Source organism: Girardinichthys multiradiatus, chromosome 9, assembly GCF_021462225.1.
Source record: "Girardinichthys multiradiatus isolate DD_20200921_A chromosome 9, DD_fGirMul_XY1, whole genome shotgun sequence".
In the NCBI taxonomy this organism is placed as follows: Eukaryota; Metazoa; Chordata; class Actinopteri; order Cyprinodontiformes; family Goodeidae; genus Girardinichthys; species Girardinichthys multiradiatus.
The window spans coordinates 47,044,362-47,166,144 of NC_061802.1; the positions used below are offsets into that span (position 1 = coordinate 47,044,362).

At 41.0% G+C, this 121,783-nt stretch overlaps 3 protein-coding genes and 1 long non-coding RNA gene across 6 annotated transcripts; 1 reads left to right on the plus strand and 3 right to left on the minus strand.

The window, feature by feature from the left end:
- Positions 1-6,823: 6,823 nt before the first annotated feature.
- Positions 6,824-38,296, minus strand: lmnb2 (lamin B2). The gene is made up of 13 exons (XM_047375178.1): positions 37,876-38,296; positions 33,556-33,692; positions 32,930-33,086; positions 29,310-29,435; positions 28,450-28,548; positions 19,492-19,563; positions 19,292-19,417; positions 18,929-19,149; positions 14,244-14,481; positions 13,289-13,396; positions 12,630-12,749; positions 12,460-12,540; positions 6,824-10,550 (listed from the first exon to the last, which is right to left on the minus strand). Exons 1-13 carry the CDS (start codon positions 38,092-38,094, stop codon positions 10,515-10,517), a joined length of 1,740 nt encoding a protein of 579 aa, XP_047231134.1. The 5' UTR covers positions 38,095-38,296; the 3' UTR covers positions 6,824-10,514.
- A 960-nt stretch (positions 38,297-39,256) lies between these two features.
- Positions 39,257-43,687, plus strand: LOC124874454. The gene is made up of 3 exons (XM_047375807.1): positions 39,257-40,698; positions 40,816-41,686; positions 43,671-43,687. The coding sequence occupies exons 1-3, from the start codon at positions 40,441-40,443 to the stop codon at positions 43,685-43,687; spliced, it is 1,146 nt and encodes a 381-aa protein (XP_047231763.1). The 5' UTR covers positions 39,257-40,440.
- Positions 43,688-44,385: 698 nt separating this feature from the next.
- Positions 44,386-47,749, minus strand: LOC124874265. 2 transcript variants are annotated; one of them, XR_007039741.1, is made up of 3 exons: positions 47,519-47,749; positions 45,341-46,348; positions 44,386-44,841 (listed from the first exon to the last, which is right to left on the minus strand). It is a non-coding gene; the product is annotated as an uncharacterized LOC124874265 (long non-coding RNA). The 2 variants fall into 2 exon arrangements; XR_007039742.1 differs by having other exon boundaries at positions 46,194-46,348; positions 47,519-47,743.
- An 8,057-nt stretch (positions 47,750-55,806) lies between these two features.
- On the minus strand, positions 55,807-113,942 carry trappc8 (trafficking protein particle complex subunit 8). 2 transcript variants are annotated; one of them, XM_047375185.1, is made up of 29 exons: positions 113,665-113,942; positions 111,251-111,460; positions 110,907-110,996; positions 110,335-110,509; positions 109,923-110,076; positions 109,137-109,230; positions 106,566-106,831; positions 106,187-106,302; positions 105,947-106,097; positions 105,491-105,591; positions 102,308-102,413; positions 102,081-102,212; positions 97,545-97,769; positions 92,848-92,953; positions 92,052-92,246; positions 90,249-90,421; positions 90,066-90,131; positions 86,653-86,758; positions 86,256-86,413; positions 84,165-84,598; positions 83,505-83,661; positions 83,307-83,403; positions 81,810-81,878; positions 81,680-81,735; positions 63,407-63,607; positions 62,536-62,637; positions 62,186-62,325; positions 60,518-60,607; positions 55,807-56,951 (listed from the first exon to the last, which is right to left on the minus strand). In XM_047375185.1, exons 1-29 carry the CDS (start codon positions 113,819-113,821, stop codon positions 56,702-56,704), a joined length of 4,377 nt encoding a protein of 1,458 aa, XP_047231141.1. In that variant the 5' UTR covers positions 113,822-113,942; the 3' UTR covers positions 55,807-56,701. The 2 variants fall into 2 exon arrangements, with proteins under 2 accessions (XP_047231141.1, XP_047231140.1); XM_047375184.1 differs by having other exon boundaries at positions 106,566-106,834.
- Between the last annotated feature and the right edge of the window lie 7,841 nt (positions 113,943-121,783).

A 121,783-nucleotide genomic window follows, 5' to 3' on the forward strand; every position in this document is an offset into this window, starting at 1 on the left:
ATGCTGGACGAAGGACCAGTGTGCCTCGGTGCTGTTTCCTGATGAAAGGTGATTCATGTTGAGCAGAAATGATGGCTGGCAATGATGTTGGAGACGTCAGGAAGAGAGCTATGCATCAGGACGAGCCTTTGATGGTGGTGGTGTTACATTTTGGGCTAGTCAATACAGAACTGCCCTACACTTTGTGAATGGGACAGTAACAAGCCCGTATTAAATGAATAACACCATTAATCCAGTCATTGTGCCCTTGCATGAACAATATGTTTAATTTAATCTTCTAAAGAGAATTGGCCCAAGAACTGAACCCAGTGGTACTCCACAATTAACCGGAGTTCGAAAATGATTTATGATTTACATGAACAAACTGGAATCTGTCAGACAAATGAGATATAAACCACCTTAGTGCTGATCCCTACAGCATGTCCCAGCCTTTCTGAGAATATTGTGATGGACTGGATCAAATGCAGCACTGAGATCTAACAGAACAAGTACAGACACAAGTCCATCATCTTAGGCCATAATATATCATTAGTGACCTTCAGCAGTGCACACTGACACAGTTGGTTGCACTGTTGCCTTGCACCTGGGTTAAACTCCCGGCCTGGGGTCTTTCTGCATGGAGTTTGCATGTTCTCCTCATGCATGTGTGGGTTCTCACTGGGTACTCCGGCTTCCTCCCACAGTCCAAAGACTTAACCCGTTAGGTTAATTGGTCTCTCTAAATTGTCCTTACGTGTGTGAATGAGTGTGCATGGTTGTTTGTGTGTTGCCCTGCAATGAACTGGTGACCTGTCCAGGGTGACCCCGCCTCCCGGCCATAGACTGCTGGAGATAGGCACCAGCTCCCCCGCAACCCACTATGGAAGAAGCGGCATAGAAAATGATTGACTGACTTTCAGCAGAGCTGTTTCAGTGCTATGATGAGCTCTGAACCCTGACTGAAACTCTTCAAACACGTCATTGCTGTGTAAATGTTCACACATTTGATTAGCAACTATTTTCTCAGGTAGATAAAAATGGAATATTGGATATAGGTCTGTAATTTAGTAAATCATCTTGATCAAGCGAAGTTTTCTTAAGTAAAGGTTTAATTACAGCTACCATAGAAGCCTGTGGTACATATCCATTTACTAAAGATAGATTAATCATATCTAGAATCAGCTGGTAATCAAAGAGAACAGTTTCTTAAATCATTTTATATTTCAATATACTTTTATTTCCTGAGGATGGCATCTGTTTTGTGAAGTGCGCCAGTCCCTCCTGCAGCCAAACAGCCCCACAGTATGATGTACTTTATATTTACTATACACCACTGTACTTTATAGTTGGTGTGGTGTTCTCAGGATGGCAAGCTTCCCCCTCTTTCCTCAAAATTTAACAACAGTCATCGTGGCACACTTTGGTTTTAGTTTCATCTTCTTTTCCCAAGTTGCCCTTCAGCCCAGGTTGGTACAGGACTACTTTCACAGTGGATAATGACACCAGCTTCAGAGTCATCTTCACAAGGACGTGATGATGATGGCTGGACATTCCCATGCTGTTTATAATGTGCAAACAGATGAAGGAGACACCTTCAGGCATCTTGAAACTGGACCCAAGGAGGAACCAGCCTCGTGGAGGTTCACAGTTCTCTTCCTGATTTATTTTGTGTTTCCTATGACAACACAAGGAACGTGTGTGCCTCCAGTAACTCAGATGTTGTGAGTTAAACTATTAGACGTTCATGACATATTTGTATGCCCTTTCAGAAGTTGTTGATAGCATATGAATCTTAGCGTTTGTAAACCTCTCATTTAGAAAAAGAGTAATACAAAATTAATTACATTAAATGTTGTTGAGTCTCATATTTAGCAGGATTCTGCAAAGAGCTGTTGTAGATGCTGATTGCTGTAAGCAGGAAGGATCTCCTGCCGAGGTCTGTCTTACAGTTGATCTGAAGCCTGGATTTGCAGGATTTTGCAGTCTGATGAAGAGGATGCTCGGGGTTCTCCATAATGTTTTTAATTTTATGAAGAATCTTTATATGCACAATCGGATTCACCCCAGCATTCACCATTCACCCTGACAGGATTTGTTACCCAGCAGATGATGGCAGAAGAGATCACACTCTTCACAACAGACTTATAGAAGATATGCAGCATCTTGCTGCAAACACTTAATAAGCTAAGCTTCCCCAAGAGGTACATTCTGCTATTTGTGCTGCGGGCCGCAGGGGTGAAGCAGGCGACCCGTATACGGAGGCTACATTCCTCGCCATTACAGGTTTGAGTCACAATCCGTTGACCTTTGCTGCATGTCTTCCCTTCTCTCTCCACCCTATTTCCAATTGGTCATTTTACAAATAAAGGCCACTAGTGCCACAAAATTAAAAAGAAAGTAAAACCAAAAAAAAAAAAAAAGTAGTCTGCTCATCTTCTTGTAGATGGCTTCACAGTTGCATCTCCACTCCAGTCTGTTGTCCAGGTGAACACCGAGGTATTTATACTCCTCCACCACCTCCACTTCTTCCATGATGGAAATTCCTATTGACAGTGCTTTAAGTAGACCGATATGCACTGGAATGCAGTACTAACCCTTTTAATTTTACCCCTCAGCTGTTATGCTGAGAGATAAAATACTGCACGCACAGGAACATTTTCCAGCTTTCCCTAGGAGTCAGTAACCCCCCTTCCCCCCACCCAGCAGGACAGGTTGCAACAACTGTTCCAACTGTCCCTATTAATATAAAACAGACCACATAACAGTATTATTAATGTTTGTTCATACATTTTTACTTAAATATAATGTAGTTCATCCGGTTAGAGCGGGGACAGGTTTTTGTGTGGGTGCATGTGCAGATGTCTGTGACCATATCATTTTACGTTTATGTGCAAAGGATGATACAGCGAATACTATCCTCCTCAGCCAGGTTTTCTCAAAGGTAAACTTTGCATAATGAATGTTGGTACTGACAATTGACAAAAAAAAAAGTTAATTTGCTTACAAATTGTTCCATTCTTCCATTGTTACTAAAAGCCTACACTATTTTATTTCAATTTTACATCTGCATATAAGGCCTATCTATATTTTATCTAGGCAAATATATAATTGTGATGTGATATTAGCTGGTAGAAACACTGTAATATTATTGTAACATATTTTTAATAAAAATAGCAATACAATTTTGCAACTGTCCCAGGTCTCCCCTATATTTATCTTTGTCATTTATGTTTTTAATCATGTTTTAATGCTTTGCCTTTATGCAGCACGTTGTGATTTTTATCAGTGAAACATGCTATATAAAGAAAATGTACTCAGAATCATAATCAATTTCAATGGCCAAAATTGTTTGCATAAACACAGAATTTAATTTGGGTTTCCATAACCCATATTGTATATCAACATCAATCCAAACAACTGGAATTAGTAAAAAAAGGAGCAGAATGCACATGTGTGTTTTTTTTTTATATATACAGGTCCTTCTCAAAATATTAGCATATTGTGATAAAGTTCATTATTTTCCATAATGTCATGATGAAAATTTAACATTCATATATTTTAGATTCATTGCACACTAACTGAAATATTTCAGGTCTTTTATTGTCTTAATACGGATGATTTTGGCATACAGCTCATGAAAACCCAAAATTCCTATCTCACAAAATTAGCATATCATTAAAAGGGTCTCTAAACGAGCTATGAACCTAATCATCTGAATCAATGAGTTAACTCTAAACACCTGCAAAAGATTCCTGAGGCCTTTAAAACTCCCAGCCTGGTTCATCACTCAAAACCCCAATCATGGGTAAGACTGCCGACCTGACTGCTGTCCAGAAGGCCACTATTGACACCCTCAAGCAAGAGGGTAAGACACAGAAAGACATTTCTGAACAAATAGGCTGTTCCCAGAGTGCTGTATCAAGGCACCTCAGTGGGAAGTCTGTGGGAAGGAAAAAGTGTGGCAGAAAACGCTGCACAACGAGAAGAGGTGACCGGACCCTGAGGAAGATTGTGGAGAAGGGCCGATTCCAGACCTTGGGGGACCTGCGGAAGCAGTGGACTGAGTCTGGAGTAGAAACATCCAGAGCCACCGTGCACAGGTGTGTACAGGAAATGGGCTACAGGTGCCGCATTCCCCAGGTCAAGCCACTTTTGAACCAGAAACAGCGGCAGAAGCGCCTGACCTGGGCTACAGAGAAGCAGCACTGGACTGTTGCTCAGTGGTCCAAAGTACTTTTTTCAGATGAAAGCAAATTCTGCATGTCATTCGGAAATCAAGGTGCCAGAGTCTGGTGGAAGACTGGGGAGAAGGAAATGCCAAAATGCCAGAAGTCCAGTGTCAAGTACCCACAGTCAGTGATGGTCTGGGGTGCCATGTCAGCTGCTGGTGTTGGTCCACTGTGTTTTATCAAGGGCAGGATCAATGCAGCTAGCTATCAGGAGATTTTGGAGCACTTCATGCTTCCATCTGCTGAAAAGCTTCATGGAGATGAAGATTTCATTTTTCAGCACGACCTGGCACCTGCTCACAGTGCCAAAACCACTGGTAAATGGTTTACTGACCATGGTATCACTGTGCTCAATTGGCCTGCCAACTCTCCTGACCTGAACCCCATAGAGAATCTGTGGGATATTGTGAAGAGAACGTTGAGAGACTCAAGACCCAACACTCTGGATGAGCTAAAGGCCGCTATCGAAGCATCCTGGGCCTCCATAAGACCTCAGCAGTGCCACAGGCTGATTGCCTCCATGCCACGCCGCATTGAAGCAGTCATTTCTGCAAAAGGATTCCCGACCAAGTATTGAGTGCATAACTGTACATGATTATTTGAAGGTTGACGTTTTTTGTATTAAAAACACTTTTCTTTTATTGGTCGGATGAAATATGCTAATTTTGTGAGATAGGAATTTTGGGTTTTCATGAGCTGTATGCCACAATCATCCGTATTAAGACAATAAAAGACCTGAAATATTTCAGTTAGTGTGCAATGAATCTAAAATATATGAATGTTAAATTTTCATCATGACATTATGGAAAATAATGAACTTTATCACAATATGCTAATATTTTGAGAAGGACCTGTACAATGCATACAGAAAGTATTCACAGTGCTGCACATTTTCAACATTTAGTTATGGTACAGTTAAATGGTATCAAATTACTTTCATTCCTCAAAATTCTACACACAGTACCTAATTATGACAATGTGGAAGTTTGAGATTGTTGCAAATTTATTACAAATAGAAAACTAAGAAACCACATTTATGTAAGTATTCAAAGACTTTGACATGAAGCTCAAAATTGAACAGAGGTGCATACCGTTTCCAATGATCATCTTTGAGATGTTTCTACAACTTAAATGGAGTCCAACCAGGGTGAAAGCTGTGACTTGACTACATGTGAAAAAAGTGCAGCACTGTGAATACTTTCTGGAGGCACTGTATAAGTGGTAGGGCAGGTTGGAATCGAGCCATATGCTTATTTATGTTTCCAGAGTAGCTCTGTGACCTCATAAGTCTCCCTCTGAACCTGTGCTGACCCACTGGCCCTCAACTTCACTCAGATCTTCAAGAAGTCTCTGGAGCTGTATGAGGTTTCCTCGTGCTTCAAATGCTCCACCATAATCCTGGTCGCTAAGAAATCCACCATCACAGGATTAAATGACTACAGGCCTGTGGCCCTGACATCTGTGGTCAAGTCCTTTGAGCCACTGATGTTGAAGCATCTGAAGGACATTACAAGCCCCCTGCTGTCTGAAGGACATTACAAGCCCCCTGCTGTCTGAAGGACATTACAGGCCCCCTGCTGTTTGGTTAACAGGCAAATAGGTTTGCAGATGATGCAGTCAACTTGGGACTACACTTCATCCTGTACCACCTCTATGTACGCCAGGATCCCATTTGTGGACTTGGCCTTCAAAAACCATCAACACAGACATCCTCCATTAGACGTTAACCCACCCAGGGGTGTGTAATCTACCCACTCCTCTTCCCTCTGTTCACAAATGTCTTGAACTCAGCCCACTGAAGACGGCGGAGATGAACTTCTGGAGAACACTCCCCACACTGCCTCCCCTCACAATCCTCAGCAACAGTGAATCACTTGTGGTTCCTAGGAACACACTTTCTTCCTGAGCTGGTCCACACAAATAGACATTGTTCAAAGGAAGGACCAACAGAGACTAAACTTCTTACAGCATCTCAAGAAGTACAACCTTCCACCGGAGCTGCTGGTCATCATCTACACTGCCATCATTCAGTCTGTCCTGTGTTCGTTGACCACTGGCTCATTCAGAAAACAGGACAGGTTCAAACTAGAACAACCAATTAGGTTTACAGAGAGAACCATCAGGGCTGACCTTCCCTCCATCCAGACTACAACTCTACAGTCAGGAAAAAGGCAGCTGCAGATGCCACACATCCTGGACACAAACTGTTTAGACCTTTACCTTCTGGTAGAGTGCTATATGCACCAACCAGCCTTCACAGAGCGTCTTTTCCCAGAATGTCTGATAAGTACTTTGAGTTCCCAGATCAATACCATGCATATTTGCAATAACTCCACCATGTCTGCCTCTTTTGTATGAACACTGCTCAAGACATTTTAAATATAACTATATGAAAAGATATTTTCTTTGTAAATATGTAAATGTACAAAGTGGAAACGGTGCCAAATACCTCTATACATTGTCTATGTGACAAAGTTGGCAATTAAAGCTGAATCTGAAATATGTTGATTTGATAATGATCAAACACTTTGGGAATTGTACAGTATTATCACAAATGTAAAACTTGTGAGCATTTTGTGGAACTAAAGATAAAAGAAAACAAGTGATCCCATAAATTAAGTGTAAAATCTTTATTGCATGTACAAAAAGTAGGTCATTATGGATGAAAGAACTGACATGTTGGCATGTCATATCCCCACATGAAAGACAAGTGCCGGTTAAAATTTTGGACTAGAAAAAAATCTTCACAAAATCAAGTCATCTAACGTAAAACAGTCAATCTGAAGTCGTCGAACAGACAATCCAATATGTGAAGCAGTCAGATGGTGTCCATTTACTCTACTGATAAGCTGATGTTCTTCTGAGATCAGGATGGTTTTCATATCGAAGCAACACTCAGTCCAAGTCAAACACTGTGGTTCCGTGTTCAGGAACTACTTTATATAAACAATGACCAACTAGTACTCTAATGTACCCGCCACAAAAACCCCAATCCCATAATAAATGCAAACGTCAACACAGTGATTACAAAATCGCAAACTTGAAAATTAAGAAAAAAACTAGAATTATAAATCACGGCATACAAAAACAAGCAAGTTACTAAAGAACCTCTAACTAAATCAAAAATGTATAATGTACTACAGAAAACAATATAGATAAGGTTGTATGGGAAGCCAATTATTAGATGATCACCTAAATCACTTCATCATGAGTGTTGCTTTCCCTGGCCTACAAGCACACTACTTCCTGTGTAAGGGGCCCATCATGGCAGGGGACTGGTGCTGTTTGGTGGCAAAAAGCCAGCTGCTACTTTGGTACATCTCAAACCAAGCAGGTTTGAGTAGCAATTAAGACCAACATGATTCACTTGGCTCTCAGAAACAGGGACATTCCCTTACAGAAAGGCCTTAAACTATTTAAACAGCTCATCAATCATTAAGACAATTCACAAAACACGATTTATTCTGAACATCCATGGGAGAAAGTCAAAGTGCTCTCAATCAATGTCTGAAGTATCAAATGGAGGACCCTAGAAGGAATCGTTCGTCATACCTGGTCGTTTCATCTCAGCTGAATACAGCATTTCCAGTCCACCCAGAAAGTAATCAGTGCTTCCCTTTTCTCCAGTTGTGTCCCATAATGGATTCAATTTAGTTTTTATTTAAAGCTCTAAACACACACCCCATAATGACAATGTGAAAAAATGTTGAGATTTTCGCTGATATTTTAAAAACCAAGAAGCTTGGCCCACCTATCTTTGGACAGTTTGGTCCATTGTTTTTTGCAAAACCTCTCAATCTCTATCAGGTTGGATGGGAAACTGGCACACAGTCATTTTCAGATCTTTTCAGAAATAAACAATCCGACCAAGACTCGGCCACTCAAGGACATTCAAATAAGTGTCCTGAAGTCACACCCTTGATATCTTGGCTGGATGCTTGGGCAGAGTTCTGCCAAAAGAAGAACTATCGCTCCAGATTGAGGTTGTTGTCCAGAATGTCTCTGCCAATTCTGCTGTCATCTTTCTCCCCATCCTGAATAGTCTCCCATTTCCTACTGCTAAAAAATTGTATTGGGATGGCACATGAATGGTGCCTGGTTTCATCCAAAGACCTAGCATTCATGCCCACCAGAGAAATCTATTTTACATTGTCCAAGTGTCCTTCAGGTGCCTTTTGACAAACTCCAGGTGGGCTGCCATGCAACTTGTGAAGGAGTGGCTTCCATCCGACCCAACCTACCATAAATGCCTGATTAGTGGATTCCCAGATTTGTGCCTTGAGACAATCCGGTCTCGGAACTACAGACTGACTTCGTGCTTGGTTTGTGCTGACAAGCACTGTCAGATGTGGGACATTATTAATTTAAATCAGTTTGCACTGAAATAAATGTGGACAAAGTGAAGCACTGTGAATGCGATCTGGATGCAGCTTAGCATAAGATGGTGGGTTACCAACGAAGCCGGGAAGGTGTTTGCCCTTTGGAATGAAATCCTTGATGAATATCTTAATACTGGGTCCGTATTCCATGCAGAATTAGCTACATGTTGAAGAAATTTGGGACAGTCTGTAAAGACAAACCTAGGTCATCAAAATATGTGTCCAAAGCAAGGGTTAAAGGTGAATAAGACTTTCTCAGAACGTCTGAAGGCTCTTAGTGTCCATGGGCCATCATAGCCGCCACCTCTATTAGAAAGAGGCTGTGCCGTACTGTGCTGCCCTACGTTTTGAGAGAATGTGCAGCAGTGGGAAAGCATACTTACAGGAACACAATCCCTCCCAGTTCAAAAGCATAGTGATTCGTATATTAAAAGGCTTTAAAATGTTCAAGGTCAGCAATTCAAGCCTTGCATCAAGCAGATCAATGTGCACCATCTGCTAAAACTGAAGAGCCTCCAGTGCTTGGAGGATTGCAGGTCAGGGGAAACACCTATCTGAGGTAGAGAAGTCAACAGGAAAGACAGCAGTAAAAATGGCTGCAGGTTGGAGGCCTTCCTAAGGGACAATCACTGTACCGTTGTTTTCAAACTGAAGCAGAGGCCCTAGCAGTAGCTCTCCCTACCTGGACGTACGGCTATAAACTTTACCTACTGACCTTCCCAGATCCATATTTTGTCGCTTACAGGAGAAGTGTGAAATTCTGGTATAGGATAAAAAGTATTCACATATGGTCAGATCCTGCTCAACGTGCATGTTGAGCTCTCCGTCTTTAGCCTAAAATCTAAATTCAGTAAGCAAATCTTCAAAGCACCCATGATCTTGTTAGTCGACTAGAGGACCTAAAATGAACCACACTTTGAAAATATGTACTAAATTTGTATTTGCTTTCATCGCTTGTCCTGGTAGGAACTGCACTAAAAAGTTTAATTTGCCAAAATTGAAAATAATAATAATATTTAAATATGTATATTTAAAATATAAAATTATTAAAAAATATACTATTTGTCTAAAAAAAAAATAATAATAAAGTACAATTTTGAATCCAAATCCTGTGAATGTCTGGCTGTTGTACTGGGACACATTGTTCCTGTACTGGGGGCTGGCAAGCTTACCTTCTAGTGTTTTACGTGCTCTTACGTAGCCAATCAAGATCGACACAGCAAACCAGTCAATGGCAGCAAATACATTCCAGACAGATCTACATTTATCAACAGCTAAAATTGGTTTACACACTTTAGTATTGAGATAGAAAATCTTAAACTCAAACATTTCCATACACAAATGTTGATGATGAATTTAGTGATCATCTAATGAGCCTATGTATATAAAAAAAAAAAAAAAAAAAGTGACAGAAAAATACAGATAAAATTCAGTGGGATGGACCAGTTCTGCTCAGAAACTGACAGCAGTTAAAGTAATGTCTGCAGGTGAAAACCATAACATCCACAGAAGTGTTTCTGGCTGGTAACTAATGTCTAGGATGTCTGATAGAGAGGGGTCTGGTTTTCAAAGGAAAGCAGTGGAGAGAAAACTGTGCTTAGCTTGTCTTGAAGGTGTCAACCACGGTGTCAGTTGTAGAGGAGCAAAGGAGAACCAATGAAAGCATCCATTCACTCATTTACCATATTAATGTGGGGACGTTCAGCTGAAACACCACTTGATTTTTGGCTCCACTCATATTACTATTTATATTCAGAGGAAAAGATGTCCCATATTCATAAGGAGGAAGATTTTCTTTAACAACAAAGACACCAGATGATGAACAACAGATCAAATCACCCGAGTGTCTCTCAATAAAAAAAAAAACACATTTAAAAAACTGAAAATAGAGAAAGTAGCTCAAAAACTTAAAAATAACCAGAGGGCTTCACATGATGGTGCACTCTCTCGATGACACTTTGCCCTGTTGAAGGAAACACAAACATGGTCGGATCCATTTATTGGAAGAAAATAGAAACATTTCTGAAAATATTACGTCATGACAAACTGCATCCAAAAGATGACGACAAACAAACCAATAAATGAATATTAAATGTTGTAGAAAGCTGCGCTGGTAGAGAGCCACTTCTTTCTGGATGGAGTTGCTAAAGATTCTGACTGGCTGAATCTTTCCAGCATCATATTTCAATTACTTCCAAGTTTTAACAGATTACATTTGGATTGAATAAGCTGAAGCAATGTAATGGGGAAAACTGGTTACTGGTTTTAATGGTAGCATTTTCAATTTTTAGGTTTTGTGTTTTAATGTAATCACACTAAAACCAGACTTGATTATGACAACATTAAACAGATTTTCCATCAGGCTTAATGCTTCCTTAAGGCTTTAATTGAAGATGAAGACAACAGGCAGTAAAAGCTGAATCAAAACATGTTGCCATTTCTGGACTTTATATTTGGGCAGAGGAGGTTTTTAAAGACGATCTAAACCCCAAATCAACTTTTTTGCAAATAAACTGTATAAACGGGGCTATCTTTATGTTACTGTGCAATTTGTTTTAAATTATATGTAAACATATTAAATTCGAGAATATCTGTCCTATAACCATCTTAGTGCTGCCCTCTTTGGGTTGAACGGGGGTTACTGCAGTTGAATTTTCCCATTGCTTCCAACGATACAGCTTGTGTCACAGCCAGGCGTTCAGGAATAAAACCATCTCATTTAGACATGCCCCCGTAGCGAGTCAGGAGTTGGAGTTGCTTCTACACTGCCTCGGCAGCACCAGCAGAGTCAGCGCCTTGAGCCAGCAGCTTGATCCGATAAGGCTCGGGCGTACTGGTGCCACCACCGGACGTCGAGCTTCCGGTGATGAGGGGTGTGAAAAATTGTCCACCTCAAACATCTATCTGTGGCCAAACTACCAGCATCACTCTGCTCTCTCCCCATGTTTCAATTTGTGAAATGAAGCCAGCCGCCACTTTCCCTCATCCTCCTGACCACACCCTCGCTTAACCCCCTCCGCTCATCCTCACATTTGGCACCGCCCACTTTGGTGACAATTTTTCAACATTTGTCTGGGGGCGGGGTTATTCTTTTACATGGGGTGTAGTAACATATTTCCTCTTGACTACAATCAGAAGAAATCCTCACCAGTTAAATTAAATTAATCCACAAACTACTCATCATCTAGCAGCTAATCCAAAAGAATGTAACACTTTACCAGATGTTTGCCTTCCTCAGGTCTGTCTGTGGAGCTTCTTAGCAGCCACAGGTCTGATTATACTCAGCACTGCCAAAATCATAGACTTTAACTGAAGCTTTTCAACCAGTGTCTTTCTTGTAAAGACAGCAAAGCCTTCTCAGTGTGACCCTGTAGGACATAAACTGCACTGTAAAAGTGAGTTGCGTTTAGGAGCAATAGCCTCTGTTTACTGGGACGCCCGCTCCACTACAGAAAAGAAGTGCTAAAAATAACTGGAGCATAAAATGCTTCAAAATGCCCTAAAATTACTCACAGTAATAATGATAATGCAACAACATATGTAGAATTATAAGTCCATATACAGAGGATCATTTCAGCACCAAAAACATGATACTGGCCAAAACTAGCTCCAAGATGCAACATATCTACTACTCTGGCTCTCCTAATGTTCACATTAGAACTCTTTATAAGGCACAGATATAACATGGATTAGTCAGTTATTATAATGAAGCCATATGTGGCTGAATATAGGCTCTAAAATGTGCATTCACTAAAAACTTCATGTGGAGGATTGGTGAGGGCTCATGTTCTTTCACTGCTGAACTGGTATCATTAACACTAAAACAGGGAGTTTATCAGGTTAAATCTGAAATGACAAATAAGTGCAGTCACCTTCTGAGCCATGTCTTCTTCATCCCCCTCCCCGTTTTCAACCTCCATCTGAGTCTTGGTTACGCTTCTCCTGGCGACCTCCTGTAATAGTCAGCCCACAAAAACCAGCAAACCTGAGTCCAGCCATATCAAACAAAAGGCAGATAATAATTCATGCGTGGATATTTTACCTCGCCGTCGACATTGTTCAGAGAGGTAACCATGACGCTTCCTGTTCCCCAGGAAGCTTGGCTCTTCCAAAGCAAGTCAGAAGGTGGGCTGTGTGATACACCAGCATTAGCAGACCAAACCTGTGTACAAAACCAACAAAGGTGTCCAGTTGCAGGCCCTTGCAAAAGCATTCATACAATCACAAACATAAAGCTAAAAGAGATGCAGACCATGTGATACAGATGAAATGTTGCAGGAATGAGAATGTTTTGTTGTTTATGGCCTTCACTGAAATGTATTTATATTTATTTAATATGAACAGAAACTTCAGCCACCGATTTAAACCAACTTACTGAGGTGGTGACATCATCCATCAAGTTTCTGTGAGGACATGCGTGTCCAGATCAGACCAATACAATAACAATGAACCCATCACAGGATTAAATGACTACAAGCCTGTCGCCCTGACGTCTGTAGTCATGAAATCCTTTGAGCCACAGGCGTTGTAGCACCTGAACAACATCACAGGCCCTGCTGGACCCCCTGCAGATTGTCTACCAGGGAAAAATGTTTGTGTGCACACAATTGGCAATAAAGGTGATTCTGAAATCAGATAATAGCATGAATCTGTATGCCACAACTGGAAACATAAAGAACTTCTTCTGCCTTCAGATCTTACCGTCACTGACTGTCCAGCCTTAAGAACAAATTTGGGAGAGAACTTGAAGATGACCTCCTCTCCATCATCAACCCGTCTCTTCAGTCTCCAGTTGCCCAAAGGCTGGTCCTGCAAAACATCACACACACAGTGAAGCCATAAATTAGTCACACACCTGGAAAATATTGATTTAAAATTTATTTCATTCAACCAAAAAGTATGTTTCTGATAAGTAAAAAGGAATCTCTCAAAAAGTAATAAAACAACATAAAAAAGGAGGATTAATTTTAAAGAAAATATATAATTGTATTTACTATTTTTCTGAGCATGGGGGTGAATCAGTAATGGTTTGGGCTGCCATATCATGGCATTCCCATGGCCCAATTCTTGTGCTAGATGGGCGCGTCACTGCCAAGGACTACCGAACCATTCTTGAGGACCATGTGCATCCAATGGTTCAAACATTGTATCCTGAAGGCGGTGCCGTGTATCAGGATGACAATGCACCAATACACACAGCAAGACTGGTGAAAGATTGGTTTGATGAACATGAAAGTGAAGTTGAACATCTCCCATGGCCTGCACAGTCACCAGATCTAAATATTATTGAGCCACTTTGGGGTGTTTTGGAGGAGCGAGTCAGGAAACGTTTTCCTCCACCAGTATCATGTAGTGACCTGGCCACTATCCTGCAAGAAGAATGGCTTAAAATCCCTCTGACCACTGTGCAGGACTTGTATATGTCATTCCCAAGACGAATTGACGCTGTATTGGCCGCAAAAGGAGGCCCTACACCATACTAATAAATTATTGTGGTCTAAAACCAGGTGTTTCAGTTTCATTGTCCAACCTCTGTAGCTTTACTGTCCTGTTGATGTTCAGCGCTCCGACCCACAGAGAAACAGAGAGCAGCAGCAAAGAGTCCAACAGGGAACACTGTGCCTATGAACTGACAGAATGATAACGTCTTACAAACCTGTTCACTCTCATTGTTCAGTGTGACTGCATTCCCATCCATGTCAGTGGGTGATATGGTGACAGCTCCATTAGCTGTGGCTTCCTCTGACACCAACAGCTGTTCTTCTCCTTTCCCCATCTTTGACAAATCCTGAGACTCCACTTCAGCTCTCTTCCTCTTGGAAGAACGGGTAGAGGAGGATCCTGATACTCTGGAAACCATCACTTGAGGGGATGGGCTTGGAGACAGTTTCAGTCTGAACAAAAGCACATTGGTTTATTATTTATTAATCATGCCGGACTAAAAGATTTCTAAAAAAAAAGCATGCCACCAATTCTATCACCCCTCATCACACAATAATGTTTGTAGAGTTTCCTGACTTTTCTTCTACTGTTGAACTTGATTAACAGTAAACATTTCTGACACAAACACTAGTAAGACCTTATGCACATGTACCTCAAGCTTTTAGTCCAAACATGCATCATATACAACTAAACTACATTAAACTACATCTCCCAGTATTCATATTAGTTCCGGGATTCCGCTATGGATACATTGGTTGACCCCTACCCTCTTTGTTTCAGCCACTAGCTTGCTAGCCACTTTAAGTCTTTCAATGTCATGTCTCTGATTTGTAGTTTCTGCTACAGTCACAGCAACGTTTGTTCTCCCGATGTTTCTTAATCACACTAACTACGCCTGGTCCTCACGACGAGATCTCAACACCGTCGATTGATTTTCATAGCCTGAGAGATCCCACACATGACGATAACAAAAGAGATAGAGAGGTAGATATAACAGGTTTGGTTGTACAGTGTGAGGTGTACAGCCACATGGCAAGCACAACACAACACACATGACCCGATTTCACTCACGGACATTCAGATGTCAGACTGGAAATCTCGCAAAACCTCTTGACATCAAGCGTGAGTTTAGATTAAAGAAACAATGCAGACGAGGAAGAAGCAGTGGCGATAGTTTGTGGACTAACTTTAACAGAAAAAACATTACAAAAGAGGAGATGTTGGTTAAAGGAGTGGAGAGCAGGGGCTCTACTTGCTTAACTATGCTATGAAGGTGAACTCTTGTGTTCATTTCTCTCGGGAAAAGTCTTTACACACTGTTTAGGTTGTCCTGTTCTGATATTTCCTGGTTAATTACAGTAGAAACAAATGTGCTGAACAAACTTTTGTGATTGGCTACATGTCACATTCAACATGTAGCTCATCTGTTTTCAGGGAACAACCCACACGTTAGGATATCTGGCAGAGACAATCCAACATCTTGAATATCCCGGATTGGAAGTTGGGGCGTTGTCCGACGTCCTTCCAGGCAAACTAGATCACTCTTAACACACCACTCACAGCAGGAGAAGCGCATTAGATTATCTTTAGAACCATCACTAGAATGGGGGCGTCCTTAATATTGTTGGAAGGGGAAGATTGGGTCAGAAATGAGCATAATTATATTTCTGTGTGAACCAGGCATTAGGTGTATGAGCATGTATTCTGCAGCAGGAGGGTTCCTGTTAACCAGGTCATAATCATTCAGTAGGCTGCATGTCAGACATCCAACATGATCATTACAATAAAAGCTGATGATCAAGTGAAGGTGTGTAAGATATTGAATTGATCATATAATCAAAACTTTAGGGGGGAATAAATATCGTCCTTTAATGTCAATAGGGCACTTAACCCATTTAAAAGGTGGAAGATATTAGGTGAGTGGAGAAAGGAGGGGCTGGGACTGGCTTCAGTGCAGGGGGCCCACCTGACAATGAAGGAACATGAAAAGCTTAGGAGAAACCGGTTTAACCAAATATGTTATTCATCACTGACAACATGTCATCCGAGAGCCATGTCCATCATTACATCAGGGAATGTTCATTTCAAAAGCTGCCAGAAACGTTGGACAAAGAAGGACAATAGGCACAGATTAAGGGGAGAGTGGAGGGTGAGCTGGTCACGTCATTCTCAAAACTAATTTGACCTCATTTTTAAATTCCTTAAGATAAACCTTGGTTCTTAAAACAGAAATATCCACATTGAACTGTAATATCACTGCATCATTTTTATTGGTTTCCTTCTTACTTTGTTGTACGTTGTTCATTTGTTTTCTTTGTTCCTTCATTTTCTTGGTAGAGTTTGTTAATAGAAATATGTTTAACTTTTTGTTTATTTTGTTAAGGACATTTTACAGAATGTCATTTTAGGAATCGGGTTCAAACTAAATCTGTGAACAATAAACTTTGACAAAAATCACAGGAAACAAGCACCAAACAGTATTTTTTTTCAAAAATGTGCTGCTATAAAACTGACTCAAGAGTTGGTTTGATTTGGTCATTTCATCAAAGATAGCACTGGAAAATAGTTTTCTTCAAAATCTTCTTAAAAATAATACCGACTGTGCTGACATTTCATATAAAAAACAGTTTAAACCTCGCTGATTTGGACACCAGATGGAGTCCTCAGATGGACTCGTCTCGACACAGCACCAGTGTGTGGTTTCATGTCTGCTGCTATACAAATTCTCAAGGTATTTGTGTCTGATTTGATGCTAAAAGCAGCTAGATTTGGACTTTAGCTGATTTTTCTCAGTACCACTGTGATGTAAGCTGGTTATTGTTTCAGACGAATCATTAAGTTCTACCTACATAGACAAGGCAAGCTAATTTGTTGAGCACAATTCAGCAACAAGACAATTCATAGTGCATAATGAAAACAGTACATTGGAGCGGGATGATAAAATAAAGTAAAGAAAAGTTGAACTACAGGCTGAAATTGATGTTTCAATTAACGGTTCAACTAAAAACATCAAAAGCAAGTCTAATCAAATATTTTTTTAGCCTTGATTTAAAAGAACCCAAGGTTTCAGTATTTCTGCAGTTTTCTGGATTTTTGTTCAAGATCCGTGAAGCAGAAGAACTGAATGTTTGGTTCTGATTGGAACTGTTTGGAAGCTCCATGATTGGTTCTGAGGTCTGTCCCTGGTTCACGGCTGTAACGGCGTACCTGTCAGGAGCCACGGGCAAACACCTGCAACAGAAGGCACCAGGGTTTCCACCTTCTCACCCATCACAAAAGTGGAGTCTCTAACGGACCAGGATTTTATTCCTGTTCCCCCACTAGAACCCAGCCTGACAGCGGTTTTTGAGGTTAAGTCAGTCGGCCTATGCCCTCTGCCCCCAGTGACTAGATGACTCACTGATTGCTCCCATCAGCGTGTCACCCAGTCTGCAGCAACGTTTAATGACATTGCCTTCCCCTTTAGCAAGAAGTCTAAAGGAATGAATCTCTCGCCAGAAGACACGAAGGACTTCTGCAACTTTGCAGACACCAATTTAAACTTTTGCACGATATTAGTTGTGTGCTCCGTCTGGAACACCACTTGGCAGACACAGCTACAGCTCTGTCTCTGTTGTCCTATCCCAGAGGACATGAAGGGGGGGTAGGGAGGTCCTATCCATATGGATGGACTTTTTGACTCCCACTTTCAGTCTGCTGGAGCAGTTGCAGATATCCTACGATGCTATGAAATGAGTCCAACGGCATGGGTCACCATCCCGCTCTGGCGAGACCGCGGGGACCAGTGACAACAGCAGAGACGGACGAAACATGGTCGTTTTAGCAGCTTCCTGAGCTCCTCCAGCCACCGCTCAACCACAGCCACTGCAGCAGCAGTTTGTCCAGATGCAGCGATGTCACGTAGGTCAGCAGCTGGTGTGCTCCTGGTCCAGCACACCACAGCAGACACGAGGGAGACACTAAAAGTCTCTTTTTGGGGACGTGTGTCTACGGTCCTGCTATTATCTCACACACATCCTCCACATAGAGTGAGTTGGTAATTTTCCCACAACTGTTTAAAGGCGCCATGAACCTCGCTGTCCAAGCAGCACATTTCAATCCAAACATGAGCCTAAGAAAGGACTCTATGCTATTCTTGCGGACCCAGACTTCCCACTCTCCCTATCCTCCTTCCCCCACCTGTTGCAGAGTGTGAGCACAGAGGATGCACAGCACGAGTCCTCCCCTAAACGACGGCTCACAGTAGCGCCCGCTCAGAAGGCACAGTCTTCTAGAGCTTAGTCAGGCTGCGAACTCATCTGTAAACCTCTTCACTTTCCAGGGTTCGCAGAGCAAACGGCTGCTATTTGGGTAGTTGATTGTGCCCCGCATATTCTCTAAATGCTTGGAGATGGCCCTACAGCCTTTACGCACGACCGGGATATGAATCCTGTTTTATCTGGACGAAGCACAAACAAAGACGATGGCGACACATCTGTCTGACCAGGACTTCTACAGAAAATGGGAGAAGAGCTCCGTTGACCCGTCTCAGCTCATTATTTATCTGGGAGTGGGGCATGAGAGAAGAGGGGCTCCAGGTATGTACTATAACCCCACATTATTTTAATAATAGGTGCTGCACTTTAAGATCTGGGTCACACTGGTTCCTTAATGGCTAAAGAAGGTAATGCTGTCAGGCAGCTGATCCCTGGTCTCAGCTCAATTCATACAGACACAGCAGGTGGACACAAACTCAAGTTTTAAGTGTTCGCTCGAAGTTGTAAAATTGCTATAGCTACACTATCTGGGGTAACAGTGTGTACAATGCTACTTGTGAAAGAGTCTGTTTGTGCTCTAAAACATTTCATAGTTTGCACAATTTCTGGCAGATCAACTCATCAAGGCTTTCAGTGTTTGTACCTGTGCTCTTCTCCCTCCAGCAGCTTTCTGTATGCATTGATCTCCATATCCAGAGCAAGCTTCACATCCAGCAACTCCTGGTATTCACTGAGCTGTGCATTCATCCGGTCTCTCAGCTCAGCCATCTCTTGCTCCTTTCCTTCAATGGCACGACGGTGCTTGTCTCGCTCTGCTGATAAAATGTCTTCAAGCTCCCTGATCCGGTCTTCGGATGCAGTCACCTAGAACCACACAGGCAGTTAGTGGCTCATCATTTTAGTCTACACAAAATGCTAGTACAGGTCTCAATGTTACCAACCCAACATCTTGCAGTGTGTAAGCTTTGGAAGAGCTACAGATCTGTGTGTGAAGATAAAGCCATACCTGTTTTTGCAGAGCACTTAGTTGATAACCAAGGCCCTCCATTCTCATACGACACTCCTGCAGCTCCTCCCGTGCTGCGCCCATTGCCTTGTCATTAATCTCAGATGATACTTTGGCATTATCCAGCTAGAAGAAGACCAAGACTAATACTGTAAATATAGACACCAATAGACAGATTAAAGTAATGACCAGTATGTTACCTTAGCCTGAAATGTTTGCTCCAGTTCCTCCTTATAAAGAGACACCTGCTCATCATGCTGCCTCCTTAGGTCCTAGTAGGAACACAGAAACATAGTTCTTCCAACTTCTGCTGGCATGTGTCAAATGTCACTCAAAACATTTTGCTACCAAATAGTGATCACAGATGCCTTCCTATACTGCTTGGAATTAAAGTAAACCAGTCATTGTTCTGTTTTGGTCACCAAAGCTTTGAGTCCAGGTCAGAAAGGCTTCCTTTATTAAGCACAAACATGAGCAAAGGTCTGCTTAGGTTTGGAGCTGCAAGCAGAGTCAGAAAGGCCCCTAAAAACTGTCCAGTGTTTAATCATCAAGTCAGCAGGGTTTATTATAAAACAGAAAACAATTAAAAACAAAATCAGGTTCAATATTGATGGGAAAATGAAGCATCGCTGTTTTAAGCCAAGTTTCCAAATATGTAAGGTAATAAAACACAGCCTCACTGACCCCATGGAGCCGATGCTGCTTATTTTTTTTTACCATAGTGTGCCACAGCTTAGCCTTTGCTGTAGTTTCTGGTAAATAAATAACTATAATAATTGTTGGTGTTCAACCAAACTTGTATTGACCGTAATTTAAACCGGGTAAATGTTCATTATCTTTTCCAATACTGAACAATTTTATTCTAAAACACTTACTTGTCACTGTGCAAAAAAAAAAAAAAAAAGCATCATTACTGGGGAGTTAAGTAGAACACAATCACAAAACTGTAGAAAACAATGTAATACTACAGTCATGTCAACTTTAAGTTTATAGCTTTATACTGGACTATACTTATAAAGAAACTAAACCGGGAGTCATGTGGGTGCAGCATCTAAGATGTCATCAAGCTGGGGGAGCTCTAGGGCTGCATTTGCTACTTTACTCAGTTATTAGTGCAAAAACGCATGTATTCTAGTAATTTAACGTGCGCCCCTAATACTGCTAAGACATGGCGACGTCGAAATACTTCAAAATGCATCTGACACGTCTACATGGAAAAGTCCGGGGCATGAGGATGACCACGTTGCCGCTAATGCTCCCTCAACATCCACTAACACGCTGGATAGTCTTGAAAAGTTGTTTGCAGATATTAAAAGATGAATGACACGCTGCAGAGCGTTGCCTTTGACGTTTCGTCAATTAAACAAGCAACGGCGGAGCTGAATAACACAGTGATGGCCATGCAGGAGAAACTGGGGAGGCTCAGGAGCGGATCGCACACCTGGAGGAGGCGTCAGAGCAGCTGCTGAACAATAAGGAGAGTAAGGATAAACAGACAGGAACTGTGGAGCAGAGTACAAGTCCTTGAAAATCAAAGTAGGCAAGTAACACGAGGTGGATATTAGATACACACTGGCCTTCCCTGGAACACTACACTTCAAATGGAGGGGACCAAATGTGAGTTGCAAGACTGTTGAAGATGTGGAGAAAGTTATTAATGAGCAATGATTGGTAGAAACTGTGGGTTCAGATGAATGGAGGGAGTGAGCTACTGTTTGGACCCAATGTAAGTTTATGCATTTAGTACTGAACTGACTGGACTCCTGTGCAGGCCAACGAGAGACTTCTCCTGACACAGGACGTTACCATGGGAGCAGCGTTAACACCACGGACCTCATGTGTGTTATCTTTTTTTCTTTTCCTCCAACAGTGAAGAGCGTTAAGCACTCAGACACTGGCTGCGTGTCAATAGCCGGACATCTTTGGTTTGTTTCTTGTGTGCAAGTTTAGTTTACGTTGTTAAATCGGTGTTTTGTTATACGTGTTCATAAACAGGCAGGTACATCGTAGCAAGTGTTTATTATAAGGATTCCAAAAACCATAAATCATCCATTACCAATGGATGCAGACAGACATTTAAAGCAGTCTTCCACGCTCCCTTATTTCATGGAATATAAATGGATGCTGTACCCTGATTAAATGGAGGAATAATATTTCTGACAACTAATCAGGCAGATATCGTTTTTATACAAGAAACACACATGCAAGGTTTGGAGGTGGAGAAATTTAAAGGGGGATGGATGGAACGTGAATTTTATAGCTCATTTTCAAGTAAACGTAATGGTGTGCTATGATGTCACAAGAACATACGGTTTATTTTGCTAAAACAAAGTAAAGATGATGAGGGAAGGATTATTTGTGTGGAGGCAGTGATCGAAGGAGTGTCTCTTGTATTATGCAACATACAATGGGTACAGAAAGTATTCAGACCCCTTTACATTTTTCACTCTTTGTTTTATTTGCTAAATTCTCATTAATGTACACTCAGCATCCCATCTTAACCAAAAAAAAAAACAGAAATGTAGAAATTTTTGCAAATTTATTAAAAAAGGAAAAACTGAAATGTAACATTGTCATAAGTATTCAGATTCTTTGCTGTGTCACTCATATTTAACTCGCATTCTGTCCATTTCATCTGATCCTCCTTGAGATGGTTCTACTCCTTCATTGGAGTCCAGCTGTGTTTAATTAAACTGATTGGACTTGATTAGGAATGGCACACACCTGTCTATATACAGGTCCTTCTCAAAATATTAGCATATTGTGATAAAGTTAATTATTTTCCATAATGTCATGATGACATTTTTTTATTTCAGACAATGATTTCGGTAAATAAATCAATTTCAGAAATGCTTATAACAAACAAACAAATATCCAAATACCATACAAAAAAGTGTTTGGTAAACATTAAATTAAATTTCCAGTTCCAAATAAATTAAATTAACTTAAACACAAATAGCAACCAGTAAAATAAACATTTTCCACAAGCAAACTTGTCAGTATATTTAACCTAAGATCTGACATTGATTATTAATTAATATAAATTGTCTGAAAAGGGGTATGAAGAAGTCAAACTTATTTTTAATACCCCTTCTCCCTCTAATTGCACTTAAATTAACTGAGTAACCTTCCTAATTAACATCTATGTTTTTGATCCAGAATTCACAAACCAAAAACTAATAAATAAATATATATACACAATTATATATATATATACATATACACACATATACACATATATACATACATACACATACATACATGCATATATACACATACACACATACATATATATATATATACACACATACATACATATACATAAGTACACACACAGACAAACATGTACCTCCACATATGTACATGTAACTGCACACATGCATACCCACACTCACAGAAACACACCACACATTAGGCCTAAATCCACATTCACATTCTTGTATATCGGCACTTAGAGACCCCCCCCAAATCATCAGAGCCACAATCCAACACCACAGCTCCCCCATCATTGCACACTAACTGAAATATTTCAGGTCTTTTATTGTCTTAATACGGATGATTTTGGCATACAGCTCATGAAAACCCAAAATTCCTATCTCACAAAATTAGCATATTATTAAAAGGGTCTCTAAACGAAATATGAACCTAATCATCTGAATCAACGAGTTAACTCTAAACACCTGCAAAAGATTCCTGAGGCCTTTAAAACTCCCAGCCTGGTTCATCACTCAAAACCCCAATCATGGGTAAGACTGCCGACCTGACTGCTGTCCAGAAGGCCACTATTGACACCCTCAAGCAAGAGGGTAAGACACAGAAAGAAATTTCTGAACGAATAGGCTGTTCCCAGAGTGCTGTATCAAGGCACCTCAGTGGGAAGTCTGTGGGAAGGAAAAAGTGTGGCTGAAAACGCTGCACAACAAGAAGAGGTGACCGGACCCTGAGGAAGATTGTAGAGAAGGGCCGATTCCAGACCTTGGGGGACCTCTGGAAGCAGTGGACTGAGTCTGGAGTAGAAACATCCAGAGCCACCGTGCACAGGCGTGTGCAGGAAATGGGCTACAGAGAAGCAGCACTGGACTGTTGCTCAGTGGTCCAAAGTACTTTTTTCGGATGAAAGCAAATTCTGCATGTCATTCGGAAATCAAGGTGCCAGAGTCTGGAGGAAGACTGGGGAGAAGGAAATGCCAAAATGCCAGAAGTCCAGTATCAAGTACCCACAGTCAGTGATGGTCTGGGGTGCCGTGTCAGCTGCTGGTGTTGGTCCACTGTGTTTTATCAAGGGCAGGGTCAATGCAGCTAGCTATCAGGAGATTTTGGAGCACTTCATGCTTCCATCTGCTGAAGAGCTTTATGGAGATGAAGATTTCAGCACGACCTGGCACCTGCTCACAGTGCCAAAACCACTGGTAAATGGTTTACTGACCATGGTATCACTGTGCTCAATTGGCCTGCCAACTCTCCTGACCTGAACCCCATAGAGAATCTGTGGGATATTGTGAAGAGAACGTTGAGAGACTCAAGACCCAACACTCTGGATGAGCTAAAGGCCGCTATCGAAGCATCCTGGGCCTCCATAAGACCTCAGCAGTGCCACAGGCTGATTGCCTCCATGCCACGCCGCATTGAAGCAGTCATTTCTGCCAAAGGATTCCCGACCAAGTATTGAGTGCATAACTGTACATGATTATTTGAAGGTTGACGTTTTTTGTATTAAAAACACTTTTCTTTTATTGGTCGGATGAAATATGCTAATTTTGTGAGATAGGAATTTTGGGTTTTCATGAGCTGTATGCCAAAATCATCCGTATTAAGACAATAAAAGACCTGAAATATTTCAGTTAGTGTGCAATGAATCTAAAATATATGAATGTTAAATTTTCATCATGATATTATGGAAAATAATGAACTTTACCACAATATGCTAATTTTTTGAGAAGGACCTGTAAGGCCTCACAGCTCACAGTACATGTCAGAGCAAATGAGAATCATGAGGTCGAAGGAACTGCCCAAGGAGCTCAGAGACAGAATTGTGGCAAGGCACAGATCTGGCCAAGGTTACAAAAGAATTTCTGCAGCACTTAATGTTCCTAAAAGCACAGCGGCCTCCATAGTCCTTAGATGGAAGAAGTTTGGGACTGGAACTTTTCCTAGACCTGGGCATCCAGCCAAACTGAGCAATCGTGGGAGAAGATCCTTGGTGAGAGTAAAGAAGAACCCAAATATCATTGTGTCTGAGCTCCAGAGATGCAGTAGGGAGATGGGAGAAAGTTCCACAAGTCACCTATCACTGCAGCTCTCCACCAGTCGGGCTTTATGACACAGTGGCCCGACGGAAGCCTCTCCTTAGTGCAACACATATTAAAGCCTGCCAAAGTTTGCCAAAAAAAAAACAACACATGAAAGACTCCCAGACTATGAAAAATAAGACTCTCTGGTCTGACGAGACGAAGATTGAACTTTTTGGAGTTAATTCTAAGCGGTATGTGTGGAGAAAACCAGGCACTGCTCATCACCTGCCCAATACAATCCCAACAGTGAAACATGGTGGTGGCAGCATCATGCTATGGGGGTGTTTTCCAGCTGCAGGGACAGGATGACTGGTTGCAATTGAAGGAAAGATGAATGTGGCCAAGTACAGAGATATTCTGGAAGGAAACCTCTTCCAGAGTGCTCAAGACCTCAGATTGGGCTGAAGATTCACCTTCCAACAAGACAAGACCCTAAGCACACAGCTAAATTAACAAAGGAGTGGCTTCGGAACAACTCTGTGAACATTCTTGACTTGCCCAGCAAAAGTCCTGACCTAAACCCAATTGAGCATCTCTGGAGAGACCTGAAAATGGCTGTCCACCAACATTCACCATCTAACATGACGGAACTGGAGAGAATCTGCAAGGAAGAATGGCAGAGTATCTCCAAATCCAGGTGTGAAAAAGTTGTTGCATCATTCCCAAGAAGACTCATGGCTGTACTAGCTCAATAGGTTGCTTCTACTCAATACTAAGCAAAGGGTCTGAATACTTTCCGTACCCACTGTTTATGCACCTAATAAAGGAGAACCAATTTTTTTTCCATGAGGTAAATAAAATACTAGGAGATACGGATGGTGAAATAGTTTTAACTGGGGACAGACCCCCGATCATGTCCAAGGAGAGAGAAGCATTACATATTCTGAACAGAGATGCAGGACTGATAGAGATGTGGAGGCTGAAAAACCCAAATGTAAAGGATTTAACTTTCTTCTACTGACATACAATTTTTCCAGAATAGAAAAAAATCTAAAGGCAAAACATTTAAGTACTTCCTTGGCAGAAAATGTGGTTGACTGTGATATAAAAGCTATTGCCATTACAGATCATGCACCAGTCGAACTATCTATTAAGGCCAATCTAAAAACTGAACGGAGAGGTAGATGGAGAGTAAAAACTGGGTTAGTCGGATCCAAATTTTATTAAGACAACAGAAGAAGATTTAAAAACCTTTTTTGAAATAAATATTGGTAGCACTGATGAAGAATCTTCTGTGGGGAAAGCCTCAGAAGCATTTATGAGAGGAAAATTCATAGCACAGGCTGTTAAAAAGAAAAGAGAATCTTATCAGGATTGAAGACCTGGAGAAGGTGATTAAAAATAAGGAATTAGAGCTGTCTGTCGAAACATTTTTCTGATTAGATTACAAGAACTCTGTAAGCTAAAATAGTCTTTACATACGATTTTCAATAAAAAAGCAGAATATGCATTTATAAAAAAAATTAAATAAAATGGGGAAATTATTAGCTTTGCAGTTAAAGGGAGAAATCTTTGCTAATACCAGTCATAAAACAGGGGGGATGCACAAATATTCACTGAGATATAAATAGTATATTCCAAAAATATCAGAAGTTATATAAATCTTCCATAACCCCTAATGCCTCACAAGAAGATATAGAACAGTTTCTCCTTAATATAGACATATCCAAGCTCCCACTAGAAGAGGTAGCTGGCCTGGAATTACTCATAAGCGAGGCTGAAATAAGGCAATTTTTTCAATGAAAAGTTATGACGGAGTGGATTCCCAGTGGAATGTTATAGGTTTGGGACCAGGTTTTGGTACCACATAAAGTAGATAATGACCCCCACTAGGTTACCAGCTTATGGATACTGTGTATGTACTTGTTAATAGATATTTTCTTTTGCATTTAAAGCCTATTTTTGACACAAAACGTGCCAAGTCTGTCGTCGGAGTTAATTGTCAATTATATACCATCTGTTCCTGTAGGTGTTAAAAGGTCACGATACACCTTTATAAGTTCCGATCTTATTTTATTGAAAAACACTTAATACCTGTGAAACAATACAAACTTGTTTTAACTGCACATGAGGCAGTGCTCTCAAAAATAAATTAAATGTTTAGAGCATTTCAGTATCTTCAGTCTCACATTTGAAAAAGAAACTAAACTTGTACAACATGTTTTACAAATAGATAAGCTTGGTGAATAACACTGATCTCCCAAATTAAGGAAATTGGGGCCGATCAATCGGTGGACCCCTAAAATAAAGGTTATAAATGAATGAAATTTATTATTTATATAGTATATAAAAAATAATTCATAGTTGTCCGTGTCTATGTGCAACAGTGTGCTTGATGATAATCCCACAATTTCGGTGTTCTTTGTACAACATTTCTTTGACAGTAAAACAATGACAGTGGACCTCGAAACGCTGAAGACCACCAACTCAGGATTCCTTTCTAACAATAGGATCATTACTCGATCAAATACGGGGGCTATAAAAGGCAAAAAAATTAGGTCAAAATTACAAATACAATCCAAGATGGCCAACTTCCTCTTTGTTGTAGAACATGGGTGCAAAAGAGTTTTAGGTAGGTCTCAGGATGTTTTGAAAATTTCAGGGGGCCCTGTTCAGCCTCTATTGTGATTTTTGCACCCCACCCCCATATGTAAATTTCACGCACAACTGACACTTCTGCCAAATTTGGTGAGTTTTTGAAAATGTTAAAAGGCAAATCATTTGGCAGATGAATTATAAACGTCCGAATTACAATAGGCCTTCACAGCGTTAAGCTGCTCAGGACTAATTACACCTTTCAACACAAAGGTTGACCCAAAACAGATGATCTTACCCACCACTGTAAACTGGAAGCCCAACAAGCTAGTGATACTAAGGATTCCCCCTAGCTCAGAAACAGCAAACCAAATTACAAGGTTCATTCCAGTTGTCACTGCAAAGGCCTACGACCATCGAGAGTGGTCAAGAATCTATGTTTTAGCATAGCTAGAATGGCTTAGGTTATCCTGAGCCATCTCTATAGTTATTCTGCTGTAGGATTAGGATACTGAAAGACATACTGACCACTTTTCCTCACTCTGCTACATTCTCCTTCTAACTCTACAATTTTACATTATTTGCGAATCATACATTCATACATTTCAGTTGATCCTTGTTATCAAACAATGCAGTCACATTCAGTTTGTTATTCAAATTGGTTAAAATGTTTTTTATCTAAGGAAACCCAGCAGATAGTTATGACAACTTCCTGGAACGGGGCATTGGCTTACCTATTGCTGCCAATAATTCCTTGTTCTGTTCCTGTAGGAGATACATCTGTCTTTCTGTCATCTGTTTAGCTGTGATTATCTCCTAAATAAAGCAACCGAAGAAACCTACTGTTGCATGTAAATTAATTTTTCTTTATATAGAAATCACTCCTGGATCAGTGTTTTTGTGTGTATGCTGTCTTCTCAGTTGGCCGTGGAAGATGGATACTGAGCTGGGTTCCGCTCAAAGTTTCATCCTGTTGAAGGAATGTCCTTTTCACTGTGGGATTGCAGCAATGTTAACTTGATGCAGTTGACATGCCAACTTTCACTACACACTTCTTCTGAAGGAGCGATTGCTGCCAAATCAGTGACTCAATGCCATTGGCTGAGTTTCTTACCATTTTACCAATTGGAATTTTATAATAAAATATATAAGTGAACTTGACTGCATTGTTAAACAACTAAGATTAAATTGTATAGCATTTCATTGACTTTGAAACTGCCTATAAGATTGGATAGACTATGTATTTAAGTGAATATACTGAATATAGCGTCCTAGGTCCAATTTTGTCTATGTACAAACCATCACATTCAGAAGATCCTGCCCCCAGCATACCTGTAGAGCCAGTGCCAGTTTGGACTCATAGTCCTGTCTGACTCCAGAATCCACCTCAACGATTCTTTGCTCCTGTCGGTGGCGACTCTCTCGCATCTCCTGAAGAGAAAGATTTTGGGATATGAATAAACATTATAATACTACTACAATGTTAGAGCATGAATCCATAGAACTTTCATGTTACCTATAATGTTTTTCTGAGGTTTGCTGACCTTTTTAACTGAATTATCCTAGATTTAGTAAATGTTTTAAACTGTATTCTTTGGAAACGTTTTCGTGCTTTGCTTGATGCCTAAACCAGACACTATTTTGAACCCACACATGGATCCAGTTGATATCTCTGATCTAAGAAGATCTAGATGCTGCTTGATAGTGTTTATCAATCAGTGTTCATCGGTGGGGTTGCTTACTAAAATATGGTCCGTATAAAATCTGTCTCTAAAGTCTGGATACAAACAATTTTCCAAACACAATCTTTTTATTTATTTATTTATTTAACCAAACCTGGAAATGTAAAAAACAAATTCCATACTTTTCAGGACTGTGTGTGTATGACATACACAGTCCTCACACAGCTCACGTTATGTGAGCTGACTAGAAACAAAGCTTCACTAATACAGGAAAAGTAAGGAAAATGTGTATTAATCCAAGACACAGAGAAGATGCTTCATCACTGATGTGTCCACGGTGGCTTAGAAACTATGGTTAGGAAGCCAAACAGAACATTTCTGACTGACTTTCTCAAGTTAGGATACAACTAGTTCTCTTCCTGCTCTCGAAACTACAGGAGACATGTTTTCTCATGTTGTAGATGAACAACTAGAAAAGTGAGTTGAAAAACAGAAGACAAAAAGCTATACCTCCTCAAATATGTTCTTTCTGAATTCCAGGTCTTCACTGAGTGACTGACAGCGATTCTCCAGGTCCACACGCATGAGGGTTTCAGCCTCCAGCTGTCGCTTGGCCACAGCATGGCCGTCTTCAGCCTGCACAACATTTAAAACAGAACATTTTGCAGCATACAAAAACACCTGATGAACTGAAACAAATTATAAACAAGACACTTCTCATAAGTTCAACAGCTAACTGCCACAGCACAGGGATCTCAGTTTCCTGTTGTATGACATGTTTAATTTCATACAGTGATCTTGGTAAGTTTCATTACATGTATTTGACTTGTGTTTACTACTATGGACACCTGCATATTCAGTGATGTTGCCAGAAAAGTACAGACAAACAAATCAATTTTAGAAGTTATATTTATGAACACTTATATAACAGTGGAGGATTATAACAGTTTTAAGACTAAGAGGAGATTTGGGCTCTATTATTAGGATATGGTCTAACCTCAGTTTTGAAGGTCATGTTTTTTTTTTTAAAGGTCTTGTTTATATTTATTGCAGCACATTTGTTATGTAGATTGTTTTTTTTTTTAGAACTGCACAAATATTTGATATTTTGGCTTCACTTGGCATTAAAATCTGGCCAAGTTATTTTTGTTGGATACATTTTATGTGTTCTGGTGTTCTTCTACTGAAATAATATTAGCTGCCGTATAAGATTGGGTGGATTTCATGTCCACTGATTGGTATTTATTTAGTTATTGTGTATTTATCTGTAATTGTTATAGTCAATTAAAAAAATACTTTATTATTCCCAAAGGGAAATTAAATGTTGTTATAGCTCATTATGAAGGTTTCTTCAAAGAGCCGTTGTAGATGCTGATGGCTGTGGGCAGGAAGGATCTCTTTTAGCGCTCCGTCTTACAGCAGATCTGAAGAAGCCTCTGACTGAAGACACTCTGTTGTTGTAGGACAGTCTCATGAAGAGGATGCTCAGGGTTCTCCATAATGTTCTTCATTTTATGAAGAAACCTTCTTTCCACAATGATCTCCAGAGGTTCCAGAGGAGTCCCCAGAACAGAGCCAGCCTTCTTTATCAGCTTGTTGAGCTTTTTTAAGTCCCTGGTTCTGATGCTGCTTCCCCAGCAGATGATGGTAGAAGAGATCACACTCTCCACAACAGACTTATAGAAGATATGCAGCATCTTGCTGCAAACACCAAAGGACCTAAGCTTCCTCAAGAAGTACAGTCTGCTCTGTCCCTTCTGCTTGACAGCTTCACAGTTGCATCTCCACTCTAGTCTGTTGTCCAGGTGAACACCGAGGTATTTATACTCCTCCACCACCTCCACTTCTTCTCCCATGATATAAATAGTTTTTGACTTATTCCTGTTTCTCTTAAAATCTACAATCATCTCCTTTGTTTTCACGTTCAAAATAAGATGATTGTTTCCACACCATGCCACAAAGTGGTCCACCACCTTCCTGTACTCAGCTTCTTGTCCATCTCTGATCCACCCCACGACTGCAGAATCATCCGAGTATTTCTGCAGATGACAGGAGTCTGTCTTGTACTGGAAGTATGAGGTGTACAGAGTGAAAATGAATGGTGAGAGTACAGTCCCCTGTGGTGCTCCTGTGCTGTTGACTACCTGGTTAGACTCACAACCCTTCAGTCTCACAAACTGTGGTCTGTTTGTCAGGTAGTCTTTGATCCAGGAGATTGTTGAGGCCTCCACCTGAGTCTTCTGGAGTTTCTGACAAAGCAAATCAGGTTGGATTGTATTAAATGCACTGGAGAAATCAAAGAACATGATCCTCACAGTGCTGCTGGCTTTGTCCAGATGACAGTGGGTTTGTTGAAGCAGGTGTATGATGGCATCTTTGATCTCCAACTCCACAGCGATAAGCAAACTGAAGGGGGTCCTGATGGTTTACTGTTTGCTTACTCAGGTGGGCCAACAGGAGTCTTTCTAGGACCTTCATGATGTGAGATGTCAGGGCAACAGGTCTATAGTCATTGAGGACTGATGGGTGAGTTTTCTTTGGTACCGGAACAAGACAGGAGGTCTTCCACAAAACTGGAACATTCTTCTGGGCCAGGCTAAGGTTGAAGAGGTGCTGCAGAATCCCACAGAGCTGCTCTGCACAGGCCTTCAGGACTCTAGGGCTGACATGATCTGGACCTGCAGCCTTATTTCAATTCAGTCTCTCCAGTTGCATCTTCAGCTGACTTCTTGAGACACACAGGTGGAAGGGGGAAGCAAAGGGAGCATCAGCATCTTCTGATATGGTTGAAGGCAAACATGTAGAAGCAGAAGGGTCCATAGCTGATGTGGAAGAAAATACATTTGAGGTGGTATAGGGAAGCTTTGGGTCAGAGGAGGGTGGGATGTCTGATTGGCTGTGAGCAGGAGAGGAGGATGCGGAGCTTGTTTCTGAACTGAACCTAATGAAGAATGTGTTTAGGTTTATTGGCTCTGTCCAGAACATGTAAATAACATGCCCGAAAACTTCCTGCCAACAGTTCAATATCTGGACTGCCTGCGACGACACTTCAACATAACATGTCCTGGATTACACCATCTGTTGTCCATAAGTACTTCCAGTCCACCTCCTTTGCATTTGGCACTCCTTTTTAAATCTCTGTTTGCTTGTATGGTCAGAAAGCCTGGCGGAGAGATGCTTGAGTCAGGGATATGATCCTGCAGCCGGGTCTCAGGTTTGGAGTTCATCCAACTTGTTTCCCAATCATCTCACATTGCCCATCATGATCGATGAAGGAGATGGTTTGAACTCCCTCCTTCTTTGCTCCTGCTCTGTTTTATGGTTGTATTGTTTTGTATGTTTTGGGGGAAATGTTTGTGCCTCTGAACAGCTGATTTTATGTGTGATCAGCTGATTTAGGATGTTATTAAATATAGCGCTCTGCCTGCATGTAATTCAGAAAGCTGATTTGTCTTTTCTGTTCTATGGTTTATAACCTGTAAATGGTAAAATTACATGTCTGACCTGCTCCAGCCACTGTGGTCCTTAATATTATTGTAGTTGCTCTCGAGTTTTATTAACTTTTTCCTGCACTGTTTAAAAGAAAACCTCGTCATTCCTCCTCCCACAGCCAATCAGTGAAAAGCAGTCTGTTCACGTCACATCACCTACTCACCCGGACCTGCTTAGGAGCAGGGACCAAAAAAGTAGGTACCGGTACTGAAAAAAAGTAATGGAATCACTCGCAAAGCGAGTCGAGTGGAGTCGCGTAGGGCCAAACCGAGCCAGTGCAAAATGGGTTTAAGGTTTCCTAGAAAGCAAAAATTGAGCACTGTTTTTAGTATTAACCTTGGTCTCTATAACAACTGTTGGTTACTGGCGAGTGAGTGGAATTTAAAAAAGGTTATTTAGGGCTCTAAATTTCAGCTATGTTAAGATGTTGGGAGCACTTGTTCTCACCTTTTGCTTCTGTAGACAGATTTCCACTGAGTAAAGAAAAAAGGCTATTACCTTGCTCAAGGTTTCCAGTCCACACTGTCTATCAACTGAAACTACACATTTAAATACGGTGTCCTGAGTTCACAGCTCTCTCAGTTTCTGATTTGTTTTACTCCGTAGGCTTTGTGTGCTAAGACCAATGTAATACCTACCTTGGCCAGCTGGTTCTTTACATCAGCAAGTTCTGAAGTGAGTGCAGTGTTCTGGCTTAGAGCTGTGGAAAGAGCTGCTTCACTCTTATTCAGCTGCCCTTCCAATCCATTGGCCCTTGACAATGCAGCAGCAAGATCACTATCCTTTTTTTTGGCACTTCAAGAAAAAAAGAAAAGTCAACAATTAATTGTGCTGGTCACAGAAATCTTTCCTCAGAATGGTTTCAAATAGGGCTACACAGTGTAACACTAATATATCCTGATCACAGTATCACCATACACAAAGTCAACACTTAAAAGAATAGTTTGTTTAATACAGCAGACTGCGATTTAGGAGAGCATTAGGTTGTTTCATTGCCCAAACACCAGATGGATATTTCCAAATTAACCATGTTGTTGAAATGGAAATAACTTTTTTTGTCAGTCGCTGCATAACCTACTCATTGTATGGGGTCTGTGTTTACAATACACCCAGAGCAGAGAGACATTAACACTGTTTAGCCAAGTATGGCTTTATAACAAGCCATATCATCATCAAAAAATTCACCAACATTATTGCATGTTTTCCAAATATCATGCAGCTCTAATTCAGATCAATGCAGCTGACCTTATATTTCATTGCCTACCTTCGAGTAGCTTCATCCAGTTCAACTTGGACCTTCCCAAGATCAATCTGAAGCCTGGCTCTGTCTTTAGCCGTTTCATCCAAAACCCGCCGAGCATCAGCTAACTCTGCCTCATACAGAGCCTTTAAGCCTGTTACCTAAAGATGGAGAAAAAAAAAGGGTAAAGCAGTGAATTAATTCTGCCAGTGCAATCTGTGTGACATGGCTAGTACAGCCAGAAAAAAACCATAAGCTAACCTCTTTACCTGACGAGGCAACCTCTGAAAAACCAGAACCTGAATGCTGAATTGAAGGATGCCACTGCTAGCTATGCTAACACTACAAGCTAATGTATGACACTGATGACTGAGAGCAAATCAAAAAGGTGAGTAAAGTTTTCGTAACTGCAACAGTGAAGTAAAAAACATTCTAGACAACACAAGCTAACACTATCTATGTAAATATTAGCTTCATGAACACAAACAGCCCAATAATGGTGTTCCATTAGATTGAGCTCCCGCCTTGAGCTGCGCTTCCCAAGCACACCGTTCCAAACCACACAACGCTTAGCTTTTGTCCGTGCAAAACTTTATTAAAAATAGCAAAACAGAAACATGGTACAAATCAAATTGACAACACAGGAAATAAATGAAAAAGAATACGAGAGTTTGCTATCAACACAAAATGCCCGGGGTTTCAAATTGTTCTAACACGCAAAACTGAAGTAGTATATAATGTTAAAAAGATCACACGTTTTTAGGGCCACAGCAACATTTTTTGAAGGTACAGGGTTAATTGTAGTTAAGAGAAAAAAAAAAGGTAAGCAATGGCAATATTTTAACTTCCTTTATTATGACAAAACCAACTATTAGGGAACACCTCAGCCCTCATTTAGAAAAATATATAATTTAGATGTTACTTCCATGTTTGGAAAAACAGTACACAAAATCAAACTTTTTTTTGATAGGGATGTATACAATAAACATAGATCATTACCCCAAAAATATTTTGATACCTGCATCACAGTGTTTATAGCCATGGCAAGTTCACCTGTTTCCAGAAGGGTCATTAAAAATTAAATTCAATTAAATAGAAATAAGCGGAATAAGCAGTAGAAAATGACTGACTGACTAAATAGAAAGTAAAACTTAAATATAACAAAAATCCAGAAGTGGATTTAGTGTGTTAAAATATTTTATGGAAATGATGTACCTTTGATTTAGTCATGTAATTATTTTTATTATAATTGTTTATCTGTAGGGTGCTACTGTATGCTTCCAATTGCCTGTATTAAATTTTACGTTAATACAAACAAATGTTACGACTGGGGGACAAACGGGTTCCTACTTTCTTCTGCTCTAACTGTCAGCTGAAGTCTGGCTCCACCATAACCTTTTTTCATCAGCCCCTTTTCCATTAAAGCATAGAATCATTTTACTTTTCTTGGATCCACACTTCCATCAATAAAAAAGGTCCTGATCTGGATGTAGGATTTTTCAGATTAACCTAGGATTGTTAAAGGGACAATGTTCTGTAAAACAAAATAACCCACAATGCACTGTGCCACCAGCAGCAGTAAATAGAGGTGAGTATAAAAATGTATAATTTTTAATACCATTAATTTGTCACAAAAAGTAGTTTAAAGAAGTTTCTAAGCATGAAAAAAGACCTCAAAACTGAATCTGTGCACAATGAGGTACTTTGAAATGTTCTCCCGAGTTTTCAGAGCAGCAGAGCTCCGCTGGCTGGCCAGTGTGGCTGCTAAGCTAAGCGGGCGGTTGGAATGGGTTTTCCCCTCAAACCACAGCCGGACCTCGGCAAGTCAGTCGGTGATTTCCTACTACTACCTTTTATCTCTGTGTGGTGGCTCAAAGTGAATACAAAGCGTTTAGTAGGTATTTGGTGAATAACTGCAAGTACCAGAATATAAGATATTATATTTTTCTCTGAACATTTTTCACATTTTAAGTTCAGGTAGGTATTTTGTGTCACCACAGTTTTACTTGGACTTTAACTCAACTGTGCCCCTAGAATATTTCAAACAGCTACATCTCCCTGATTAATTATCGGATAAGCACAAAATTTTGAGTGCTTCGTGGTGGACAACTGTACAACACCTTAGGATGGTTAATCGATGACATTGCTTTAGCCCCACCAATTGAAAACAAAATAACAGGTTTCTGTGCTAAATGACCCTCACTGACAGTCTGTAGAAGTTTCAAACTCTGTCTAATAACGCATAACAATTTCAGATGACATTTTCAAAACACTACAGGAAGTCTCCAGTAATCCTTTGCCACCGAACAGGAAAAGACAGTTTCCATCAGGAAGGTTGAATTGCAGCCAAAATTTGAAGACTTCTTGCCAGAGATGAACTGAACCTGCCTTAACACTATGTCAAGGCTTGCCTATACTGCTGCGTAGTGGTCACGTGCAGAATGGAGCGGTGGGGTGAAGTCTGTGATACTGAACTCACCAGTCGCAGCAAGCCGAGCAGCGCTAAGCTACGAGGGCCACCGTATGCTGCTTACAGCCTCAATTTTATTTGTCTTTCTAACTATTTTTTGGCATGTAAAATCATAGTGATAAAAATATTTTCCTAGAGTACCAGATAGAACTCTTTTAGTTTTCTTTTACATAAAAAATAAACATTTTTCTAAGATTGGCTTTTCATCTAAACCTAACTTAGTGGACCTTGAATCCTTATTTACCGTTTTCCATGGTTTTATGCAGACAGCTCTGCAGGAGAGACCACTGTTCCAGGTTTGGATGCAGTTTCCCAAAAGCTCCCAGTGATCCTCCTCACCCTTGTGTCCTGCCATGGTCTACTCCACTGTCTATGCATCTTCTTTTACATCGATAAATACAAGTCAAGGTATCAATTCCTTGAACTTCAGGACTGATCGTCTACGTTTTCTATTCAAATTACTAGATTTTCTACTAAGCATTTTTGTTTGTGCTGTAGATATCTGAAATGACCCTTTGACCGATTATTATAACAATAAAAAAGTGTGATTATCAGTGTTTAGTACTTGTAAATAAATCATGCTGTTGTAAAGCAACATCTCTGGCCAGATGCTGGTTGGTAAAAACCGAAATGTAAAATAATAATTTAAACTTTTCCTGCTCATGGATTGAGTGCAAAAGGATAATGAAAGGAATGAATCAGCTGTAAAACTCTGAAGCGTGTTATCATTTACTATTATTCATCAGTTAAAACAAAAAATAATTTACCAGCTAATAGTCTTTTAAAGGGAGTAAAGCTTCCCTTACTCACAGCTTTTTCCAGAGTCTTGACAGGATAGAATAAAATAGAGCTAAATGAATGACAAGAAATGCTGGATAGCATATACAGGAGGGCAGAAGGGGCATTTGTGATGTCTAGATAACAATAGTTAAGAGAAAAGAGAACCAAATTCTTCTTTTTGGAGTTAGAAAAGTATTTAATAAAATTACTCAGTTAAAGAAGTGGTAACTGATGACCTGATAATGCTTCAGAGGTTTTAATCAACTAACAACTACATTCAGAGACTTGTAAATTGTACTTTTTGTGGAGCCAGTAGAAAAAAAAATGTTCTTCATTCTTGCTTTGTTACACAGGTACTGACAGTGAACTCAGTTCTCACGTTTATGTTATGAACCTGCTTTTTAAACTGTCAAATTTTTATCCTCATAAATCAATGATCTCCAGTCGTGACCCACATTTCACGGAATTAATTTTGTACCTTCTAAATAAATCCTTGAAGTTTTTACTTGTCCTCATACTGTTCAGACAGCAGCAGTATACAGCCACTCGTGGCAGACAGAAAAACACTCTGGGTACCTTTTTTATTAACAATAATAGCAATTTAGACTTTATTGACAAAATAGTTATCTGCATTAAACCCATCCCTTAGGGAGCAGTGGGCTGCCACTGTACTGACCCCCCCGGCAATCCTTCAGGGGTTTAGGGTTTTCCCCAGAGTTGTGGGAGGCTGCGGGATTCTTGCTGTCGGATTAAATAAAACCTTTCATTGATAAAACACAAATCACACAATGCCTGCATTCATTACTGCAGAAAACAGGAGTAAAATGTTCTAACTACACAGCACCTGTGCAGAATGACAGAAAGCACCGTTTCACTCTGGTTTTCCTGATCAATCTTACCACAATGCTAAAAGCAATCATGCAAACAGGTTAGTTATCAGATACATGAGACCAAATCAATGAACTTCACCTTATTTACAGTGACACGGTAAAACGCACCGCTTGGTTTTGATGTTTATTCAGTTTTTGTGTCAAAGCAAAGGCGCGTCCACCGACAGCTACAGAACATGGGTCCAGGAGCCCTATTACACCCACCTCTCTTGTAGTAACTTCTTCCTTCTCAGACACTTTGACCATCAGCCGATCGTTTTCCAGCTCCAGGGATCGAACACGGTCAATATAAACAGCCAGCCGGTCGTTCAGATGCTGCAGATCCTGCTTCTCTTGTAAGCGGGATATCCTGGCGGGGGAGAGAGGCGTGGAGGCCGCTGGCCGACCAGCTTCTCGGCTTGGAGTAACGCGAACAGTCGCCATTACGAGCAATCCTGATTTTGCTTCACTACGAAGTTAAAAAAACAGATAACCAAGTGTTGTCTGGTGGTTTGAATTTTAATCAAGGCAGCCTTTCTTCTAAATTAACGGACAGAATGTAATCAATGAGCTGCGGCAGCATGAAACAGGAAAGCCTTATTCCACCTAGTGATGTGATTCCAAGATGGCCGACACCGCGCCAAAAGAAGAGGACGCTTCCGGTTTTACAAGGGATGATGGGAGAAAAGATGATGCGCTGAAAATAAATTATGTTTTTATTTTGTTTTTTACGGGATACAACGGAAGAGTATTAGGGCCACTAAAAAAATAAAATAAAATTCTGACTTTAATCTCAGAATTCTGACTTTAATCTCAGAATTCTGACTTTAATCTCAGAATTCTGACTTTTTTCTCACAATTCTGACTTTAATCTCAGAATTCTGACTTTAATCTCATAATTCTGACTTTAATCTCAGAATTCTGACTTTTTTCTCAGAATTCTGACTTTAATCTCAGAATTCTGACTTTAATCTCAGAATTCTGACTTTAATCTCAGAATTCTGACTTTTTTCTCAGAATTCTGACTTTAATCTCAGAATTCTGACATTAATCTCAGAATTCTGACTTTTTTCTCAGAATTCTGACTTTAATCTCAGAATTCTGACTTTAATCTCAGAATTCTGACTTTAATCTCATAATTCTGACTTTAATCTCAGAATTCTGACTTTTTTCTCAGAATTCTGACTTTAATCTCAGAATTCTGACTTTAATCTCAGAATTCTGACTTTTTTCTCAGAATTCTGACTTTAATCTCAGAATTCTCTTTAATCTCAGAATTCTGACTTTAATCTCAGAATTCTGACTTTAATCTCAGAATTCTGACTTTTTTCTCAGAATTCTGACTTTAATCTCAGAATTCTGACTTTTTTCTCAGAATTCTGACTTTAATCTCAGAATTCTGACTTTAATCTCAGAATTTTGACTTTAATGCAGGTGAGCACCTGGAAGCATCTGGGTGCAACCAGCTTCATCGCCTGAGATGTGAGTCGTGCAGGGGAACGTCCAGCAATCTTGGGGAACATGTCAGATTTAAGTGACTTTTTACGTGGCTGACGGCTTCCTGAAGATGCCATTTCATTATTGGAAGAGCAGAAGGTGAGTAAAACAACAGAGTTAGTTTAGTGTCCAAAACGGAACGAGCTGTTAGCATGTTTGTTAGCTTACATCGTTAGGAGGAATAAACGTGTTCCACAATGTTACATCACACGCATTGAATATAGGGTTATTAGCTGCTGATTGCTGGAATTATCCCAAAAGTGTTGGTTGTGTTTTATTTTATTGTTCTTTGTGTTGAATGTTTTCCAAGGAAATTAACCAGTAGTTGAATTATAGACGCTAACCACCTGCCAACATGAAAAATGTATTTGATGCGTTCAATTGAGTAACGTTTCGTACAGCAGAGGAGAGAAACTTGAATGAAATTGAAGGTGAAATACATGTTTATATATATTAATCAGGAAAATGGATGGCTTGCATAAACAGCTGCCGATCCCCGATTGTTGTTCTGATTGTGGTTGACTAAAGATCCTCTCAAACCATTCGCTAGCACCAACTAATGTTGTGCAAATAACTATATATAGGCTATGTTAGTGGTACAATGTCGGAAAAATATACAAACTTGTTAAAATGTCAGAATCACAAAATAATTTTCCTGCTCTGTGTTTTATGTGCCAGCTCAAGACTTAAATTACATTTTATACTCTGAGCTACCCTCATTGTTGTCAGTGCAGTTATCGCCAAGGTACGGAAATGGTGGGCTACAGTTCACTAAATCAAACTTAATACACTCATTAATGTTTCTTATAAAACAGTAAAACTAAAATTGCTGGTTGGGGAGCACAGCCGCCTTGAACTTTGACCACAGGGTGATGTGATGTTGTTCGCACAACCAATGGAAACGTAAAATGATGTGATGGATGGATGGATGATCCAATTGCTGTTCCAAATAATGATATACAATGTTTCATTGTGTGTTCTCTGTGTAATACCCTTTATTAGACTGTATATTAATGAATCGGTGTTATTGTACCGACATGATAATCAATCCAATCCTTTCATTTTAAAATAAAGTAGAGGATGGTCCATTTACTGAAAGGCTATGCTTTAGCTCCTTCTTTCACCATTGTATGTCTCCCTAAAACAGTATATAGCTTTTATGCTATTTAAAGTCAGTATTTTCCTATTGGCATAAGGGTGATCTTAACACTGATTTGCAGGGAAGACTTTGAAAAAAAGTAATTGTGTTTTCTGTCTGTTTTTGTGCAGATTGATTGGGATGTCATAGCGCTGATGGATGACGCAACTCTGGCAAATTACATCCCTTCCTATGGAGACCGAATTGCCCTCTTCAATTTCTGCAAAAGCAAACAACCACTCTCAAAAAGAAAACAGGGTCTTCTGCAGAAGCTTTGTGAGAAAATGAAAACCAAAAAGGAAAGTCCAAAGGAAAACACCTCTCAAGAAAGAACAAGACAGACAAAGAAGCAAAAAGCAACACGAAATATTGAGATAGGATGGATACATACTGATGGAAAAATAACCAAACAGGTGAGAGCGAAACAGGGAGGTGGGACTAGAAAAATTCAAATGGCCACTGATTCTGAATTAAAAGAAATTCTTCATGAAGGAAAGAAACTTTTTTTTCCTGATGGCATGTCTCCTAAGGGTCCTGAGACAGATTTTGAGTTTGAGGTTTGGGACTTTAAACAGAACCACCTTACTGATGACACCTGCCTGACGATTGGCAATATGTATGAAGCAGCGAGGCTGACAATGTTACGCTTCTACATTGCAACAAAGCCAAAAGTTACTGAAGAAGATGACAGCGAGACATCCGAAGTCATATTTGTCTTGGAAAGCAGTAGCAGTGAAATTAATCCATTGCAAACGTGGGAAGTCAGGAGTTCTTCTGTTGATGCCCACCCTGGTTTAGAACCTTCAGATGATTCAGAAATTACTTTTGGTCCCATTCTTAATGCTGAGGAAGATACAGAAGACACATTAATCTATGAGGGTTTTCTTGTACCCCTCAGTCCAGCTAATCCAGATGATGCAATAACAATCACTGTACATCATACTAACACTTTACATGACATTATTACTGCTTTCTCTGATTCAGATATTATGAGAAAAACACTGAATGTGAAGCGCATACTTCCAGACAACACAGAAGAAGCAGGCAGTGGCTCAGGGATACTAAGAGATGTTCTCACCTGCTTCTGGAATGAATTCTATGAGCGATGCACCCTCGGTACAACAGTTAAAGTGCCCTTCATTCGCCATGATTTTCCTGCTGCAAAATGGAAGGCAGTTGGACGAATACTTTTGAAAGGTTACCAAGACTGTCAGTATTTTCCAAATAAACTTGCAATCCCTTTTCTTGAACAAGTGCTTTTCAGTAGCGTTTACAGCGATCTTAAAGCACATTTTCTACAGTTTGTCAGCAGCCAAGAATGTGAGGTTTTGAGGGAAGCAGTCAAGAATTTTTCTGCTGTTGATCAAGATGATCTTGTGGAGGTTCTTGACAGTTATGGCTGTAGAAAAAGAATAACTGCCGAGTCTCTGCCTACAATCCTTTATGAAATAGCACACAAAGAGCTTGTCCAAAAACCAATGTTTGTCATTGACTGCTGGAGAGAGATCATCTATCCACATATTTCCCTCAGTCCAGAGGCACTGATCAAGTTGTTCTCAGACCTGCAACCAACATCAAAAAAAGTCTGCCAACTGCTGAAATTTGCTGAGGATTTGTCTCCAAAGCAAAAAGATGTGGGAAATCATCTCAAAAGATTCATCAGAGAGCTGGATGACATTAAACTTCAGAAATGTATGCGATTCTGCACTGGATCTGATCTTATAGTAACAAACAGTATTTTTGTGGAATTTCAAGATATGACGGCATTCACAAGAAGATCAGTGGGTCACACATGTGGAAGTATTCTGCAAATAGCTGACAACTATGAAAATTTCCCAGACTTCCGTTCTGAATTTAATGCCGTTCTTGAAAGTAATGTCTGGGTAATGGACATTGTTTAGACAGCTACTGCAATCCACTACATTTGAACGGTTCATGCAGACTAGAGCAGAGCTGCAAAGAGACATAAAGAATATGTATTTTGAACTTATGAAAATTACGCCTGTTTAAAACAAATCTGAGTAATTGTCCATTTATGTCAGAAGACCAGTTTTGACCGCAATTATTCCAGTTTCTTTTATCATTCCTAGTTTCACACGACACAATGAAGTGGTAAAAAAAAAGAATGAGTACACTGTTTATTACTATATCCAGAGCTGTCTTCACCAGATCTGAGTTCTCCTGCTGCATGAAAGAAACCTGTAGCAGCAACAAGAAAAATTATTTCAAGAGATCTAAAGAAAATATAATGAAGCTTCTTTTTTAAGCTTCTTTAGTGCCTCATGTTTTGTAGCAGTTTAGCTAAATCAAATACTCTTGTAAGTAAGGAGTCAGACTTAATTAATCCAGATATTTTATTATTGGGTCTGGATAAAACTCAAACATTGTTACATTGTAAATGTTATCTGTACAATTTTACATATTTGAATTAGTCATGTCTGACAGTATGTTTCTTTACAGTTTATGCAATTGTTAGCTAAGTTAGGCTGAGGTTTCAATTTTTAGTATTTGCTGTTAAAGTACAATTGAAAGTTACAGAAAATATATTTATATATTTTCCAGTATTTTCTAAATGTCATATTGATTCTAAGCATGTGTGTTTCTCATACACCAATAATCCACTGCATAATGGATTCAGTCTGTTTTGAAGAAATGTACTGGTTTCTAATGTTATAAATAGAAAATATACAATGCAGTGCAGTGCTCAGTGAACAGAAGATATCCAATTTTTGTTTCTGCATTTCCTCAACAATTAGCACTTGTTTTATCTCTACACCCTAGATGACTCTTGTTATTTTTGATACCACAAGAGCAATAGTGTTAATGTTTTACACTGTCACTGATGTATAACACAGAGTTGTATTAGATATAGTTTCTGTTTTTAAAGGTTGGCTCATTCTAATGGCCATGTTGTTGGGATTAGCAAGAAAATGTTTCTTGTAAAATGTTGCTAATAAATGTTACTTTAAAATAAAATTCTATCATGGTTTTTAATATGTTGATCTAGCTCCTTATCCATTTGAACAGGCGTCAAATCTATCCCCTTACCTCCGGCTTTTAATATGTGTTGGCTGTAAATGAAAGAAAAATTTAACATGTGGCTTGGCTTTCATCGACCAAATTAAAGACTGTGATCAGCTAATTTAATTGAGAAATATTTAACTTTACAGGATAATGAATAACCCTAAGGTAAATCATATATTGTGAGAAAATGAAGAGAATGGAATCAGAATTCAAAAGAACTCAGTAACAGTGCTGAATGCCATTTATTTGTCTTTAACATGTCATTAGAAAAAGTTAGATACACATTTGATAATTGCAAATGGTTTCAGACTTAATGGGACAATAACTTGGAACTTCTTTTGGGCACTGTTTTGTCACATAGGTGCAGGGAAGCCCTGAAGAGGCTTGATAACAAGCTATTCATTTTATTCAGGTATGATGGAGAAGGGATCCACCTAAAAGATGTAGGACAGTAGCTCTCGAGGGCTGAACTTGCCCCTCCTCCCCGAGTTAATGCATGGGTAATTTGCTTATACACACAAGGCTTACAAATATCGATCTGGATTGCCAGTCATGAATAGTAAGAAAAAAAGTTGGCAACAGAATGCAACGGATAGCTAGTGAGTTTATACTTCACAAATGCTTGGCAACAAAACAGTGATGTTTATATTTAATGGAAGGCAGGTTTACAAATTTTATAATATCCTTTTTGCTGTACTCGTACTGCCATTTAATTCACATTTCACACATACATTGTCATTGGAATTTATTTAACAACACAGAATTGTGTTAGAAGAAAAAATACATTTGTTTATGCAGCTGAAAGCATAGCTAGTTAGAAGAATTTGTTACATAACTGATGATCACATCACACTATCTATATTTGACAAGAAATGAGCATTGCTACTTCTAATGACTGAGTGTAAAAGTAAAAAAAAAAACTATATATTGGGACAAGATGTCAACCAAACATTTTTTTACTTTGATCAGTAAAATGGTAGCTGAAAGACTAAACTCATATCAAAACACTGCATTTACATTATACCAGTAATAACCATTAATATTCTGACAGAATGATGTAAAAATTACATGTTTGCTTGCCCCCAAAATGTCTTTCATTTGATACAAAGCAAGAATACCTGCATATAGGGTACCTGTAAGACATGACAACTACTCACATAATCAAGATAAACAGAAACACTGTTTTTTCTCTTTTTGACTACAGAAATTTCTGAAACACTTTGGAGTATTTTTTCTCTTAACCTTATATACAGATCAGCAGCAACAAGTGGATCTCTTGGGGCATTCCATTCATTTTCTACCATAAGCAGACAACAAAGTTCAAACACTGTTTCATCGCAGGGATATTGGCCTTTTGGTGTACACTCTTCCATGCACACAATGATCTCATCCATGAAAACAGGTTTCAGTCTATCCTCAGCCCTGTGCAGCTCTGGAAAAGAGTACATCACTACTGGTTGACCCGATGATGCACCACCACTTGGCCTGATTTTGTGTGAGTTCCATGTGTGCACAACGTCATCAAGTTCATCCTGCATAAAAACAGCACAGTGTAAATGTATAAAACAGATAATGGAACAATAACTTTTCCCAAGGTTGGGGCTTATTAAGTAATTAATACAAAAAGAAAGTGACCTCTAATGCCAAGCACAACAACAAAATAGCACTTTCAGCAAACAGCACATGCACACAGAGAGGTGCAACACTTTAAACTGTATGATCCCTAATTTCATATGTAGCATTAACTTACTGATAAAAATGCTTTCTGAAACCAGACCCAAGGGAGCACTGGGGAACAGACTCCCTACTAATTTAAAACATTTGGCAATAAAAACACATTTGCTCCATGCACATGTGCTGAGAAAGGTGTAATTATGTCTAATGATAAAATAAATTCCATCAAATTATTAAAATGAAAATAAACTCATTTTATTCACAAAAGACCTTTTGATATTTCTAAAAACACTACCAGAACATATACATGTTCAACTTTTGAAACAGACATTACAGAACATGTGTACACCCTTTTACCTGAATAAGATTACGAAAGCAGAATTGGTTAAGATTTTTGTCCAAAAAGTCTCCGGTGAAGTGACCATCATCCTGAAAGGTTTGAAATAAGCTCATCCAAAACTGTGCACTCTGTTTGCGGAGGGTATCCCACCACCCTTCTATGCGTTGGTTGGCTGTACTTCTTCCATAAACGAAACTTTTATCCCCTGCAAAACTGTCTGTGTGGTTTCTCCGCAGAAACATCTGCATTTGTTCGACACATCTATTTTCTGTTCCTCTGTCAGCACGTATCCTCTCTGGACATCCATTGATGCATGAAACTGTTTTCAGAAAATAACTTGCAATCAATTTAGGGTCATTGTTTGTGACGTAAGCCTCCATCCATAAAACAGCGGCTAAAACCGTCTATGCAGCCACTAATAGCAATGGCATATAGTATTAGTTTATCATAGCCATCCATGTGCCAAAGTGCATTGGGTCCTTTGCAGTTGTACTGACGTCTTCTCAATCGTCGAGCTCGTCTTAGTTCCACACCTTGTGGGTCAACCAATTTAATTATGCGTCTTACAGTATCTTGTGACACCACAATTCCACATTGAACTGCATGAAGATGTAGCCATCGATAACCTTGCATCTGACCACTGGTCATGATTTCTTGTTGGACAAAGACCATCACTTCTTCCAGGTCTGACTGATTCTTCCTTCTGAACAGCCCAAGTCTTTTACAAATTATCTTTAGAGTTCGAACACTTATTATAGTCTGATGACTGTGTGCTAAAATTGCAAGTATTTCTTTGTTACTGAAAGAAAGTCTGAAGTACAGTCTGACTAGGTCATCCAAATCTGACATTTCAGGAACTGTGTCTCTCACTCTGAGAGGGGAACTCTTGGCAGAAGACCCTGTTTTCTTTTTGAGAGTGGTTGTTTGCTTTTGCAGAAATTGAAGAGGGCAATTCGGTCTCCATAGGAAGGGATGTAATTTGCCAGAGTTGCGTCATCCATCAGCGCTATGACATCCCAATCAATCTGCACAAAAACAGACAGAAAACACAATTACTTTTTTTCAAAGTCTTCCCTGCAAATCAGTGTTAAGATCACCCTTATGCCAATAGGAAAATACTGACTTTAAATAGCATAAAAGCTATATACTGTTTTAGGGAGACATACAATGGTGAAAGAAGGAGCTAAAGCATAGCCTTTCAGTAAATGGACCATCCTCTACTTTATTTTAAAATGAAAGGATTGGATTGATTATCATGTCGGTACAATAACACCGATTCATTAATATACAGTCTAATAAAGGGTATTACACAGAGAACACACAATGAAACATTGTATATCATTATTTGGAACAGCAATTGGATCATCCATCCATCCATCACATCATTTTACGTTTCCATTGGTTGTGCGAACAACATCACATCACCCTGTGGTCAAAGTTCAAGGCGGCTGTGCTCCCCAACCAGCAATTTTAGTTTTACTGTTTTATAAGAAACATTAATGAGTGTATTAAGTTTGATTTAGTGAACTGTAGCCCACCATTTCCGTACCTTGGCGATAACTGCACTGACAACAATGAGGGTAGCTCAGAGTATAAAATGTAATTTAAGTCTTGAGCTGGCACATAAAACACAGAGCAGGAAAATTATTTTGTGATTCTGACATTTTAACAAGTTTGTATATTTTTCCGACATTGTACCACTAACATAGCCTATATATAGTTATTTGCACAACATTAGTTGGTGCTAGCGAATGGTTTGAGAGGATCTTTAGTCAACCACAATCAGAACAACAATCGGGGATCGGCAGCTGTTTATGCAAGCCATCCATTTTCCTGATTAATATATATAAACATGTATTTCACCTTCAATTTCATTCAAGTTTCTCTCCTCTGCTGTACGAAACGTTACTCAATTGAACGCATCAAATACATTTTTCATGTTGGCAGGTGGTTAGCGTCTATAATTCAACTACTGGTTAATTTCCTTGGAAAACATTCAACACAAAGAACAATAAAATAAAACACAACCAACACTTTTGGGATAATTCCAGCAATCAGCAGCTAATAACCCTATATTCAATGCGTGTGATGTAACATTGTGGAACACGTTTATTCCTCCTAACGATGTAAGCTAACAAACATGCTAACAGCTTGTTCCATTTTGGACACTAAACTAACTCTGTTGTTTTACTCACCTTCTGCTCTTCCAATAATGAAATGGCATCTTCAGGAACCCCTCAGCCACGTAAAAAGTCACTTAAATCTGACATGTTCCCCAAGATTGCTGGACGTTCCCCTGCACGACTCACATCTCAGGCGATGAAGCTGGTTGCACCCAGATGCTTCCAGGTGCTCACCTGCATTAAAGTCAAAATTCTGAGATTAAAGTCAGAATTCTGAGATTAAAGTCAGAATTCTGAGATTAAAGTCAGAATTCTGAGAAAAAAGTCAGAATTCTGAGATTAAAGTCAGAATTCTGAGATTAAAGTCAGAATTCTGAGATTAAAGTCAGAATTCTGAGAAAAAAGTCAGAATTCTGAGATTAAAGTCAGAATTCTGAGAAAAAAGTCAGAATTCTGAGATTAAAGTCAGAATTCTGAGAAAAAAGTCAGAATTCTGAGATTAAAGTCAGAATTCTGAGAAAAAAGTCAGAATTCTGAGATTAAAGTCAGAATTCTGAGATTAAAGTCAGAATTCTGAGATTAAAGTCAGAATTCTGAGATTAAAGTCAGAATTCTGAGATTAAAGTCAGAATTCTGAGAAAAAAGTCAGAATTCTGAGATTAAAGTCAGAATTCTGAGATTAAAGTCAGAATTCTGAGATTAAAGTCAGAATTCTGAGAAAAAAGTCAGAATTCTGAGATTAAAGTCAGAATTCTGAGATTAAAGTCAAAATTCTGAGATTAAAGTCAGAATTCTGAGATTAAAGTCAGAATTCTGAGATTAAAGTCAGAATTCTGAGAAAAAAGTCAGAATTCTGAGATTAAAGTCAGAATTCTGAGATTAAAGTCAGAATTCTGAGATTAAAGTCAGAATTCTGAGAAAAAAGTCAGAATTCTGAGATTAAAGTCAGAATTCTGAGAAAAAAGTCAGAATTCTGAGATTAAAGTCAGAATTCTGAGATTAAAGTCAGAATTCTGAGAAAAAAGTCAGAATTCTGAGATTAAAGTCAGAATTCTGAGATTAAAGTCAGAATTCTGAGATTAAAGTCAGAATTCTGAGAAAAAAGTCAGAATTCTGAGATTAAAGTCAGAATTCTGAGATTAAAGTCAGAATTCTGAGAAAAAAGTCAGAATTCTGAGATTAAAGTCAGAATTCTGAGATTAAAGTCAGAATGTTTTTTTTTTTTTTTAGTGGCCCTAATACTCTTCCGTAGTACGGAGCTAAATTGGGGCCATAAAGTTTGTTCAAACAAAAAATCTGAACCTGAAAAATAAAGGTTTGTTCAAAAGTAAAAAATTAAAACTGAAAAATAAAAGTTGGTTCAAAAGAAAAAAATGTTAACCTGAAAAATAAGTTTGTTCAAAAGAATAACATTTGAACCTGAAAATTTATTTTGAACCTGCCCCCAAAAAATGTGAAAACTGGAAAAAAAAAAGTTTTGCAACTTAAAAAAAAAAAAAACAGATGTGAAACTGGAAAAAAAAATTTCAAAAGTACTTTTTAGATTGAAGTTTTTTTTTTTTTCGAACTTGCAGATTTATTTTTCGCCTTCAAACTTCTGGCCCTGTTTTGGCGTGGGGGGCGGGTCCTCAGATCATGGGGGTGCGGAATCATGACTGACAGCTCAACACAGTGGCTGGACAACATATTCCCAGCTGTTGCATTCAGGGACCGTGGAAACTGTAATTATCTGTAATACATCATCGATATTCTATATATATGTGATTGGTTTTGAAAGATAACATGCTTCACCGATAGAAGCAGCTTACGTGAATACACGACGCGCATCTCAGAGGAGAAAATATGATCTTGACAGATTTGCACAGCATTTTAAGTCCGTGTTGGAGATTTCTCATGCAAAACGAGGCCGGAATTTTCCGAATATCCATGCATAATTAAACCTGGACTTATTTTCACATGGACTGGACTCGGGTTTCGGGCCCACCGCCCTACACAGATGCTGGGCGAGCGCGACATCAAGTACGCAAGAGGCGACAGTTTCTGTTAGGGATAACCTTTATTTATATGACGCATAGCTGTTTTTCCCACTTATACCCATTTATATAGTGTCTTGATGCTGCCGTCTTTGCCTTACTGCTTGTGGAAACTGATGAAGCAGTTCCTCTCAGCTGTGAGGCACAGGTAGGTCTCACACTTCGTCCACTGCACTCTGACAAAACCAGTACAGCCTGGGTATTTACACCTGCCCTTTTTTGCTCTGATAGCAGGCCAGTGATCAGTGCTGTCCCAACGCACAGGTGCTGGTGGAACTGGTGCAGTGGTAACTCTGGTCCCCTTCCCAGCCAGATCTTCATCATCATGTTGGGAGGGTCTTCCCCTTTTCTTTTTCCGCTCCATGAAAAGGCAGCTTGCAACCTTACTTTTGAACTGGAGCATGCTCTGGACCTCTCTTTGTGGGATGCTGCAGTCCATGAGGTACAAAAGCCAAGCGTTAACGAGGGTGAAATCCATCATGTGAAATACAATCCTGTGGTACCACTTCTTAGACCTCAGCATTGTTCGGTAAAGAGCAATGAGTGAATCTATGAGTTCCACTCTCCTATGCTTTTGTTGTAGGTCTGGATGATACTTGGGCACATAACCTCCACTGCTTCGTTTTGTTTCTTGTCCCATCTTTGGACGGACACTGTGGGATTAGCTGAGGCAAAGGTTGAGAGGAGTGTGACAGCATGATTGTCATACCATTTCACTGCCCCGAGCTGGACTCCATCATGTTTAGTTTCAAATATCCTTGGTATATCATTAGTATGTTATGAACCTGCCATTTTAATGCAACATAATTAATAGTTGCACTTCCACCCTCACTGTCCTCGCTGCTCCTCCTTTCCTCGCTGTCTCCACTGTCCTCATTCTCTGGCTCATAGTCTTCATCATTCTCACTGTCTCTATCAACCTCACTTTCTCCTTGCTGGGTTACAAGCTGCTCTTTTTCTTCATCACTAAATCCTAATACATCCTCACTACCATCCACAGGAAGTGCTAGTTTGGTTTTCTTCTGTAGGAATTATAAAACATTGTTGCATTATTCTGTAAATGGAAGAAAAGAGTGTCAAATATAGTCATATGCAATATGGAAAGGACTCACAAAATGCATTATAGCAGGCTCTAGAATATTAGTGCATACCATCAACATGCTGGGCTAGCAATACAAAGGTAATCTTAATGGTAGTTACCATATGGCCACATCCACATTCTAACAGTTTAACATTATTAAATGATCAAATACAGTGCAATAAACCACAGAATAGTGAATTTACCTCACTTATTGTTGAGTATGTATATTTTTTCCCTGTCAAAAATGGCAGAAAAGTACTTTTTTTGATGATTTCTGAGGAGTCAATTGGCGAAGCTCCTCCCTGTGAAGATGTCTGCAGAAAAGTGTCAAAATTCCCTCCAGAAAGTCATGTGACAAATTTAAACACTGCTATTGGTTCTTAAGATCCCATCTCTTTCAGTGCACTACATCTTAAAAGTGGATGTACTGTGTGTGTGTTTGTGTGTGTGTGTGGAAGGAATTTAATGGGTTTGTTACCAAATGGCAACATTGTACCATAGAGGGTTAAGGAAGAAGAAAATGAAAACGCAGTTTGAAAGATCTATTAGCAATTTAATTTATGAGTCACAAATGCAGCCATGACTTTAAAATGAAAAAGAATTTCTGTTAATACATTTAAATTTTCAAATTTGACATTTTAAATTTTATTTATGAGTCAAAAAATGCAGCTTCATTTTGAAAGTGAAAAAGCATTTTATTAATACATTTTAATTTGAATATTGTATTATACAGGTGCTGGTCATAAAATTAGAATATCATGAAAAAATGTATTTCAGTAATTCAATTCAAAAAGTGCAACTTGTATATTCTATTCATTCATTACACACAGACTGATATATTTCAAATGTTTATTTCTTTTAATTATGATGATCATAACTGACAACTGATGAAAACCCCAAATTCAGTATCTCAGAAAATTTGAATATTGTGAAAAGGGTCAATATTGAAGACACCTGGTACCACACTCTAATCAGCTGAGTAACTCAAAACACCTGGAAAGACCGTAAAATGGTCTCTCAGTCTAGTTCTGTAGGCTGCACAATCACGGGGAAGACTGCTGACTGGACAGTTGTCCAAAAAACGACCATTGACACCTTGCACAAGAAGGGCAAGACATTAAAGGTCATTGCTAAAGAGACTGGCTGTTTACAGAGCTCTGAGTCCAAGCACATTAATAGAGAAGCGAAGGGAAGGAAAATATGTGGTAGAAAAAAGTGTTCAAGCAATAAAGATAACTGCACCTTGGAGTGAAACAAAACCCATTAAAAATGTGAGAGAGATTCACAAAGAGTGGACTGCAGCTGGAATCGGTGCTTCAAGAATCACCACGAACAGACGTATGCAAGACATGGGATTCAGTTGTTGCATTTCTCGCGTCAAGCCACTCTTGAACAAGAGATGGCGTCAGAAGCATCTTGCCTGGGCTGTTGCTGAGTGGTCCAAAGTTATGTTCTCTGATGAAGGTAAATTTTGCAATTCCTTTGGAAATCAAGGTCAGCAATTCAGAAGAGCAGAAGGCCACTATCAGAGCAACCTGGGGTCTCATAACACCTGAACAGTACCACAGACTGATCGACTCCATGCCACGCCGCATTGCTGCAGTAATCCAGGCAAAAGGAGCCCCACCTAAGTATTGAGTGCTGTACATGCTCATACTTTTCAGTTGGCCAACATTTAAAAAAAACAAACTTTTTTTGTATTGGTCTTAAGTAATATTAAAATTTTCTGATACTGAATTTGGAGTTTTCATTAGTTGTCAGTTATAATCTTCAAAATTAAAAGAATTAGCATTTGAAATATATCAGTCTATGTGTAATGACTGAATATAATATACAAGTTTCACTTTCTGAATGGAATTACTGAACATTTTTTTTTAATGATATTCTAATTTTATGACCAGCACCTTTATGTTCTGAATCAGTGGACTTATAAAGAGTAGAAATCTAAAGAGACATTATGAAACCAAACATAAGAACTTCGACCAAAACTATCCACCTGGGTCTTATCTGAACTGAGGGGACCGTATGAACGAGCTACACGGCTGATATCACAGTCTTTTACAGCGCAACAGTGAGCATACGAGTGTTCACTGTGAGGACAGTGGATTTTAGGAGAACATAAAAAGCCTTTCACTGACAGGGATGTAATCAAAGAGTGCATGGAAGCTGTGGCAGAAACACTTCCAAGATGGAAAAGGACAACTTCAGGAAAAGGTTAAGCAAATTGCCTTGCCTGCCACAAGCACAAGGAGAGCAGAATTATTATGCCAAGATGTACTGACCCAGCTCGACTGAGCCACTCAAAGTGTTTAATATTGGTAATTAAATTGTATTGCACTTTTCTTATCAGCAGATGATTTCATGGCCATATAAATAATTGATCAGTAGTTAAAAAACAAAAACTCTAGGGTTAAATAAATGTAAAACAAAAATAAAAGAAAATGTATTTGTCAGTTGATTTAAAAATATTTGGCCTCCAAGTGTTTGGATGATGGAGGTAGTGGACCTCCTGCTATTTTAGTTGGGGACAACTGGTTTAGAGAATTGGAAAAATGATCCTACTGTGCTTGATATCACATATTAAAAAGACAGATTCAAAACAATTAAATAGATCATAAATGTTTTTCCACACAATGTAGGAAAAATCTCATCTGAATCCTGTGAAATAGTTGAAAACAAAATGTATCTCAACTTATCCAATGCTGCAAGGACAAAACATTCACCAGTACTGAAAGGTAAAACAATGTAAATGGAGCTATAATTTTTAAGAAAAATAGTTTTTGTAACATTTTATTTAAAAATATTACATGATGAAAATAATGTACACCCCTCTCAATCAATGGAAAAATCTCTATTTGTATAGCAGCAATCCAACCCCTCGAATTGCCGAGCAGCTCTTTACATGTTTCCACTGTTGTTTTAAAGATTTCTCTGTGGATGAGCTCCAACTCTTTAAAGACCGGAAGGACTCTTTGCCTAATTCTTAGCTCCCTCCAAAGATTATGTATCAGTCAGGACTCCAGCTGGGTCACTTTGGAATAATACTTCCAGTCAGAAGGAATATGTTGGTAAAAATAAAGCTAATAATGTCAGGGGCATGAATAATTTAAGACCTTACTATATATAAATGTAGAGTGCAATAACCTCTTGTAGACTACTGTCACAAATTTGCTTCAAACCACCACAATGCCAAGGGGGTCTATGTGGACCACTAATGCTTTTCATGCACATTGTACACATACCAAGGGTCATATTGGAAGCACTCTGCTGCCATCAGGCAATCAGTTATGCCCAATTATGCCTAATATTTACTCATCTGTATACTAAATACCTAGATATGTTTTGTTGGGTGATGTATTTAAATTCATCTCCACTTCTATCAGAATCTGTTTGACAGTAAAACCATTTTTTAAATAACTACATTCAGACAAAGGCTCAATAATGTAGCCAATAGGTCTCCCACGACATATTTATTCTGCTCTCAGATCACACGCAGTGTCACCTTCAGTATATTACATTTCTGTAGCAGGATAACTTTGGTTTCTCTGTAGACTCAGAAGCGAGTCCATGAGAAAAAGTTTTTTTCCTCCTAGCTGAAGGATTCAGAAAGTGGAATCACTACTTTTAGAACAAATGGAAACTTTATTTGCACAGTTAAATTGTTGTGATACCCCATTTAATTAAGTTATTCCGGTTGACTTTAAATCCCCCAGCCATAATAATATGACAAGTTGGTTTGAATGTGCTTCGCTGTTTTGATGGATCACAGGGTTCAGAAAGTTTGGTTTCCCTAATCCTGTGTGAACAGCATGTCTCCCATTTGACAAGGATAGTGGAGTTGTATTTAGAACTCCACCTTTTCTTTAGGACTCAGGCCCGCACCGGGTTGGTTCAGGCCCCTTGTTGGTTTACTTCTCTTGACGTGATGTGGATTCCCAGGGGAAAGGCACATTATTCTAACTAACGTGCAAGAGACATATCACTAAGAATTCAAGACTTCAAGAAAGACGCATGCCATCTGTGAAACTTGATCAGTTGCTCCCACTTTATTCTTTGGAGAATCTGCTGTTTGCCATTCCTGCCATCCTGAAGCAAGAGACTTTGTGTACTGCATTCCAATGCGGGTAGATTTGCCAAAACAACCTCCCTCATGCTGATAACTGCACCAAAGATCAAGCGTGCCCTGAAGCCATGCTGTGGAGAGATAGAAAGTTGTGGCTGTCCCTTTGTGACACGATCCTCAAGGGTGACTCAAAGGACTTCGTGCCAATACAGGTCCTTCTCAAAATATTAGCATATTGTGATAAAGTTCATTATTTTCCATAATGTCATGATGAAAATTTAACATTCATATATTTTAGATTCATTGCACACTAACTGAAATATTTCAGGCCTTTTATTGTCTTAATACGGATGATTTTGGCATACAGCTCATGAAAACCCAAAATTCCTATCTCACAAAATTAGCATATCATTAAAAGGGTCTCTAAACGAGCTATGAACCTAATCATCTGAATCAACGAGTTAACTCTAAACACCTGCAAAAGATTCCTGAGGCCTTTAAAACTCCCAGCCTGGTTCATCACTCAAAACCCCAATCATGGGTAAGACTGCCGACCTGACTGCTGTCCAGAAGGCCACTATTGACAGGATTCCCGACCAAGTATTGAGTGCATAACTGTACATGATTATTTGAAGGTTGACGTTTTTTGTATTAAAAACACTTTTCTTTTATTGGTCGGATGAAATATGCTAATTTTGTGAGATAGGAATTTTGGGTTTTCATGAGCTGTATGCCACAATCATCCGTATTAAGACAATAAAAGACCTGAAATATTTCAGTTAGTGTGCAATGAATCTAAAATATATGAATGTTAAATTTTCATCATGACATTATGGAAAATAATGAACTTTATCACAATATGCTAATATTTTGAGAAGGACCTGTATTTCCCAACCTTGAGAGATGTAAGTCAGGTGCTAGACCTTCTGCAAGAATGTGAGTACTGGATGGGGAACATTCTTTTGGAACAGGTGGGATTGTTGATATTATTGACAAGTGAAGCAGTTAAATAAGTTGCTAAACATTCATTCAATATTGTAGCCAAACCCTTGAATTCAAGAACAAATCTTGGTGCCTTTGATGGCATGCCTCTCTGACCGAAACAAGTTAGGGCTAAGAAACAGATAACCACTGGTCTTTTTTAGGTGTAGAGTTAGAGATTGCTCAATAAAAAGAATTCACATTGGATTAGTAAGATTGTTTAATGATGAAAAATATGAGACTGATTCACTAATTAGTTATGTGGCAGTGTGATTTAAAATAGGGCTAATAAACACTACAAAGAATATCATGGTGGATTTTTAAAGAATTACTTCCAGTTGTACATATATCTTAATGAAAATAATCCTACACTGAATACACTAAGAGGAAATACATAATTTTGCCAGCATCATTACCTTTATTTTAACATCCAATTTGCTATTAGGAAATACATATTTTTCAGATGAGATGTCAAGTCTATAGAAGGGCAATCTGTACTTTGAGAAAAAAAAGCCTGATGCACTTTCAAGAAAGGTATAGTTTGTCATAATAAAGATCCCTAAATGCCAGCAAGATGGATTTCCAGCCAATGCAGGCAAGTGTTTTGAATCTGATCTCCTTCAGGTTCAGATAGACACCACCAGCCCAGTCTGTGGAAACAATGGTCACTCCAACTGGACAGGATCGAACCAAACTGAGAATTTTAGCTATTTTATATTCATGCCGTTATTTGAAGGAAATATCCTTGTCCAACACCAACATGTCTGTGGCAGGACTTTCACCTGTTTTATGTTAACAAGCAAAGAAAAGTGTAAGACTTGCTCTGGACAAACATGTATAACACAATATGGGAGGATGAGGATTCTGGGGTACAGAGGGAGAAGGAAGGGTTCATTGTACGACAGGAAGTCAACCAGTAAAGCACATACTATTTGTTAGCTGATGAAACCAGGGTTCATATGTATACCATCAGCTCATTGGTGTCACTTTTCAGTTTTTATCACCAGTATTGCTGTCACAGAGTCATAGCTGTGCCTTAAGGAGTTCTTGTGTCTGCCAAGTCCCCCATGGTGTGTCAGTAGCCCCTTACTGTCCCCTCAGGGCATCAGGGGACAGGCGTTGTTAATGATGATGAGAGCAGGACTAGTTGTTTGCTGACTTGATTCACACATTGTGCTGTGTTCAGCTAGCTTGGCGAAAACCCATGGTGTGTTCAGGTTGTAGACACCAGCGCGAAAGAAACAGGCTTGCAGAGTGAGGCTCACCACCTCTCGCCGCCGCAGCTGCAACTTGTACTGAGTCTGACCCACCCAAGCAAACGAGGCGTGGACTTCCAGAGACTCCGAACTGGAAAAGACATGGAATGAATGAAAGTTAAATCCTTATGTGCATAGACTTCAACCAAGACCCCTGAAAATAAATGCTATGTTCAACTAGCTTCCCCAGTGCTGTTCAAATCTAGTTATACACCAGTTTTACTTAAACTGCTGTCAAACAATATATTTAAACGTAAATAATTGAATTTTCTATTACCTCCCTTCCAACTCTTAGTAAAGACCTGGTATTGATCAATCTACACTCAACAATCCATACAATTAATATGTATCTATTTGGACTTGGAAAGGATACATCAAATCTCTAGAACATGAACTTTATCTTATCATCTCATAACTGTTGCACTCCCAGATGTTCTAACATCTTTAATATCTTCCTCAATTAAACCATCACCCCTAGATGCTTCAACAGTTTTATCAGTGGTAAATACATTTGTTGTGATCTTGAAGAGGGCTGCACAGTGGCGCAATTGGTAGCACTGTTGCCTTGCAGTAGAAGGTCCTCAATTCGACTCCCGGCAGGGGGTCTTTCTGCATTGAGTTTGCCATGTTCTCCCAGATGCATGCATGGGTTCTCTCTGGGTACTCCAGCTTCCTCCCACAGTCCAAAAACATGACTGTTAGGTCAATTAGTCTCTCAAAATTGCCCTTAGGTGTGTGCATGGTTGTTTGTCCTGTGTGTGTCTGTGTTGCCCTGCAATGGACTGGTGACCTGTCCAGGGTGTACACCGCCTCCCGCCCATAGACTGATGGAGATAGGCACCCGCTTCCCCGCCATCCCTCTATGGAAGAAGCAAGTATAGAAAATGGGTGGATGGAAGGATGGATTTTGAAGAATGAGTTATCACTGTGATTTTGAAGAGTACAAAGTGTAAAACTGTTGTAGAACGATGAGACAATTGTTTCTTCACCATGCCACAAAGGGGCCCACCAGCTCAGTGAACTATGATTCTTGTCTATCTACGATACACCCTAAAACTGCAGAATCATCTGAGTATTTCTGCAGGTGACAGGAGTCAGTCTTATACTGGAAGTCTGAGGTGTACAGAGTGAAGAGGAATGGTGAGAGTACAGTCCCCTGTGGTGCTCCTGTGCTGCTGACTACCTGGTTAGACACACAACCCTTCAGTCTCACAAGCTGTGGTCTGTTTGTCAGGTAGTCTTTGATCCAGGAGATTGTTGAGGCCTCCACTTGAGTCTTCTGGAGTTTCTGACAAAGCAAATCAAGTTGAATTGTGTTAAATGCACTGGAGAAATCAAAGAACATGGTCCTCACAGTGCTGCTGTCGTTGTACAGATAACAGTGGGTTTGTTGAAGCAGGTGTATGATGGCATCTTTAACTCCACAGCAAACTGCTGGGGGTCCTGAATGTTGCTTGTTTGCTTACTCAGGTGGGATGTGGGATATCAGGGCAAAAGGCCTTTAGTCATCGTGTTGGCTGCAGGCAGGAAGGGACTCCTGTATCGGTCTGTTTTACAGCAGATCTGAAGAAGCCTCTGACTGAAGACACTGTTGTTGTACAACAGTCTCATGAAGAGGATGCTCAAGGTTCTCCATAATCTTTTTCATCTGATGAAGAATACCTCTGTGCACCATAATTTCCAGAGGTTCTTGAGGATTCCCCAGAACAGAGTCAACCTTCTTTATTATCCACAACACTGGAACCGTCAGCCAAAAGAAGCATCAGCATCTGATTTGGTTGAAGACAAACGTAGAAGCAGAAGCAGTTGAGGTGAAAGATAAAACATTTGGGGTGTGACAGGGAAGGTGTGGGTCAAAGGAGGTGCGATGTCCATTTGAGAGGAGGATGCTGAACTTGTTGCTGAACTGAACCTATTGAAGAATGTGTTTAGTTCATTGGCTTTGTCCAGACGTCTATCTGTCCGATCATCTTGCTTGAAGCCTGTGATCTTCTTCATCCCTGACCACACATCTCTGATATTGTTTTGCTGGAGATTGCTCTTCAGCTTCTTCTTGTACACCTCCTTGCTGTCTCTTATCTTGACTTTAAGTTGCTTCTGTATACTAAATAATTCCGTCTCTCTCTCTGAAGGCTCGTTTTTTCTTGTTAAGCAGGTCCTTCAGATCACTGGTGATCCAGGGTTTGTTATTGGGGAATCATTTCACCGTTCTGGTGGGGATGTTGTTATCCTCACAGAAATGTATATAGTTGGTGACACACTCAATGATGGCATTGATGTGCTCTCCATGTGGCTGGCACAGTGCATTCCAGTCTGTAGCTTCAAAGCAAACTCGCATTACTTGTTCAGTTTCCTGTGACCATTCTCTCACAGTTCTCTTTATTACAGGTTGCCACTGAACAAGGGGCTTATTTAAAGCAGAGAAAAACAAGACTGTGATCTGATTTGCATAGAGGTCTTGCTTTAAAGATGTAGGAGTCCTTGACATTTGCATAAATCAAATCCAACATTTTGTTGGATGGTTGTCAAACTGCTGAAATGTTGGAAGTGTAGCAGAGAGTGAAGCATGGTTAAAATCACCAGATATTGCCACAAAAGCATTGGGGTGTTGTGTCTGTAGTTTAGCAACAATGGAGCTGATGACATGACATGCAGTTTCAGCAACAGCTGATGGTGGAACCTAAGCCGTTGCCAAAATGACACTGGTGAACTCTAGGTAAATAATATGGATAAAAACTTGCTAACAGTTCAATATATGGGCTACAGAGACGACACTTCACAGCAATATGTCCTCGGTTACACCACCAATGTTCACAAACATTGCTAATCCACCTCCTTTGCGTTTGCTGCTCATCTTTAAAACTGTGCTTGTATGGTCGGTCAGCCTGGCAGAGAGACGGAGTTGGGGAGATGATTCTGCAGCTATGTCTCAGTGAAACAGAAATACTGCATTCGCAATATTGGTTGGGTCCTTGTTATGGCTTGGAGTTTATCCATTTTTATTTTTTCAAAAGATCTCACATTGCTCATTATGATCGCTAAAAGAGATGGTTTAAAGTTCCTCATTCTCTGTCCTCACTTTGCTCATGCTCAGCATCTAGAGTGCCTCCTTTCCAACTCATCTGGGATTTTGGGCTGCAGTTTAGTTATTATTTGAACTTTTGAGATGTTAATCAGCTACTCCCGCTTGTAAAATAACAACTGTTTGAAAGTAACAGCAAATACCCAAATTCAGAGGGAATAACCATCCAAAAATGCAATGCCTTAACCACTAAGAGGAATAAAAATAAAAAAGATTAAATCAAAATGAACATAACAGAGCTACTTCAGCAAGCTGCCATCCTGAGCAGCACAATTCTAGAAAGCAATTTCCCAACTACAGAAAAACAAACAACTTACTTCAATCTTGTCGTAGTTTCTATGGTAAATGTTTGAGATTGTGAAGAAAAGTGCAGACAGCAATTTTTTATTGACATCCTAATCCTCGTTTCCTTTAGAGAACATGTTTGATACAAATTTGTAGTTGCATGAATGGAAATAAAAACTATTAAAGGATTGTAAGGGTTTACTCCCTTTTTAAAATCCTGCTATTATTTTGAAGATATCTGCACGTGAACCTCATTCGAATTGTTTTTCTGTATCTGTTTGGGGACTTACCTGGTGCTTTTGTGCCGCAGGTCAACTGTGACATCTATTTGAGCCAAGGAGCAGTTGGACAAAGTCAGAGTAACTGGGACTAAGCAGAGGCTAGGGGCAGAAGGAGAAGTAGTTTTTACATAAAAAAAAGACACTTTTACACCTAAGACTGAGTCATTGTAGAGACAATACAGTTATGCCACATCTTATGGTATTTTAAAGGTATTTCATTGGCTATGAATACCAGCACTGGATCAGATCAATAAGGTCCACATCAACATCTGAGTGTGCCTAAATAACTTAAAGGTCTCTCCATCAAGGAGTATACTGCAGTCTCTGCAGGTTTGTTATCAATGATAGTTCTCCATCTAGTAATTTTTGTTGTCTATTCATCCTTTTCAAGAGAGAAGCCAAAACATGATATGACCTGTTTGATTATTGAATATGAGAATATGATTGTTGCTTTTAAAACTAAGAGTTGTGGGTACAGTCATATTTATGCTTATTCCTGTGCATATTCATTTTCCTTTCACAAATTAAAACAAAGTAAGGGGGAACTTAATTAAGATGCGTTGGCTGATGCAATTCCAAATCATTTTTGAAGTTTTGCTCTAAACATAGCTTGAAGTTGCTGCTAAACTATGAGCTGTGCATAGAACACCACCTGAACAGACTGTGACTACATCAAAAAACATCCCTTTACAACAATACTGTTAACAGTACTGATACTAAACCCTGATGGTTTTTATAAAGCTTTAAGTTCTAATGACAATTACAAGAAAGAGGAGCATAGTTTATTAAATATTGTTTGCGTAAACATCAGGAGAAAATGGTAAGGCACAATCAAAACACGGTATCTAAATCTAAAAAAGGTCTGTGAGTAACGGTGAACCAGGGAGAAGGTGCCTACATAATGTTTTAGAAATTAGCCATGGCTATAGTCTTTCATATGTTAATGTTCATTATTATGCGCTGTCCCTTTTTAAATAAAAAAATCTGAATAACATTTTTTGCTTTGCTTTATAAGGCTTTCGCTTTCTTCTCTCTATATCATTATGCAAATATTTCAGTGTCATACACAATTATACACAAAATGAATTGAAATGCTATTCTATCACAGAATGTGTATCAAATTCAAATTTTCATGATCACAAACCCAAAACCTGACATGTTTATGGTTCTGTTATTTGTTATTGGGTGGAACTGTAAAATCTGAAAACGTAGTCTGTAACCATTTAAAGGTATCTGGTCAATATTCTACTAAATGAAATTATTCACTTAATAGTAAATACTTTATATTCCTCAACACAGATGTTGCACAGGAAAATATATGATATTTAAATATTTCCTTGGTTTATATCTAGAGCGATTGGTTCATTAAGGCCGCAAACCAGAGACACAAGTTAGTCCAAACTTTGTTCTTTAACACCTAACAAATAGCCTAAATGCAAAGAAAGTTAGTTTTATTAGTTAGTATGTTTATACAATGTGGCAGCAGTGCTTATTGTAAATCAATATGTGCATCATTACAATATTACACAGAAATGTTTGAAAGTTTAAGGAATTTTTATTTACATGCAAATAAGAAAATCTAAGGACAATAAGTGCACTGATGATGTAAAAAAGATGTTTTCAACAAGAGCTTTTCTCCATTTGCAATATAATAGCAACCATGAAGGGTGATCTCACCTGTCTTTCACAAACTGATGTGTAAAGGTTTCAGGATAGCAGAGGTTTGTTCTGATGAGCTGGGAAAGCTCTTGATAAGGCAGAATGACTGGAGGAGGCAACTCTGACTTAAACCTAAGAAGCATCATCTCCTGAGCTTCCTGAAAATACAAACACATGCACAAAACCACAAGGAATCACTTTTCACAAATGCTTGGTAAAACAAGATAAATTAAATGAATGGCTGCATGACATATCTATATTATCTACCATCCGAGGTAAAACAACACACACTATGACAATGACACAAAATGTCTGATATATGTTAATATTCCTTAGCTGTGGACAAACATGGGGGTTTTCAGTTATACCTCTTTGGGAATTAGAGAACTGGCCTCTTTGCCAATTGTCCGCAGGGCCACATGAAGCTGGCCTTCTAAGATGAGCTGTTTGTTGTCCTCTACGACATAAGCCTGTTTACACAAAATACATTCAACTCAAAGATAGAGCATCAGTTTTTACTTTTAATTCATTTAATATTACAAATATAACTGACATGAGGACCAGCAAGTCACAGGGGCCAAAATCCTACAACACAGCAAAGTGGAACACTGTGGTGGATTCACCACAGGCTGAGCACTTGACCAAGACCTAAAAACATCTGGCTTATTTACTTCTATGATGCTGAAAAAGAACTGCAACTGTTGTGCCATGCATTATAGTTAGGAAACCAGCGATCTGTGCTAGTGTTAGGCTGATAATGAAGGTAAAAACAATTAAATAATTTCTTAAAGCTGCAGAAGGGAGTTCGGAGAAAAACGTGGACTTCACCTGAAAATTTGAAAACAAGCACACCCTGCAGGTCCTTGCCACTTGCTCTCTGCTGTGCTACAGCCCTTCCTCCACAGCAGAGCTTGCAGTGAACGTGCAGGCTAGTAAGCAGGGCCACCAATGATGGCAGATAAACAGCTACCCCACATTCACAGGTAAGGACAAAACATCAACGATAGGCTTTACATTGACTATGACCTGCCTATACTTGGATTACAAACTTGGTTCTTAAATCATTAGCACGGCATCATTAGCACAGCTGCAGCACACCGGCAGTCTTGACTGGGAGAAGCCAGCGGAGCTTGATTTTTTCACAGATTATCTGTCCCATATTCTACTGTCAGGACATAATTGACAGTTTTAACAAATGTGTAAAATAAATTTTTACAAAAGCTACCTAAATATACATACCTTCCAGATGACTATTATGTTTAGGTCAAGCTCATTACACTTCTTCGCAATATTTGTAATGTCTGAGTCTGTGTTTTCAGTGGTGAGAGAGTCCTGGCTTTTGTTGCTGAAGGATGTCCTGGCCAAGTTCCTTTGTTGAAAAACTGAGCTCTGATGGCAACGGAAGAAGAAATCTCCACAGGGTGTTGAGGAACTAATGATCTGCAGACAGAAAGATTAAGTGTATGAGAGGTTGGCAGAGATGTGTGCGCCTACAAGTGCACCACATTGTTCTTGTTACCATACGAGTTTGGCAATATGTTGTCACTTCACTGGAAAAGACTTGTATGAGTTGCCACTGTGCAGACATTCCTAACCAATACTGACTTTAATACACAAAAAAAGCATACTTCATGTGAGGAAAACGTTGTGTGGTTATTTATAATGTTTGTTCATACAATTGTAAGAGTAAAAATAGAAAAGAATCATCTCTTCACATGGCAGAAAGGTTAAGGGCTTTGCTAGAATAGTTTTCTGCCATCAAGATCTGATTGAATGAGTAAGAATTTGTCCACACATATGTGGATATCTGGGAAAATGAATAACTTTTTATGCGTTATGGCCTTTCATCCACACATAAACTGCGTTTTACATCACTAAAACGAATAATTATGAAAACTCCGGCCAGAGTGGAAATTTATAAAGCTCCGTTTCTGAGCCAGCGTGTGTCCATGATCAAAAATACTTTTACGGTTTGGCGCATCACTGTCTTCGGCAAATATTGCGACGCTGACGTCAAATGTGCGACCATTGTTTATAGACTCGGCCATACAAGCCATGTGCCAGTACCCACACTACACCCTACGCCCCTCTTTGAAGTGTGTAGTTTGTACAAGTGCACATAGGGGTTGAAGTGTGCAGGTTACAAGTGTGCAGAATTGGAGAATTGGGACAGTAGGGGTTGCATCATCAACTTGCACCTCTGCATTGTAACTGCAACATCAAAAAGGGCGGGAACTGGCGCTGTTTTCGCAGTCTGGCTGCTGAAATAAATATTTTAAAACTGCAACAAGCAATTGTTTTGAAGAGAAGAAAGTGCAGGAAGTGAAGGAGGCTTATACACCAGACTCTCGCCGTACCAGTGTTTGTTTGAAAATAAACTTTAGTGTTATGGCCTACTGACTGCCCAGACACACTCTGAAGCCAGTGGTATCTTATAATGTTGAGCCATATTTGTAGGCTTGCTGTCTAACGTTAACACAGTTCTTATTGTTCTGATTTGATGGTTGATTACATTGATGGTTGTGATTAGTTTTTGCTCAGAACATCATCTGCAGCAGTTAATTGTGGGTAATATACTTCGGCGAAGTCCGCTTAGATGCGCTTAGCTGAAGTATGGATTGAGGGCACAAAGGGGGCAGGGCTAAGGACCACTGTGGAGAATTGGGACACACTATGCATTCGAATCCATCGACTGGAACGCGCAATTCAGGGACACAAGGGTGGAAGTGCGAGTATTGGGACAGGGCCACAGTGGAGTAAAAATGAATGATTAACGATTCCCAATCGACACAATCTTGTGTTTATCAGCTTTATATTCTAAAACTATGTTTAATAGAAGTTCAACTTCTTTTTCTGTCCACACAAACGAACCTCCTGGAGCCATGTTTTATACCTAACAGGAAGTTGTGTATGTTTTGAAATATTCTGATTGGCTGACATAGGTTTAATTTTTGCAGTACACTGCCCCCTATGCGACTGGAGTGTTTAACACAACGTTCAGTGGCGTATTTCTGCGGGTTGGTTTGGATGAAAACTTTTCCAAAAAAACCTCACGTGGGTACAATATTATTTTTAAAAAAGATGTAGGGGAAATATTAGTTCAAAAAAAAAAAATACCCTGCTACTTGTGTATAAGGCCTAAATGAGGAACATAGTACTTTGGATAACCAATAAGAGTAAAAAATGTGCTACTTGAGCTTGGACCAATATATGGCTTAAATGAAAACATTGCGACAATGCACCACACAGTGGAAGGAAAAGCAAAAACTGGAAAGAGCGTGGTAAGGCGTCACTTCCTCTGTTTACTGTTGCACTGGCGTATTGTTTGGTGTGTCTTGATTTGATCCGATTTTTCTTAACCGTGACATCTCTGACTTACAATTCATACTAACACATAAGCATGTTAAAACTCAAATTTTCTGTTGCTGCACTTAACGTCTGGGGACCCTCTGTGTTTCACACAGTTTTTCTTGTAGTGGTAATAGATCGCTAGCCTGCCTTTAGCTGCACCATAGCTACCCTTTAATTTCAGTTACTCCTCTGCCTCATTTAGTGATAATAGTATGTAGCATTTTTGTAGCTTTGGAGGAGAGGGTGTCGGAATTGGTGGCCGGGCTCTGCGCTTTTGAAAACCCAGCAGAGAGCTGAGGTTCCTTAGCCAGCGTGGAGCCAGCAAGGGTAGCTCCCCGTAGCGGTCCTTCAATAGTGCCCACGCAGTGAGAAGGGGTTCTCTGCAGACTGAAAATGGGCGTTTCTAAACTACAGGCGTTCTGTCCTCATAAACAGTGATTGGTTGGTTTTATTTGCACTGTTTCTGAAGTGGGTTTGTCTGTAGAGCTAACCCGAAGTAGATATAAAGTTGCATGGTGAAACCCAGACAGAAGGCAATGTGATTATCAGTCACTAAGTTTAATTTTCAAAACTCTATTTATAAGGTTGTCAATTTGTATTGAAGCCTATATGAAGCCTACATGTACAGATTTGTGGACAGAAAATTGTTTATATAGCGCCTATTTACAACATATGTCGTCTCAAGGCACCTTACAAAGTCAGTTCAATCGATTCATACAAATTTCAAGTCGGGTACATACATTCCAATTAATCCTAACTATTAATCACTGCAGTTGGATTCAGTTTATTAATCAGATTGGTTAAAATGTTTTCTATCTAAGGAAACCCAGCAGATTGCATCCAGTCAGTGACTTGCAGCATTCACTCCTCCTGGATGAGCATGTAGACAGTGGACAGTCGCTTGCATTGACTTTGCAGCAATCCCTCATACAGAGCATGCATTTGGCGACAGTGGAGAGAAAAACCTCCTTTTAACAGGAAGAAACCTCCTGCAGAACCAGGTTCATTGTAAGCGGCCATCTGCCACGACCGACTGGGGGTTTGAGAGAACAGAGCAGAAACACAAAAAGAACACAGAAGCACTGATCCAGCAGTACTTTCTATAGGAAAGAAAAGTGAAACATTAATGGTTATAGCTCCTTTAGTGGCTTCATCTAGGAGAGAAAGACAACTAAGCAGATGAACTCTGAGCCAGTTTTCAAATCTAGAGTATGAAATACAGCACATACAGTTAGTCTTTGTACAGTTAGCTATGTCTAGGAGAGATAGGGTTAAACACTGAAAGACAGGGCCAAGTGTATCATCTGTATAAGGTGAGCATTAAGTTGTAGGCAGCAGCAGCTCATCCGATGTCCCCCTCCAGGAAGGTATCACAACTAAAAACAGAGCCAGGTCAGATGTAGCTTCTCGAAAGAGAAAAAACAGACAGAGAACATAGAGTTAAAATCTGAAATAACAGCAAATAACGCAAAATTGGAGAGTAGTGAGAGAATGTAGCAGAGAGTGTGAAAGTGGTCATTATGTCCTCCAGCAGTCTAAGCCTATAGCAGCATAACTAGAGAGATAGCTCAGGATAACCTAAGCCACTCTAACTATAAGCTTTATCAAACAGGAAATTTTAAGCCTAGCCTTAAAAGTAGATGGGGTGTCTGCCTCACGGACTAAAACTGGGAGCTGGTTCCACAGGACAGGAGCCTGATAACTAAAGGATCTGCCTCCCATTCTACTACAATAGTCTAGCCTTGAAATAACTAGCTGCAAAGGACCTGCTGATGGATAATGCAGTGGAGAGCAATGGCCTCTTCTATACCCTCCTCCTCAAGTTTTCTCTGAACAAGTGCCACCAGTCCATTTTTCCTCCCCGTCATTGATGGCGCTCCGTCGGTTGTTATTCCAACAAACCTATTCCATGGCAAACCGGCATTCTCAATGGCATCATACAGCTGGCAAAATATCTCATTAACGGTGGTCTGGCCATGCATTGGAATTACTTCCTCTGTCACTTCAAAATTGCGATCAACACCACGGACATAAATTGTGAACTGAGCAGTGTCAGTTATGTCTGTGCTCTCATCAAGAGCAAATGAATATGCATCAAAACATCTGGCTTTCTCACACAGTTGATGATAAATGTCACTTGACAAGTCAGAAATGCACTCTGCCACTGTGTTGGCAAAAAGGCTGATGTTGCTGAACTGACTTTTCTTTTCTGGACAAACTATACTTGCAGCCTGTAATATGGATTTTTTTTTTACAAACTTGCCCTCAGTGAGATGATTGCTAAGGCGGAAAAAACATTCACAAACTATATACCTAGCTTCGACTGCTGCAGCATTCTCTTTGGTTGCCTTCTTGAAGAAATCTTGTTGCCTCACTAGACATGTTTTAAGGCTGGCAACCCGGTCGGCTCTTTCATCCCCCTGGTATTTTGCACATTCCTCAGCATGTTTAATTGAATAAAGATGTTTTGGGTTGTATTCCTTGTGCACTGTAACTTTTTCAGAGCAAATAAGGCAAGTCGGCATGCCACTGTGCTCAACAAAGGAATACTGTGTCTCCCACCTTTGCTGAAATTGTCTGTGCTCATCACCTATCTTTCTCTTAACTGCAGGCTTTGGCTTTGACAAAGACATGATGGTGTGACAAAATTTAGTTTATTCCACTTGGCGTCGCTCTTGTTCCACATTTCATAGAAGTCTTTACCAGGCTAGCGATGCATGGAGAACGTCTTGACGCGTGACATCGTTTCCGCTTCTACTTGTAACAACAGCGCGCAGGATGACGAACAGCCCGGTAGCAGTCGCCTTTCTATGCGTTTGATCGTGGCATTTGTTGATGGTAGAAAATACCGGAATGGCGACCGCAAAAAAAGGCGACTGCTACCGGACTGTTCGTCATCCGCCACACTGTTGTTACAAGCGTAATGTGCATGAAGTCGGTGTAGCTTAGCCTAGCACCGAATGTCAGCAACAACGAGGAACGGCGGGCGGGACTTCCTTTAGAGGTCAACTCCCCCTGCAGGCAACACTGATATTACACTTTCATATCACGGTGGGAGCCACAAGATATCGTCCTGCGGGCCACGAGAATAAGACCTCTGGTGTAAATGCGCACACACTTGATTAGCAGCTATTTTCTCAAGAATTTTAGATAAAAATGGAAGACTGGATACTTTTCCTCGTCGTCTTCCGCTTCATCCAGGAACGGGTTGCGGGGGCAGCGGACTCAGTAAAAACACAAACACGTCCCTCTCCGCAGACACCTCCACCAGCTCCTCCAGGGGGCTGGAAGAGGTCCAGACCCCCTCTGGCCCATAGCTGCACCTAGAAATCCTGTACATAAAAGTCATGAACAGAACAGGTAACAAAGGGCAGCCCTGCCGGAGTCCAACATGCACCAGGAACAGGTCCGACTTAGTGCCGGCAATGTGGACCAAACTCCTGCTCCGCTTGTAAAGAGACCGGATGGCCCCTAATAAAAAGCCCCCGACTCCGTAATCCTTGAGCACCCCCCACAAGGCCTCACGAGGGACACAGTTGAATGCCTTTCCAGGTCCACAAAACACATATGGACAGGTTGGGGAAACTCCCATTAACCCCCGAGTACCTTGCAGAGGGTGTAGAGCTAGTTCAGTGTTCCACAGCCAGGATGAAAGCCACACTGCTCCTCCTGAAGCCGAGGTTCGACCATTGGCTGCACTCTCCTCTCCAATACGCTGGCGTAGGCCTTACCATGGAGGCTGAGGAGTGTGATCCCCCTATAGTTGGAACACACCGGTCACCCTTCTTATAAGGGAACCACCACCCCGGTCTGCCAATCCAGAGGCACTTTCCCCGACCGCCACGCAACGTTGAAGAGGTGTGTCAACCATGACAGCCCCACAACATCCAGAGACTTGAGGTACTCAGGGCGGATCTCATCCACACCTGAAACCTTGCCACTGTGAAGCTTTTTAACCACCTCGGTGACTTCAGCCTTGGTGATGAAACCAAACCCGAGTCTCCAGCCTCTGCTTCCACCAGGGAATGCGTGACGGCAGGATTGCGGAGATCCTTAGAAGTACTCCTTCCACCGCCCGATAATGTCCCCATTCGAGGTCAGCAGCTCCCCACCCCTACTGTAAACATTGGCGAAGCACTGCTTCCCCCTGGCCCTGGAGTCCCGCAAACCAAGCACAGCCTAGAGGACTCCTTCACCTTGACAGCATCCCTTACTGCCAGTGTCCACCACTTGGTTCGGGGATTGCCACCGCAACAGGCACCGCAGACCTTACGGCCACAGCTACGGGCTTATCAAAGCTCTCCTGGAGGTGGGAATTGGATACATCCCTGGCCGAGGGCTCTGCCAGACGTTCCCAGCAGACCCTTACTATGTGCTTGGGCCTGCCAAGTCTGTCCGGCTTTTTCCTCTACCAGCGGATCCAACTCACCACCTCAACTCACCGTCTTCTTCCGAGTGTCCACAACATGCAGCCGAAGGTCTGCACTGATGAACACCCTAATGCTTGAACATGGTGTTCATTATGGACGTGACTAGCACATAAGTCCAATAACTAATCACCACTCGGATTCAGATCAGGGAGGCCATTCCACCCGATCATGCCTCTCCAGGTGTCATTGTCATTTCCCACGTGGGCGTTGAAGTCCCCCAGCAGAATAATGGAGTCCCCAGGAGGGGCACTATGCAGCACCCCCAAAAGGGACGCCAAGAAGGCAGGGTACTCCGCACTACCGCACGGCCCATAGGCTGAAACGACAGAGACCTGTCCCCAACCTAAAGGCGCAGGGATGCGACCCTCTCATCCACTGGGGTAAACCCCAACACGAGACGGCTGAGCTGGGACCCAACAAGCAAACCCACCCCAGTTCGCCGCCACTCCCCGCAGACCCCTCCAGAGTAGGAGAGAGTCCAGTCCCTCTCGAGGAGATGGGTTCCAGAGCACACGCTGTGCGTGGAGGTGAGCCTGACTATTTCTAGTCAATATCTCTCGACCTCCCGCACAAGGTCAGGCTCCAGGGTGACGTCACGTGCCTCGATTGTGTGGTCCTAATGAAGGTGTCTTGAACCGCTCTTTGTCTTACCCGTCACCCAGAGCCTGTTTGCCATGGGAGACCCTACCAGGGGCATTTGAGCCCCAGAAAACAACATAGCCTCTAGGATCATTTGAGCACTCAAACCCCTCCACCATGTTCAAGGAGGAAGATTGGATATAGGTCTGAAATTTTGTAAATCATCTTGATCAAGCGAAGGTTTCTTAAGTAAAGGTTTAATTACAGCTACCATAAAAGCCCTTGGTATGTATCCATGTACTTCGGATAGATTAATCATATCTAGAATGGGGCTGGTGATCAAAGGGAACACTAGACTGCAACCTACATTTTAAATCATTTGGTTCGGATTGGGTCTAAACATACAAGTTGAAGGTTTCAATGAAGCTTATATTTTTGATAACTCTGGAAGCTCCACTGGATCAAAGCAGCCCAAACACAGATCGGACTCTACAGTTATCGCCGATGCTGCCTCACTTACTGAGGATGAAGGAATCATGTTCGGGAATTTGCCAATGATTTTATTTTTAATAGAATCAAATTATTTTTAAAAGAATCCCATAAAGTCATTACTGCTGAGAGCTGGAGGAATGGATGGCTCAACAGAGTTATCACTCTGTGTAAGTTTAGCAACTGTACTAAAGAGAAACCTAGGATTATTCTTCTTCTCTTCTATTAATGATGAGAAATAAGCTGTTCTAGTGTGGCAAAGTGTCTTTTTATACAATAGTAGGCTATTTTTTCAGATTAAGTAGTAATCCTCTAGATGTGTAGAGCGCTATTTTCTCTCCAATTTTCTAACATTTTGCTTTAAAATACACAGCTCTGAATTAAACCAGGGAGCCACTCTCCTGTGAATAATTGGGGCCTGCCATAGCAATGCATAGGAGGCATTGCATGGAGGCACCTATTACTATACACCTCTAAACTGGACTCTTTATTATTTTTCTTCCGTCCAGATTAATGCGGCCCGAACCGCAGCGTGCACCCCCACAATATATATATCAAAACGACCGGCTCGGTCCCGTGAGGTGTGCTATTACTTTTATTGGCGTTTCGAGTTACCATGGCGACGTGATTAACGAGAAACCGAGCCCCAAAATCCCATAGGAATGAATGGAGTCAGGGGCGGAAGGAATCCCCAAAATTCACTGTTTTTGAGGCTCTACTGTATTGCCATACTTTCACCTAGAAACACAGTTTGACTTTCAGTTTGTAGGAAAATCCGCCGGCTCTTCAGAAATTAAAACGGTTTGTTGATAACTGCTACGGTTTCTCTAAAATTAGACTCCAAGCGACACAAAGTTTGAGAGAAAATCACACTCTTAACAGTGGAGATGGCAGTTACTAGAGTGTAAAAAGAGGGGATTTTTTAAGGAAAAATGATTTTTAACTGGCACTCACGGCCACAGATTTTGCTCTAAAGTCACAATTTTCGGTCAGTTTGTAGTGCCGGGCCTCTGCTTTCACACAATAACTTCAAAATTGTTCCAAGTCTCATAGTTTTCTGTCAAACACCCCTCGATCACCAAGAGTCAGTAGTTTTCTGTAGGCCTTCTCCCATGTATTTTCAATGAGAGCTTGACCTGTAATCCATGAGTGACACCATTTATTTCCATAATCATATTTTATACTGTGAATGACATAGAGCTATGAAAATCTCCATGATTGGGGACGAGGGATGGCTGTCGACCACAGTTTAAAAATTATTCAAATACCTTATACGGTTTCCGAGATATTAAACTTTGTCAGTCAGTCATTTTCTACCGCTTATTCCATAGTGGGTCGCGGGGGAGCTGGTGCCTATCTCCAGCAGTCTATGGGCGAGAGGCAGGGTACACCCTGGACAGGTCGCCAGTCCATCGCAGGGCAACACACAAACAACCATGCACACACTCATTCATACACCTACGGTCAATTTAGAGTGACCAATTAACCTAACAGGCATGTCTTTGGACTGTGGGAGGAAGCCGGAGTACTCGGTGAGAACCCACGCATGCACGGGGAGAACATGCAAACTCCATGCAGAAAGACCCCAGGCCGGGAATCGAACCCAGGACCTTCTTGCTGCAAGGCAACAGTGCTACCAACTGCGCCACCGTGCAGCCTCAACTTAAACTTTGTTCGGGAGCATATTCAGGCATTTTGGTCTTTTTCTCCATTTTCCCTCTCTTTTCACCTTGTGTTGTGCCTTTATTATTATATTTTCAACACAAATGTGTTAATATTCTCGATCCCCTGTCCGTTCTGATAAAAACGGTCCTAGAATGACATCGATCGCCCCTACGGTTTCCAAGTTATGGTCAGTCATTCGGGAGCATGCGCCTCCATGTTATAAAACCAGGCCAGGGGAGACACAGAGTGAGGTGCTGCGTGAGTGAGAAACAGCAGGTGTCAAGTTACACTGACGCTCTTTGCTGATTGGCTGATTCATTCCTCACTGTTCTATTTATAGCTTTGTGTATCTCCTACTGTATATGTCTGGATGTGATTCTTTCTTTCTTTCTGCCTCTCTGTGTCTCACACACCCACACACACACACCCACACACACCCACAGACACACACCCACACACGCATGCATGGATTACTATCTTTCTGAGGACTTTGCATTGACTTTCATTGATTTTCAGTCATTTCTATGGCTTAAACCTGACCCGACCCCTAACCCTTTGACCATCTTCATAGGAGGCAACTACATGGCGGCCATGTTGTGTGGGGTACTTAAACAGCATGTACTGCTGTTCCAACACCCAGACAACAGTGATTGACCCTAAAGGTCAATTTCTTTCATCACCCTTCCATGCTTGCTAATGATTATTTAAAGCTTATAATAACATACACAATGGTTTTAGAATAGCAAGCATGTTGTATATAACTAATAGAAATAACCCAGACCTGAAAGGACAACCATGCTTGATTTTCAAAATAAGACAAAACCTGCTCTACAAAATAAAAGCCTTTAAACAATAGATGATTGCAGGAGTGGACTTCACACTACTGTTAGAGCTCCCCCAGTGATGGAAATGGGACTATGCTGGTCCTTTGAAACAGGCTTACTGAAATTTCCAAAATAAAAGCCCACACCTTCCATAGTTACTATGGATTTTGTGAGTTGACAAGTGCATAGAAAATTATTTTTAAATAGCAAGCGGGTTCTATTTAACTAATGGAACTAACCCAGGCCTGAAAGGACAACTATACTGGACTTTCAAAATAAGACAAAACATGCTCTACAAAATAAAAGACTTTACATTTTAAACAATAGATGATTGCAGCACTGGGCTTCACACTAATATTGGAGCTCACCCAGTGTTGGCCTTTTCAAATAAGGCTTACTGAAAATTTCAAAATAAAAGCCTCAGTCTTCCAGAGTTACTAGTAATATTTTAAGCTGATAATAGCATAGACAATGAATTTTAATAAAAATAGCAAGCTCCGGTCCGAGAAGCACGCACCAAGAGGCAGGCCCCGTCTAAATTTCTTCCAAAATTTTCTAGTTAGACAATGCAGCCCCCCTTGAAAAAAAAAAGCTAATACACCACGCAGTCAGGAAGTAACTCTATGAACAAGAGAATCAATTTGTGAAGGGACAGAAACAAAATTATTGCCCTCATCTGTGTTTTTCAATGATGATGGGGACATTTAAAATGGAACAGATTCTTTAAAGGTTGTTGCAGCATTGTCTGACAATGATCTACTATAATGAGATTTTATTTAAGGTGTAGAGTACTTAGTTAAATTAAACTCAAAGGCATTTAAAAAAATGGTCAGACAGGGCAGGGTTATGAGGAAATATTGTTATTTCTTTACACTCAATGCCAAATGTCAGGACAAGGTCGAGAGAATGAAGGTAAAGGTGGGTAGGTTTGCTAATGTTTTGAGCAAAGTCAATTGAGTATAAAATTGCATTAAAAGCTATATTTAGGCTATCACGTTCAGTGTCCACATGAATATCAAAATCCCCCACTATAACAACCTTATGTATTTAACACTAAATCAGATAAGAAGTCTGAAAACTGATCTAAAAAATGAGAATGGTGGACGGTACAAGGCAACAAACCAAAGTGGTTTTAGTGCTTTGCAATTTGGATGAGGAAAACTAAGGATTAAATATTCAAAAGAGTTGTAGCTATTACTTGGTCTGGGACTAATCAATAAATTGGACTGAAAGATGGTAGCTATTCCTCCTCCTCGCCCAGTATTTCAAGGTATGTGGAAGTTTAAATAATTGGATAGGTTTAATAATAATAGGTTTATGTGAGGCCCTCCTTGAACTGCCACCTTAACGTGGTGGAGGGGTTTGAGTGCTCAAATGATCCTAGAGGCTATGTTGTCTGGGGCCTAAATGCCCCTGGTAGGGTCTCCCATGGCAAACAGGCTCTAGGTGATGGGTCAGACAAAGAGCGGTTCAAGAATCCCTCATGAGGACAAAAATATCGAGGCACGTGACGTCGCCCGGTATGGCGGAGCCGGGGTCCCACCCTGGAGCCAGGCCTGGGGTCGGGACTCGCTGGACCCAGCCGGGCCGGGCCAAGCCAGAACGAGAGACGCGAGGCCATCCCCCAGTGGGCCCACCATCTGCAGGGGGAACCGTGAGGGACCGGTGCAAAGAGGAATGGGTGGCGGACGAAGGTGGAGACCTCAGCGGCCCGATCCCCGGATGCTTAGGCTGGCTCTAGGGACGTGGAATGTCACCTCGCTGGGGGGGAAGGAGCCTGAGCTTGTGCGGAAGGTCGAGAGATATCGACTAGAAATTGTCGGGCTCGCCTCCAAGCACAGCGCGGGCTCTGGAACCCATCTCCTTGAGAGGGGTTGGACTCTCTTCTACTCTGGAGTGGCCCACGGGGAGAGGCGGCGGGCTGGTGTGGTTTTGCTTGTTGCCCCCCAGCTCAGCCGTCTCGTGTTGGGGTTTACCCAATGGATGAGAGGGTCGTATCCCTGCACCTTCGGGTTGGGGATAGGTCTCTGACTGTCGTCTCGGCCTATGGGCCGAGCAGTAGTGCGGAGTACCCGGCCTTCTTGGTGTCCTTGTCGGGGGTGCTGGATAGTGCCTCTCCCAGGGACTCCATTATTCTGCTGGGGGACTTCAATGCCCACGTGGGAAATGACAGTGACAAGTGGAGAGGCGTGATCGGGAGGAATGGCCTCCCCGATCTGAATCAGAGTGGTGTTTTGTTTTTGGACTTCTGTGCTAGTCACGGATTGTCCATAATGAACACCACGTTCAAACATAAGGGTGTCCATCAATGCACTTGGCACCAGGACACCCTAGGCAGGAGGTCGATGATCAACTTTGTTGTCGTATCATCAGACCTTCGGCCGCATGTTTTGGACACTCAGGTGAAGAGAGGGGCTGAGCTGTTCACTGATCACCACCTTGTGGTGAGTTGGATCCGCTGGAGGAGGAGAAAGCCGGACAGACTTGGCAGGCCCAAGCGCATAGTGAGGGTCTGCTGGGAACGCCTGGTGGAGCCCTCGGCCAGGGATGTATTCAACTCTCACCTCCGGGAGAGCTTTGACCAGATCCCGGGGGATGTTGGAGACATAGAGTCCGAGTGGACCATGTTCTCCGCATCTATTGTCGATGCTGCTGCCCGTAGCTGCAGCCGTAAGGTCTGTGGTGCCTGTCGCGGCGGCAATCCCAGAACCCGGTGTTGGACACCGGCAGTAAGGGTTGCTGTCAAGCTGAAGAAGGAGTCCTATCGGCTGTGGTTGGCTCCTGGGACTCCTGAGGCAGCTGATGGGTACCGTGAGGCCAAGCGTGCTGCGGCCCGGGGTGTGGCAGAGGCAAAAACTCTGGCCTGGAAGGAGTTTGGTGAGGCCATAGAGAAGGACTACCAGTTGAGCTCGAAACGATTCTTGCAAACTGTCTGGCGCCTCAGGAGGGGGAAGCAGTGAGGAGGCTGCTTACCTCAACTGAGGACATTATCGGGCGGTGGAAGGAGTACTTCGAGAATCTCCTCAATCCTGCCATCACGCATTCTGTGGTGGAAACAGAGGTTGGGGACTCGGGGCTGGACTCTTTCATCACCCAGGCTGAAGTCACCGAGGTGGTTAAAAAGCTCCGCGGTGGCAAGGCTTTGGGGGTGGATGAGATCCGCCCTGAGTACCTCAAGTCTCTGGATGTTGTTGGGCTGTCATGGTTGACACGCCTCTTCAACATTGCGTGGCGGACGGGGACAGTGCCTCTGGACTGGACGACTGGGGTGGTGATCCCCCTTCATAAGAAGGGGGACCAGAGGGTGTTTTCCAACTACAGGGGGATCACACTCCTCAGCCTCCATGGTAAGGCCTACGCCAGGGTATTGGAGAGGAGAGTCCGTCCGATAGTCGAACCTTGGCTTCATGAGGAGCAGTGTGGTTTTCGTCCCGGCCGTGGAACACTGGACCAGCTCTATACCCTCTACAGGGTGCTCGAGGGTTCATGGGAGTTTGCCCAACCGGTTCACATGTGTTTTGTGGACCTGGAGAAGGCATTCGACTGTGTCCCTCGTGATGCCCTGTGGGGGGTGCTCCAGGAGTGTGGAATTGGGGGCCGTTTATTAGGGGCCATCCGGTCCCTGTACGAGCGGAACAGGAGTTTGGTCCGCATTGCTGGCACTAAGTCGGACCTGTTCCCGGTGCATGTTGGACTCCGGCAGGGCTGCCCTTTGTCACCGGTCATGTTCATAACTTTTATGGACAGGATTTCTAGACGCAGCCAAGGGCCGGAGGGGGTCGGGTTTGGGGACCAGTGGATTTCGTCTCTTCTTTTTGCAGATGACGTGGTCCTGCTGGCTCCCTCTAGCCAAGACCTACAGCATGCGCTGTGGCGGTTCGCAGCCGAGTGTGAAGCGGCTGGGATGAAGATCAGCTCCTCCAAGTCCGAGGCCATGGAACTCGACCGGAAAAGGGTGACTTGTCCTCTTCAGGTTGGAGGGGAGTGCCTGCCTTAAGTGGAGGAGTTTAAGTATCTTGGGGTCTTGTTCACAAGTGGGGGAAAAAAGGAGCGGGAGATCGACAGACGGATCGGTGCGGCTGCTGCAGTAATGGGGGCACTGTGCCGGTCCGTTGTGGTGAAGAGAGAGCTGAGCTGAAAAGCAAAGCTCTCAATTTACCGGTCGGTCTACGTTCCTACCCTCACCGAAGGCCATGAACTTTGGGTCATGACCAAAAGAACGAGATCCCGGGTACAAGCAGCTGAAATGAACTTCCTCCGTAGGGTGGCCGGGCACTCCCTTAGAGATAGGGTGAGGAGCTCGGCCATCCGGGAGGGGCTCGGAGTAGAGCCGCTGCTCCTCCACATCGAGAGGAGCCAGTTGAGGTGGCTCGGGCATCTATACCGGATGCCTCCTGGACGCCTTCCTCGGGAGGTGTTCCAGGCACGTCCCACCGGGAGGAGGCCCAGGGGACAGCCCAGGACACGCTGGAGGGACTATGTCTCTCGGCTGGCCTGGGAACGCCTTGGGCTCCACCTGGAGGAGCTGGAGGAGGTGTCTGGGGAGAGGGACGTCTGGGCGTCTCTGCTGCCCCCGCGACCCCGTCCCGGATAAGCGGAAGACAACGAGTACGAGTACAAGGTTTCTGTGAGACAAAATAAATCAATCTGATTGTCACAAATCAAGTCATTAACTAACAACGTCTTTGAAGAGAGAGATCTTATGTTTAATAAGTCACATTTTATTGTTTTATTTTTCTTTTCTGAGCTTATTTTTCTGAGATTCTCATGGATTCCTCCTTTTAGATTATTTTTTAATATATTTAATATTGGCTGTGGGTGAGACACTGTCTTAATAGGGTAATGGGTGGGTAGCAGTACAGAAGCTGCAGAGAGGAGTTTTAAACTACGACCCTGCTTCCTGGTCTGAACCCAGGGTTGTCAGTTTTAGAGAACTAATAAATTCGGACAGATTCCTAGAAAGAAGAGTTGCTCCATCCAAAGTGGGATGGATACCGTCTCTCCGGATCAGACCAGGTTTTCCCCAAAATGTTCACCAATTATCAATGTAGCCCACATCGTTTTCATCGTTTAATGTTGTCAGTATGGCAATATAATATTGGCTTATAGCACAAACAAAAATCCAATATTATCTGAGAATGTTTAAAGTGAATAAGAAATATTATATTTTAGACAGAAAGACAATTCCTGAATCAGTTTTGTGTGCTCTGATGTGTATATATTGTAAAGTTTATTGTAAGCCCTAAAACAAAACCAAGACCATTTTTGAGAACACAAAGCTGTTTATCTTTTTTTCCTCAGCCATGATGGCAGTTGGTTTGTAAGGTGTGAAATAGGAGCACTTACTAAGAAATCAACATTTTATGACAACCGTGATTGAAAATCATTGTGAGAAAACATAAACACTGAGTACACAACGTCGACTCCTGTGGCTGAATCGAATATCCTATGCGGTTTTGGACAGCTTGAACCTCACTCACACCCAAGTGTGCAGTGCACATTTTGTGACAGGTAAATAAATAATGTTTGTCTACATTTATTGTAATAATATTCTGGAAAGTAGTTTGCCAAGACTGTTAGCAGATCAGTTAATTCACAAGTGTTCAACTTCACTTGCGCCGCATCTTGTGTCCCAATACTCGCACTTCCAACCTTGTGTCCCTGAATTGCGCGTTCCCATTGATGGGTTCGAGTGCGTAGTGTGTCTCAATTTTCCAGAGTCGTCCTTAGCCCCGCCCCCTTTGTGCCCCCCATCCGCCCTTTGGCGAAGCCCGCATCTAAGTGGACTTCGCCGAAGTATATACCCACAATTCACTGCTGCAGATGACGTTCTGAGCAAAAACCAATCACAACCGTCAACGTAACCAGCCATCAAATCAGAATAATAAGAACTCCGTAAACTTTAGACAGCAAGCTGACAAATATATTTTTCTACTGGTTTTCCAGGCTCAACATTGTAAGATACCACTGGGTTCAGAGTGAGTTTGGGCAGTCAGTAGGTCATAACACTGAAGTTACCTTTCAAATGAAGGCGGAGTATCTTAAATACCTTTCTGCTCTCGGTGGAGGAGGACGCTTTTTCTCTGTCTCCCGCACCGCTTCCATATCTGCCCTGCTTCAGCTCTGTCTTGTCTTCTTTTTGGAGCCTCTTTTTGCATATCTTCCAATTTGTGAGTTATGGATTTGGTCATTGTTTTTCTGAATCTGGCTCCCCTGCACGGCCTTGATGGCTGGCTATCTTCAACTTCTCCTGGAAGTCATGTAAACATGACACTCTGCTCCCTCTGCCCCCTCCCTTTCCTGAGGACATCTGTGGACCTGCTCAGAACTTTGTGGCCAGTTGATGAACATTCCATCGTACCATCAAGGACAATGGCCTCTGTGACAGTGCTTCATGGACTTACTTGCACACACTCACTTGCACACACACACATGCTCAAGATAAACATATTCACCCCTCACCCCACCTTCACCATTCCCGGCATGATGTTATTTTGTAAACTTGTTACTTCTTTGTGCTGAGGTTTTTTGCAATCTCAAACTGTATCGTGCTAAGGATAAAGAGTGAAATATGATTTTTTCCCTCTACTTACCTAATGTGGTCTCTTTTCTCATCTAGCAAGGGCAGCGCCTGTGAGTGGGCAGCAAAGCCTCGGTGACCCGTCCTCCCATTGTCTTGTGTCATGATGTATGTTTCGATTGGTTGTACTGGAATTCTAATTTCCCCTCGGGGATCAATAAAGTATCTTTGAATTGAATTGAAATAAACACTGTCGTGGTGAGAGTCTGGTGTATAAGCCTCCTTCGCTTCCTGCACTTTCTTCTCTTCAAAACAATTGCTTGTTGCTGTTTTAAATATTTTTTTTAGCAGCAAGACTGTGAAAACAGCACTGGTTCCCACCCTTTTTGATGTTGCAGTTACGGTGCAGAGGTGCAAGTCGATGACGTAACCCCTACTGTCCCAATTTTCCACGCTTGTAACCTGCGCACTTCAACCCCTACATGCACTTGTACAAAGTACACACTTCATAGAGGGGCGTAGGGTGTAGCGTGGGTATTGGGGTGTAGCGTGGGTATTGGGACAGCCAGCGGTATAGCCCTGCGGAGCGTCTGGCCCCGGGCTACACGTGATGCAAGTCAGGCAATGAGCTGCTTCAGTCAGGGCTGCTGCTAGCCTAACGGCAAAGCATTTTCTCATTTACTTTGTAGATGTAAACATTTTATTCCTGCCGGCTGCCGCCTCTGACTTTTGAACAGGCGCCACGGACATCTATGTAGGTCAGCGACATTCTGCTCCACAGTCCAAGCCAACTGGTGGCAGTAATCGTTGTACGCCAACCACCAGAAAACGACAATAAAGAAGCTATGCGGGTCCTTGAATGCCGGTTGCTAAGTTACTGGGAGCTCACGCTTGCTGATTGTACAATGACTTGGTGCACAGATGAGTGAGTAAAAGAAGATGGCTTCATCAAAAATATGAAAAGGGGACTATGAAAAATCACACATTTAAAAGATGAATGGACAGAAGCATACGGTCTCTTACAGCACAACAGTGAGTATACAAGTGTTCACTGTGAAAACAGTGGATTTTGGGAGAACACAAAAAGCCTCTCACTGACTGGGAAATAATCAAAGAGTGGCCGGAGTGAAATGGGATTCAGCTTTCATACATAATCTCAATAGTACACTTAACTTTGAAGATTATTTAGCATTTTTCGAGCTAACAAAACTAAAGGAGGACCAAATAATATAAAGACACTTTCATTTAATTGCATCCTTATTTTTGGGCATATTAAATTCTTCTTGAACCATGACATTATTAGGTAGTTTTAGTCAAGTTATTCAAAGGAAAATCCTAGAATGCAAAGGGCAAATCATCTCTATACATGCTATTTTCTATTTCTGCACATTTAAATACAGCAGTTATATGCCAATTATTTTCAATATCCAGTCTACCATTGATTTTCATGGTTAAAGGATGAATATTGCTGATCTGTGGCTATTCCCCCACCACCTTATCCACCTAAATAAGGAGGTTTTCTTTTCTTTAATGTCAGCAAGTTGATTTTTTCTATCTGTAACACCGCAAACATCTAATTTCATTTAACCACCCTGAGTGATGTATACAGGGATCCAATTCTCCATCAACAATTAAGGAATGAAATTGATCTTACCTGTTCATTTCCAAGATTCAGGTCTGCGAAAGTGTATTTCTTTACAGCATCAGAGCCTAGGAAGAAAACGGTTAAATCTGTGCTTAAAAGAGTAAATCCATTATTGCTAGTGGGACTGAAAAGAAATTACCTTCGTGGGATTTGCATTGCATAGCCTTAAAACAAAGTTTGGCTCTTTCTTGACTGCTGAGTCTGCAATCTGGAGAGAAAAATGGAAGGCATTGCAAGGTGTTAAATAATGCTGCCAAACTGAGTAGAGAAAATATCATATCTATTACTAACAGAAAGATTAAAAGCTCAAGGATGGATCATGTGACCTTTATCTTTGAACCTTTCAAAACACCAAAATGAATTAAGTTAATGAAACCAGCTGAATCATTTAGAAAGATTTTGTTATTGTTAAATTATTTTATAACCCATTCTACATTCAACTATTTACACAAACTTTGTTATATAGTTCAGTATTTGTCAATATTGTATATTTGTGCATCGAAGTCAGATGCAATGTGGGGTTTGAAATCATGTGTAAGGAGACCCACCATGTGGGCTGGTGGACAGCAAAGGTTAGAGCACTACACAAGTATTAACTAGTCTGAAGTTGTATTTTATGTTTAAATCGAATCATTGTGTTATTTAGTAAGTGCTCACTGTTACCATGGAAACATGCTTGTAGCCTTGCAACATTTTTATTCTTTTTTTGATGAAAGAACATTATACATGACAGTTTAAATGCATTAAAATGTCTTTATAGAATAAAGCTTTATAGTAAAGTATGTTTATTTGTTATACAGAAGTATGAAAGAATGCTACAACAAAACTCGCACACAATCCACCAAAGCTCAGAACAGTTTACCTAAGGCTTTCTCCCTGAGGAGTCTTCAGAAGTGATTGGTTCCTTCAAATATGTCGTTAGCCTCATAGTCATATTTGACAATTTTCGAAAAAGAAAAAAAGTTTTTCAGCATGCACATTTTTAAGTGCTATTGTAACAATAAGCCTGACTTAGGCAATTATGTTATGAGGCTAACAATGTACATTCAATACATTAAAGAGAAAATACAACTACAAATACCTCATCTGTTAGAAAAAGAGTTGGGATTCATTTCTTCACTCTTCTTCACTCTTTTATCATCTAAATTATGTTCTGTTTTCTGGCAGATTTCTCACTATAATTCAACTTTCAATGCAAAACTACTTTTTTTAAATCCCAAAGGAAAATTAAATATAATAGTAACTCAAACTGTCCAAGTTTCTTCAAATAGTTATTAAAGATGCTGATGGCTGCGGGCAGCAAGGACCCCCGGTAGTGGTCTGCATGACAGCGGGTCTGACTGAAGACACTGCTGTTATATGACTCTCTCATGAAGAAGATGAGCACAGTTTATCAATATATAATATCCTTAATTTTATAAAAGAACTGTCCTTTACCCTAACATCATCTATGGTGTGTTCACTGGTTGGAAATAAGCCCATGATGCATGGAATAAATTGTCTTGCATTGATAATACTTTGTGTGAATTGTAAAAGGCCTGTAGAACCTTTTGGTACATAGAAATATATACAAAAGGAAAACAGAAAAAATTACAATAATAAAAAAAGCAGAGATAATCCCGTTTAACAGACTAACCATAATTGTTGCCTGGATTGATATACTTGTGGAGCCGCCAGTGCTGACTGCTGCTAGACACCTGGACAATGTGGAACTCACGGACACCACTTTCACTCTGGGACAAGTCAAGGAAATAAACCAAGGTATTACAAATGACGTAAAAAAAACAAAAAAGTCCATAAACCAAATGTATACCGGAGATGTGGTTCATCTTACCGCATTTACGTTCTCCACATCAATAAAAACAAGTGTTGCTCCGCTGCCTTTTTCATCTAGAGAGTGATGCGGAGAAGCACTGCTGCGGCAGGCTGAGGCCTGTACACTCAAAGACCGACTGGCGCAGATAAACACCGTGTGACGTAACACTCGATGACTTTATAAGGAAGAGATGACAGACTGTTAAATTCACTAAAGATACAGAGCCAATTCAGAACTTAAGTTCTTACATATGTTGATATTATGGATTTAATAAATCCATCTTTCCTCCGTTAGCATTTAGTCCAGGTGATGTTTTGGGAGGCCGAAACCTTTCCCATCAATTAATGATTCTTGATTCATGATAAGGTGAGGCAGGGACAGACACCTGGTCTATTGCAAAGCCATGTTTCCATCACTACATGTTGACTTTCTAGATGAAAACAGGATTTTACTAGAATAAAGTCAAGCTTTCAGAATAATCATTCAACAAATTTCATCCAATTTACACCAAACTTGCTACAAACATGCCAGAAGAGTTAACTTAAAGTTGTGTGCACAGCAGAAGCTGCTAGACACAGTGCTACTAAAAACTGTCTCTTTGCTCATTGTGTGAATTGTACAGTCTTCCCCATAAATTACACCAGAAAAAAGGTCCTGTCCAAATGTAACATTTTTCACCTTATTTTGAGTCCTTTCTCTGTGCTCTCATAGTAGAACAGAAAGTTGATTTCATGGACTCCTTCCTGGTCTGGTCCTCGGAGCCACATGGGCAGCTGAATGGACTCCCCTGGTTCCAGTGTACTGCCATGTATGGGGATTTCCATTACCCCAGATGGCTGACTGAAAACAGGGGCAGAAACCAACATCTCAGAGGACACCGAGCCTGGCCGGTGTGGTGTAGGAAAAGTTAAATAGGCTGAGCAGTTCTCAGCTGAGCCTGGGCTGGGAGGTGTGAAAGGTGTTGTGGCCTGGCTGCCAAATGTGAAGAAATCAGGGTGGGTGGATGCCACACGGAGGCCACACAGAGCAACAGCACTGACGTTATGGAACTCGACATAAGCTTTCCTGATCTCACCACACAGCAGAGCAGTGGGAAAATGCAGGAAGAAAACCTACACACACACACACACACATTAAAATGGTACGTTGAAAATAATCCAAATGGTTTGTACAGCAGCATGCAGCAATTTTAAAAGGTTATCAATATATCTGCACAATGACATACGGTACATCAAACACTGCCTGGCCAAAAAAAAGTTGCCACCTTGATTTAACTAAGCAAATCGGTACAAACCGCCCATTGGATAATTACTGCATGGGCAATTATGTTTCAACTGGCAACAAGTTATTTAACCCCAACTGGTGCAATGAGTTGCTTCTCATTTCTTTTTAAACAACCATGTCGAAAGACACATCCTGTGGTCATGGAAAAGATGTCAGTCTGTTTCAGAAGAGTCAAATCATTAGCACGCATCAAGCAGAGAAAACATCTAAGGAGATTGTAGAAGCTACCAAAATTGGGTTAAGAACTGTCTAACGCATTAAAAACTGGAAGGACACTGGAGACCCATCGTCTTTGAGGAAGAAATGTGGCCAGAAAAAAGTCCTCAATGATCGTGATCATCAATCACTTAAACATTTGGTGAAATCAAATCGCAGAAAAAAACAGTAGAACTCCAGGATATGTTTAATAGTGAAAGTGAGAGCATTTCCACACGCACAATGTGAAGGGAACTCAAAGTATTAGGACTGAACAGCTGTGTAGCCTTAAGAAAACCACTCATCAGTGAGGCTAACCAGAAAAAAAGGTTTCAATGTGCTGTGGAGCATAAAGATTGGAATCTGGAGCAATGGAAGAAGGTCATATGGTGATGAGTCCAGATTTACCCTGTTCCAGAGTGATGGGCGCATCAGAGTAAGAAGAGAGGCAGGTGAAGTGATGCATCCATCATGCCTAGTGCCTACTGTACAAGCCTGTGGGGGCAGTGCTATAATCTGGGGTTGCTGCAGTTGGTCAAGTCTGGGTTCAGCAACAGTATGTGTCCAAAGAGTGAAGTCAGCTGACTACCTGAATATACTGAATGAACAGGTTATTCCATAAATGGATTTTTTCTTCCCTGATGACACGGCCGTATTTCAAGATGACAATGACAGGATTGATCGGGGTTTAATTGTGAAAGAGTGGTTCAGGGAGCATGATACATCATTCTCACACATGGATTGGCCACCACGCAGTCCAGACCTTAACCTCATTTAGAATCTTTGGGATGTGCTGGAGAAGGCTTTGCTCTACCATCATCAATGCAAAATCTTGGTGAAAAATGAATGCAACACTGGCTGGAAATAAATCTTGTGACATTGCAGAAGCTTATCAATATAATGCCACAGCAAATGCTGTAATCAAAGCTAAAGGTGGTCCAACAAAATATTAGTGTTTGACCCTTTTTTTTTTTTTTGTGGCGACTTTATTTTTGGCCAGACAGTGTACAAAATTCAAAAACAAATTAAACCTGCTAATTTGCAACACTATGACCAAAAAACACACACATTTGAACAGGTGTAAAACCTTGTTTAGGAGTTGTTCAAAGAGAACAAAATGATGCAAAAAAACTGTTCAATTTTTGCAAAAGCTCCAGGTAAAATGTGGAAACTAAAGATTGCCACAGCTTAGCCTTCAGCAAAATTAGTTCAAATATTAAAGACAATGAACTATTTTAACTCACTAGACCCTTTTGATCTTACAAGACAACATGAGTGTTTCAGAGTTACCTCCATTAGGGGCATAGGAGAAGTTATGATGGGCTCCAAACGTCGATCTGTACCGTGTCGAAGCATCATCTTGTCTTCTTTGGTCAAGTTAAGCCGTGGGCCCTGGATCTTCAGGTCTTGTCTACCACGAATGATCATGGAGTCTAACATCTGCTGCCCTAATGCAGGACAAAATCCACACCCATTTGGTTTGGCAGTATAATGTAATTATTTAAGAAAAGATAGTTAACATGTTAAATCTGTAACAGAATACTTCTCTCTTTAAAGAATAAAACAATAAAAATAGACAACATTTAAGAACAAACTCTGTATTTTGGGATTCAAAAACACTAATGCTGTGTATAAAAGCAACCAACAACATCTACAGCAGCTCTGGGTGGAAACAGGACAAATGTACCATCAGTGTTTGAAGAGGTTTCTCCAAACTGAGATGAAGTCAGGTTGTAGATCAGTCCTACGATATTCAGCTGACCCATTCTGTGTGGCAGCATCTTCAGCCGGGCCTGAGGTCCAAGTGACAGACCCAAATTATTTATAATTTAAAAAACAAAATTATGTTTGACATAAACATTTAAAGAAAGTCCTCAAAAAATCTGTGTTCCCTGGACAGAGCAGGTTAGCTGGGGCGCTGCACTGTAATCTCAGTCAAATGTGGCTTAGAGTGACCTACTGCTTAGAATACTCAGCTCAACCTGACTCCATTGTTTGATAACTGGGATCAATTGGAATGGACGTACTTGATTTGGAATCTGAATTGACTTTGTAAAGTACCTAGAGGGAAAAAAATATGAAAAGTGGGGGGAAAGTGCAGTCCAGCCCAGTAGGTTCTAAGATCTTTAATCACACTGTGATCAGTGATATAAACAATCTCTCTTCTCTGGCAGAACACTTCAGTCTCTCCTTTGTCCAGGGGTCACACACTGGTAGCATACTCAGTCTCAAGCCACCATCTATTAAGCCTAGGAAATATTGGCACAACATCCTTTGGGTCAAAAGACAGAGTTGTTTCCTTCTTGAAGACTAGGAAACGATTCTTTCTTCCAAAAGTCTATATTTTGTCAGCTAGCATGCCGAATTCACAAGCTTTCTATCTTTATCAAATCAGAGACATTTTTATGCATAATCAGAAGTCTTTAACCATGAACACATTTAAACATGAAAGCAAAGAAATATATATATATATATATATATATATATATGGCACTGTGCAGCACAGTATGAATAAAAGACACACAGTCTTCCCAGAGGTTCATGGAGAGACGGCTAAAGGTTAATATTTCAGTCATCACAGCTAAGGGCGGCTACTTTAAGGAATCTAAAATATGAAACGTATTTGAAGTTCTTTTACAATCTTTTGTTTGCTACATAATTCCAGATGTGTTCATTCACTGTTTTGATGAATTCAGTGAGAATCTACGTACAATGTAAACAGTCATAAACATTAAGAAAACCATTAAATGAGAAAGTGGTTCTAAAACATCTTACTAGTAGTGCATAAAAACATATCGGGTCATATTAAAAAGGTCAGTAAGAAATTTTTTGACCGCAGGAAAAATCTATTCGTCCTACTCATGTGAAGAAGATACCTGCGTCCAGATGGAAGTAACTGGAAGCCATCACTGAAAGGTTCATTCTGTTGCACCAATACCTGTTTTGCTTTTAGAGTGGAACTCGTCTTCTACAGGTAAGTGAGGTCTCTCAGGTTAATCCCAGCTGTTTTTACATACACTCACCAGCCACTTTATTAGGTACACCTTGCTAGTACCGGGTTGGACCCCTTTTTGCCTTCAGAACTGCCTTAATCCTTTGTGGCATAGATTCAACAAGGTACTGGAAACATTCCTCAGAGAGTTTGGTCCATATTGACATGAGAGCATCACACAGATGCAGCAGATTTGTCAGCTGAACATCCATGATGCGAATCTCCCGTTCCACCACATCCCAAAGCTGCTCTATTGGATTGAGATCTGGTGACTGTGGAGGCCATTTGAGTCCAGTGACCTCATTGTCATGTTCAAGAAACCAGTCTGAGATGATTCGTGCTTTATGACATGGTGCTTTATCCTGCTGGAAATAACCATCAGAAGATGGGTACACTGTGGTCACAAAGAGATGGACATGGTCAACATCAATACTCAGGTAGGCTGGGGCGTTGACGCAATGCTCAATTGGTACTAAGGGTCCCAAAGTGGGCCAAGAAAATATCCCCCACACCATTACACCACCAGCCTGAACCGTTGATACAAGGCAGGATGAATCCATGCTTTCATGTTGCTGACGCCAAATTCTGACCCTACCATCCGAATGTTGCAGCTCAAATCGAGACTCATCAAACCAGGCAACGTTTTTCCAATCTTCTATTGTCCAATTTTGGTGAGCCTGTGTGAATTGTAGCCTCAGTTTCCTGTGCTTAGCTGACAGGAGTGGCACCCGGTGTGGTCTGCTGCCGCTGTAGCCCATCCGCCTCAAGGTTTGACGTGTTGTACGTTCAAAGATGCTCATCTGCATGCCTTGGTTGTAACAAGTGGTTATTTGAGTTACTGTTGCCTTTCTATCAGCTCGAACCAGTCTGGCCATTCTCCTCTGACCTCTGGCATCAACAAAGCATTTGCTCCCACAGAACTGCTGCTCACTGGATATTTTCTCTTTTTTGGACCATTTTCTGTAAACCCTAGAGATGGTAGTGCGTGAAAATCCCAGTAGATCAACAGTTTCTGAAATATTCAAACCAGCCCGTCTGGCACCAACAACCATGCCACGTTCAAAGTCACTTAAATCACCTTTCTTCCCCATTTTGATGCTCGGTTTGAACTGCAGCAGATCGTCTTGACCATGTCTACATGCCTAAATGCATTGAGTTGCTGCCATGTGATTGGCTGATTAGAAATTTGCGTTAACGAGCAGTTGGACAGGTGCACCTAATAAAGTGGCCGGTGAGTGTATAATTTAATTCTATTCTGCAGTCTTTTCCTACCTTTGACTGTTAAAGGTCCCAACCAGCAGACAATGTGTGAGAACAGAATAAAACATGCACATTAATGTGGAATCCACATTAAAACCAAAAAGCTTATGATAAAAGAACATCCTTCACATAGGGTGCAAAGGTCAGCCTGTCATAGATCACTGTCTCCAAGTACTCCAGGTAATTAATCTGTAACTTTGACATTTTTGTCAGAAGTTACTGCAGGTTGTTGTATAGTACCTCCTAAAGACTACAATCATCTCTTTGGTTCAGGAGACGTTAAACTTTGAAAAGGAAGATTCACACCAGTCAGTGAACTCCCTGACCTCTGACCCATGTTCAGGGTCATCACTGCTGAGGAGGGATCGAATAACTGTGTCTTCAGCAAACGTTAAGATATGAGAGTGATGACTGCAACAATCATCAGTGTACAAAAATTTAAAAAGAATAATTCAGTTCAGAATCACATCATCCGCACTATTTAAACTTGTTAGAAAAGTAATAATTCCAAATTCTAGTCTTGTTATTGTCTTATTGTGAGTCAGTTGAAAAAACACAAAATACTTGAAGTGGAACTTTGTGAGACATGAAAGGGGAATAATGTCAAATCTCTGAGGTCCCTTTAGACAGCACAAGTAGTTTAAGGGATGACATCTTCAAAATTTAACAAATCTGATGATACCTGTTTTAACACAACTAATGAGATTATAAAAACACTATTAATAGCTAAGTGCAGAATTGCTTTATTGTAGAACACACTAACATAAGTGTTTCTAAAGGTTGATGGTATATCATAAAATCAACCCGAGGGATGCTAAAATAGTTAGTTTCATCAGACAGCAACTCACGGTTTTGGTCTCTTCTGATCCCAGGAAAAACTCTTGGATGATCTCAGTTGTGACAATTTCATCTTTCTGTGCCAATAACAACACAAATATATTGAAGGGAATGGAAAGTTTCAGTCATGCATCTAAATGTCAATCTGAATAAAAAAATGAAATTGTTGCCTTGGATTTGACCAGAATGCTCACTTTGCCTGATGAAGTGTCCTCATTAGTAATCATCTCTCCACCTAATTGCTCACTTGTTGATTCCTTTCCTCCTGAAAGTGTGCCAATAGTAAACCTCCAGAGAAGTGAGAGGTTGGACAAAAGCAAAGAAACCTTCAAAGGGTTCCTGAATGTGACCTCCACAATAATTGGTTCTGTTGAGGAACACACAGAGTATAGGTACAATTCATTAGAGATGAGACACTGACAGTCTAACCACCAAAGACTATTTTTTTCTCTTAGCAGGGTGGGGGTTGAGTTTGGGGCGGGGGGTTGGGTGTGGGGGGGTGTGGGGTGTCTATTAGAAAAAGGTGGGTCTATTACTGCAGTAGAGGTTGCTTAGGCAGTTAAAAAAAGCTCCCTAATAACAGGGGCCAGGGCAGAACTCATCCACACCTGGCCCCTGAGACGCTGTCTCTTGATATTGTGGTGCTGTGTGGATTGACAAGCCTTTTCGATGTTGCATGGATTGAGGCGTCACTATTCTCAGCCCAGTTTACTCAGAGTGACGTTGGAAAGGAGGCTCAGACAGAGGCTTGAACCTCTGACCCTGTAGGAGTAGTGTGGTCTTCATCCTGGCTATGGGACAGTGGACCAGATCTTTATCTTTATGTGTTTTGTAGAGCTGGAGAAGGCCTCATCAGAGGCATTTTGTGGGGGTGCCCCTGAGTACAGGGTGCCAGGGTTTTAAGAGCTATTTGGTACCTTGTTTGAACAAAGCAAGAGCTGTGTCAGAATTTTCTGCACATAGTTGAGCTTGTTCCCTGTACTGATTTTAGGTACTTTTTTTAGGTGTCTTTAAACCATGACCTCCTCCAACGACACTAGCGCAGTTCACAGCAGAGTTTGAAGCGACTGGGATGAGAATCAGTTCCTCCAAGTCTGAAGGCATGGAAAAAGGTAGATTCACTCCGGGTCAGGGGGCAGTCTTTGCCTCAGATTGGGAAGTTCAAGTGTCTTGGTGTATTTTTCAAAACTTGTTGCAAGTTAGAGCAGCAGTTAAATAAACACATTTGGGCCTTGTCTGCAGTAATGAGGACGACACTTCACTCTGTTATGGTGAGGAAAGAGCTGACCCAAAAACCAAAACTATCGATTTACTGGCTCATATACATTCCTACCCTCATCTATGGTCATGAGATGGGGATCATGACCTAAACGAGATCCCACATACAAGTGGCTAAAATCTGCTTCCCTCATAGGGTGGCAGGGTAGGTCTTAGAAATAGGGTTTGTCTTCAAGGAGGGGTCTTGTAGATGTAGAGAAGCTGCATTCAAAGGAGTCAGTTGAGGTGGCTTGAGCATCTGATCAGGATGCTTCTTGGGGTTCTTTTGGAGGTTTTCTTGGCTCCTACTACTGGAAAAAGCCTCTGTGGCAGACCCAGATTGTGATAGAAGCAGTATATGTGTCTTCTAGCCTGGGAACACCTTGAGAAAAGGAGCTGGAGAGGGTCTCTGTGGAATGGAATGTTTGGTTTACTTCTGCGACCTAATCTCGGATAAGGGAGAAAGGAGGGTAAAAGGTAGGTCGATGGAGTTCATGATAGAGAGATAGAGCATTTCAAACCTCATCACAACATGACAAACATGTTTCTTTGTTAAACCTTCCCACTGTGAGAGACCTACAATGTATCCAAATACAATAATGTGATGTTTTTTTATTTAGGTCTTAGTGGTGCAATACAATTTCCCCCCAAAAAACAATTTACTTCTAATTTAGTTCCTCAGTGAAAACCAGTAACAATAACTTTTAAAAACATTCAATGAGACCCAGATTGACCCTTACCCTCAACCACAGCCAGTGGGTGATGGAGGTTGTCTGTCTGACTGTTCAGACAGCACTGAGTAGGTTGGAAGTTACTCGGAAGAACCCCTTGATTGGCAGATGCTGCAAGCTGCTCCTCAAGCTGGCACCACAAGACTGACAAATCCTGGTCATACTCTTGATCCAAGGAAACGTGAGTAGCTGCCTGCTTCTCCCCTTCAAAAAATAGAATTATAGTGAATCATTTGTTGCTGTAAATACAAAAAATAACTTTAGTATTAAGATGAAATCTCAATTCATTCATGCAGAAATGTGCATATGAAAAAGAAACAAGAGCTGTGGGCCCATTCCATTTCCAGCAAACTGAATTCTGCTTTCGAACTGACATGATGTCATGGAAATATACCTTGTCGATCAAAGATTTCTGACTGTCACAGGTCACCGCGTTACACAGTGGTTCAGATTTACAAACCTGACATAGCCTTACAATTATAAAAAACACAGGCCTGAAGGTAGCTGCTACTCGCATCCTCAACCTTGGACAGACAAACAAGATAAAGGTGACTGTTCGCTTTTTTTATTGAAACATTTTCTAGAACATTTGGATTTTTACATGGGTGTGCATATGATTCTGGTGGGTCGCTTTTAATGTACAGTAGGTATAAGTAGACAGCTTTTGGGTAAAAGTTTTTAGTCACTTTCAAACACACACATACCTGCATATTCAATTGATTAACTGATAGAACACTTGATTAAAAATGATTGATGGCTGATGTATTCAAGCAAGTGGCGTTTGAAAGATTTACCAACGGGTTACCTTCTGCAAGGCGACGTTCATGTCCTAAGTAGACTCTTGTAGCAGAGCTATTGATGTAAGGCAGTGGCAGCTGGGGGGGGCAGCTTTCGTTTTCTCCTAGCACACTCTAAGAAAAAGGAACAAAAAAATCCTGCTGCTTAACTAATTTTATCTAATCAGTTCACATATGCCACAATCATACATCTCAACATCATAATTTTTACTTAGACCTAAACATAAAGTTGACACTGACCAGCCTACAATAATGATTGTAGGCTCCCAAAGTTTTGCATGGGACCCCACTTGGGAGGGGTCTTGAGATCTTCTTTGACATCAAACAAAATAAGAACTAGAAAATCACTCAGACAGTGCAGACTTCCACCAATGCCACTGCATGTCAGTTGCTGGCAGGCTCACAAACCATGTGGAATTCCAATTTGTTTGGTCTGGCAATGATGGTAAACGGTAAAATGATAAAGAATCCTTAAAAAAAAGAATCCTGTGCCCAGATGGTGTTTCACATCACCACCAAACTCTAATTATCTGTTCCTTGTCCTAATAAACACCTTGTCTAAAGATTTCATCCAAATCCGTTCAGAACTTTGAGATACTTTGAAAACAGACAGACAGCAACAAAAACAGAATATCCTTGGCAGAAGTACAAATGAAAAAAGAATATTTAGGTTTCAAAAATTACAACAGAAAACTTACAAATAGATAAAAATAATATATTGGTTGATGATGTAATTGCTACAAAGTGATTGCTGCACATTCAGTGACTGAAAATGTTTTTTTGAATAATTACCTGAACTTGTCTGCATTGTTTAATAACTAGGATTGTACTGGAATTAATGTAAGTGACTTTGAATCTGTCTATATGTTTAGACAGAATAAATTACAATTATTTATTTATAAGTGGAGAATTGTTTTGAGATTGCATTTGTTGTGAATTAGTAAAATAGAAATAAAGTCAATTGAGAAGCAGCAGATGTTTGTCTTCACATTATAGCCATTTAAGTGACTTGCTCTATAGTTGGGGTCACAGGTCCACTGGTATTAAGGTCAGAAACAAGAATGCTGATCCAAACTATAGGGGTTGGACAATGAAACTGAAACACTTGGTTTTAGACCCCAATAATTTATTAGTATGGTGTAGGGGCTCCTTTTGCGGCCAATACAGCATCAATTCATCTTGGGAATGACATATACAAGTCATGCACAGAGGTCAGAGGGATTTTAAGCCATTCTTCTTGCAGGATAGTGGCCAGGTCACTATGTGATACTGGTGGAGGAAAACGTTTCCTGACTCGCTCCTCCAAAACACCCCAAAGTGGCTCAATAATATTTAGATCTGGTGACTGTGCAGGCCATGGGAGATGTTCAACTTCACTTTTATGTTCATCAAACCAATCTTTCACCAGTCTTGCTGTGTGTATTGGTGCATTGTCATCCTGATACACGGCACCACCTTCAGGATACAATGTTTGAACCATTGGATGCACATGGTCCTCAAGAATGATTCGGTAGTCCTTGGCAGTGACGCGCCCATCTAGCACAAGTATTGGGCCAAGGGAATGCTATGATATGGCAGCCCAAACCATCACTGATCCACCCCCATGCTTCACTCTGGGCATGCAACAGTCTGGGTGGTACGCTTCTTTGGGGCTTCTCCACACCATAACTCTCCCGGATGTGGGGAAAACAGTAAAGATGGACTCATCAGAGAACAATACATGTTTCACATTGTCCACAGCCCAAGATTTGCGCTCCTTGCACCATTGAAACCCACGTTTGGCATTGGCATGAGTGACCAAAGGTTTGGCTATAGCAGCTCGGCCGTGTATATTGACCCTGTGGAGCTCCTGACGGACAGTTCTGGTGGAAACAGGAGAGTTGAGGTGCACATTTAATTCTGCCGTGATTTGGGCAGCCGTGGTTTTATGTTTTTCGGATACAATCCAGGTTAGCACCCGAACATCCCTTTCAGACAGCTTCCTCTTGCGTCCACAGTTAATCCTGTTGGATGTGGTTCGTCCTTCTTGGTGGTATGCTGACATTACCCTGGATACCGTGGCTCTTGATACATCACAAAGACTTGCTGTCTTGGTCACAGATGCGCCAGCAAGACGTGCACAAACAATTTGTCCTCTTTTGTACTCTGGTATGTCACCCATAATGTTGTGTGCATTTAAATATTTTGAGCTAAACTGTGCTCTTATCCTGCTAATTGAACCTTCACACTCTGCTCTTACTGGTGCAATGTGCAATCAATGAAGACCGGCTACCAGGCTGGTCCAATTTAGCCATGAAACCTCCCACACTAAAATGACAGGTGTTTCAGTTGCATTGTCCAACCCCTTTACATGTAGTTAAATGCATAATTATTCATACAACAGGCAGATTTAGACTTGGATTAATTTTAATCCAACAGATATGTTTAGATCGGAATCAAAATGAGACAGCATCATAAAAGAGTTTGTTTATTTTAGATTTTAATAAAGATGGAATTTCAAAAATTATTTACACCCCCCTTAATGGTGATTGGAAAAATCTTTGCTGGCATTGCAGGGATGAAATCTTTCTTACATTTTCTGAGCAGCTTTTGGCATGTTTCCATTGGTATTTTGATGATTTATATTTGTTGGTGAATTCCAAGAAGAGATGGTCTTAAAATTGTATGATATTTTGTAGTATTTATTGTGATAATGACATATTGACAAAAAAAAGTATCAACAACTTCTTTGCAGTTTTTTAAGGCTTTTTAATGGCTCTCTACAGCCTTTACAACGGTTAAAAGTGTTTTTGTACAGAATGCACCCAGCCTCGTATGGGTCGAAGTCACAGAAGTAAGCAAGTGGTGAGAACGATTGCCATCCAGCAAACTGGTGATAAATTTGCACTTGTCCATAAAAGATGCAAGAAAGCTTGCTAGCAAGGGTGTATTAGCAGCTAGTTACCTGTAGCCTCAACCACCTCGGGTCACAGAACGCAATTATGCGTTCTGTGACCCGAGGTGGTTGAATCCTTCTGCATCCTTTCTTAAACAGAGAATTTTAGCGAGAAAAAACTACATTTATGAGAATGCACAAGATTTAAATTGTCCAGCCACAACAAAATTTAAGACCTGTGATTAACATATTTAAGGCGGACTTAGATTTTTTCAGCTGAATTTAAGACATTTGAAGGTCAGTAAGTCATTTTCTACCGCTTATTCCATAGTGGGTTGCGGGGGAGCTGGTGCCTATCTCCAGCAGTCTATGGGCGAGAGGCGGGGTACATTTGAAGGTCTTAATTTTATATACTGGTACACAAATATCAAACTTTTAAAGACTTCTTAAGGATGCGCGTACACACTTGTAATGATACGATAAATGTCTATTCCTAGTTCCAGGTTTTTGAGGATGTAAGGCCTCTTTGCCATTACCCTAATCTTTATCTCCTTTCATAAACTCTGGCTGGGCCACTCCATTGTATAACTTCCAGTCCAGTAATATTGGGCTTAACTGTAAACTTACCAGTGGTCTGTACACCACTATGTGTCAGATCTCAGTAGGTCACCTCTCCATCCCAGTCTATAGATCATGCAGTGAAACACTATCCTTTCTAAAATGACAAAGGATACACCATGCTGACACTTCTTTCAATGGATAGATCAACTGTTTATTCTCCATTGCTACAGTGGATGTTTGTGCATCCCGCATGGATATGAGAGAATTGTGGAGTATACTCAGCGGCCACCTTATGAGTTACATCTTTGTAGAGATGACTGACAACTCAAATCTAACCTTTCATATACATTTACGTCTGTCCTTAAACCATATTAAAATGCTCTTTCCAGAGTCTTACTTGTTGCTATGACCTCAGACCTGGTCAAAATGACCATTTTTCCTTAAGATGCTAGCTGAGCGTTCAAGAGCTCTGCCAATGTTTCTGTAACATCACAGATACTTGAAATTACTTGTTCTACATCAACATTTGGACATCAACATGGCAGGGATGCATCAGAGATATATTTCTGTCATTATTATAACAACAGACTCTTAAAACGGCACAGGTGAGCTTTTAAACAGGAACAATATAAACGAGGAAACGTTAGAATATATAACATGCATGAATACACAGAGACTGTAACTAAAAAGAGTACCGCAGTGAAACAGCTAATGGCTAGATGGCACAACATTATTACTTTAGGTCCACTGTGCTGCAAAGAAGTCATTGGGCATTCAACATATATAAGCTTTTGTTTTTACTGAGGATGCTTCCAACAAGTAAAACATGTATCTGAAGAAAAATTCTACATTTACTGTCTTCTAGATAGCTGTATGACTGTTTTAGCATAGCTGACAGCAGTGCCGACTATGGCCTCAGATGTACAGTGGTATCTAAATTTGCCAGGGGTTTTGACAACTTATTCATACACCAGGCAGATTTAAATTAAAGTAATCTTTTAACTTGACCAACATGATGAATGATGGTAAGGACGTCTTCCAACCTCAAATGTTTATGATATCATCCAGCAGCTATGACCAAATACATCCAACATTAGCACAGTAGTTTTAACACTGGTGACATTAACTGATTAGTCTTAATTTCTATAATCTATACTGTACATATAGATCCATAACCTAATATTGTTACTGATAAACAAACCAACTTTACAATGGCGCTGGCAAACGGCTACTTAGATACTGTAAACATTGAATTGTTTTTATTCTTACCTTGACAACGTAGAGGTACTCTCTGAGGAAGGCAGCCTGCTGTGTGGCTGTCTGTCTGCTATCATTACTCAGGATCTGTCTGAAGGCCAGTAAAGCGTACTCAGGTTGCCCAAGTGTAAAGGACTGACGGCCAATTGTAAAGTTGATATGATCCTCTGCCAAAGACCAGCCCCTGTCCTTGTAGACCTGCATGGCTTGACTGTAACAGCGCAGTGCGTGCGTCCTCTACATTATGAGATAAAGTGAGGGAGAGAGAAAGAAACAGACGGGACAGGAAACAAAATAGAAATCAAGGAACATATAATATCTGTTTACTCACTGAAATTTCAAGAATGGTTTCTCATTTAACCCAAGAACAGGTCTCCTGTGAGAGACTGGGATTACATTCCAATGCAAGCAGCATCCTCTCATTCTCAAATGGAGCTAACTGTTTAGTACTGGCCAACGCAGCAGTTTAAAGGCTCAGTTATAGTCGCGCTTCGGGGTGTCGCACAAGGCTCCGCCGATGGCACACAAGCCTGAACATGCGCTGTAGAAATTATACATGACGCTGACGTTGCTGCAGTATTTTCCAAAAGCACAGGGGGCAGTATGGTAGATAACCAGTGGAAATGTAGAAAAAGAGAGAAGAATTGCTCAAAACAGCTATGTGCACTATTGAAAACAGGACTGATTCCTTTTTTGTACAATAACATTTTCTGGTGAAGAAAATCTCTTCCCTACATTCTCATACTACTCTCCAATTTTGCATTATTTGCTGTTATTTCAGCTTTTAACTTTATGTTCTCTTTCTTTTCTCTTCCTAGAAGCTACACCTGGCCTGACTCACTTAATGCTCACCCTCTACAGATGATCCACATGGCCCTGTCTTTCAGTGTTTAACCCTTTCTCTCTCCTAGACATGGCTACTGACTGAGCTTTTACTGTGACTAACTCTATGTGCTTTCTTTCAGACTAACCTTGAAAACTGGCTCAGAGTTTATCTGTTCTTTCTTTCTAGATGAAATGACTAAAGGAGCTACATCCATTAACATTTACTTTTCCTTCCCATAGAAAGTACTCCTGGATCAGTGCTTCTGTGTTCTTTTTGTGTCTCTGCTCTGTTCTCTCAAACCCCCAGTCGGTCGTGGCAGATGGCCGCTCACACTGAGCCTGGTTCTGCTGGAGGTTTCTTCCTGTTAAAAGGGAGTTTTTCCTCTCCACTGTCGCTACATGCATGCTCAGTATGAGGGATTGCTGCAAAGTCAACGCCAGTGACTGTCCACTGTCTCTACATGCTCATCCAGGAGGAGTGAATGCTGCAAGTCACTGACTGGATGCAATCTGCTGGGTTTCCTTAGACAGAAAAAGTGTTTATCCAATTTGAATAAATAACTGAAACTAACTGCACTGTTCAATGATTAGGATTAAATTAAATGTACCAGATGTGATCATGCCCCTTGTAACTTAACATACTTAAATAAGTTGTTGAAAGATCCCCACACATGGAGCCTGCATCAGAAATAGTTTAATGATGAAAAGTTTCTTAAATTTGTTGGGGAAAGGATAGATAAATATTTGAGTGTGAAAACTATACACACTACAGCCTGTACTAAATTGGATGCCTTTAAGGCATGCTCTAACAGTTCCATAATCAGTTCTACCTCGTTATAATCGAGAGAAAAACATCAGAGCAGACAACAATTTGTCTAAAAAAAAACTACTAAAAGAGCAGGCTTTAGAAATGATGGCTAATCAGCTGAAGGAATGGTGGTTGTTTAAAACAAAATATAAAAAAGAATGTGCAGACAAAGCTGTCTCCAGTTTAAGATTATATCAACCCTTCTACATACAAGGAGAAAAGCCAGGAAAACTTTTAGTATGGCAAATAATGTAGATGGAAGCTCATAAAACATAACAGATGTAGCACTGCTTTCCCAAGGTGCTGAAAAGGCACCCTGAATTGGCAGGGTCAGGTGGCCCATCTTTTCAAAGTCTTAAGCTTGTTATGGAAATATATTTAAAAAATGGCCATATCTATTATACTTGCATCCTTCTGCAGAAGTATTGATAAATAAAACAGTGTCTAAGCCATTCACTAATAAATAAAGGTGTTGTCAAGGGTGTCCACTGTCCTGTTTGTTATTTAATTAAGCAATGGAACATTTTGCCGTAGCTGTAAGGTTGCATTAGTATATTACAGGCATTATAATCAGACAAGTAGAGCACAAACCTTCATTATATGCAGACATCATTATCCTGTTCATCTCAAACTAAAAAAGGATCTCTGACAACTAGTTAGTTCAGAAAGCTGCAGTTCATCTCTTAACATGAACAAAAAAAGCGTGAACATATATCCCCAGTGCTTGCCTCGCTTAGTTTTGTAATTCATTTTAAAGCTTTATTAATTACCTAATAAGGCCCTATATGGGCAAACTCCTGTTTACCTGTCTGTTTTACCTCCTGCAGCCTTATGTGCTCTCTTGAAGGCTGGTCCACTGAGGCGATTGGGCCTTTTCTGTTGTAGCTCCTAAACTGTGGAACCAGCTGCCCATTCATATCGGACAGCCTTGAACTTGTTATTCCGAAGTCTCTTTTTAAAAACGTACCTGTGCTCACTGGCTTAATTACACCATGGAGGATTACTTATGGTTTTATTTTGTCTTGTCATTTTTGTATGTCAATTGTTTCAACTAAACTATTGTTGTAATTAGTTGTTTTGGTGTGCAGCACTTTGGCCAAAGTCAGTTGTTTTTATATGTGCTATATGAATACATTTGATTTGACTGAACTTGACTGCAATGTTTTATGACCAGGATCAAACTGGACTGAACATAATGGACTTTGAATCAGTCTCTACAACTGATAGACTTCTTTGTTGTTCAGTTTGTCAGGTGCCTTGAGACATTATTTGCACTATATTAATAAATTTAATTTAATTTAATTTAAATTAATTGATGGAGGGAGGGTTCCCAGTCATCTTCGATGCAGGATGCAGAATGGGCAAAATGCAAACAATACGAAGACAAAATACTCACAATAGCCTTTTATCAGTCATTTCTGCTTGAATGAGAATGGAAATGAGCCATGGTGGGTCTAGTCCGTGCAGTAAAACATTAGTGGCCTATAAACCTCACTCTAACTACAGGTCTTTCTCAGCATCCCCAAGTGATTCTTTTCCAGCTAGTGGGCATTCCTGCATTTGTCTATCCGAGAACAAACATGAACGCTTCTCAGTAGGCGTGTTTTATGTAGTCACTCTGTGATCAGCATATCAAGCTGAAATATGGGAGGAAGAAGGTTGCCAGCCGGAGTATTGTGAACATATCGTCATTGCAATTTCAGTCTGTGCAATATTCGCATATCAAAGGATAACTTGGAGTGCAATAATTGTTAACTAAAATATTTAAATTGTTTTGAACTTGCATTTTACATGCTAATGTTATAGTTAGCCATTTGGACAGAGATTTATGGCAGCAGATGCTCACACTGAACACAAATGACATTGCCCAAAATGCTGAAGGTCATAGTGTGATGAAGGCACAGATAAGAAAGAGAAGAAATAAGAAAATAGGCAAATAGTGCAACTGATATCATGCCATCACTGCAATATTTACCAATATAATTGAAGTCACAAGATTTTCTAATATCATGCAATAGATCTATGTGAGACCTGGCAAAGACACAGCCATGGGAAAGAACTGATTGTCCACTGTTTGTCCCCCTGTCAAACACATTCGCTCCACTGGACATGGGCACAAGGGTGCACTCAGACCAAAAGTGCTGCTCTGTGCCCTTTGGCCTCTTAGTCTGATACTCTTGACTCTAATCAGAGTGACAGAATAGGGTCTGTCATTAATTCAATCAAAAATACTTTATTCAGGGCACGGCGCTGATGGTGTAGGGGTTAAGCACGCGACCATATACAGAGGCTACAGTCTTCAAAAGGCGGATGTCCCGGGTTCGAGTCCCGGACCCGGCGGCATTTACCGAATGTCTCCCCCTCTCTCTACCCCTCTTTCCTGTCTACCTACTGTCAAAAATGGAAAAATAAAGGCCACTAGTGCCGAAAAAATATCTTAAAAATACTTTATGCATCCCAAGGGGATGAATAATAATATTCATCACGCAGCATGTTGCAGCTAGCGTGCGACTTGCTGCATGGTACATTCAGAGTTAAAGAAGTTGTAGGTGCAAACATTTATTGCAAAAATAAATCACTTCTTCATGAACAGATGGAAGAAAGTAACAGAAAAGAAAAACAACAAACAAAAATGGTAAGAGAAACATAAATGCGTGTTACAAAGTTAGATTGCAGTCTGCACAGCTAGTACTGGACTGTTTATGAACTTTAGCAAATACAGTGCTAACAAAAAACTGCTAGGGTAACATTATGTCAGAATGATTGAATAATAAGTGAAAAACATTAAGAACTGGTATTAACTGTAGTCAGGAAATAGTGACTTTAAAATGCAGATGCTTATCAAACATCTGTTCAGAACTCCAGTCAGAGCATGAATGTTCAGTGGTGATCAAGATTATGTGCATCAGGGTTACCTGTTCTGCTTTGCTGAAGCGATGACCAGCCAAGATCATATGGAAGGCAAACTTGCGCACCATAGGGTTGCGCATGTTGATGAAACAATGGGCAGCCTGTTCCAACAGCAGAGCACTGCGAAGGTCAGAGTCCTACAAACACAGCAGCTTAATTTAAGTAAGTAAGAAGCATGCTTGAAGCATTTCAACATCTACAGCAGAACTACAAATAAGGCATGATTTTTCACCTCACTGGTCATCTTAATAAGAAGAGTTGCAGCCTCTGAGTATTTTCCCTGACTCTTCAGTATTTCAGCACTGAGTAATGCACAACGCTCAGCCAGCACCATGTTCCTGTAGAGGAGAAGAAAACATGCAATAACAGCAATAAAAAGGTTTTTGTGTGTTTCTGCTCTCTGCCAATATTCTGTGGTTACGTTCGCTAGAGAGGAACACCAGACGATCCTCTCTGATAATTTTTTTTACACAATTTGTAATCAACCCCAACTTCACTGAGATCGTGGTAGGTGGCGCAGCGGTCTATGGGCTTTACCAGAGACGCAGACGAGGTAAAGGGGCAGACAAACTTGAGAGGCTATGGAAGATTTGGCAGCACACCTTTTCCCCCAATCCACTTAGCTAATGCCGGCTCCCTGTCTAACCAAATGGACAAACTGCTGCTTCTCAACTCTATGAGCTCGGACTTTAGTGGATCTTCTATGCTCGGTTTCCTCCAAAACCTGGCTTGGTTAGCACGCCCTGGACTGCGCACTACAGATGCTGGGCTTCCAGTTGTTTAGAGCAGTTTGCAGCGTGGAGCCGTCTGGGAAAAAGAGGAGGTGGAATCTGCTTTTACATAAACAAAGGTTGGTGTACTGATGTCACAGTTTGACAGAAGACCTGTAGTCCTCACCCGGAGTTCCCATTTATAGACTGTAAACCTTTATATTCACAGAGGGAGTTTTTGTTTGTTCTGGTCGGTGTTTACATCCCACCACAAGCCTGCACATCAGAGGCTAAAAATCGCTCACTGAGTGGACAACAGATGAAGAATAAACATCCACACACTCTCATCATTGTTATTGGGAGAGGTCAAACCTCTCCAATGAAATTCCAAAATACAGACAGCATATTAAGTGTCCCACCAGAGATACAAACACACTGGACCATTGTTACACAGCTTTAAAAAAATGCATATGGTGCTGTCACCAGGGTTGCTTTGGAACTTTCTGATCACTGTCTGCTTCATGTCACTCCATATTATCAGCTGACATAAAACCTTCTAAGCCTGTGGTTAGGACTGTTTAGAAGTGGACAGAGTTCATCATAACACTGAAATAGCACTGGTGAAAGTCACTAATGATGACTTATGGCCTCAGATAATGGACTCGTGTCTGTACTTGTCCTGTTAGATCTCAGTGCTGCATTTGATACAGTCGATCATAATATTCTCTTAGAAAGGCTGGAATATGCTGTAGGGATCAGGGGAACAGCGCTAGGCTGGTATAAATCTTATTTGTCTGACATTTAAACTCCAGGGTTAATTGTGGAGTACCACAGGGTTCAGTACTTGGGCCGATTCTCTTTCTCTTTTTCTCTCCTAGATGAACCCACTAAAAAAGCTACTACCAAGAAAGTACTCCTGGATCTCTCTCTCACACACACACACATCCGTGTTTTACTATCTTTATGAGGACTTTTCGGTTACTTCCATTGACTTCCATTCGTTTTCCTTGATTTTTAGTGCCTAACCCTGACCGTAACACTAACCCTAACCAGTTAATACCTAACCCTAACCCTAACAATAACTCAATTCATACCCTAGTCCTAAACCTAACCCCTGTCCCAAGAACGGAATTTGAAAAAGTGAGGACCAGGAAAATGTCCTCACTTTGTCAAAATGTCCTCACTTTGCGATAAAAATACAAAAAATGGTTCTCACTCAGCAACAACTACAAGAACACACACACACACACACACACACAGAGAGAGAGGGAGAGAGAACAACAGAGAGATAACAAAGGTTTACAGCCGAACTACAGGGGTTGGACAATGGAACTGAAACACCTGGTTTTAGACCACAATAATTTATTAGTACAGTGTAGGGCCTCCTTTTGCGGCCAATACAGCGTCAATTTGTCTTGAGAATGACATATACAAGTCCTGCACAGTGGTCAGAGGGATTTTAAGCCATTCTTCTTGCAGGATAGTGGCCAGGTCACTACGTGAAACTGGTGGAGGAAATCGTTTCCTGACTCGCTCCTCCAAAACACCCCAAAGTGGCTCAATAATATTTAGATCTGGTGACTGTGCAGGCCATTGGAGATGTTCAACTTCACTTTCATGTTCATCAAACCAATCTTTCACCAGTCTTGCTGTGTGTATTGGTGCATTGTCATCCTGATACACGACACCGCCTTCAGGATACAATGTTTGAACCATTGGATGCACATGGTCCTCAAGAATGGTTCGGTAGTCCTTGGCAGTGACGCGCCCATCTAGCACAAGTATTGGGCCAAGAGAATGCCATGATATGGCAGCCCAAACCATCACTGATCCACCCCCATGCTTCACTCTGGGCATGCAACAGTCTGGGTGGTACGCTTCTTTGGGGCTTCTCCACACCGTAACTCTCCCGGATGTGGGGAAAACAGTAAAGGTGGACTCATCAGAGAACAATACATGTTTCACATTGTCCACACCCCAAGATTTGCGCTCCTTGCACCATTGAAACTGACGTTTGGCATTGGCATGAGTGACCAAAGGTTTGGCTATAGCAGTCTGGCCGTGTATAATGACCCTGTGGAGCTCCCGACGGACAGTTCTGGTGGAAACAGGAGAGTTGAGGTGCACATTTAATTCTGCCGTGATTTGGGCAGCCGTGGTTTTATGTTTTTTGGATAAAATCCGGGTTAGCACCCGAACATCCCTTTCAGACAGCTTTCTCTTGCGTCCACAGTTAATCCTGTTGGATGTGGTTCGTCCTTCTTGGTGGTTTGCTGACATTACCCTGGATACCGTGGCTCTTGATACATCACAAAGACTTGCTGTCTTGGTCACAGATGCTCCAGCAAGACGTGCACCAACAATTTGTCCTCTTTTGAACTCTGGTATGTCACCCATAATGATGTGTGCATTTCAATATTTTGAGCAAAACTGTGCTCTTATCCTGCTAATTGAACCTTCACACTCTGCTCTTACTGGTGCAATGTGCAATCAATGAAGACTGGCTACCGGATTGGTCCAATTTAGCCATGAAACCTCCCACACTAAAATGACAGGTGTTTCAGTTTCATTGTCCAACTGTATGTGCAATCTAACATCTAATAAGTGGGGGTAAGCTGCCATATAACGGTGTGTAAACCCAAAGCAGTCTTTAAACAAAACAGACAGACTGAGATGTGATGAAATAACAAGACTGTGGGTCATACTTGCAGACATCTCTGTATGTTTGTATTGCAGTGTCCATATAGTGGCCTGGATATGGCCTTGGGGCTCCACCTTGCAGAAAGGCTGATACTGCAGCCATTTCCTATAAAACAGAGTCAGAATTATTACACAAACCTAAAACTGCTTCACTATGAAAAAAACTATTACTTATTTTGGTTAATATATAATATATTTTTTGTGTGACTATTCATTGAGCTTGAAAAAAACTTTACATTTATTTAGCTACAATGTTAAAATAAGAGAATCTTGCAAAGTGAAATGTGAAAATTGAATTTTAATTTATGTATTTTGTTGTAAAGTAAAAAGAACAAAATTTTGGTTCAGCTTCTATGGAATCCCACTTAATGCAGCAGGGAAATAGTCATTTCATTAAAGTATTGTGTACAGAGTGAAACACAACATGGAAAGCACCACACTGATCTGAGGTGTGCTCTTACCAGTGCCCCTGCAGCATACAGCATAGCCTGGTCTGACAGAAAGTCCTTCTTGGCAGTGTGGTAACAACTATAGGCCAGTTCATAGTGCTGAACCAGGAAGCAAAGGTCGGCCATCTTTCTGATCTGCAACTCGGGAGCTTCAGGGGGGTATCTGACATAAAAACAGCAAAGCATCAGGACCATACTCGAGGCTGAAACCTTCCATGAACTGTTAGGCTAGATTCAAGGAAAGGAGCTTACAGAAGGCCATATGTGCTCTTTGGTTCACTAACGCTCTTCTCTGGGACTTTACCGCCACCAAACCACTTCTTGGTAGCCGTGAACAAGGAACGGCTCAGCCCCTTCCTAGAAACCAGCTAACATCGTAGAAATATAATGTGGGAGTAAGAGCTGTTAGAATGATGATGGATGGGAATTCATAACAAGAAAAGATGTACTATTACAAATAAAAAACATGAGTTTGTAATACATGTAAGTTACTTAGCAGACTAAGACTGAAACCTAATTTTCATTTAGGAGACTTAAGAATGAAACCTCTAATGAAAAAAAAAACAACTTTCAAATATTGAATTATTAATAAAGAGACTCTTGTTGTGTACCAACCAGCACCAAGGTTTACCTGGTCATTAAGTTGTCTGATGTTTTTTTCTATGTGCGGCAGCAAGCCTCTAAAAGTAAATTCCTGAATAAACTGTCTGATGCGGTCATGGTCATTCAGAGTTAGACAGGCCCCATAGTTCCCTGGTCCTGCAGCCAGGCTCTCTGTGTCTCCTCTACTATTCTTCACATCACTGTCGACATGGCTCAGTGTTAGGAGGCTAGCTGTGCAGGTCTCTGAGTCGAGTTGAAGAGGATGAGCATCCAAGCAACTGGACAGTCCAGGTCCTTCTTCCAACATGCAGACAAAGACACACAGGTTGAAATTGTAGTCTGCTCACTTTACAATGGTTTAGCGGAAGCTCTCCAAAAAAGGTTTGTTATTTCATATGCTTGGCATTAGAAATGGGGTGAGTGCTTTTAAAATATACTGTCTTCTGTAAAGAAAGAATAATTCAAGTCATTATCTTTTGAGTAAAAGGCAATCCTTTTACCATGCAGCTATAAAAAGGACTAATACTGGCAGTTGTCAGGTTAGGATTTTCTGTTCCAGTTCTCAACAGGTTCTAGCTTAACAGTTAAAACAACCCCACACACATATAGTGCTTTTCATAAAAACAGGCTCAAGTTCTTAACCAGGGCTGGTTCAAGGGCTAGTTAAATTTATTTAATTTCCCACCATGCCCCAAGAGGAGTCCTAGTTAATTTGGAAAAATAGTTTACGGTTGTTTAAAAAAACTCATCCTAAACTATAACAACATATTTCTTATCATTAATAGAGGGGAATAATCCTCCAGTAATAAAGTAAGAAACTTTGGTGTTATTCTTGACCAGGACATGTCATTTAAATCCCATATTAAACAGGTTTCTAGGATTTCCTTCTTTCATCTCCGGAACATTGCCAAAATTAGAAATATCCTATCTAGGAGTGACGCTGAAAAACTAGTCCATACATTTGTTACTTCAAGGCTGGACTATTGTAATTCTTTACTATCAGGATGTCCACAAAATGCAGTTAAAAGCCTTTAGCCGATCCAAAATGGAGCAGCAAGATCTGATGAAACTGATGAATATTAAAAAGATAGATCATATTTCTCCTATTTTAGCTTCCCTTCATTGGCTCCCTGTTGAATCCAAAATAGAATTTAAAATTCTCCTCCACACATATAAAGCCCTTAATAATCTAGCTCCATCAGACATCAGAGATCTGATTGTTCCATATGTTCCTAACAGAGCACTTTGTTCTCAGACTGCAGGTTTACTGGTGGTTCCTAGAGTCTAGAAGTAGAATGGGAGGCAGATCTTTTAGTTATCAGGCTCCTCTCCTGTGGAACCAGCTCCCAGTTTTAGTCCGTGAGGCAGACACCCTGTCTACTTTTAAGTCTAGGCTTAAAACTTTCCTTTTTGATAAAGGTTATAGTTAGAGTGGCTTAGGTTATCCTGAGCTATCTCTGTAGTTATGCTACTATAGGCTTAGACTGCTGGAGGACATAATGACCACTTTCCCTCACTCTGCTACATTCTCATACTACTCTCCAATTCTGCATTATTTGCCGTTATTTCACCTTTTAACATTATGTTCTCTCTCAGTTATTTTTATCTTTCTAGAAGCTACATCTGACCTGGCTCTGCATTTAACTGTGATACCTTCCTAGATGGGGACATCGGCCAAGCTGCTGCTGCCAACAACTTAATGCTCACCTTCTACCTATGATACACTTGGCCTTATCTTTCAGTCTTTAACTCCGTCTCTCCTAGACATAGCAACTGGCTGAGCTTCTACTGTGACTAACTATACGTGTTGTCTTTCATACTCTAGACCTTTTTTTCCCATAGAAAGTACTCCTGGATCAGTGCTTCTTTGTTCTTTTTGTGTCTCTGCTCTGTTCTCTCAAACCCCCAGTCGGTCGTGGCAGATGGCCGCTCACACTGAGCCTGGTTCTGCTGGAGGTTTCTTCCTGTTAAAAGGGAGTTTTTCCTCTCCACTGTCGCTACATGCATGCTCAGTATGAGGGATTGCTGCAAAGTCAACGCCAGTGACTGTCCACTGTCTCTACATGCTCATCCAGGAGGAGTGAATGCTGCAAGTCACTGACTGGATGCAATCTGCTGGGTTTCCTTAGATAGAAAAACTTTTCACCAATCTGAATAATAAACTGAATCCGACGGCACTGTTTGATAGTTAGGATTAATTGGAATGTATGTACCTGACTTTAAATCTGTATGATTTAATTGTAAAACAGAGTATGATTTTCATTTTAATTATGTGCTACATTCTCTTGATCGGTCATAAAAATTTCCCCAAAAATACTTTGAAGTTTGTTGTTACAATATGAAAAAATTGAAAATGTATAAGGATGATGCATACTTTTTGAAGACAATGTAGTTCTTCAGTGTGTTTGCCACTGACCTGGCCAAAAGTACCACAATCTTAATGAAATAATGAGAAACTCTAGAAAGTTATTTAAAGCAGAAGGTGGACCAAGAGAAACCCTGACAAGAAATTGAAAATAATATCCAATTTCAAAAATTGTGGAGAAAATAAACGACAAGTAAAATCTGCATGAATGAAGCAGGTGGTGAATTTACTGACCTTTCTCTGTTGAGTCACTGCAATCAGCTTCAGGTGCAACAACACTGTTCTGAGCTGGAGCGATATTAGCAGCTGGATTGAGTTCCAACATGTCCTGCAATACGTATCACAACAAACATATATAAAATATCTGGCAACCCAATGCAAAGGAATCATCGGACTAAAGCACTAGAATTAAAATGTGCTTCCTTTAACTGACAGTTTAGCTGTACAGGTTCTAATGGCAAAACAGTTTTTATGACAAAACTGTAAAACCTTCATCAAACTCTTCTGTCACTACTTACAATTTGTTTTGAAGGAAAATGTAGAAATGTTTAAGTTTAAGAGTAGACTTGTTCAAGTTTATAACCCAGGTGTCGACTAATAATGTACTGCTTTGTTCGAATCTTCACAACACACAAATGCATTTCTGTGTACTTGTTTGCATGTTTAAAATAGACTAAACAAATGTATACAAGTTTGCATAGCTGCAATTTTGACATTTAAGTAACAAGTAGAAAAAACCCCAGAACCGCATATTTTGAGCCAAAGCTAACCTCAGCTCATCTTTAAACAACATCACCGAGATGTGGGCAAGATAAGCCTCGCAGCAACCTATACAGTTACCAACAAAACTCAACACATCCATGTGTGTGTTTGCATGTAGAGCTGGCATAAACAGTACACCTTGAATGATAGATTACCTAAATTAAAATACCACTTGGTGTTTTCACACCTATTTCGTCCATTTCAAATGAAGTTTTCCTCTTGTTGCGGTTTCTTTGTGTAGATGTGACAAGAGCTTACCTCGTTCCGCAGATTTTGCTTGTGCAGGTATTGACTCCAAGGGTCTGGAATCTGCTCCTCCTCCTCAGGTGAAGAGGCACGAGAGTTGATTTTCAACAGATAACATCCCTGAGGACCATACCTTTGTTTCATGTCTTCATAAACTGTATCTGCCCTGAAATAAAATGAAACAATACTGAACAACAAAAATATCCAATCCAAATACATTCCCACATCAACTGATATTCAGAGTGAAGTGGACAAAGCAATGTTTATGTTTCATGTTTGGAAGATAGAACATGGTTCCAGTAAGGACCCTACAAAGATGAATTATAATTTTTATAAACCGAACTGAGTTTTTCTTGATGTGGTTTCATCAAAATACAAGACTCTTTCCAGATAACGGACAGTAACCACTGTACATAAATAGTACCTTTGTTCATCTCCCTCGTTCAAGTCATGCAGTAACACGTAGTACTTGAGTGTGTTAGGAATAAACCACTTTGGATTAGTGTATTCCCCACTGTGCTGAATCCTGTGCTGTTCTTGGGAAAGCTTGAGGAACTGCTCCACGGGGACAGGCTCAGTGGAGGACACCACCAGCAGGCCTGAAGTACGTCAAGGACCACAGTAAAATGCAAACATGTGGTAGATGGGCCAATGATCACTACATCATAAATAACAAGAGTTCCTCAAGTTCAACATTTTAGGTAGTAAAAGGCTGTTTGATCAGTCAACGTTATTGATTATTTGTTTTCCTTTCCCTTTGTCTAATTTGTCTTTATAAATGTTTTTTTTAAACAGATACATTTATTATTGTTCTTGGAGTCTGCAGATCATCAGGACACACAGACACACACACACACACACATTTATTTCACTGGTCTTCACTCTGGTGACATGGACATGTAAAATGATATGTAATCGGTGAATAATATTAGAGCTGGAAACCAATGACACAACGCAGACATTAGACTGGTTTAAAGCATTCCAATACAAGGATACAGGCCAGGTAGTGATTCAGGAACTCATGGTCAGAGGCAGGCATCAACTGCAAGAAGTTTTCCCTGTAGGCTTCGAACCAGGGTGTGGTAACTAAAAATACAACAGTTTCAGCAAAAAACACTAATTATCCACTGCCCAGCGCATTTTTTATGTTTACTATGGAAAAACATCTGGATAAAGATGATTTTGAAAGAGCTGAGACACGGACTGGTTAAAAATAACTTCACAAAGGTGTGGTCATCTCATAGGTTTGTTTATGCATTTCTATTATGTTTAAATAAACAAGTACCTGTAACCTGACACATCAACACCAAAGCACACTGCCAACAGGATCATGTACTTACCACCTAAATTTAAATTATAATCTCCTGTTCTCGTGACAGTAGTATATGCGCTCTCCTGAGGTTGACAGGCGGACACCACTTCACTGAGAAGGCGGTTTTGAGACGGCCCAAGGGTAGCAGATGATGTACTGGGGCTTGTCACCACATTGTTGACACAGATCCGCAAGTTTTTCACAGTCTGGAGCTGGTTGTTGGAATCCCGGATGTGACCTAGAGAAAAGAACACACTTTATTCTGACATTCTATCCAGATTATGAGGCACTGCTACTAATTCACTCAGTCTCAGATGACTTTTTTTTTTTTTATATAACCTTGTCTTGTCTGGCAGATTAGCACTCAGAATTGTTGTCTAACGCTAAAATGCTTTGCTTCATATTTATAAAAGAAACTTTATTAAAAACTGCTATGGGATTATTTATAGAGAGGTGGGGCACAAAGGAAAAAGGGAGAGAAGGAGAAAATGGAGGAGAAAAAGAAGGATGAAGAGATTATAAGATAATACCCCAGAAGATTGCTTTTACACCTGCAGAAACAAATATAATAACAGCATTGCTACCAAAACAGGGACGGTACTTATGAATGCAAGATGCATTTAGTGGTAACTGCAGCTCAATATAGAACATCTGTGTATCTGTTAACACCTGAATTCAAACACCTGTGGGTTTAAGTGGGAGCTCGCTTGTGTGTACAAGGTTTCTCCATAAACATATGCAATAGTTAGTGTGGGAAGCCACACACCTGCCCCTCTGACAGACACGGAGGAGATCCAAGCCACAGACATCCAAAGCACCGGAACCCCAGGAAAACCACCGCCGGAACTACCGCAACCCCCACAGAATAGAGCAAAGGAGAGCCCCAGGGGAACCCACCCAGCAGCCACAGTGCAGAAGCCAGAGGGAGCTGCAGCGGCGAGCCCAAACCAGAGGCCCGACAGAGCCCAGGGGCCCAGGCCCAAGCAAGCAGACACAGAGAACCACAAATACACCGGCGGGCAGAGACACCAACCACCGGCAGGTAGTGTGGCGGGGCGGAAATAGGTCCCACATTTTATGGGGGGCCTAAAAAGATCCAGAAGAGGGAGCAGCCCAAGACCCAACCTGACACAAAAACAGGCACACACAGTCACAATCACACATTCCCACCCTCATGCGTACATATAAGAACACTCACACCTACAGAGAGCTTTCAAGCTCTCTGTAGGTGTAATAAATTGGGTGACACTTGTTTACTGCAACATATAAAGTTTTACCAGGTATTAAGGTGGCAAAGTCATTAGGAAACTACAACTATGTTGTTTTAATGCCATAACAGCAGACAAAGGCCAGAAGCAACTTTTTTTAATAAAGCCTTGTTGTTAATATGGACATAATGAAATATATTTTCTTCCAGTAGCTGGATAGATCACTCGCCATCTGCAGTCCTGTTTTTTATCAACTCAACGCAGAAAGATATAAACACTTAACTATTTAACTATCATATTTAATACTATTTAATAAGTCAAATCAGTAATGCAGTATTCACCGGTTTTCACATGTGCAGCCCTAGTGTAAGTTATTATAAGTAATACTTCCATTATCTTTAAGACAAATTTGAGTTTCCATACTTTAAAAGCTATTATGACTGCTATTCATATCAAACATAGTAACAGTTAGTTACTTTTTACTGCTACTTCTGTATTTTAGTTGCTTATTATTGTGCTATTACACATTTGGTAGTGAACATATTCCTTTAGACTTTAGCAGACAACAAAAACTTTGTTGTCTGCTTGTATTTTTTATTTTGGTTAAACTGGTAACTGACCACAGCAGTAATTAACACGTATTTTTACATTTCACTAAAAAAAGGCGTTCCAGGGGTATTTCACGTCATTGTCAAAACAGGGCTAATGGAACAAACCATGGCGGCTTCGCGCAAGCTCAAATGTCAGGTACTGGGGATACTTGTCAATGTTCAACCCTTGAGGTGTCCTTTCTGAAGTCCCAATTAAAATCACCTTCATAAAAACTGAAGTCGGGAGTTTTTCTATGGCCCCATCATGACAGTATGGGGTAGAAAAACCCGTGATTGCTAGAATTTTGACCAAATCTGTCAGTTGGTGTCATAATAAATTAGTCGCGTAGACAAAGTACTGTGCAATCCATTTAAATGAACATGCTCCATACTTATACAACACATATCTCCAGCGTTAAGTTTAGTATTACTATCATTTTCAGCCTCATCCCAGCTAGCACAAAGGTGCACTGCATACCCCTCCTGCTTTTCTAACTAAAGGCTTCGTTAATCAGGTATGCTAATACAGTGTTAGCGTGCAGCTACCGGTGCTGTCATCCAGTCCGGCTTTGTAAATGGTGTCCCACTAAAGCAACTTCTGTAACCGATAAGAAGAGGATTTTAGACTGAATTGTTGTTCATACCTTCGGATGTCAGTCGACAGAACGGCTTCAACAGCTCGGGAAAATTCAGATTGTTCTTCCGAGTGACTCTTTCCGCTTCGCTACTACATAATACGGCTATCATGGGTACAAACGAATCCGGAATAAATTCATGTACGGACATAACACACTGAGCCATGTCGTACAAAAATCAAACAAAATTGGTGGTTAGATTAAAAACTGCCTGCCTTGCTGCTTCAAATAAGTAGTTGGAATTAACAGGCGGCGGCCATATTGTGACGAACCCTTTTCCTGTATACTCCCGAGGCGGTCAGGTGACTCTAGTTAGATCTTTTTTTTTTTAAAGGAACTTTATTTGAAAGCAAAACAGAGTATATTATGGAGGACCAATACTCCCATAATTAAGAAAATATACAGAAATAAATAAAACGACTCTATAAAATAATTACTTGTCCAAAACGTAGCTAGGAATATAAATTAGTGCACCATGAAATGCAACTAAATAATAAATAGAAGGGATTTATTCAATAATTGATCAATTAAACCACTCTTTTTCAAATCATATATTTTTTTCTTGAACTTTATATTTTGCCTTTGTTTATTTAATACAAGGGAATTTCTTGCTGTTTTATTTTTCCTACACCTTTTATTTTTGTCATATTTATTACCACCCAAATATTGTTAAAACATGTTTTTTCCCTCAAAATATATTATTTTTAAAATAATTTTACTGTCCTTTTATTTTGTAAGCACTAATATCTTTTCTCCTCTAATATATCCCGTTGTATTTTTTCACCCTAATGTCACCTAAAATGACAGAGGCCAGAAGTGACCAGCTGCGAATTGGGACGGTCTAGCCTCACCACCGGGAAAGCTGGCGAGGCAAGCCGGCAGTTACTATGGCGGGAGTGGAAAATTCCGAACATGTCGGAGCATGTTTGAAATTAAGCCTACTCGTACTCGTCGTCTTCCACTTCATCTGGGACCGGGTCACGGGGGCAGCAGATTGAGCAGAGACGACCCTCTCCCCAGACACCTCCTCCAGCTCCTCAGCCGAGAGACATAGTCCCTCCAGCATGTCCTGGGACGTCCCTTGGGCATCCTCCTGGTGGGACGTGCCTGGAACACTTCCCAAAGAAAGCGTCCAGGAGGCATCTGATATAGATGCCCGAGCCACCTCAACTGGCTCCTCTCGATGTGGAGGAGCAGCGGCTCTACTCCGAGCCCCTCCCAGATGGCCGAGCTCCTCACCCTATCTCTAAGGGAGTGCCTGGCCACCCTACGGAGGAAGCTCATTTCAGCCGCTTGTATCCGGGATCTCGTTCTTTCGGTCATGACCCAAAGTTCATGACCATAAATGAGGGTATGAACGTAGAGCGACCGGTAAATCGAGAGCTTCGATTTTCGGCTCAGCTTTCTCTTCACCACAACAGACCGGTACAGTGCCCCCATTACTGCGGCAGCTGCACCGATCTGTCTGTTGATCTTCCGCTCCATTCTACCCTCACTCGTGAACAAGACCCCGAGATACTTGAACTCCTCCACTTGAGGCAGGAACTCCCCTCCAACCTGAAGAGGACAAGCCACCCTTTTCCGGTCGAGAACCATGGCCTCGGACTTGGAGGAGCTTATCCTCATCCCAGCCGCTTCACACTCGGCTGTGAACTGCCCCAGGGCATGCTGTAGGTCTTGTCTAGAGAGGGCCAGTAGGACCACATCATCTGCAAAAAAAAGAGACAAAATCCACTGGTCCCCAAACCATACCCCTCCGGCCCTTGGTTTGCCTAGAAATCCTGTCATGTGTCCATGAACCAAAGTTATGAACAGGGCCGGAGACAAAGGGCAGCCCTGCCGAAGTCCAACATGCACCGGGAACAGGTCTGACTTAGTGCCAGCAATGCGGACCAAACTCCTGCTCTGCTTGTACAGAAACCGGATGGCCCCTAATAAAGGGCCCCCAATTCCATAAACCTGGAACACCCCCCACAGGGCACCACGAGGGGCACAGTCAAATGCCTTCGCCAGGTCCACAAAACACATGTGGACAGGTTGGGAAACTCCCATGAACCCTTGAGTACCCTGTAGAGGGTATAGAGCTGGTTCAGTGTTCCACGGCCGGGACAAAGCCCACACTGCTCCTCCTGAAGCCGAGGTTCGACTATTGGCCGGGCTCCCCTCTCCAATACCCTGGCGTAGGCCTTACCACGGAGGCAGAGGAGTGTGATCCCCCTGTATTTGGAACACACCCTCCGGTCACCCTTCTTATGAAGGGGGACCACCACCCCAGTCTTTCAGTCCAGAGGCACTGTCCCCGATTGCCACACAATGTTTAAGAGGCTTGTCAACCATGACAGCCCTACAACATCCAGAGACATGAAGTACACAGGGCGGATCCCATCAACCCACGAAGCCCTGCCACCGCAGAGCTTTTTAACCACCTCGGTGACTTCAGCCTGGGTGATGAAATAGTCTGACCCTGAGTCCCCAGCCTCTATTTCCACCAGGAAATGCATGATGGCAGGATTGAGGAGATCCGCGAAGTACTCCTACCACCGCCCGATAATGTCCCCAGTTGAGGTCAGCAGCCTCCCACTCCCACTGTAAAGAGTTGGCGAAGCACTGCTTCCCCCTCCTGAGGCGCCGGACAGTTTGCCAGAATTGCTTCGAGGCTAACCGGTAGTCCTTCTCCATGGCCTCACCGAACTCCTCACAGGCCCGGGTTTTTGCCTCTGCCACAGCATGGGCCACGGCACGCTTGGCCTCACGGTAGCCGCCAGCCACCTCAGGAGTCCCACAAGCCAACCACAGCCAATAGGACTCCTTCTTCAGCTTGACAGTGTCCCTTACTGCTGGTGTCCACCACCGGGTTCGGGGATTGCCACTGCGACAGGCACCGCAAACCTTACGGCCGCAGCTATGGGCAGCAGCATCGACAATAGATGCAGAGAACATGGTCCACTCGGACTCTATGTCTCCAACATCCCCCGGAATCTGATCAAAGCTCTCCCGAAGGTGGGAGTTGAATACATCCCTGGCCGAGGGCTCTGCCAGATATTCCCAGCAGTCCCTCACTATGCACTTGGGCCTGCCAAGTCTGTCCGGCTTTCTCCTCTTCCAGCAGATCCAACTCACCACCAGGTGGTGATCAGTGGACAGCTCAGCCCCTCTCTACACCTAAGTGTCCAAAACATGCAGCCGAAGGTCTGCACTGATGAACACCCAGGTGTCACTGTCGTTACCACGTGGGCGTTGAAGTCCCCCAGCAGTATAATGGAGTCCCCGGGAGGGGCACTATCCAGCACCCCTGACAGTGATGCCAAGAAGGCCGGGTACTCCGCACTACCGCCCGGCCGTAGGCCGAAACGACAGTCAGAGACCTGTCACCAACACGAAGGCGCAGGGATGCGACCCTCCAATGGGGTAAACCCCCTGAGCTGGGGGGCAACAAGCAAACCCACCCAAGCCCGCCGCCTCTCCCGTGGGCCACTCCAGAAAGAAGAGAGTCCAGCCTCTCTCAAGGAGACGGGTTCCAGAGCCCACGCTGTGCAAAGAGGTGAGCCCGACTATTTCTAGTCGATATCTCTCGACCTCCTGCACAACCTCAGGGTCTTTACCCCCCAGTGAGGTGACATTCCACGTCCCTAGAGCCAACCTAAGCATCCGGGGATCGGGCCGCCGAGGTCTCCACCTTTGTCCGCCTCCCAATCCTCTTTGCACCTGTCCCTCACAATTCCCCCTGCAGTTGGTGGGCCCACTGGGGGATGACCTCGCATCTCTTCTTCGGGCTCGGCCCGGTTGGGTCCCGCGAGGAGCAACCCAGCCACCAGGCGCTCTCTGACGGCCCGACCACCGGGCCTGGCTCCAGGGTGGGACTCCGGCTCCGTCGTACCGGATGACGCCACATGCCTCGTTTGTATGGTCCTCATGAGGGAGCACGTTTGAAATTAAGCGATGTCTTGCTAAATCAAGCAGATATTTCACGCCTACACAGTTGTATTCCTGCACTAAAAACATTTTAGAAGTTCATTTGTGTCACATAAAGTGTAATTCTTCACAATTTAATTACAGCTTTTGACGCTGTGGTCCGCCATGTCTGCCCCTGCTTGATCAATTTGCTTCGACCCGCAATGAATCATGGGAAATGATGGACTGCGAAGGATACTCACGACCCATCCTTCAAATCGGGCAAAAGAAGGACACATTTGTTGGCCGCATTTGAAGAAGCCTTGGAAGGATTCATGAGTTGGGACAGCCTTCGTTGCCACGCTGTGACGTAATCAGCCTACAAATACAACCTTCGAAGGATCCAGCCCCTGAATAGAGACATACCCATTATGGCTGCTTGGTTCTGAAAAGGAGCTAGCAAAAATGGCTAACTTCTGTCATATTGTTGGTAAAGAAGTTCGGAGTGTTGTGGATTTAAAAATTTCTGTGACTCATTTTGCTTTCCGATGACAAAAGCAATGAAATATTTGATTGGGAGCAGCCTTGTTGGGAATTCAGCCACAATACAATACAATTTATGCAAGCAAAGATAATAGGAGACAATAAATAAATCAGATGGTGAGAAACTGTTTTAGGACAAATATTGTAGAAATAAAACATGTTTACATAAAATTAAAAAAATAGCACAGTAACATTAAGATGGCACACTTGAGGCCCAGTTTATACAGTTCATCTGCAAAAATAAGTTGATATGTTCTGCTCAAACAGAACAACAAAAGGCGCGACGAAAGTACAAGGAGTAGCTACGGCTTGAGTCAGAGAGAGTGGGAGAAATTGTAACAGGATGATTAAAAAAGCTCCTTGTTAATTGCTGCTTGATTTAGTACGGTGTTGACAAGGATTTGTCCAAAGCAATGTGACCCTGCCATGGATAAAAACGTATGAAACATAGACTTTGAAATGTCTGCAAACAATGATCCTGGTAGCAAGTACTGCACCTTTAAATACAGTTTTTAACCTACACTAGTCCAGCCCAAGAAGTAGGAGTCACAGCTGGAATCCCTGTGATGTCATGGAGCGACTACCAAAAACACTTTTCCTGCTCCACCTTTTTCTCTATTCCACTACCTAGCAGCTAAAGGAGAGGCAGTGCACACAAACTGAATGTCTTGAATTGCTGGCAAGCTTGACTAATTCTTTGAACGTGGATCGAGAGTTGACTATGACCTAATGTTAGTGAATCCATCGATCGAGAACAACCAAATGTCAATTATGGTCTGCTGTGATCCAGTGATCATGCAAAAGGGGAACTAAGACAACATATCCTTAACTTTTATTTCTGAGCTTCTGCACCACAGGAATCACAGTACTGCACGTTCCAGTCCAGGTAGTGGGAGCTACCCCTCCCCAAAAATGGCTACTTAGAATTGTTGCCCCATTTCCTTGTTCATGCCCACCACGTGGACAGACCGGGCCAACTTTGCTACACAAACCAGCACCCTTTGGTCCCCCCGTCCTTCTTCAGAATGGTTCACATAACAGATGGTGTTTGGGCAGAGAAAATTAGTTTAGGATGAAACAATCTAAAATATTGTTCATTTTGTGATGTTTTGCTTTGTGTCTGGTTCTAAAGGTCAATCAATTTTGAGTTCAGCTAATGTAAACAGACCTCTAGACTTTGAAGCTAGTAGAATTTGTTCTAAGTTGTGTCCTAAAGTTACAACAAACGTTATTCAGACGTTTTCCTTATTCTTTCATTTTGCTTGGTAGTTTTAGTTAAATTATTGTTGCATAGTAAAGAGTTTGTTAATTGAAATATCTTTAACTTGGAGTTGAATTGTTTTTGTAAGAGAATTCTTATATTTTATGGAGAAGTTGTTTTTCCTGGAGAGTTTGCTGTTCAATAATGCCAGTGCTTAAATCACTCTTTCATTGATTGTTCTAATGCCACCACCATATTGAGCTGGTATTCCCAGGACAATACTTGACAGACCAAATGGTTATTAAATTAATTATTAAATAATATAAACGTCCTGATTGCTGAACAGTAAGATGTTTTAGAATTGATTGGTGACCTTTAGTTTATATTTTAGTACTCTATTACTAATACTATTACTTTATCAGACAAGGCAAGACACGTTTATTTGTATAGCACATTTCAGCAACAAGAAAATTCAAAGTGCTTTACATAATGACAAAAAACATTAAAAAGTACATTGCAGTGGCATGATAAAGGAAAGTAAAGAAAAGTTGGACTACAGATTGAAATGTATGACCTCAACTTTTTTTGTGAAATCATAAGACTAAACAAACGTTTACAGAAAAATATACATCTTTTGCCCATTCATTGATATATCTGGTGCTTTGTGGTCCATATTTTTTCACCATAAAATCAAACGATTCTCCTTGGGGACAATGTAATTCTTTAGAACCCTTCTGGCTCATTTTGTGTCTGGGTAATGGGGGAATATTCCTTTAAAACTTGTCCTCGTCTGGATCAAGAGTCTGGGCCTTCTACCCTGACTATTGTTAAGGGAGCCCAGCTCTGCCACGGTCAGTCAGGGAGAAGGGGTCTTCTGCAGTGCTTCTCACTGCACAGCAAGTAAAATCAAAAGTTTTTCCCTGGGGGGAGACAACTCCTTAGAACTGTTTTGACCCATTATGTGTCTCGATAATGGGAGAATATTCCGCAGTCTGTCTTTTACAGTGAACTGCTTCTTACTGTGGACAGCGGGGTCCTTTACACTGTCTGTCCAAGGTGGAAAATCCTAATTAACCTTTATCCCCAGTAGAAAGTTTTACCCATATGTTTTAGGTAATAGTTTACAAAAGCATCTCTATACAAATGGGTTTTTAACCTTGATTGAAAAGAACTCAGAATTTCAGCATTTATGCAGCTTTCTGGAAGTTTGTTTCAGATTAGTGGAGTATAAGAACTGAATGCTGCTTCTCCATGTTTGGTTCTGGTTCTGGGGATGCAGAGTAGACTGAAACCAGAAGACCTGAGTGGTCTAGAAGGCTGATACAACAGCAATAGGTCTTTAAAGTATTTTGGTACTAAGCCATTCAGTGACTTATAAATCAATATAAGTATTTTAAAGTTTATTCTCTGAGATACAGGGAGCCAGTGTAAGGACTTTAGAACTAAGGTGATGTTCCCTACTTTCTTAGTTTTAGTGAGGATGCGGGCAGCAGCGTTCTGGATCTGCTGCAGCTGTCTGATGGACTGTTTAGGCAAACCTGTGAAGACACTGTTGCAGTAATCAATTTGACTAGAAATAAACGCAGGATGAGTTTTCACTTTTTTTTTTTTCTTTCTCTCAAACCCCCAGTTGGTCGTGTCTGTACTAGTCCTGTTAGATCTCAGTGCTGCATTTGATACATTCGGTCACAATATTCTCTTAGAAAAGCTGGAATATTCTGTAGGGATCAGGGGAACAGCGCTAGTCTGATTTAAATCTTATTTGTTCTGACAGATTCCAGTTTGTCCATGTAAATGATAAATCATCTTCAAACCCCGGGGTTAATTGTGGAGTACCACAGGGTTCAGTGCTTGTGCCAATTCTCTTCACTATATATATGCTTCCAATAGGTAAAATTATCAGGCAGTATGGGATAAATTTTCACTGTTATGCTGATGATACTCAGCTTTACTTATCCATAAATCCTGATGAGCCCAACCAGTTAGATAGACTACAAGCATGTCTCGAAGACATAAAAACTCGGATGACTTAAAATTTTCTGCTTCTAAATTCAGACAAGACAGAAGTTGTCGTCTTTGGACCGGAGTCTTTAAAAAAGAAACTGCTTAGTCAATCACTTAACCTGGATGGCATTAAATTAACCTCCGATAATAAAGTAAAAAACTTTGGTGTTATTTTTGACCAAGACATGTCATTTAAATCCCATATTAAACAGGTTTCTAGGATTTCTTTCTTTCACCTCCGTAACATTGCCAAAGTTAAGAAACATCCTGTCCAGGAGTGACGCTGAAAAACTAGTCCATGCATTTGTTACTTCAAGGCTGGATTATTGTAATTCTTTACTATCAGGATGTCCACAAAATGCAGTTAAAAGCTTTCAGCTGATTGATACAAAATGCTGCACCAAGAGTTCTGATGAATATTAAAAAAAGAGTTCATATTTCTCCTATTTTACCTTCCCTTCATTGGCTCTCTGTTAAACCCAGAATAGA

Coding starts and splice junctions, on each gene's coding strand:
- lmnb2 (XM_047375178.1), bottom strand. CDS start 38,094: ATGGCGACTGTTCGCGTTACTCCAAGCCGAGAAGCTGGTCGGCCAGCG. Junction 19,564..28,449: donor AACTGGCACTGGCTCTACAG/GTATGCTGGGGG, acceptor TGTTCCTACTAG/GACCTAAGGAGGCAGCATGA. Junction 14,482..18,928: donor CTGGAGGGAGAAGAGCACAG/GTACAAACACTG, acceptor GCTTTTGTTCAG/ACTGAAACTGTCTCCAAGCC.
- trappc8 (XM_047375184.1), bottom strand. CDS start 113,821: ATGGCTCAGTGTGTTATGTCCGTACATGAATTTATTCCGGATTCGTTT. Junction 106,098..106,186: donor AAGAGCACATATGGCCTTCT/GTAAGCTCCTTT, acceptor TTTTTATGTCAG/ATACCCCCCTGAAGCTCCCG. Junction 90,422..92,051: donor CCCACTGGCTGTGGTTGAGG/GTAAGGGTCAAT, acceptor GTTCCTCAACAG/AACCAATTATTGTGGAGGTC.
- LOC124874454 (XM_047375807.1), top strand. CDS start 40,441: ATGGATGACGCAACTCTGGCAAATTACATCCCTTCCTATGGAGACCGA. Junction 40,699..40,815: donor ATGGAAAAATAACCAAACAG/GTGAGAGCGAAA, acceptor ATGTCTCCTAAG/GGTCCTGAGACAGATTTTGA.